This window comes from Strigops habroptila, chromosome 9 (genome assembly GCF_004027225.2).
Source record: "Strigops habroptila isolate Jane chromosome 9, bStrHab1.2.pri, whole genome shotgun sequence".
In the NCBI taxonomy this organism is placed as follows: domain Eukaryota; kingdom Metazoa; phylum Chordata; class Aves; order Psittaciformes; family Psittacidae; genus Strigops; species Strigops habroptila.
Genome location: NC_044285.2, coordinates 30,685,707 through 30,829,885, shown reverse-complemented (window position 1 = coordinate 30,829,885; position 144,179 = coordinate 30,685,707).

Sequence of the window (144,179 nt, the reverse complement as noted above, 5' to 3'; positions counted from 1 at the left end):
ATCAACAAAAGTAGAACATGTGTTTAGTCTGGCCAAAATTATCTCCATGCACACCTACGTTAGCTAAGTTCCCTTCTTTATCCTGACAATCAACTCAGTTATATCTACCAAATATAGTAATATTTGTATAGTAAACCAGAAAGATCTCAATCCAGACTCACTTCTCACAGCCGTTCGACACTGACTGCCTTTAAGAGTGTGTCTATTATAGAATCCAAAGGCATAATAACAATTTATGTAGACTTACTGATGCTGGCTTTAAATAATCTATCTTTGCTGCAGATGAGAGTGTTGCTATGGTAGCATTAGAGTCAATGCAGGCCAGAAAACCTGCTTAAGTTCAGGGACCTAGTGTCCGCCAAACTCTTTGTTACCATGGCTGCACCGCTATAAGTACTAGCTAATTTAGCAAGTTATAACCTGACTCTATGCATCCAATCTGGTTTTTTTTTTTAATTGCTCTATAAACCTATTCTGAGATTGTGAGGACAAATTCTAGGAAAATAGTTCTGCCTACTATTCCCCAGTCTTCCTAAATGAGATGCTGGCCGGGAAACAAGATCAAAGATCTCCCCAAAAATAAACAGATGCCATTCATACAACAAACACACTTACATGTTTATCATATTTCTTACTAGAAATGCTATCTGACCATATGTAGAAAAAGACACTGACACTTCTTTCCATCTGCATTTCATCTAGGTTCATACATTCACCATGACAATTGGTACTACTGTGTCTTCTGATCAGTGCCTAAACTCAGGTGGTTTTCAGTTAAACAAGTATCAAGATTTTCTGTGTGGGAAAAGGGGAAAGTTTTCTTTGCTTTAAATATCCAAATAACTGTATGGTGAAGTCAAGAACAAGACATGCCACATTCCACAAGATCTAAAAAGCAAATAAGACTAAACTCTGAAAACTATTTCTTAGTTTGTTTGGTTTTAGTTAGAAAACCTTAAACTCAACATACTACCTAATACGTGGAATTTGCCATCAAGTTCAGTATATTATCAAAACATCCAGACTGATATAAAGCAGACAAGAGCTGTAGTTTTTCAGACTGCAGACTACAGGAAAAAAGGGGAAATAAGAAGACTGTCAATATTCTTCCCTACCAGAAGATGATGATAATATTCTCCAGATGATACTCAGATGTATTACTAGATATAATAGCATTAAATTCAGTTAACTTTACCACAGTTTTTACTTCCCAAGTAAAAACACCCAAAAAAAAAAGACAGCAGTTCACAGCACTGCTGTCACTGTTAGTAGTATTAGTGACTCCTGAGTGCCCTGAGTGACTTTGGTTTTTCAATGAGACAGGAATAACATTTTCTTTGATACTTTCTAGCAAAATCTAGGATGCAACACACTGTGCTTATACAGTGTTGTATCTGTTTAGGGAGTTAAACAATGGCTCTGCTGCTAGAAAAGTCTTTGTGAATAAGGGAAGTCTCAGTTTTTCTGATGGGTGAGATTTGAATTTGAGATTAAATTACTTTTCTTAATTACCCAAAATTACTCCACTATAAACAGTTCACAACCAAAACTTTTATCCTTTATTCTACTTTTTCCTTCCTCTCTCTAAAGGATCAGAGTTCTAAAACTGAGGAAAATCATCGTTAATCTAAATCTTTACAAATATTATTTGCTTTTATTATTATTTGCTTTATTGCAATTGTTTTTAAACATTTTTTTATTGATATCAAGACAAGAAACTTTTAAATACATGTGTTCCTAGCATTACCTATGATGCAGAGAATACAAACTCCTCATAAATTTTCCCTTCTTGCTAAAGAAAAAAAAAATCTGCATGACAAATCACTGCAGAGCTGCCACTTCCATTTCTAAGTCAAAATGCAGTGTAGGGGGAAAGTAAAGTTAATCTTTTTAGAAGAAAGCTGGTCAGTATTTGCTGTTCATGTCATAAATGCACTTGTTTCCATTAATTATGTTTCCTCCCTTGCTTAAGAATAATGACTATAACATTGCTATATTTAGCATGCTTAAAAAGCATTAAATGTCTTTGTAGGGAACCATGAAAGTTGCTTTCCCACTTGTACAGTTCACTATGCACTTAGATGTAATATAACTAACATACAGTAAATTCTGAAATCACAGTCTTCTATCAAAAGGAAAACCTCATATTTGATCCAGACTCCCTCTTTGCATTTAGGATAATTATACCTTCTCTTTTTACAATCTGTTTTTCCAATGCCTCTCTCATTTACTGGACCATATACTATACCAGAATTTCATTTGTGTTGCTCTGGTTGGACAAGAAAACAATCTTGGCTTCCTTCTCCTAAGAGTGAAGCTCAAAATCAAGAAAAAGTATTCAGTGCTGTCTACATTTATAACCCAGTGCTGCAGACTACAGTCTTGGAACACTAAAACAAATGCAGTACTGTAAAACACATAAGTTTATCCTTCCCTCTAGACAATATGAGATTTCTCTCTCTTTACCAACACTGGCAGGTAGAAAATTTACTCAGATGGAACATTCTTTGGTGTTCCATAGAGGTTGAAGCAACTGAACACTTTTCGCTTAACCGAAAGTCATTATGGAAAAAAGAGATCAGTGTTTAAAAATAAGAGATAAAAAGGTGAGCTTACTTCAAGTTTGAGGTAGAAAAATTTAGACACTAGTTCAAGAGGAGCTGAGAATAAAGATATCCATATCTTACTTCTTCTGCTGCTGCTTGAAAAGTGGTAAGTGAAGGCTTATTTTTCATGTGTTTCTCTAATTTCATGCATGTAATTCTCTCCACTTTCAAAACTACATCCAAAACACTGACTTTCTTGCATAAGTATTGTGATTGTGCCACTTTCTAGTGATCATCACCTACCCAAGTCATGTGGAAAATAGGATGCAGTTTGTGAAATTAAACTGAAAGTCTTCCTGACAGTAACGTGAGAGGCCCTACAGTTTGATGTGACTTTTCAAGTTTGCACTTATTATCTAGCTACATACTGTCCATGCAGAGGATAAGTCTTTCCTCTTTAAAAGTGACAATGGTAGAGGAGGAAGTCTATAAATCAATGAGATACAAGATTGATCTTAATCCAGTCATGTATGGATTAAATAGGGCTACTAGAACAAAGATTGTCTCAGCTTCAAGGTCTTTTCTTGCAGTAAATCTAAGCAAATATGAATTAGATTTCCCCAAAGTAAAGCTGCAGAGATATGCTTTTTCACACTTTCTTTCCTTTGTTCCTTTAAAGCACACCTGGATTTTATTACTTAAAGATTATTCATGATCAAGCAATAAAAAGTTAATGTATTCATGTAACTATTTTGCTGGGTTTATACTTCGTGGTGAAATTTCTGATGCATATTGTATTGTATGTATTACTAAAGTTCTTTCAGAGTTCCAGTATGTAATTACCACAATACAAGGCACTGATTAAAGGTTACTAGTTCTGCCACAGGCAACCTGGCAAAGCAAAATCGTATAAAGCAGCCTTATCTAGCCTACCTAACCTGATACTGGATACAATTAATCCTTGCTGAAAGTAGTTCTTTTCAGTCAGATTCAGTGAGTACTCTAAATACTGGACTAAGATAACAATAGGACAAAACGTGCAAATGGAGCAAAGTCTTTGTAGAAAGATATAAAATACAGCAGCAGAATCTTATTATCTCATGACAGCCCACTCTTTCACTTCCTTGACAAATTAGCAGTATCTATTTATACTAGTTTATGGAAATGTAATATACATGGCTATGAGTGTCTTTTCCTAATTACACCATTGTGGATCTTCCTTTCAAGATGAATCATATTTTTGTTTTCAGATCCAGAACAAAGGCTACTTAAGATAAATGGAAAGGCTGCCACAGATGTCAATATGCTTCATATCCAGCCATTGGTAAAGCCACCTTTTGGGGAAAATGGAAAAATAAAGTATCTTTTTCTCTATATCTGTTAAGCACTGTGTTCAGTCTGTGCACCAACACTCATGAAAATAAAGAAGACAGAAGTGAAAAATTATGCTTCGGGAACAATAATATCTGCTTCTATCCCAGAAGAGCTGAGGCATGTTGTAGATCACGTTTAAACTTAATTGAAGAACTGCTAATGGTGATGGATGTTGATGTTCATTCACATTAACTACCAGAAAGAAAGAAAAAGGAAAAAAGAGTCAATTTCAGTTTTGAAGGAAGGGAATCAATACAGTGAAAGAATCAGAATTACAAAGCCCATTATGCCCAATACAATGGTGAAGAGAAGTACAAATCTTGACTGTAAATTCAGATGAGCAGGGATCACCTCTGGGTTTATAAAGAGTGTAACAAAGAGATTTCTGTATGTGAAGAAACTCTTAGGGGCTTTCATGGCCCAAACAATCATCTGTAGGTGACAAAAAAGGAAAGTAGCAGCCACAAACACCACATGCCCTTCTACACATACTAGCAGAAATTGGGCAGATTATATGCAGCAAAGAGTAGCTCCCAGTGTCATGGCGCAATCGCATGCCCATTACTGCCAAGTCACTGATTGGCATTAATCTGTTTCTGCCAGCAAGCTATAGGAGTTTACAAACAGGTAACTAAGCCTCACAGGTGAGGCTTTAAGAATAACACCTTGAGGTGCTGTAGCATCAAGGAACATTTCCACTCCTTCCTGAAAGACAAAATCAAACTAAATGAGGATCTTGCACTTCAAAAAAGAGAATTCCTAGAGGGCAGTGAGATGTATATAGATATGACAGAGAACATTTGAGCAAAATGTGAGATCCTAATTTGCAGGCTACCTGCCAGCTTATGAAAAACTGGAATAATTTAAAAAAAAAAAAAAAAGAAGTAAAAGCAACTGTGATTGACATCTTTCTGCAAGATAGCCTTAATCGTTAGGCATTAACACATGAAAATGCAAAAGAGGAAATATCAATGAACTGGTAAATGATATCCAATTCAGACAGAATCATAGAGTGGTTTGGGTTGGAAGGCTCATCTAGTTCCAATCCCCTGCCACAAGCAAGGACACCTTCCACTAGACCAGGTTGCTTCAAGCCTCATCCAGCCTGGCCTTGAACACTGCCAGAGATGTGGCAGCCACAGCTTCTCTGGGCACTCTGTGCCAGCGCCTCACCACCCTCATAGTGAAGAATTTCTTCCTAATAATTAATCTAAATTTCCCCTCTTTTGGCTGAAAGCCATTCCTCCTCATCCTATCACTATTTGCCCTTGTAAAAGTCCCTCTCCAGATTCCTTATAGGCTCCCGTTAGGTACTGGAACTGTTGTTGATGTGTGATATTTTCGAGAAGCAAGCATAACGAAACACAGCAAGTCACATTTGACTTCTTGTATACATGTTCTTTTATCATTTCTCCTACACTCCACCAATAAAATTTCTTGTCACAATTTTAAATAAAATATTTAGAGCTCAGATGGCCACAGATTCTCCAGGTGCAGTGCTGAAGAATGATTAGTATGCAACTGTCTTTATAAAAATTCAAATATAGGTTATATCTGCTGCCTCCTGTAAGAAAACAATTTGTCTACAAGAGCTTTCAGTGACAGGGCATTTTCTTTTCGTATATCGTATTTCAAAAAGAGTTGTTTGTATATTCTACACCCTTATCAAGGAATATCTCAAAGTTCAATGCATCAGCAAAACAAGATGCTGTTCATTTATAGGTATGTGATTGTATACTTTAATTCCAGATATGACTCATCCCACTGTAAAGGGGGATGTGTTTTATTAAGGACTTCTGGAGAACATAATTCTCATAGTAAGTGAAAGTATAAATAAATATTCTTGCAAGTAATATTTTTTATGAAAAAAAGTTTCATGACTGACATTTGTGGCATTTTTGTGATCAATGAACCTTTTTGTCAAAACCTGAAGCAAAGCTTTTACTTTGCTTGGACAGGGAACTTTCTTTGGAAATTCAGGTTTGTTCATGTTATCAATCTGAGTTACATTAGTACCTGGAGAGCATAACTAAAATCAGCCCTCATTGTAACAGGAGCTATATTTATACAGAGCAAGAGATATACAACTCCATTATCTTACTTATCAAAATTGTCCAAGTGCTAAAGAGAGGAAAAGAAGTAAATGGCAGTCAAGATCATGTGTTATTAGAAGCTAAGGCACTGACTTGATACCTGGTTAACAACTCTTCCCATACTGTGCTCTGCCCTCTAGCCCCTAAAGCCATTTGAAGAAAAATGGCATCATAAAGAAAATATATGCAAGTATATGTTTTTCTAGGAAAGTCTTCTAACTTCAAGGGTGAAAAAAAACCCCACACATTACCCTAGCAGCAAACTCAACAATATAAGGTCTTCATAAAGCATAACTAGTAAAGAAACATGTTTCCAATTCTCATCAAGATATATTCAAAAGTATATATAGATTATATATATGAAACACACCAGTAAAGAATATCTGAATAAGAAAATTACATTATTCATTCACCATTGCTCTCAGATCCAGTAAAGCAGTCTCTTAAATAGGCAGACAGCACTGCCTATTATTTTTAGTGAAAGTTTTGAGTTTGTACACTTACAAACAGATTCTTCAACAAAGTTTGTTTCCATTTATAACAATTTAATCCCATAGTGACTTAACTGGTATGTACAGAGCTGTTCAAATTTACACAGGTGTCACTAAGAAGAATTTGGTTCTGTGTTCCACATATACTTACTTAAGTTTTCCTCTGTAAAGCACAGTATAGATGACTACAAGTACTTCAGGAACACTGTGGTATATTATTTTATATGGCAATTCCATCTAACTTGAAATAAAGTAATTAAATATTCTTTAGCACGTTGCTGCAAAATTGATCGCCACTTTCTCGTGAATAGCCACACATTTATATATAAAGACAAGTGTGCCGTTCTAGAAATGGATCATTTCCAGATTAATGGGTAAATTACTGTTCCTTGGAAATTAATACAGCTCGGTCTGCTTCTGCAGCAACTTAAATATTCACAAATGAAACTGAAATGCTTTCATCTTTTCTCTGCCCATTGCCTTCCTGCTACAGTGTAAGGAAAAAAAAAAGAAAAAAAAAAGAAAAAAAGAAAGAAATTAACAAATTGTGTTGTCACTTCTGTGGGAAAAGTAACTTATAAAGTTACTATCTAGTGTTCTAAACCCCAATGTTACAACTGTATTAAAAACAATCATTAATCAAACCGCCCCTTATGATGAGACACTGCATTTTTTACAAACAGCATCAAGCAGGCTACTTTCATTTCTTTGTTTGACCCTCTAAAGATGAATTTTTTCAATTTTCTTCCAAGAAGCATATGGGCTGGGACCTTTAATGGAAAAGTTGACATTTTCACATAATCACAGAGTGGCACTGTGACAAAAACCTAGATATAGCAAGAATTTCAACACTAGGTTAAAAGTGGTGTCTTGAGAGCTGAATCTCACCTTAAGTTATTTGCTTGCCATTTCGTCAATCATGGCCACTATTCATATGCAGTTTACCTCCACTCCTTCCCCCTCACTCCTTTGAAGCATGTTTTGATAGCTTGAAAGGAGAAGTGTTCCCTAGTGATCCCAGAATTTCCTGGGGCATTAGCAATACTGAGTAAGAATGCAGGTCTTACACAGACCTGCTTGCAAGTCTTAAGCACTATTATTTTATACTGTTTACCATAAGTAATGATTGTCTATTTAGACACTAAAATCTGTTTTTCATCAGCTAGTAAAAAGGAATTCCTTTTTTAAATCTCTTTTTCCTCATATTACTGTAAGTTTGCTATGAAGTATCACAGAAACTCAACATTAGTATGGTGTGTTATTTGCAAGCATCTACAGGTTTAACAGGAAAAACTGACAATCAAAGGGAATCTGTGAACCTTGCTGTGTTTCTCTGATACATGAGTTTTCTTAAACAAAAATTTCTGGATCATTAAGTGATTAACTTATTCTTCCTGTTCTAAGTAAGGAAATTAGTAATGATTTATCTAGCTTCTGAAGCTAGGAGGAAGAGGAGAGAAACGCTATTTTTAATGGCTAAGGAACACTAGCAGCTGGGAATCAATAACGAAATAACAAAAAGCTCAATGGACCCTGGTGGCTCACCAGGATATGAAACTTCTCTGGTTTCTAAAGCCACTATATGCAAGTGTTGCATGTAAGCAGTGACAAGACATGCCACGTTTAACTCCCCATTCTCAGTGGTCAGTGCACACATGAATACAAATGGAATGAAAAACAGTGTAAGTCTTAAGAAGAATTTGATTTAACACTTGTGGACTTAAGTGACTTTACAGATGCAGATATTCTCTATTCAATAATAAAACACTGAATCTATCACTGTTATTCTTTTGCCAAGAGACACAGCTATACTAGTCAAAAGCCCATACAATTACTTCTCATCTGATCCGCACAAACCCCTTCGTGTTTACCAAACCCCTTCTCAGAGGGTGCAGCACCAGGTATCACCTTGCCAAAATTCTGGCAAGGAAGTACAAACACTTTGTAGTACAGTGTCAATCTTGGGAAAAATTTGCAAGAAAAAGAAGCGTCATATTGTCATACTCTGTCATTTCCCTCCTGAAGAATTGCAACTTTCTTACATATTTGCTACATTGCACTACTAACAATTTAGTGTAGTCAAAGACTAATGTCACCTTCTACTACTTTGATAGTAGGAAGGTAATCTGAATGTAATTTGTACCACCTCCAAGACAAGACAAGTTTATTACAATATTAGAGTAAATGAGATCAGCCTACTCAGCTTGAAAAAAAAAAAAAAAAGTAAAAATAAAAAAGGTGGTCTCTTAGGCCTGAAGAATTTACATTGTGCACACAAGAAAAAAAAAAAATTAATATGGTGGTGTTTTTTTGCCAACAACAGATCAATAATTTTAATCAGAAATTTAGATTTCACTCTTCGAACTAAAAAAAAAGTTTTTTGGGTTTTTTTGTTTGTGGGTTTTTTGTTTTTTTTTTGAGTATCTGGAAAGTGTATATTTGGAATTCAGTGTTGGGAAGTATTGGGACGTATTATGTTTTGAGTGATCAATTAATGCCACATTTATTTAAAAAGATTAAGAAGTACAAATGTCTTTTACCAAGGTATAAGCTACAGAATCCAAACCATTCCAAATAAAATGGAAACATTCATCACCTAACTTAAAAACCAATAATTAGTTCTTAGTTAGAAGATGCTTTTATTACTCTTCCCTCCTCATTTTCTATATTATTCTGCAATTGCTTTGTCATCTGAGCTTTCAGTGTAGATAGATAGATAATATTTAAATTAATAAAGCTCACATTATTCCTATACTTTCATTTTTCATAATATAAAGAAATTATGGAGAATACATACAAATTAAAAACTGCCAGCAAAGGTGCACTACTTTACTTTTATAGAAGTCCTTTAGAGTGCAATATAACTAATGAGGTATTGCTCTGAAATATAATGCACATTACCATGTAGTAGATTGATTTTGCTGCAATTTCCTACTAACTGAAAAGTGCCTACTAATTAAAGCAAGGCAGAGCTCAGCCTTGCCCTCCAGCATCTACAGCACAGTTCACCTGTTCTGAGAACCAGTACAACTCAATGTTTTTTTCTGTAACCCCAATTTAAGAGAAACATTTGAACAGATCCCAACTTACTGCTGTGTAAGTGAATGAATGAAGGCTGGGATTCAGTGCTCTTTTTTGGATTAACAATTGCAAAACCTATAGGTTATACAACTGGTTTTGAACTTTCGAAAGGTAAAGATGTAATACTACAGCAAGTTTCCCCCTCACACTTCCAGAAAATCCCTAAAACAGCTGCGTAGAACAATGAGCTCCCACTTAGTGCCCCTATAAGGAAGATGATGCAGTGTGCTTTGATCTATGCTAGGCACCAGAGAGTCAAAACAGGACAGATGTATTATGAACTCTTAAAGTTCAGGAAGAGTACTGGTAAGAAGTTACACTGTACAAGAAATGGAGAAAAAGGTCAAGAAAAAAGTAAGTGTAATCCTCTCTGTCACTCACAAATGATTAGGCTTTTTTTGTTTGATTGTGGTATTCTGTTTGTTTTCTATTTCTCCTTCTAGGTATCTTTCTGTACTTCCAAAAGGTTTATGAAATGGCTCTATGATTTTAGGAGACACAGTATTTCTCAAAGACAGAAAAAAAAGCCTTTTTGGTAAGTTACTGATGTAGCACAGAAACAAGTTTTTATGTAGAAATCTTTAAATAGAGATTTCTTTTAAATAAAAGCTCTCTTGAAATGCACATTAAGGTGTACAATGGGAAAATATGAAGAAGGGAGTGTTGTCCTTTATTCTTCCCTCTCGCGATACAAAGCAATGTTTACATTATAGCCAAAGGTCTTCAAAAGAGGCAGAAGTTTCCTCACCTTGTAAATTGTAACACAGTACAGTGTTTAAAACCAAGTCTAACTCCACACATCTTTATTTAGGCCATCTATCCAGCCTCTGTGAAAACCTCTTCTGTGCAGTGAGAGAAGTGCTGAACCTTTGACATTTCCACAGATACATATCAGTGCCTTAGAGATGTATGTGAACATTTCCATTCCACTAGAGTAAACACATCATTCTTACTGATTTTAACTTATCTAAATGAAGATTGAAAACACTAACTTCATAATAACTACTTTAATGGTTGGCTAGGTGATGTTATGAACCACACTTATAGACCCAGCAATGAACCTAATCCTCTAAAAGGCATGAAACTTTCAAGAAATAAAATGAAACTTAACAACACTTCTCACTCAAATATACCCCTCCTCAGCAAATTTCTTAAATCACAGATTTCAGAAAAAGTAGAAAACTGAAACACGAAGAAACCACTCAAGAGAATGCTGGTTTCTCTTGACTAAACCTTTAAACACTCATGTTTAAAAAATTCACAAAAGAAGTAAACCATAGAAATAATGACTGGCTGAAATATTAAACCTTGCAAAGGCAAACTCAATACATTTCACATCACAAAATAGGATATAGATTTCACTATTCTTATAAATGTACTATAATTCAAGTTACATTTCTTTTTTTTCTTCCTTTTGTCAAGAATTTTTAAAGACATGAAGTGATCTGACAGAAGGATAATCAATACTTTCCAAAGGTCACTACTTGAAAGAAATACTTGGAAAGAGAAAAGCTAATACAGTTAAAAACTTCTCCATCTAGTGCTGTTCCCAGTGGAATGCATGCAAAATAGCAGCAACAAACAATTCATCTTAATAAACGTTGGGTGAGAAGGATGGTTGATGTTTTTTAAGTAGCTTGGATTTCAATTAAAGTTTTCAGGCAAATCCCCTCTGAGGGTCTTCTGTGATGCCTGAGACACAAGGTCATGAAGAGTTGCTCTAACATTTCCTTCCAGAACTACATACAGTCTGATTCTCCTTAATTTTTGGCACCTAAAACAATACCTAAAATAGAGTATAGTTCTCCTTCAGTCTCATTTAGTCAGGAGAAACAATCCTCTCTGAAAAGCAATGAATTTTTTTTTTTTATTGTTCTTTTTTTTATTTTTTACTTATGTGAAAGATAACAAGAAAGGCTTCTATAGGTACACAGCAAATAAAAGACAGACTAGGGACAACATGGGCCCTCTCCGGAAGCTATCAGGAGAACCGGCTACCCTGGATTTGGAGACGGCTGAGGTTCTTAATGACTTCTTTGCCTCAGTCTTCACTGGCAAATGCTCTAACCACACTGCCCAAGCCTTGGAAGGCAGATACAGGGACTGTGAGAATGAAGACCTTAGGCCCGCTGTAGGAGAGGATCAGGTTTGAGATCATCTTAAGAACCTGAATATGCACAAGTACATGGGACCTGATGAAATCCATCCACAGGTCCTGAAGGAGCTGGCGAATGAAGTTGCTAAGCCACTGTCCATCATATTTGAAAAATCATGGCAGTCAGCTGTAGTTCCCAATGACTGGAAGAAGGGTAATATAACCCCCATTTTCAGGAAGATGAAAATGGAAGACCCAGGGAACTACAGACCAGCCAGTCTCACCTCTGTGCCTGGCAAAATCTTGGAACAGATTCTCCTGGAAAACATGCTAAGGCACATGAAAAACAACGAGGTGGTTGGTGACAGCCAACATGGCTTCACTCAAGGGAAATCCTGCCTGACCGATTTGGTGGCCTTCTATGATGGAGCCATGGAACTGATGGACAGGGGCAGAGTAGTTGACGCCATCTACCTGGACTTGTGCAAAGCGTGCGACACTGTCCCGCACAACATCCTTGTCTCTAAATTGGAGAGACATCAATTTGATAGATGGACCACTCAGTGGATAAAGAACTGGCTGGATGACCACAGTTGTGGTCAACAGCTCAATGTCCAGTTGGGAAACAGTAATGAGTGGTGTCCCTCAGGGATCGGTGTTGGGACCTGTCTTGTTCAACATCTTTGTCAGTGACATGGACAGTAGGTGTGAGTGCGCCCTCAGCAAGTTTGCTGACGACACCAAGCTGTGTGGTTTGGTTGATACGCTGGAGGGAAGGGATGCCATCCAGAGGGACCTTGACACGCTTGTGAGGTGGGCCAATGCCAACCTCATGAAGTTTAACCAAGCCAAGTGCAAGGTCCTACACCTGGGTTGGGGCAATCCCAGGTACAGCTACAGGTTGGGTGGAGAGAGATTCAGAGCAGCCCTGTGGAGAAGGACTTGGGGGTGTTGGTTGATGAGAAGCTTAACATGAGCGGGCAGTGTGCGCTCGCAGCCCAGAAAGCCAACCGTATCCTGGGCTGCATCAAAAGGAGCATGACCAGCAGGTCGAAGGAGGTGATCCTGCCCCTCTACTCTGCTCTCATCAGACCTCACTTGGAGTATTGTGTACAGTTCTGGTGTCCTCAACATGAAAAGGACATGGAGCTGTTGGAGCAAGTCCAGAGGAGGGCCACAAGGATGATAAGGGGGCTGGAGCACCTCCTGTACGAAGACAGGCTGAAGAAGTTACGGCTGTTCAGTCTGCAGAAGAGAAGGCTGCGTGGAGACCTCATAGCAGCCTTCCAGTATCTGAAGGGAGCCTCTAAGGATGCTGGGGAGGGACTCTTCCGTAGGGACTGTAGTGGTAGGGCAAGGGGTAATGGCTTCAAACTTAAACAGGGGAAGTTTAGATTAGATATAAGGAAGAAGTTCTTTACAGTGAGGGTGGTGAGGCACTGGAATGGGCTGTCCAAGGAAGCTGTGAATGCTCCATCCCTGGTGGTGGTCAAGGCCAGGTCGGAGAGAGCTTTGAGCGACATGGTTTAGTGCGAGGTGTCCCTGCCCATGGCAGGGGGGTCGGAACTAGATGATCTTAAGGTCCTTTCCAACCCTAACTATTCTATGATTCTATGATTCTATTCAGTCATTTTCTTAAGTGTCCTTTCTGTTTCTTTTCTAAAGGATGGGTCAGTTACTTTTGCCAGATGTTATGAGTCCTTTGTATAAACAGACATCTTGATCTCACGGAGATGGAAATGACTGAAAAGCATTTGTAACACACTTAATACATTTTAAACAATCATTAGAATCTCTATCTCCTTTAAAATAATATTGTCAAAGGTGAACTTAAACATTGAGAAAGCTCAGAGTTACTGCAGATAGGCGAGGAGCAGTAAGTGAATTTCTTTGGAAGAAAATGCAAAGACCTTTCTCTCTGTTTAAGCCATACAGTCCCATTTCATTGCATTACTTATTTAATTAAAGGGGCTAAGCGACAAGACTTAAATGTTGCTTTAAAAATCTTCAGCTGTTCTCTCAGCTGCATAATTACCAGCTTTCACCACACTGAGGAGAGTGATAATGACCAACACATATGATTCATGAGTGAAGTGCTATCACACCCGTAAGGGGGTTCATATACAAGACAGTTTTCAGTAGCAGTCAGAAATCATCAGACCTGCACATTATGATTGGCAAGGACATGATCCAGTTCCCACTGCAATCACTGTGGATATTTCCATTTGCTTTAGCAAGTTTTGAAACAGAGAATACTCTTCTAAGTAATGCTAAGTCTATGACAGTGACTGCTACATTGCTGGAGTGCCTGACAAAGATAATTCTCAATAAGGTTTGGGTAATTTTGCGAATTTTGTGAACTGACTCCTTATCTAAGCTCTAAAGAAAACCAGAAGAAATGTTTAAATACTTATAATCTCCAGCATCTTAATCACAAATACTTCATATGCAAGAATAGTATGTCAAATTAATGTTTCCTCTACATAGGGAATCTCACTTGGAAAATCAGTAGTAGAATTGCCACTGTTTTGTTTAGAATTTTGCTTACAGAGGCCAAAAACCTCAGCAGGGTTGAGTGTGTTTCATACAGCTTCTTTCCCAGTGCAACAAGGGTCTTTCATAAATTAAACTACTATTAATCCTACCAGCATTTTAGAGGAATCATACCGTCTACAGTGGAGATAGAGTGATTCTAATGGTCCTGTCCTATTACAGCTCCACTTACATGTAGATGAGATAGATGTGCAAATTAGGCAGTCCTCTGTCTACTGGAGACTGATATATAAAAATGTCACTTCAGGAATTGTCAGGTTCTCCTTGGCTTGCAATTTTGCATGTTTTCCTCTTCCATATTTCACAGAAGAGGAAATTCCTTTACTTGACATCCAGGAACACAGGAATGAGAGTAATTCTGTAATTACTTCATAAACACAATAGGGAGGTTTGCTGCCCTTGTGTGTCTTCAACACCCAGTCAGAAAGCTTAGCATATAGAAGTAAGATCCTTTGTTTATAAGCCAAAATATGATACAAGGCAGTAAAACAACAGGATGGAACTGGAGAGGTAACTGCAGGTCTTAGAGAAACTAATAACAGCATCCGTGTTATCCATATTATAATGCAGGAAATTCTCTGTTATCCAGAATGAAATGTCAGCCAAGAACCCAAAATATAAAAGTAAATGCCAAGAATAAAAAATGGGAGAAGCAGCTCACATATGGCAATCATCCTGTCAGAAATGGTAACTTATACCAGATGACTATAAGACATTTGTAGAGATGGATGCAATAAAATGACAACAAGAAGCCCCAGTGAAATCTCCCATCAATTTTGTCATTTAAAGATTCAGAGCTCTTGGATTTGTACATGAGATTTTTTCTGCAGGACATCAGATTTAAATGTACACTGAAACCCAGAGGACATAAAATGGTATCTAGATCATCTCACTGCTGAAATAGTATTGTATTACCAGTGTTATATCAGTACCTAAGTGAATTAAAAGGAAGGAGGAAAAGGGATGTATTAAATGGAAAACTAACAATCAGTTCTACCATGACACTGTTTTACTTCTTTTACATGGTGGTTTGTTTTAAGTCTCTCTAATAGGGGCTATTTTGAATTGGGTATTAAATCATTGTGGTTGATCTAGATTTTGTATATGCTTGCTATGTACCAGTTAACAGTTTCACTATCTCATTTGGTTCTTCACCAAATTAAGAAGATAACAATTCTAAGCAAAGTTGAACTCAGAGCAGTAGAATGGTGCTTCTATATCTAAGAAGCCTGAAGAACGAAGTTATAGAAAATAAGCTGTAGTTGGTTTCCTTGAAGCAAAGTATTATTTTATTTTGCCAATAAATTCACTCAGGAATTCCATTCTACAGCAGTATTTTTTCTTTATCTACTAGTAGTTACCAAAAAGCATTATTTCCACAATATGGAAATTTTAAAGTAATGTTACTCATTTTCTGACTATCAAATATCGATTTAAATAATTAGTATAGGCATATAAAAGTCTGATAGGTTAGCAGTTTATATTGTTGGGGAGTGAATACACCATTATTTTAGCCTAGGAAACCCAGAAGTCAATTAATGAATGAGTTAGAGAATGGTAATCTCTATCTGGATCCAATGACTGAACGCATCACTCATTTTCCCATTTAAAAAAAAAAAAAAATAAAAAATAGAAATTTAAGGATTTTTTTATTCTACAGTGTAAGAAACTTTGCTGATTAAATATTTGAAGGCAATCTCTTTTCCTTAATACCAGAAAGCAAGCCATATATATTTCTTCATTTACTCAAGATTTTTGTGAATATGTGATAACAATTAAGGCTGATGCTGTAGTAAGGTAACAAGTGTGGTAAGTCTGACAAAGAGCAACATTTCATTTGAACAAAATAAACAGGAATAACATAATTTAGCTTTCTCACAATTTAGATATATGTACGACAAGTTAGAAATAATTGCCCCTAAGTTACTATGATGATTTTCTCATGAAAATGTAACTAGATTCTTTTCAAATTTAGACTATGGTTATCCCTAATGTGAGAGGAGAACACTGCACCATAAAAAGGGTACACCTGCTGTACTGGAAAAATCTAAGAACCTCCTCCCTCTTAATTACTACAAGTATAGCTTCTGCTTTTATATTACCTTAATTGAATGCTAATTCACCATCTATTTTGCATCTCAGTGAAGACTGGTTTTCTTGATTGTAGATAGGCATGTTGCAGGTTTTGTTACAGAAATTCCAAACTTCTAAAAGATCTTCACTGCAATTTCACAAGCTTTTTCCCCTCTGACATTTCTGTCAGCTATTAGCTCCATTATTCCATTTTATATAAACACACAGAGCTTTGCTTCCTTTCACATACTGATAAAGCCATGCACAAGAATGCTCACACAAATTTTCTGATCATAAGACATTTTTTAACCTGACTCTGAAGATCCTTATAATACCTATAGAGGAAAAGCAGAACGGTAGCAATGAACACATATTTACCAAGTTCAATGGTGTGCCAAGCCTTAAAAACCAGATAAGCTGTTGCACAGATCAAACATCTGTGACTCTCTATGCAGCTAATCACTAGACTTAGATGCATTTTGTGGTCCTTTTTTCCCAGTATTAAGCTAAAAGATCTCTTTGTAAATCCTTTAAAAGAACCAGCGCAACTTTTTCCAGATTCTGTAATATTTTTTTCATTCCCAGTCTTCCAGAAACCTTTTCTAAGTTAGTGAATATTTGTACTTGAAACAAATAGTTCATTTGTTGAGCACTGTTGATGACAGACACCATCACTTACACCTTTTCATTAGACTGACTATTCTATACAAACCCAGCATATACCTTGCTTGTCAATGTCAGCAATTGTTCAAGCTTACATTGCATCTTTAGAATAAAGGCTCTTTCCTGTACTTGACTCTCCAGTTGCATTCATTTAATAGTCCCTCTTGGGTATATCCTTTAAAACTCTTGTCTGCTGCAAGATGTATTTGGCATGGCAAGTAGATTGCACCCTGCTGCGCTGTGTAAAATATTATATCTCAGTGATATTTTTCAGTGGAATCTCTGCAGTATGGCAACTAGCAGAGGACCATAAGCAAAAGGGATAAAATCATTCCATATTTCAAAGCAGTTAGATTTTTTTTTTGTTTTAGGCAAGCTACTTTATTTTTGATAATGCCGTATAGAAATACAATTCAAACTTGAAATGAAATTAAGAGACAATCAAATAGAAATGCTAATGAAAACCAGGTAAGCATTAGTATGGCACATTAACAGATCTGGTTTAGAACTGAAAAAAGTACCTTCATACCAGCACTGGTCTCTTAGAATGCCTCATGAGATATACACAGAAAGTTGATGGACAGATTGCTCAGCACATCCAGAACTCACTACGCAACAAGGGGTTTAAACTGAGAACCCTGGACAGAACTGATATAATTATATTGTAATTAAAAACTATGTTGCTGTTCAAGTGTTGCCTAAAATCTACCAGGATACAGATTCACAAAACTTCCATTAACTATTTAAAGGACCTTCTCAACAGGATTTCAAGGCTCAAAAAATTCCACTAGATGTTACTTAGTTTGTAATAATGGCTAGAGACATTAATATGATCATTGTCCATTTACTGAGCAACATAAAAGCAGGTCCCTTTGCCAAAGACCTCTTTAACTAAAGAAGATAAACTGCTGGGAAAGAAAGAGAGACAGACAAAGGAGAGAACTTTCTTGAGGTTAGAAGGCAAAGTAACGGCAAAAATCTCGAAACATTTCTTGGGCCACAATCCTTACCTACTGCTCTACCCACTGGGCACATATTAGTGCCACTCATGCTATCACAGCTTTTTGTCTTTTTTCTTTTCTTTTTTCTTCAAAGACTTCAGACATTATATGAATATAATTTCATTTCTTTACCAAAAAGGTGGTCAAACACTAGAACAGGCTTCCTAGAGAGGTGGTCAATGCCCCAAGGCTGTCAGCATTAAAGAGGGCTTTGCACAATGCCCTTAATACCATGTTTTAACTTGGTCAGCCTTGAATTGATCAGGCAGTTAAATATGATTGTTGTAGATCCCTTCCAACCAAAATATTATAGTCTATTCTATGTCACATAACACATTTTGCAAGAAAAGTGACATAACATTGAGAAAGGAAACAAAAGTCTTGCCTTAATTTACAAAATATATTCTTCAACGTACAAATTCTCTATGTTCTCCCCATTTTCCCCATTTTCCTTTTCTTTTCCCTGTTCAGAACTGTTCTGTGCTCCACAGGAAGTTCTGTACCCTTGATTGAAATTAAGTAAGTGTATTCTAGAGGAGAAAAAATATCTGCTTTAAATGTGAACCAACCAATGCACAATTCAGCTATCTCTTTTACAAGAGCATAAAAGACTAGTAATATGGGAGATCAACAAAGATGCTGCTAAGAACAGAAAGAATGATCATCTATTTACTCATAGCCACTGACATCTGACTGGTATAATTTCTTGCAGCTCTTGTCTATTTTTCAAGGACAGAGATCAGAAGAAACCTCTCCCAGGTCACCACCACCTTTGGACATACTCCTCTTGGTGGATGCTGTGTGAAGCAATGATAGACAGGGACACTAAGAGGACAAGCAGAAAAACAAACAAACAAACAAAAAAACCCCAACAAATCCTATATCCCAAGACTCTCCATTCCCACAAAACTAGGTCCTAACTGGTTGTAACAAAATCTCCTTTTTACTGCCCAAGTGGTATTGATTTATGATACATATAATATTTACAGAACTCAAAGGATAAAACCATTTATAAAGAAATCGTTACCATTAGAAAGTTTCTTAAGTAACCCACTCAATGGCTTCGAAATGCCATTATTATACACCTCAGTTTCCAATTGTGAATCTCCATCTTCCAGGCTCCTGCAACATCAGCACCCCCACCTCCAAGTCACTGATGCAACTGAGGCACTTTCTTTTGGTTGGTCAAAAGTCAGTATTTTTTTCTTTTGCTTACACACACCAGCATACATGTGGCACCATGCCACATTTACATGGGATACTTCAACCAGGCTAAGGAGAGTTTCCCAGCTGGTCATGCTTATTCTAAGTAAAGAGATATTCTTTCTGTTGCTAAGACTAAAGAATTTTTTCTAATTATTAAATGGCATGGAAGGAGAAAAGAAAATTACCAGAAGAACTCTATCTTGTATGTCCTGATAATAAGGAACAAGTAGACAGAAGCAAAATAACTTGGTATTATGGAAACATGAAGAACTTGGACTCAAAGAAAACCCTGGCTTCCTCCTTGTAAGAGAACTGAAGTCACTGTTGAACCCAAATAAACACCCTCTGTCATACACTCTTGTTAGGAGAGTCAGTTCCTTTACACATGGATATTTTAAGCTTGGTACTGTGCCGACATTGCTGGAACATGAAACTTTTACTTAGCAACACCTTCTGTGAACTCTTCTTCCAGCAGCCCTTGTACCTTTCTCCGGGGTCTTTTTGTTTCAGCTCATCTTTCACCATAATATTACCAAAGGTTTGAGTTTTCTGCTTTGACTCTGAAAGAAGGATGATAAATACGGTTCAGCATGATGGATACTGTGCTATATGGATCTTTAATTTGTCCTCGTGGCATGAAATAAAGGTACAGTTAAAATCATTGCACAGGGCTTATGAATAAATCATTAATTTTTTCTTACAAGATAAAATCCATAAGAATACCTCCTGGTACAGAAGCATGTAACTTTATGTCATCTGTGTAATATTTTCTGTGTACTTGCTTCATGTTCTCCCTATGTGGTTCTAGGAACCATGTCTTGTTAGCTCTGCCTACTCCAGTTTTCCCTCTCTTCAAGGAAAAAAAAAAAAAAAAAAGCGTTCCCCTCCCCCCTCCCCCCCCCCCCCCCCCCCCTTTCTTCTTCTCTCAGTTCAGGCAAGTCATCAACTGTCCTAAGATTAAATGAGAGTAGGGCATGAATGGATTTTAATGGTGTAAATTATCTTGAGTCTGAAAAGACAAGAGCTACTGTGACAGTCTTTTATAAACATATACAGACTGCAATTTTCATAATACCAAAGACTATTCAAAAGCTATATAGATAAATTATATAAATGTCACGGTTTCTAGTATTAAAAAAATATACTTCCACTTTCACCTCCCAGTACCTGTATTGACATCTTGAAATCAAGAGATTACCTTTTGTTTTACAGGTAAATATTAAGTAGAGGTCAGAAAGTATCTTATAAATTTATTAGAAGTAGGAAATGTTCAGTTCAAGGAAGCAATTTTTATTTAATCTCTAAAAATAAAAGTATTTAAATTGTATTAAAGAGTACTATCACATTACGTTTTGGAACAAACTCTGAGTAAACATAAAGTAATAAAAAAATACAAAAAAAATAAAAAAGGGTTTTGAAAAGGTACCTATTGGGAAACAATTCACTCAGGTAGGAGATCTGCTTTGTTGTTACCAAACTGTGTCAATTTCTGTGATTCATAAGAGTGACTGTACCTAAAATAAAAACATTTTGAACATTCTGTTCAATGCTGATTACTGTAATCCATTTATTAGAAAACCCCTAAAAATATGCTGCCTTCCCAGGAGTAAAACAATCAGGCTAACTAACTGGCAAACAGCTCCATCCAAGAGTTTTACATTTACTGGATGAGAAGATGAAGTATATTAATTAGATAAATGCAAACTAAATAAACAATATTCATCGTTCTTCCTAGCATCCATCATTTACCATTTCAAGCTAACAGAAATCTATAAAGTATCTTTAAATGCACTGATGGGGACACCCAACATGTGTTTTGTAAAATCAAAAGTAACCCACCAAGTTACTTTTCAAAGTAAGTACTACAGACTATTTAATAGTTATTTATTCTTTAATACATATCTGGTACATTTAACATTTGCTTTGTGTACAGCCAGCATGAGCAGCATTCTCAGCATGTTCAGCATGTTCTCCAGGAAACAATTCAGAAAACTCACCTCACTAATATTATCCAAACCTATAGAAGGAAAACTGTCTGGAATAGCTATAAGAATCAGACACAGCAGCAGGGAGGAATGCACACAGACTCCTCCAAGAAACCCACAAAGGAGCAGAGTAATCAAGTAAGCATCAATGTATATGAGCTTGGAACACTGATCATGCAATCAACACATGGATAGCAGGTGGCTTTTCCAAGATTCATTTATCAAGGATCAAAGAAAGTTGTGTGTACAACGAGTGTAATGCATTCCTTTCCTACTGTATGCAATCTGACTATGAGCCAAACACCTTATTCTATTAGTATGACAAGATCCTTTATCTGAGGCTAAGACATACTTCCTTACCCAAGGCAGAGAGATCCCTTATTTGTGACAGATCCTCGGTAAGTTACTGTTATCATGCTAAATTAATACTGATGAAATCCATGCAGCTAATTCCATTATGCATAAACCACTGCCTAAGTCTAACACTGAACGTAGCCACAGCTAAGCTCCATCAGGAGTTTAGAAAGCAAGAGGGTCCACTCTGAACCTCACAACTCAACAGGAGTGTCTCCCTTAGACTTTTGCATCTCCAGTCTCTGTGTAAATCATTCTAGCTCGATTCTAACTCTATTTTCCTTTGTATGTTTCATCCATGTACTAAGTAATAAACTTTGCCATCAAACTTCATTAAGTCACACTTTTGCAAATTCACATTAAAACTACTTTTGCTAATACCTTTGATAGTGATTCTTTAAGCAATCTAAACAGTTCATCGGCAATAAAGTGTCGTAGTTGGCAGGATATTAAATCAGGATTCATGACACCATCCTAATACCTTCATGAACATCATCAGTTCCAAAACTATGCCTAGATATCTGCCTTTGCTCTAGATCTCTGCCTTTGTGAGGGGTACAGTGAGTTCCTGACTTATCGTTCCTGAAGGTCATGACGGCAGAGAAAGGAGGTCATTACCCTACTATAGGCTACCTGATTGATTGAGTAGGACAGTGACTGTCCCCAGTCAAACAACAGCCCACCAGCAGAGCCAGAAATAAAAGCCAGATCTCTGAAGGCCAGAGCTTTACCTAAGTGTCCTGGGTTCAGCTATAGCAGTCATTTTTCTCCTTCTTAGTAGCTGGTGCAGTGATGTGTTTTTTAACTTTCAGCCTGGGAACAACGCTGATAACACTGATGTTTTCAGTTGTTGCTAAGTAATGTTTACTCTGACCAAGGACTTTCTCAGTCTCATGCTCTGCCAGGGAGGAGGGGCACAAGAAGCCGGGAGGAAGCAGAGACAGGACACCTGACCCAAACTAGCCAAAGGGGTATTCCATACCACAGCATGTCATGCCCAGTATATAAACCGGGGGGAGTTACTCGGAAGGCCCAGATCGCTGCTCGGGTCGGGCTGGGTATCGGTTGGCGGGTGGTGAGCAATTGTATCCTCTCCCCTTGTTATTTCACTAATCATTATTATCATTGGTGGTAGCAGAGGTAGTTTTGTATTATACCTTAGTTACTGGACTCTTCTTATCTCAACCCATGGGAGTTACATTCTTCCGATTCTCCTCCCCATCCCTCCGGGAGTGGGGGGAGGAAGAAGGGGGGGGAGTGAGTGAGCGGCTGCGTGGTTCCGAGTTACTGGCTGGGCTCAAACCACAACACTGCGTCATGTTTAGATAATTTCTTCTCTTTTTTTTAATCTTTTTTTTTTTGTTCTATACCATATAAATCTACAATTACAGAACACTTACGTATTTCAGGCAATTAAACATGAACCTTATTTTTAATAGCAGTCAATAGATAGGCAGATGTGATGCTCAAACATAATTTTAATGTCTGGAGTACAATAAGCAAGTCAGACTCAATCTGCCATAATAAATAACTTTATTGCTGCCTAAAGGCTTTTGGGATCTTAGTATGGAGCAGATGTTGAGGACTTCCCTAGTAATTATGGGAAGAATTAATTCTGTACTCCCCCACAGAAATTCTTTATGTGATCTGCTTTACTGCATTTGTGGTTACTTGATCTATTTATCCACACTTTTCACAGCTTTGCCACATTCACAACCTTTTAAAGTAAACATCACACAGACAACATTTAATCTGTATTTTACCTCTATTGATAAACACCACTATTCATGTGCCTAAAGTTAAGCATCAGTGGAAGAATGGAAGAATCATCTTTTCTAACAAATCAATACAATCAAAGTGCCTACGGAAACACTAAGTTTGCTCACACTGAACTTCCCAACACCAGCTTATAAAATATGCCTAAACCACTCCCCATTGGTTTTGTTCACACTGCAAATTTCTCTTACACAAGCACGGTTTCAGTGTTCATTTAAAAAACACATCTTGTTTCTGGAAACTCCAAATCAACAATTTACCATAGTGCTCAATATAAGACGTAATTTTTTTAAATTGTTTATCAGTGACCTAGCTGAAACTCTATTCCATAAGGATCTCCTAAACGGACAAATACAAGGCTACTTCAGTTATTTCATCTTAAGTCTTTCTTGACCTTGAAAGACCTTTGCTGCTAAGCTCTTACCAATGCTGTAATCATCCCTTTCTGTGAAACAATGATGTTTATGCATTTTCCACTTTGCTGTCTCTGCAACCAACAACAAATTGTGCCATTTCATCAAAATCAGCATTATTTGTTTTTAGTACAGCACAAATATTTGATAAAGCTGTTTACCAACACCAAGACTTCTAACAATCAAACTGGCAAGCATGCAAGAGCTACATGGCAACAGAGTACTGTGTTCCAATTGGAATACTCCAGTTGATTGATATGCAGCTCTACATGATCATACTTACCACACCAGTATCAGCGCACATCTATACTCTGGCTGCCAGTGCTGAATGATATGGATCTGCTGTGTGTTCTCTATTAACTCTTTCATCTCTATCTTATGGTCAAAAGCTCTACTGAACTCTGGAGTATACAGATATCTTTAGTTTCCTCTGAAATACTTTGCTGCTTTAACTTGCCATAAAATGACTGAACCTTATCAACCTTGTCCACTTTCTTGTTGTCTTATCATTCAGCAGCTAAATCCACCATGCCATTTCTAGATACTTCTCAGTTCCACACTGAATGAAGGGCAATGCTACCCTTCACTGTTTTTTTAAACAACCGAAGTATCAGATGTGGCCAGACACATGATTCAGATATGAAGAACTGCTCTGTATATGAATTTTATGGGGTCAAAGTACACTGGATTTATGGCAAATGCTTTAGCTTGGCAAAATCTGCAAATGATGGTTAACAGTATAAAATCAGTTACTCTGATCATGTCTGGGATCAAAGGCAGCCACTTTAGCAATCTTTTACACTGTCGTTATAAGGGAAATGAGTTCTTACTCTGTATGCTCCTTGAAGACATAAAAATCCATTAAGGCAATTTTATTAGTCATGTAGGGCAGAAAATCCAGAATCGTAACATAACCTTGACTCTGCTATGAAGCCAAATCCCACTACAGTCCCAACACATTCTTTACTTATGTTTCTTTAGGTAAGGAAACAAAAGCAAGATTGACAGTTAGGAAAAAGATCACAAGCTTCTTAATATTTTATGCTAATTTACTGAATTTGATTAAAACAAGTCTTTTTTTTTTTAAACTGCCACTGATATTATATGCATAGAATATTTTAGCAAGGGTTATATTATGGAGTCAGTTAATTACCTGCCTGCTGCAAGTGAAGTATTCATTCAGTTAAATTAATTTACATATTAAAAAAAAAAACCAAAAAAAACAAAAAAAATCAAAAAAAAACCCCAAACCAAAAAAACAACAACAACAAACCAAAACCAAAAAAACCCAACAAAACAAAACAAACCACCCAACAAAAAAAAAAACAAACCAATATCTACAAACACAAAAGCAGTGGTTTTTTTTTCTATGTTGGCCATTTTAAATAGCTGAATCTCCGTTTTTTTCCTTCTTTGACGATAAAGGAAATACTGGAAACTGTATTGCCATGTTGCATTTAAATCCTGTGAAAGGGGAACTCAGACTCAATTTATTACTTAGTGCTTTTACTTGATTGTGCAGGTGGACTCAATAAATTAGAATGCTCATTAAATTGAATGGAACTTGTGGCATCATCTAGATTCAGGCTTTCAGCCAAATTCTACCCTTCTGTAAAAGTTCTGATCGAGCTTTAGCTTCAGGGGATGTATGTGTGGTTCAAACAGGGCACAGATGTGCTCAACATACTTTTGATGCTTGTTCTTTATCTCCCTGGTGTATGTATCTAGGTGTAGTTTCATGGAGTTCCAGGCAGTATTTATCGGATTGGCCCTTTTTAGCTTTGTTTTTTGACTGAAGAAATTATTTTTCTTCTGTTTATTACATTACATGATCTTTCAATAGGGATAATAAAAAGAGAACCTGGATAAATATTTCTTTATGAACACCAGCAAATCCCACTGTGGTGGCATATAGCTCATTCTGGGGCCTCACATGGATAATTTTCATTCTATGCCCAGAAGCTAAAACCTCTGAGGTACACAGAGCTCTGACAGGACAGGGAAGACATGAGGATGTATGAAAAAAAAGAACAGCTACATATAGGACCCAATTTCTTGCAGCTTTCTGACTTCAAGGGGTTTTCTTCTGCAAACTGCAAGTGATAGCAATCTCCTTTCCTGGGGCTACCTAGGCTTAGGCCATCTACAGGCATGCGGACTCACAGTACAAAGAATAAACAGGCTTTCACTACAGTCCACCTCAGGATAGATGCTTTTTGTGCTGCTTTTAAAAAGGATAACACACAGGTAATTTAATAGTTTCAGACCACTACCCAAAAACATCTCACTGCATATACAAAGAATTGTGAACACTGTTGTAGCTCAGTTTGTCATAATGCTGGCTAAACAAGCTGCTTAGTTAAATCACTTAAAGAAAATACCTGTAGCAACAAACCATTTCTTTAAAAGATTCCAGATCATTACTGTCTGTTTCTGCCCCCAGTTACAACTATTGCTTTCTGCGATATCATGTATGCTTATTCCTTCACATCTTCCTCTACTTTCATACCCTGTCCTTCTAGTAACTGCATGAGAGAACCTGTGGAACCAGCTATTTATGCTGCTAGCGTTGATATCACTTTCAAATTTACTCTCTTACAGCATAAAAAACTACTGATGTTTTAAAGATGTAGCCACTTTAAATTGCCCAACAACTTTTCTCTTAGTGTTGTGTTCTTCTGTGCACCTGTGTCTCTCTTTATATAGGGCAAGGCATTAGAGAACATTTCAAAGCATTCCTCTGTTTGGTTGTAACTATTCAGTCCTGCTTTTCTCTACAACCAAAAATAGAGAGAGCTCTCATGCAAGTTACCAAAAGAGCTATTTAATCTTAGGAAGCCAGAGATGTACCTGTAGCCAAACTATATTTATCTCCCAGAAAGGGCACATCCCTGAGCCCTTCCACTACTTTGACAGGAAAGCCAAGTTTTTTAAAAGCTTATTACTTCCCTGTGTCTTCTGGCTCAATTACCTGATTAGTAAATTGATTTTGTAACAGAACCAAGGTACTACATGTTCCTTTTGCCTCTGAATATCTTTTTTTTCCTTTTTTTGGACGGTCAATCCATATAGAAGAGCTCTGTGATCACAAACGATTTTTTTTTCTTCTACTGCTACAACTACTAGGGTTAATGATTTCCAATTATTAACCTTGTGACTGTATCAGCTGTAGAAGAATTATGCTGAAAAAACTTTGCTCCAAAAAGCAACATATAAACCACTTATGAGATCCAACTCAAACACTGTTACTGTGGGTCTGCATGTTTATTTCACTGCCTACTCACATTATCAAAGACAAGACCTTAGAAAAAACAAACCAACGAACCAAAAAGGAAACTTTTTTTAATAAAAATCTTCAAAATCTTCGTGTTTTCAGTTAGTGAGTAGTCTTTTCAAAATCCAGACTCAATTTCACATGAATCTTCCCAAAGATTTAGTTGCACTCTGGACCCGTATTCTAAACCAACACATTAAGGTACTTACATATACACTAATATTTTATTTTGCACATAGTAGAAACCAAAAAAAACCCAATGTAGTTACTATAATTCTAATACATGGTACCATGCATTGAATCTTTTATTGTGATCTTCAAATTAATGGCTCAATTACAGGACATGACAGGCACTGTGATTTTGTTTCTTTCTTTTTGGTTGTCAGGTGTTGTTTGTTGTTTGCTTGTTGTTTTAATTAGGCTTCCACTGTGGTTTGATGTTTTGGAATTTCACAAGTTTTAAAAAACAGTTTTTCATGAATGAGTATGCACTAGTGCAAAATAATGCATTATTATTTTGACAGCAAAAAGTTGATCTTTATCATCAGTTACATAACTACCTTAGAGTACAAAATAACATTGATTTTTAAATGCTTTGCATTCCTTTTAATGTTATCAGCAAGGCACAATTTCAGTTCATATTTTCCTTTTATAAAATTCTTCCTACAAATTTTTTTGTGTGGCATTAAACGCCATTTCCATTACAATAATTTTCTGTTGATTTTGACTTTCATATGCATAAATGCATGGCAATAATAAAAGGCAGCTGTCAGTGCTTCCACATTTTCATTTCAACTTTCTAATGAATAGCTCAATAAACATGTAAATGGCTGCCATATTATTTACATTTACAGTAAACATACCAATCCTATTTGAAGTCTAGCCTTACACTAAAAATTTATTCATCTATATAGGAGAACTCTTCATATAGGCTGATTACAGTTATGGCTGTACCCATTTAAAGTAAAGAATCGTTCCCCCAAGCAGTTTTATATAAAACCACTTGCATTGGTGGTTCACGATGTTTTGCATTCTACATGAATAATTTATAATGAACTTAAGTCTTTGTGAGAAATAAATTATTTTACCACAGATTAAACAGTTCAATAATAATGTCATTCTTTCTTTGATCAAATATTACAGTAAGATACCTCCTTTGCCAAAATACCTGTAACAGGTATTTATTTGTAAACAGAAATACCTGTAACTCACATAGAATTACATTCACCGTATCATAAAGGTCATGACAGAGGAATATTTATGAGGATGTAAACTCTTGGCTATAGATAAAGAATGTCTACCTGTGCTGGGGGGGGGGAGGGCGGGGGCGGGTGGAAAGAAAGAAAGTAAATTTTCCTGTGCTCTGAAAAAAAGCCATTACTTGTTGTCCACAAAAGGCAAAATCTCCCAAATCTAGAAGAATTTTGTAGTTATACAGCCATTCATATCTCCTGGATTCTGACAGGATTTTCGCTCAAGTACCATGGCATACAAGTTACAACATTCATAGTTCTCTGAGAACACAACATTTTATTCTGAATCACATAAACAATAGCTATCCTTTCTTAGCTGGAGCTGCTACTGAAATTGTATTTCTCCAAAACATCACAATCCAGAATGTGAAGTGCAGCTAAACCTACCCTGTGTCATTTAAAAAGCCTGGCAAACAGAAAGCCTTTTACCTTACTCATGAGCATCACCACACTACCAAGAAGAGAAGGTTCATACTTGTGCACCACATACCATCACATAAGAAATAATAACTTTATGTCAGTTGCCAAATTGGCTCTAAGTTTTCCTGTTGGTTTTGCTTGTGTTCCACGATTCATATGTATTAGCAGTAACTTTTCTTTTCACTGTAAGTCACATCAGCTTACATTAAGGTTTTCTGCAAGAACATAGGCTATAAACTTTGTTATATCGACATTTATTGTCAGTTTTATTTGCAGTTTTATGCATGTCATTTCAAATGCTTGGTGTATTTCTGTATTTTCTAACACAGTATGTTTATGTGATGGGACCCTTGCCAAAACAATTCCTATTTTAAAAATGGGAATTTGTTCTATTTGATTTATGTCAGTCAGATGTGACTGATGGAGGTTCTAACGACAGGTAATATTTCATATGATATGGTGCATCTCTTATAAACACAGCACACGTTGCCTACACATTACATACTGTCAAAAGTGCCAAATAAAATTTGCTAGACTTGTCAGTGAAGAATGAAATAAAATCTGTCAGTGATGGCAGCTCAAATATTCTATTTAGGTAGTAAGCACAACTTATTTGGGAGCTATTTAGCCACATATGCTTGTGATATCAAGCAGAAATCAAGAAACTTTGAAGTTTTGAAGTTTTCTGTTAGCTTCACAGTAAATACACGAAAAAAGAACAAACTAGACAGCCTAATCAGCAAAGCCTTATGGGATATAAATAGCTAAACATCTTCCAGCAGTCAGGCTGCAGCGTTCCCATTTTCACCAATCAGTAATTATTCTCCATGCCCACCAGAAGTTAAGAATTGGCAACAACTAGCAGTGTATTTATAAATGCTTCTCATTTTTCCATTAGGCAGTTAATGGACTGAGTGAGAGCTGGAAGTCTTGAGAATATGAACCTAATATTTGATACAACCCTCAGAAAAGGTTGTCCAACATTATGCAGCCATGCTGTGCTTGAACAAGAGAGGGGGTTTGCCCAGAGTAGACTGGTTTTCTTCCAGCAATTTCATGAGTGCTGATGTTTGTTTCCAAGATTTAAAAATTATAACTGTTCAAACAACTCTGTATTTAAAATGGCGAAAGCATTACACTTGAAAGATGCAGAAAAAGAGGTAAATAAAGGTGTGACAGCATTCACTGGTGTGTGTACATCATAGAGTACCAAAAATGAGGGCTGACTGAAAAAAAAAAAATGCAGAAGGACCTCAAAGTACTGAGCAATCAGGTGGCAACATTGCAGGTGAACAAGAATGATGATAAATATTAAAAATAATGCACTCAAGGGCAAGAGAGTCCTAACTGCATATAGGCAGTGATAAACTGGAAAGAGGAAATACCCAGTAGTGCACAAAACCCCAGTGAATACAATACTCAGGAAATGAAAAGAAAAACAAAACAAAATTCTTATGATGGTTCTGTATGGACCTGCAGTATGCCTACAATCAAAACTATAGAAAGGGAGAACAGAGTAGGACTTTCTAGCATGAAAAAGTAATAGAATCATAGAGTCATAGAATCATAGAATCATAGAATCATAGAATAGTTAGGGTTGGAAAGGACCTTAAGATCATCTAGTTCCGACCCCCCTGCCATGGGCAGGGACATCTCCCACTAAACCATGTTGCTCAAAGCTCTCTCCAACCTGGCCTTGACCACCACCAGGGATGGAGCATTCACAACTTCCTTAGACAGCCCATTCCAGTGCCTCACCACCCTCACTGTAAAGAACTTCTTCCTTATATCTAATCTAAACTTCCCCTGTTTAAGTTTGAAGCCATTACCCCTTGCCCTACCACTACAGTCCCTACGGAAGAGTCCCTCCCCAGCATCCTTAGAGGCTCCCTTCAGATACTGGAAGGCTGCTATGAGGTCTCCACGTAGCCTTCTCTTCTGCAGACTGAACAGCCCTAACTTCCTCAGCCTGTCTTCGTACAGGAGGTGCTCCAGCCCCCTTATCATCCTTGTGGCCCTCCTCTGGACTTGCTCCAACAGCTCCATGTCCTTTTCATGTTGAGGACACCAGAACTGTACACAATACTCCAAGTGAGGTCTGATGAGAGCAGAGTAGAGGGGCAGGATCACCTCCTTCGACCTGCTGGTCACGCTCCTTTTGATGCAGCCCAGGATACGGTTGGCTTTCTGGGCTGCAAGCGCACACTGCCCGCTCATGTTAAGCTTCTCATCAACCAACACCCCCACGTCCTTCTCCACAGGGCTGCTCTGAATCTCTTCTCCACCCAACCTGTAGCTGTACCTGGGATTGCCCCAACCCAGGTGTAGGACCTTGCACTTGGCTTGGTTAAACTTCATGAGGTTGGCATCGGCCCACCTCACAAGCGTGTCAAGGTCCCTCTGGATGGCATCCCTTCCCTCCAGCGTATCAACCGAACCACACAGCTTGCTGGAGGGCGCACTCGATCCCACTGTCCATGTCGCTGACAAAGATGTTGAACAAGACAGGTCCCAACACCGATCCCTGAGGGACACCACTCGTTACTGTTTCCCAACTGGACATTGAGCTGTTGACCACAACTCTTTGCATGTGGCCATCCAGCCAGTTCTTTATCCTCTGAGTGGTCCATTTATCAAATTGATGTCTCTCCAATTTAGAGACAAGGGTATATGATAAATGTCTTCGTAAGTAACAATGTGAAACAGCTAAATGAAAACCTCAGACGGCAGGTTCAAAATAAAGAAATGGTGGAACTGAATCACACTCTACTGCAGTTAAATGCTGGAATTAATTGCCTCGAGTGGTGCACATATCAACAGTTTACCTAGGTTCAAAAAGCGATCAGACAAACTCACAGAACTTTCCCTTGGGTTTATTAAACTCAAACATGACACATCTGGTTGAGAAAATTCATTGAACAAAGTTTCCATTAGCCTGAGGAAAACCAAAGAAGATAATGATACCTTGGAAAGAAAGTAAAAAAGGCTGTGCAAAATAATATAAGAACTATAATCTTAATGGAAATATAGTCCTAAGAAATCCAAGAAAAAAAGTAGCACACTGTAACACCAGAAGACATTTTGACATAACTGATGCCTGAGAAACATATGAAAATATATTAAAGACATTATAACAGAGAGGCCTATTCAGACTCTGTATCTGTTTTCAAGATTATCAACCTGTCATGGTTTAAGCCCAGCCAGTAACTCAGAACCACGCAGCCACTCGCTCACTCCCCTGTTTCCCCCCACCCCGCTCCCAGAGGGTTGGGGAGGAGAATCAAAAGAACGTAAATCCCACGGGTTGATATAAGAACGGTCCAGTAACTAAGGTATAATACAAAACTACCTCTGCTACCACCAATGATAATAATGATAAGTGGAATAACACAGGGAGAGAATACAATTGCTCACCACCTGCCGACCGATACCCAGCCCGACCCGAGCAGCGACCTGGGCCTTCCGAGTAACTCCCCCCGGTTTATATACTGGGCATGACGTGCTGTGGTATGGAATACCCCTTTGGCTAGTTTGGGTCAGGTGTCCCGTCTCTGCTTCCTCCCGGCTTCTTGTGCCCCTCCTCACTGGCAGAGCATGAGACTGAAAAAGTCCTTGGTTGGAGTAAGCATCACTTAGCAAGAACTAAAAACATCGGTGTGTTATCAGCGTTGTTCCTAGACCAAAGTCGAAAACACAGCACTGCACCAGCTACTAAGGAGAAAAATGACTGCTACAACTGAAATCAGGACACAAGTCCATCAAGAAAGTTGATTTTTTTTCTGAAGAAAGCTTTCAGTAGTATTTAGTTAGTGAGATAAGATATTCACTACTTTAATTTGCTGTGCTTTGAAAATTATAACTGCGGCAACAATGTAATGAAGCACAGTTTATACTCTCTAATTCACTAAAATGAGTAAACAATAGTTACAGCTGAATGTCAGGAATTTAAGAGAAAGCTGTTTGAAGAACAGATCATTTTATCAGTTCCTACTCATTTAAGCCATTAGGCTCCTTAGGAATAGCTATCATTTGTGTTCATCAGTCCATGAAGGTTATCAGAACACTCCTATGAACACTTTACAACAGTCAACGAAAACCAAACATCACCTTCTTAAAAGCTTATCTTATTAAAGGCAATAGGCAATCTCACCAGAATTCAAGGCATGGAGAGTTAGTACCTAAATAATCTTGGCTTGGTATTTTCTCTTTTTTAAGCATACCACAATTGTTTTGTACAGTGGATAACACAAATGTCTGACTTTCATCAAATTCTGTAGTGTAAAGTGCTAAACTCCCATCTGCCAGCTAAAATTCCCCTCACCTTTAAAATATGAAAGGGAGAAAAAAAAAATAATCTTTCTCCTTTATGTTGAACATAACTGCCTTGTCAGTATTTACCAACTGTATTATGTACTCTTCTAGAGCCACATATTACAGGAATATTACAGTAGACTACAAACCTGCAATTGTTTGAACATTTAAGTTCCCCTGTGACAACCTGGCTTACTTGTGATATAAAGACACACTAGAGAAAATGGGTTGTTCTCCCATCTTCATCTTTGATTTACTTCAAGACTTCATTAAGAAAAGCTATTCTATGTTTGAAAGTCTCTGTTAGGAGGAAAGGAAATCTTTTAGTGGCTTGTTAAAAAACGAAGCAAAACAAAACAAAAAACCACCTTATCTGTCGATACTTAGCATTGAAATAAGATAATACCCAGAAATCTTTTTTACAGAAAGTAGCATCCCTGACCTAAGCAGAAACAGATATGCTGCATATTATGTGTTCCCCTGTATTGCTCATCTTGGACTGAAAACAGCAGCAACTTTGCATCTAAACCAAGAGGTTTTCACTTTATCTACCAAAAAAACCCCAAACCCTTCTGGTCTTTAAATTCCAGAAGACTCCTCTTTTTTTTTTTTTTTTTTTTTTTTTTTTTTTTTCTGGCTGGCTCATTCACTCTCGAAGAAATCAAATCTCTGGAGCAGGTGACCGCACAGAGCACTTCATTGCTTCCTTGACATGTATACAAATAGCTACTTCATTGGCAGATAGGATATTCCTGATGAATTACTACATTATGTCTCTGTGCTCCAGATGACATGCTTTATCCATGTCTAAATTTTTACTTCAGGGTGATCTGGTTTTTTGGTGATGGCTTCAGGTTGACCTCACCTTGATATGCAAACATATCCATCATACTTGGCTCTCTTCAACTGCCACCTTTGTGGACAGAAGCCACTGAGATTACAAATCTTTCTTAACAATGACTTGTGCCTTGGCTTTAAGAAGCTAACACATTGCTTATGATGGTTAGAAGTTATTCATTTTTAATAGCTCATCTAGCTAAGTTTATAATTTCTCCTTTTCTCCTCTACAGATTGTTTCTTTGTTATATAATCGTAGGTCCCATAGAACAATTTACAGTTTCTAAATTGTGTGGGAAGTGGTTGACATTCCCCAATCTTTTACATCTTCTCAGACAGGACACTGAATTAGGCTGATCTTTGGTGTGATCCAGCACAGATAACTCTCCTACTGTATAGTCAGTTTTCAGTTTTATATAACCTTCCTGTGCTGATAATTTTTAGTCTTTAACAAGCAAACAAATACTATGATCCCACCCCCACATTATTAATGAAATTACTTTGCAAGGATAATATCTCAACTAGCATCACTTAGGAGACAGAAATGGGAGAAGGAGGAATACAGGTTTTATTTTCCTTAAATCCACATTGTAGTTGAAATATTCCAGAGTATCTCTCTAATTGCTTTTACTATTAACATTATGTTCCCTCTTTGTTACTCCTTTGTCTTTAACCTCCCTTAAAACCCTCTGTTGGTTCTCCTAGTACTCTGTGAATAGTGTTTCTATACCTGCTATGGGCAGTGAAACTCTACCAGGTAATCCATGCAAGGCACTGCAATTTGGTTTCATATCTGAGGGGATAGTCAGGCTATTAAAGTACAGTGGCTGTTGTTTTCTTGTGTAAAATATAAAAGTAGAAAAAGATTAATTAGGGCCATGACGACTGCTGATGAACATTCATTCGTAAAATCAGCACTTTAGAAACATTATACAGTCCAAACGAAGTACAGCAGACTATTCAAAGGATACCAAGAGGCTATTACACTGTCACTCAATTGTCCTGCATGCAGTATGTCATGTTTACTAGTAAAAGACTATACTCTAAATCACCAACTCTTTATTGGAGTTCAATATTCCAATCCCGCCACTTTGTATATATACATGTGTGGGTATTGCAGGCAGAGAATCAGTGAGAACTCTGATGGTTTCTCTAACAGGTAGAGTAAGGCAGTGAAATTATCCAAATGGCACAGATGATCTTTCAAAAAACCATAGTTACATATTCTGGAGCTCCGCAACAGGTTCAAATACATACATTTATTGAAATTAAAGTAATTCACCACATTGATCTAAATGACAGTGATACATTAGAGAAAAAAGAAATCTTTACATCTTCCTAGGAAAAAAGCAACAAAGCAAAATAGAAACTGCTCCCGAAGAGAAAGCATTGATCAATATAATTTGTGGGAGGGTAATATAACTGACTTATACCTAGTCTAGATTTCCATAGGTATTAAAGATGAAATTTTTGTGGCTTGCATGTATACAAACTGTAAGTATAGGCAAAAGTCTGTCATCATGCTTTTTAGAGCAAAGAATGTTAGCATTCAAGTACCTTTTAAAGTGAAAAAAAGGTTTATTTCTAACAAGCCACATTACATTACACAAACATTACAACTCGTTCCATAGTTAAATGAAGTTCTATTTCAAATATGCTAACCAGTAACATGTTAAGAGCAGAAAAGATACCACCCAGCTTGAGCAACATGAGGATCTACATACTTAATTGTTAAACCCACTAAATACATGGTGACAACTACTTTAAGAACCATTTTAAGAACCATATTGCTGGGGCAGGGCACTAATCACCTCTTCTAAAAGGTCAGACAGGTCATGGACTAGACTATCCATCTGGTAACAGGCAATAAATACTGTTTATCCTTCATTTTCAGATGATATTCTCCACACTTCAGAAACCTGCCTTTGAGCAATCTTCTCACCCTCCTCCTCAGACAGCAGACACAGAGACATGAAAAACTTTGATTTAAGACATACAAGTTCCATCGATGCCCAATGCACCTTTTTATTCTTGTTAGTGATAAAAATTGGGTAACAAATGTTTTATTTTCTCTGCATACATGCATGCAAAATACATGCAGAAGTACCTTGTCCAGCCTGGATATCTGCATCCATAGGACTGTTAGTTCACAGAATAGATAGTTAATTGATTAGTATGACAGAAATGATGTATGTTAATGCAGTATGGATGTAGCTATGACACAGACAGATAGCCATAATCACTAGCTGACAATAGACTTTCATCAAATTCTGTAGTGTAAATAATGTCCACTGAATTTGCCCCATTTTTAATTAAAAGGAAGGCAATTATTCATTACAGATTTTGGGAATGACATATTTAATGAAACATTAATTTCTTCTGCCTGATTGAAACAACGCTATCAACACATAAGAAACCTGTGATACCTAAATCTAAGAGAAAAACTGAGCTTTGCATTTAAGAAGAGCAAAGAAAATACATCCTATTTTTTTTTTTTTACTGTGAATCAAATGTCATTAAGAGTTATTAAACTGTTTACATTTGGAAACTGAATAGATAATTAAGACATATCCATATAGGTTGTAGTATGGATGCATCGCTGTACCAATAAGACAATAAATAGCACAAAGGTCTTAAGAATCTTATTCACATGCATCCGTTATCCACTTCGGCATTTTTAACTCTTCATAGATATATACTGTTGGGAACTTTTTCATCAGCACAAATAGAATGTATACACCTGAGAAACATCTGTGCTTATGAATCACAGGATCACTGAGGTTGGAAAAGACCTTTAAAACTGAGTCCAACTGTAAACCTAACACTGCCAAATCCACCACTAAACCATATCCCTAAGCACCACATCTACGTATCTTTTAAATACCTCCACAATGGTGACTCAACCACTACCCTGAGCAGCCTCTTCCAACGCTTGACAAACCCCTCAGTGAAGCAGTTTTTCCTAATATCTAAACCTCCCTTAGTGCAATCTGATGCTATTTCCTCTTATCCTATTACTTTTTACTTGGGAGAAGAGACCAACACCCACCTTGCTACAACCTTTTTTAAAGTATGAAAATCTCTTCTCTGCAAGTCTTCTACCAAACATCTTCTATGAGATCTTTACAGCGCAGCACACACAAAAAAAGCCTGGCTTTTTAATATCTTGACTTTCATAAATCAGTGATTTAATCACATACCTAATTTGAATCCAGGTGTATGATGATATTCCAAGTATTCAACAACTAAATAGCAATCTCTGGGTTTCTCCCCCCGATGAAGCCTCAGTACCTACTAAGCTGCTCCAGTCATACCTACTTCCCATTCAAAGGACATTTAATATTTCCCAATCACCTACTAGAATTTCGATGCAGATTACCTAGGATTTGCGAATAACTTGAAGATGAACCTTGTTACTACAGTCTCTGCATTATTTCAGTAAGGAAAGGGGAACTTAGCTCCATAGTTCTCAACAAGAAGTTTTACTTCATTCGTGATTTGACATTTGATAAGAAAACTTGAGTCAACCAGTCGTGTGTCCAGCTCCCCCTCTCCCTTTTTTTTAATGATTGCAAATAGCAGATTAGCCAGAAGGAAAACATATGTGTGTGATTTAAGGAAATTATGCTGGCAGTGCATGCGATACATAAAAGATTTTGCAACATCTAATCTCTCCTTTCAGCCTTAAGAGTAATGTATTGATTTTAGAACTGCTTATAACATTGGTGGGTTATTTAAAATTTAAGTAAGTGTTGTATGTTGCATATAAGAAGCAAACCTAAGTTATTGTCCTTTGTCTCTGAAACTTTGTATTGCTAGGTAGTAAAGCAAGGCTTAAATGAGGTAGTTTAACAAACCATATTTTATTTCTCAAATCAAAAATACCTTATCGACTATTTATTATGTTGCAGACCAATATTCAACTGCTAATATAAAGAAGAAAAGAATTAGAAATATCTGAGAACCCAGTAGTTTTAGAATGATTTGGGGTTTCCTGGAATCTCTTTGGGCACTGTGTCTTGGCTTGCAAGGAGCTGAAATTTTATTCACTGCCTCATCAGAAATAAATATTCCTGTGCATGCTTTTCCACATTTAAATATTTATACATATGTTTCTTCTTACAAACTTGGAATATTTCTGTCAATGACAGCAGCAAGACTACTGGCATACGGTTAGAGAACAGACGCCTATTTTTTTAACTCAAGGTATTAGCTAGTCAACAAGTTTTAGTTATAAATGATTTACAGGGCTATTACTAACAGCAGATTACTCTGCCACATCTTCCTGAGAATATATCCTGTAGAGTGATATTCACACACCCTATAAGCTCCAAAAGGATGCTATGCCATATCCCTCATGCTGTGAATAACACAGAGGATTTATTGTCCCTGTAAATTCCCAGATGAATAGTAGGCCAGTGAGACGAGATCATCACCTTGTGCCTTTCAGTTCCTTTGGAGCAGAAACTGTCAAAAAGAGTAATCCTGTTTCACAATACTGAGGGTACTAGATTTCCACTGACTTGCTGATCCATTAAAATACTATAATCTATCACAATTCTATTTCATGCAACAGTTGTGGGGCTCAAAGAACCTACAGAGAAGTTGTATTTTTTATGTACTCCTCAAACCCCTGTGTTGTGATTAGTGAAGAACAGAAAAGGCCCTATCCACCCTTGTATTGTGGCAGAGCAGGAGATAACCAGACATAACTTCATACTGTCCTTTCCAGAGATAATGTTGAAGCTATTAATAGCTACATTTTACAATCCATATTTCAAAAACACCCCCTCAAAAGCAAACGTTCAAACATGACCTTTAATTCTCCTTTTATCAGCAGCAAAGGACCTTTCCAGAAATACTTAGCCCAATGGCACTCATTTTGTATTAGCCTTTGCTCATTCAAGCTTCTTGAACATGTCTGGAGGGTCCTTAAACAAGTTTTTTGACACTATTGATGGAAACTTTCCGACAGCTCATTAGGTGAATGGCAGAAAATTCATGAGCTTTTCCAAACATGCCTAGAGACTTGTGTTCATCAGAGTTCAGTGCTAGCTAACAGATTGCTGCAGTTCTGATTAAAATGTAAAGTAATCCTAAGCACACAACCTTTGGTGAAGCAAATGCACCATCTGATTAAAAAATAAAATGTTTCAATTGTAATAATAGCTTACCAAAAGAGAATATTATGTTTGCACTTAATGAAACGAGCAACAATTTTATATCACAGAGTATCTAAAAGCCAAGTGGAAAAAGACCATTTTAAACAAGTGACAGTATATGAAAGAGGCTCCTTGTTGTGATGAAGAGATTATTAAAACACACTTTTAACAGAAACTGCCACGATCTCTGGATGGAATTTCTAATGAAGCACACATTTTACCCTTCTGATAATATTATTGTTGTTAAAAAGTGTTTCAATGCTTCACAGCGAAATGTTTTCCAAATCTCAAATTGAGGTCATATGCCAACAACATTCCGATTAATAGCAAAAAACTTTTTCTTCACATGATTTCAAAATAACCTATAGCTGTACATTTCGTACCCAATATAAGTGGAGGGTGTAATTTCACTATACATTGAATTAGATTGGGATGGTTGTTTCATAAATATTTGCTGCCTCAAAGGGGTGAAAGAAGCAAAATGAATACTTATAAAGAGTTTTCAGGAAAGGTTTATACATTGTAGAATAAGGCTGTGTTGTAATTAATATTGACAGCAGTAACAAACTCATGCTCACACCCTGAATACCATGCTCACTTGCATTCCCCAAATCAAATACTGTGAGACTAAGATGACAACAGTGGATATCAATGTAGAAATCTATAAAAGTACTTCTCTATAACATAAATATCAAGAGCATTTATGTTAAAAATATTAACCTATATAAAATATACAGAATATATAAAGAGGCATAATAAAGAATAAAATTATGAGCAATAAATAAAAATATTAGAAGATTCTCTTCAGAGGCTCTGTAGAAATGTGTAGAAACATGTCTGTCCCACAGGCTACCTTTAAAATAGCATGAACCTAAAATCTATCTCATACATCAACTTAGCCATTGAGGAAATACAAGCACATGACTGATGCATTCCTGCAAAGTGCAAGTCCTATTAAGAAAGCAATACATCTCTGCAAAACTCCCACTTTTGTTAGAAAAAGTGCAAAAATATGCCACATATTTAATAAAACCCGAAACTTCATTTCTAGCATAAAAATAACTTACAGTTTTTGATCTTCCTTCACTTCATCTGTTTATTTTCTCCTCCAACAACAACAGAGGAGACTAGTGATATTGGTGCTGTCAAGCAAGAAGCACAATTCAGTCACTTTGTGCACCAATGGCTCCCTCTCTTGAGGACTCAATGAATTAAGGCTTCATCAACTCACAAATATGAAGATATGGAGGGTGACCAACGATAAATCACCTAAAGGCCTGCAGCAGCATTTACTAACAGCTGATGTGGAGAACAGTTTTGCCTCATTACAGCAGTAATGAAATTGACAGGATTAGACTTCTGTGTGTCTCCTGCGCAAAGCTTCATAGACAAACTTCTCTGTCATATGTATGTGCCAATGAACACAACGTAAAGCAGATTTTCCCTTCCAAAAGCTCATGATATAGTAACTTCCAGATAGAGAGCTGCTCTTGTATAGCTAATGTATGGCACAAACACCAGCTGCTCAGCAGTACATGCTTCAACTAACTTGTGAAATCCATATTCTAAGTCTTACATCCAGTGAACAAGCTGACAAAGAAATTACGTCTGATTTAAGGGCCTCACTCTCTCAGAATTGATGGCTTGAAACACATTGATCCTCAGACTTATAAGCACATGCATAACTTTCAATGTGGCATTAAAATACATCAACTTCAACGGGACATAACAGAGGCTGTAGCCAGGAGAACTGCCTTGCTGTTATACATCTCTGAATGAACAGAGGGAATTCAGTCCTGGAAGTGATAAATGCAAAACTGTTCACGAGCATAAACGCAACACAGACTGCACACACAACTGTACTCTCTAGCTGTTAACTCCCTTGTTAAAGGGCTTGGAAAAATAAGATGAGGGAGAACCGTCTGTTCTCAGGACGAAACTTGTACAATTTCTCATGGAGAAAAACAAGGTTGAGAGACATCATGACCGGCTTTCAGCAACTGAGTGACTGGCGGTCTGCCCCAGCCCTAACTACTGTCAGTGCCTTTCATATACTGATAATATCTGCTTGTGTTCTATCTAAAAGAAATCCTTCTCTTTAAAAGTAAACAAAAAATAAACTCTTTAAATGTTCTGGTCGATAGTGTTAACATTCTCTGTCTGCCTTTCCTCATTTTTTAAGATCTCCAATGAAAATGCAAGCCCATGTATAACTGTGGATTCTGAAAATCCACTGGGTATTTAGCTATCCTACCTCTGCAGCCCTGAAACTGTGTGACTCGTCAGCATATTCTTACAGTGTTGAAATCCGTGATGCTCAGGAAATATTTTATTTTTCACCAGTGCCAGAAAAAAGGTGAGCATGACAAGAAGTTGAAAAGATTTTCAGTGTAAGTGGCTTTTTTTCTTCCACCTCTTGTTTTTTTTATAATGTGTTATATAATCAGGAGATAAAGTCTTCTATTATGTTGTACTTCAGCTATTAAACTGTTCTTATCTCAACCCATGAGGTTTACATTCTTTCCATTCTCCTCCCCATCTGCCCAGGAAGGGGGAAAAGGGAGTGGGGGGGTGTGAGTGAGCAAGCAGCTGCATGGTATTGAGTTATTGGCTCGGTCTAAACCACGACAATTCCCCATGAGGATTAAGGCTTGTGAACATGAGGCTGCTCCTGTCTGTCTATGGAGGGCCCATCTATTCCATCTTACTGGTCGGCACACTCCCACTATAATATCACCTGTCCCTCCCTTTAATCCTGACCCATTAGCTCTCAGTTGGCTCCTCATCTATCCCCAGGCAGAGCTCCATGCACTCCAGCTCATCACTGACATAGAAGGTGACACCCCTCGTCTCCCCTGCCTGTCCTTCTTAAAGAGACTGTATCTGTCTATTCCAACACTACAGTCATAGGAGCCATCTCACAATGTCTCCATGATGCCAATAAGGTCATAGCCCTGCAGGGGTGTGTATGTCTCTAACTCCTCTTGCTTATTCCCCATGCTATGTGCATTTGCATAGAAGCATTTAAGTTGGGCCCCAAGGCCAACTTACTGGGTGGAGAGGCTGAAATTCCTTTGCGCTGCTCTTCAGATGCTCTCCTGTTGACCTGTGATCCCTCTCCAGGCTCTGGGCATCTCTTGCTGGCACTGGAATCAAACTGGTAGGAGTGGGATGGTCTGAGGTTCCCCTCCCCCAGCAACTTTAGTTTAAAGCTCTCTTCACCACCTTGGCAGGGCTACGACTGAAGATTCTGTTCCCCTTGTCTGGCAGATGGACCACATCAATACCTGGCAGACCAGATTTCTCAAAGTGACTCCCATTGTCTAAGTAACCAGACTCCTTGCTGTGACACCCGTTCTGTAACCATTTGTTGATTCACCAAAGTCAACTGGCCCTTTCAAACTCCTTTCCTTTGACTGGGAGGACTGATGAAATAACTACCTGGACTCCAGAGTCCCTGCTCTACAAAGCAGTCCCTAGGTGTGCCTAATCTTAGTCTGGGGTGAGAGCTAGAGCAGGGAATCCAGTAAACTACACATAATAGAATACCTGACCCTTAGAGCTGCAAACACTCTCATTCCTTTTCCTCCTTTCTTTTATTTTTAAAAAGTTCATGGGAACATTTTTTTTCAGCCTCTGAACATAATCACTGAGTTTCATAAAGAACAAGATTCCCACAAGGCTTCATAAAAGTTATTCTCGGTGTTACAGCTCTACTTCAAAGGGGAAAAAAAAGCCATTTTACAATAACCTTGCTCCTAACAGAGTGCTTACAACCAGGGTGTTCATTGGAACCTTTTGGGACTATGTGTCTGTCGTGGTTTGAGCCCAGCTGGTAACTCAGAACCACACAGCCGCTCGCTCACTCCCCCCCCCCCCCCCTTCTTCCTCCCCCCGCTCCCGGAGGGATGGGGAGGAGAATGGGAAGAATGCAACTCCCACGGGTTGAGATAAGAGCAGTCCCGCAACTAAGGTATAACACAAAACCACTACTGCTACCACCAATGATAATAACGATTAGTGAAATAACAAGGGGAGAGGATACAATTGCTCACCACCCGCCGACCGATACCCAGCCCGACCCGAGCAGTGATCTGGGCCTTCCGGGTAACTCCCCCCGGTTTATATACTGGGCATGACGTGCTGTGGTATGGAATACCCCTTTGGCTAGTTTGGGTCAGGTGTCCTGTCTCTGCTTCCTCCCGGCTTCCCCTCCTCCCTGGCAAAGCATGAGACTGAGAAAGTCCTTGGTTGGAATAAACATTACTTAGCAACAACTAAAAACATCGGTGTTATCAGCGTTGTTCCCAGGCTGAAAGTTAAAAAACACAGCACTGCACCAGCTACTAAGCAGGAGAAAAATGACTGCTATAGCTGAACCCAGGACAGTATCCACCCCTTATTCCATACCATTCACGTCATGCTCAGATCCCACATCTCTCAGCACACCATCACCCCTGTCCCATATATACACATATATATACACCCACACCCACACACAGAGAAAGATGTCGTTCCCTAGTCCATGGACCAATCCCTGTAAAATTGCTGAACTCATCCAGTCCATGATGTCAGGTTCCATCTCTTGTAATAGTCTTTCAGGGCAGGAGGGACGGTACATAGTGTTGGGTTGTTGCCTGCTGATGATACCGCCAAACTCATCTGGTCACTGCTGAGCTCGTCTGGTTTCCTCAAAATTCATTCTTTGTTGAGGTGATGATCGGAGGGAAGTCAGGGTCAATGGCTGGTGACCTGAAGATATCTAGCTGGTGGGCTATAAAAGTGTTATAGAGCAGGCAACAGCGTACAATTGAGTTCATTGGCTGTTTTCCCCCAAAATCAAATCCCCTTGAGGTACACATCGGACTTCCCCATCTTCCCGCATTACCCACCAAGTATATCCAGGTCCCTGAGCAAAAGCAACCCCACGAGTGGGTTTGCCTTTACCTGAAGCAGGAATAACCCAGACTGTCTTCCCCAACAAATTCTTTATGTGCACCACAGGAACTTTATCCCCCTCTACAGTACGTAAAAGTTCTGATTGGGCTGGGCCAGCCCTGTTGGCAGATCCCCTACTGTTGACCAACCAGGTGGCTTTTGGTAAATGTGTATCCCAGTGTTTCAAAGTCCCACCACCCATTGCTCTCAGTGTAGTTTTTAACAGCCCATTGTACCGTTCGATTTTCCCAGAGGCTGGTGCGTGGTAGGGGATGTGGTATACCCACTCAATGCCATGCTCTTTGGCCCAAGTGTCTATGAGGTTGTTCCGGAAATGAGTCCCATTGTCTGACTCAATTCTCTCTGGGGTGCCGTGTCGCCACAAGACGTGTTTCTCAAGGCCCAGGATAGTGTTCCGGGCAGTGGCATGGGACACAGCGTATGTTTCCAGCCAGCCGGTGGTTGCTTCCACCATGGTAAGCACATAGCGCTTGCCCTGGCGGGTTGGTGGGAGTGTGATATAGTCAATCTGCCAGGCCTCCCCATATTTGTACTTCAGCCATCGTCCTCCATACCAGAGAGGCTTTAACCGCTTGGCTTGCTTAATTGCAGCACATGTTTCACATTCGTGAATAACCTGGGCAATAGTGTCCATCGTTAAGTCCACCCCTCGATCACGAGCCCATCTATATGTTGCATCTCTGCCTTGATGGCCTGAGGTGTCATGGGCCCACTGGGCTAAAAATAATTCACCCTTATGTTGCCAATCCAAGTCCATCTGAGCCACTTTAATCTTAGCAGCTTTATCCACTTGCTGGTTATTCTGGTGTTCCTCAGTGGCCCGACTCTTGGGTACATGAGCATCTACGTGGCGTACCTTCACCACCAGGTTCTGCACCCGAGCAGCGATATCTTGCCACAATGCAGCAGCCCAGATGGGTTTACTTCTGCGTTGCCAGTTGCTCTGCTTCCATTGCTGCAACCACCCCCACAGGGCATTTGCCACCATCCATGAGTCAGTATAGAGATAAAGTACTGGCCATTTTTCTCGTTCAGCAATGTCCAAGGCCAGCTGGATGGCTTTCACCTCTGCAAATTGACTCGATTCACCCTCTCCCTCAGCAGTTTCTGCAACTTGTCGCAGGGGACTCCACACAGCTGCCTTCCATCTCCGATGCTTTCCCACAATACGGCAGGACCCATCAGTAAACAAGGCATATTGCTTTTCACTCTCTGACAGTTCATTATATGGTGGGGCCTCTTCAGCACGCGTCACCTCCTCTTCTGGTGACATCCCAAAATCTTTGCCCTCTGGCCAGTCCATGATGACTTCTAGAATTCCTGGACGACTGGGATTTCCTATTCGAGCTCGTTGTGTAATTAGTGCGGCCCACTTACTCCATGTAGCATCAGTTGCATGATGTCTAGAGGAGACCCTGCCTTTGAACATCCAGCCCAGCACAGGCAACCGGGGTGCCAGGAGGAGCTGCGCTTCAGTTCCAATCACTTCTGAGGCAGCTCGAACCCCTTCATAGGCTGCCAGTATCTCTTTTTCAGTGGGAGTGTAGCTGGCCTCGGATCCTTTATATCCCCGACTCCAAAAGCCAAGGGGTCGACCTCGAGTCTCCCCTGGAGCTTTCTGCCAGAGGCTCCAGGTAGGACCATTCTCCCCAGCTGCGGTATAGAGCACATTTTTCACATCTGGCCCGGCCCGGACTGGTCCGAGGGCTACTGCATGAACTATTTCTCGTTTAATTTGTTCAAAGGCTTGTTGTTGCTCAGGGCCCCATTTGAAATCATTCTTCTTCCGGGTCACGTGGTAGAGAGGGCTTACAATCAGACTGTAATTTGGGATGTGCATTCTCCAGAACCCCACAACACCTAAGAAAGCTTGTGTTTCTTTCTTGTTAGTTGGTGGAGACATTGCTGTTATCTTGTTGATCACGTCTGTGGGGATCTGGCGGCGTCCATCTTGCCATTTTATTCCCAAAAATTGAATCTCCTGTGCAGGTCCCTTGACCTTATTCCGTTTTATGGCAAAACCGGCCTTCAGCAGGATTTGGATTATTTTCCTCCCTTTCTCAAAAACTTCTTCCGCTGTATCACCCCACACGACGATGTCATCAATGTATTGCAGGTGTTCTGGAGCTTGCCCCTGTTCCAGTGCAGTCTGGATCAATCCATGGCAGATGGTAGGGCTGTGTTTCCACCCCTGGGGCAGTCGGTTCCAAGTGTACTGGACGCCCCTCCAAGTGAAAGCAAACTGTGGCCTGCATTCTGCTGCCAAAGGGATTGAGAAAAATGCATTGGCAATGTCAATTGTGGCATACCACTTGCCTGCCTTTGACTCCAGTTCATACTGAAGTTCTAACATGTCCGGTACGGCAGCACTCAATGGTGGTGTGACTTCGTTCAGGCCACGATAGTCTACTGTTAATCTCCACTCTCCATTAGACTTTTGCACTGGCCATATGGGGCTATTAAAGGGTGAGCGGGTCCTGCTGATCACTCCTTGGCTCTCCAGTCTGCGGATCAGCTTATGGATGGGAATCAAGGAGTCTCGGTTGGTGCGATATTGCCGCTGGTGCACTGTTGTGGTCGCAATTGGCACTTGTTGTTCTTCGACCTTCAACAACCCCACAACAGAAGGATCCTCTGAGAGACCGGGTAAGGTGGACAGCTGCTTAATTTCCTCTGTCTCCAAGGCAGCGATACCAAAAGCCCATCTATACCCTTTTGGGTCTTTGAAATACCCTCTCCTGAGATAGTCTATGCCAAGGATGCATGGAGCCCCTGGACCAGTTACAATGGGGTGCTTTTGCCACTTCCTCCCAGTCAGGCTGATTTCAGCTTCCAGCATAGTTAACGCTTGGGATCCTCCTGTCACTCCAGAAATAGAAATGGGTTTCACCCCTTGATACCTTGATGGCATCAGAGTACACTGTGCACCGGTATCTACTAGAGCCTTATACTTCTGTGGGACTGATGTGCCAGGCCATCTGATCCACACAGTCCAGTAAACCCGATTATCCCTCTCCTCCACCTGGCTGGAGGCAGGGCCCCTCTAATAGTGATCACAAAATTCTCCACTTCTGTCTTGTAGAAAGGGATTAGTATTCCTTATCACAGGAGCTGGAGTAAAATCAGCTCTTTCGCTCCATCTGGGAAACTGCTCGCCAGAGACTGGAGCAGCAGCTTTCCTGGGAGGATCATCCTTGACCATTGTTCTCCTCTTCAGTTCACGCACCCGTTGCTCCAGAGCTGAAGTAGGTTTTCCATCCCACTTTCTCATGTCTTCTCCATGATCCCGCAGGTAAAACCATAGGGTGGCCCGTGGCGTGTACCTCGTATATTTTCTTTCTCGAGCAGTAGGGCGCCTTCTGTTGATAGCTGAGACATGGGTTGGTACGCGTGGAGAGCTGGATAGATCGGATAAATCGTCTCTCAATTGTTTGAACTCCTGGGACAGTTTTTCCACAGCTGAAATGATGGAAGGGGTGAGATTGTCTTCGAACTCTCGGAGTTGACGAATCAGGAAATCCACTGTTGGTGATACTCCGTCATTCCAGGTCATTGATGCCAATGTGTGGGCATATGATGATGGCGCACTCCGTGTAAGTTTCCGCCACATGGGTCGTGTACATTCGACTTCATCTGGGTCTACGGATGTGTTCCTGGAATCCGGCCTACGATAGATCATCTCTATAATGGCTGATTCCCTCAGGGACTGGATGCCTTTCTCTATCGTGGTCCAGTTGGCTGAGCGATTCGTAATATCGTCTTTGTAGGGAAACCTTTCCTTCACAGCTGCCAGGAGCCGCCTCCAAAGACTGAGGGCTCACTTCTCTCTTGCAATCGCTTTGTCAATTCCTCCTTCCTTAGCAAGTGATCCCAGCTGCTTGGCTTCCCTACCTTCTAGTTCATGACCGTCGGCCCCATTGTCCCAGCACCGGAGCAACCAGGTGACAATGTGCTCCCCTGGAAGACGGGTGAAATCTTTTCGCATATTCCGTAGTTCGGTTGAGGTCCGGGGTCGAGAAGTGACCTCTTCTTCTTCTTCCTCTTCCTCTGACCCACGTAGTAGTAACTCTTGTTCAGGTGCTGTTGCATATAGTAATGGCACTGGGTCTTCATCTTTCTTCACTTCGCGGGTTGCTCTTTGTGCCTTTCGTTTGCTTTTGCTTACAGGGGCAACAGACATTGTCACAAACTGGACATTTGGTTTAGCTGCAGTGTTTGTCACTGTGGTTGGAGTGGCTGCAGTGTCTGCCACTAGGATTGGAGTGGTTGCAATGTCTATTGCTGGGGTTGGTGCAGCTGTTGTGCTTGGGAGTTGAGTAACACCAACAGCTGCATTATCTGTTGCTGTCGGGGTTTGAGTAGCTACTGTGCTTGTCACTGGGGTTGGTGTAGCTGCAGTGCTTGGAGTAGCCATATTGTCTGTTGCTGTCGGGGTTTGAATAGCTACTGTGCATGTCACTGGGGTTGGTGTAGCTGTGGTGCTTGGAGTAGCCACATTGTCTGTTGCTGTCGGGGTTTGAGTAGCTGTTGTGCTTGTCACTGGGGTTGGTGTAACTGCTGTATTTGAAGTTGGAGTAGTTGCGTTGTCTGTTGTGGTCAGGGTTTGAGTAGCTGTTGTGCTTGTCACTGGGGTTGATGTAGCTGCTGTACTTGGAGTAGCTGTGTTGACTGTTGTGGTCAGGGTCTGAGTAGCTGCTGTGCTTGTAGTTGGCATAGCTGCATTGTCTGTTGCTTTGCCATCAGATCCAGAGCCATTTTTTTCCCTTTGAAGGTGCTGGATAGTGTTGAGCAGGGCTCTGTAGGCATAGGCCAAGCCCCAGCACGTTGCCAAAATTTGTCCCTCTCTGGTATAACCAGGACGACAGCACACCTCGTTTAAGTGTTTTACTAGTTTTTCCGGATGTTGCACTTGTTCAGTGGTGAAGTTCCAAAGCACTGGAGGGGCCCACTGGCCTAGGTACTTGCCCATACTATCCCACACACCCTGCCACTCATAACTGTCCAGCCTCAGGGAAAATCTCCTGGTGGTCCTCCTATATCGTCGTCTAACCCTAGACCAGATTCGAACCTGATACTGCTGAATTTTTGACATTAAACGAAATAGGATGTTCCTACGACGGGATGGCCGTGGGTAAAACACACTCCGTATGTTTGCCAACATGCTGATCCCCAGCACAATCAGCAGGCAGGTTTCAAGGGTACTCAAAGGCCATCTAAAACCTTCAGAACTCTCAATTGCTGTTGCAAATAGGCTGGTGGGGGAACGGGGGGTGAAAGAGAATGCTTCCTTCGTAAGTTTACCCCCCGAGGAGAAAAAAAAAGATATGCAATTGCTAAAATATTTCATTATATACCTCCCAATGTATAGTGGTGATGGCCACGCTGGAAGCACAAACCAGACCAGTTTCATGATCAATGAGTCTATTGTATTACAAGTCATTACCATGAAGTACAGTGAAACAAGAACCTTAGCCCAGGCCCCCCAGCCGATAAACGCTAAAACAGCAAATAGTGGCTGTAAGTAAGGTACAACATGCTGAAACTCTGAGATCAAGCGCAACACGTCTGAGAGCCAAATAATCACCATTGTGACGAGTAGTAACAATGAATGCTTATCACAAATATGATTAAACACACTCTGGTCAGATCTGTCGTTATCTCAACCTTTCGAGCCCCACGTTGGGCGCCAAAAAGAACTGTCGTGGTTTGAGCCCAGCTGGTAACTCAGAACCACACAGCCGCTCGCTCACTCCCCCCCCCCCCCTTCTTCCTCCCCCCGCTCCCGGAGGGATGGGGAGGAGAATGGGAAGAATGCAACTCCCACGGGTTGAGATAAGAGCAGTCCCGCAACTAAGGTATAACACAAAACCACTACTGCTACCACCAATGATAATAACGATTAGTGAAATAACAAGGGGAGAGGATACAATTGCTCACCACCCGCCGACCGATACCCAGCCCGACCCGAGCAGTGATCTGGGCCTTCCGGGTAACTCCCCCCGGTTTATATACTGGGCATGACGTGCTGTGGTATGGAATACCCCTTTGGCTAGTTTGGGTCAGGTGTCCTGTCTCTGCTTCCTCCCGGCTTCCCCTCCTCCCTGGCAAAGCATGAGACTGAGAAAGTCCTTGGTTGGAATAAACATTACTTAGCAACAACTAAAAACATCGGTGTTATCAGCGTTGTTCCCAGGCTGAAAGTTAAAAAACACAGCACTGCACCAGCTACTAAGCAGGAGAAAAATGACTGCTATAGCTGAACCCAGGACATTTGCCATGTATAAAACAAAGCAGAAAATAAAGTGTTGGATGCTTAGCTGTACATTAAGCTACTGACACCCGCAGCATCAAAAATAAAGGAAGGAATAAAAAGATAGGCTAATTAGATAGCAATATCTGAAGTGCTGGTCTTTGTGGATTTTATTTGCTTTACATCACATATTTTAGTTCAAATTTGTAACTTTTTAGCTCAAGCTATCATCACTTCTAATGCACTTTGCACTAATACAAGTCCTTTGAGACCCATGTGGACTAAAATTTGGCACACACAAATGCTGGGGGACACTCACACACCTGAAACACTGAAGCGATGCGGACCAAATTAAACCCTACAATTCTAACCCTCTCTAACTTATTGGCTGTTGTATGCCTGAAGAGAAATATTATGCGATTTTACTTAGATTTTGAGCTTTTAAAAAGCAGGTGCGTATCTAAAGACCCGGGTGGTTAAGATACAAATCTTCAAAAGCAAAATCCATAGAGGATATAAAGGAAAAATCCATAAAGCAATATTATTTTTTTTCACCTCAGCTTACAGCTTCATCTTAGGTCCACCTCACTCTGACACTGCCTTTAGTTCTTAAAACCAGGCACTTTTATTAATCCACATAATGGGAAACCTCTATCCTGTTAGAGGATGTCTGTCCTGCCTCCTGTGAACCTTTATGGCCTGCCCTTATACACCTTCTCTATGAGCACATTCATAGTGAAAAGCTACTGTCGCATCTGGCTAAAAACATTCTGTTAATCGTCATATTTCACAAGTTTCTTAAAATGTCAAATACATTTGGGTGCTCAGTCAGAAACCTCTATGCTTTAGGAGCTTCTCAGCAAGCAGATGGTGCATACAGCATCGATCTGATGCCAGTGTAACTAGTACCCAACCTAACTTCAGTCTTCTCTTCCTCATGCTCCCTGAAATCTTGAAAGCAAGCCTACAATTCAAGAAGGAATATGTACCACGCCTATTTTAAGAAACATCTATTAATAAAAAAGGACAGTTGTGCTAGTGAAATAGGAAGAAACATAAGAATAAAAGGAGCCTTTGGAAAGATGTGAAATGCACATAACTTCAACTCTTAACACACTTATATTTCTTATTTGGAGGTTGTTTCATCACTTCATTGTGAAAAGGCCACCAGATCACAGGGAGGTGCTCTATACAGTACATTGTTTAAACGAAAGATGGAGATTATTTTCCATTTAGAAGACTTGCATTGTGATTATACTACTGCCACATTTCAAATTTAGAGCCTCAGTGCATTCAGTCAGTATATGTGCGTGTTTTTTCCAAGCATTTTCTGTTAAGTCAAAACTTTCTTTTTTTTCCTGATCTATTCTTACTTTTACTTAAAATTAATAAATTAGATTGGTAATATTTATCTATCCACACTTTTATAAAGGGAGATAAATTTATATAAGAAGCAAACATGTCACAAAAGGAAAACTTCTGATCAAAGTCATATACCATGAATAAGTTTCATGAATAGCCTTGACCAAAAGAGATCTCCTACTTCAAGAACTCCTTTTCTGGCCTCTTCCATCATCTCTGCTTTTTTGTCAGGGGTTTCTTAGTAGAATAAAGCTCCTTAGCACTTCATTAAATATGCAATTTCCAAGGGTTAATGGTTAATATGAATTTCTTAATATCCTCCTCCTTGTCCCTCTAGACTGAAAATAGAATGCTTTCTATTTGTTTTGCCTTTATTGGCAACTAAAAAGTTTAAAGTGAAATCACAGTTTCGGTGAAACCAACGTGGGTGAAACCAATCTTCTGATTACTCAAATGCTGCATATTAACCATAGCACCTGAAGTCTAAATACCCATATCACTAAGGCTAAAGCTCCCCTACAGATAATGTACGTAAATGCAGCTGAATAATCTCATTTAATTTCTGTAGACATATGCATATGTCAAGGAGTCTACTTCTAATTACAAACCAAATACATGACAAAGTAATTTCACTGACTCCAGGAAAGTTACTTGCCATTTATACCCATGTGCTTGCTCTGTCATCACTGCAGTTATTAAAATACAATTGCAAGAAGAAAACTTCTCAGGTAACATCTTCCATCATCTCTTAATTTAAGAGATGTGCAAGATCTCATGCACCAATGGCCATCATCAAATGCTGTAAGGTCATAAATTTACCAGACACCTTTGTTCCTTGACATTTTCTGGACTCTGTAATTTATCTTCCTTTTAGTTGTTTTAAAAATCTCCACCAGACACACGCTCATTTTAACACAGGTCAGCCTGAAATCGACACCTGATAGTTACTGCACCAAGTAAAAAAGAAAATTCACTTATATTTCCTACATTTATTTTTCAGGCTCTGCCTGAAGCACGACTGAGTTAATACCTATTGCAAACAGGAAGAAGAATCTTAGCTTCCTTGGAATGGTTTTAAAAATGTTTTGAACCCTTCAACAAAAGCAAATGCACAGGAGATTCACTAGTCCTTAAATCAAAGGGAGGATGATTGATTGAATTTTTATTCACCTCAGCTGGGGGAACAGGATCTAGCTACGGATGCATAAACAAGGAAGATGCAACAACTCAAAGCTGCTTGCTATTAGCACCTGGGCCAGTGAATCAAAAAGAACACTTCAGAGTCATAAAGAGAAACAACACCAGTAGAAAAGAGTGTTTCCTAATCTAATCGAGAAAGAAACAGAAGAAAATATATTGGGACAAAAGAAATACACAATGTGTTTTAAAGAACTTTTTGAAATGTCTGAAGTGTGTTCATAAGAAAAGGCATTTGCTCTCACAGAAGGAGTAATGCAATGAAATGGATGTAATTTCAGAGCATAATCTATACATCCTGCCTAAGTTGATGAATAAGAGATAAAGTTTAGACTGAGGTAAATGAGAATTTTCTATTCTCTCAGCCCTACAAGGGAACTGATCAATTCTTGAACAGCTCTGGTGAGAACCACTGATGTACTTTTAATCAGCAGTCTGAAATAACATTTGTTACATGGACATCCATGCTTATTTATATCCAGATTTTTTTAGATATTTGTCTGAAATAACCATGCACTTTGTTGTTTTATTGTCCTTGGGCATATCTACTTATTACTACTAATGAGTTGCTGCTAAAATTTAAAAGTGATGATACTTTCACAAATTTTCATTCTTTGTTCAAATTCTGAATATATTCCTATCTCATTCTTTCTTATTAGAAATAGCTGAACAAACCTTGTCTAAATGGGAAATAACCACGTAAGCTGCTGATTTCCAGAAACACAAAAATTCCTCAAGAACTGTGTAATTTAATCTTCATAAATATAAACAAACTTTATTTCCATAGTGCAGGATGTTGTAGTAGAATGCATATTTCCATGTGCATTATGTTTTTTTGAAAGAAACTAATTACGTTTTATGACTATGCTTTCACTCTTTTAATAATCATATGAGCAGACAAGTGGCTTCAGAGTTTGAATGACGATGTGATAATTCAATCATGGCACTGTCTCTGATACTTGGCTTTTGGCCTTGTGCTTAAGCCATGTTAGCTATAAATGATTATTTTATATTTCACGCCTTGTTGCTTAAGAAAGAGATGATTAGAGCATAATAACGACAAGGCTTTTTATTCAACCAGTTAAACAAGTATTTTCAGAACCCTTTAGATTAATGCTTTGATTAAAAAATGAAGGAAGGTGACAATATGTACTTGAGAATTTTGGACAACAGCTACCATCACCTTCTTAGGGATCGGAGAACTGTAGAATAGAGAGAAATAGAATGAGATGGGATTAAAGGGAGTGCTACACCAAAAAAAATCATCACTATCTAGAATAGACATTTCTGAGCAGATGAATATACATTAACTAAAAGATGGTATTTAACAGTCTGTTGCGACTTGCCATAGAAAGTTTTTTCTAGTGCTTGGGAAATGAAGACTGTCAGAAAACTGTTAACTTCACAATATGTCTAACCATATCAAGTAAGAAAACAAAGAAATCAAACTTTCTGTGAAAACATTTACATTAGAGCAGCCTTGTAAGCTAACTTGGGTTGCTTAAGTAAACTATTCCAAATCATTATTAGCAGTGATTTTATGCCTGTAAGACATGCTAACCGCCAACAGTCTGAGGTCCTTCATTCAGAAGTCTATGGCCCATATTTGCTATTTGGAAAAATTTTACATTAGAAACAATATTCCAAGATAAATATGGTATGCTACATGACCTATTTTGAAGCTAGCTCGAATCACTGCTGGTGCAATCTAAAAAGCATAACTGATTTGTCCTTAAATGCCTGATCAGTGTTCATAGAGTAATGTATGCTTAATACCTCTCAGAGGTTAATTTTAGACAAAAATTCTAACAACATAGGGCACAAAATATAAAAAAGTAGAGACTGGAAATTACAATAATAAGCTAGCAATATTTTCCTGATGGAGGCTAGTGATTTTGTCATGGCCTAATATAATTAATATTGAAGTAATTGTTGTGGGCATTAGATCAATTCTTAGTGAAAATTTTGAAGAAAAGTGAAAAATGAGAATTTCAAGAGGTGTTATTGTTGGCTGTATATCATATTTATACACTTTATTATGTCTCTTTGCAGATACATATTTTTTCCTCTTTAAGGTTCTACAGAGATGAGAAATCATAAGCACACTCTAAACTGTAATTCACTGTTTTTAATATGAAAGGACGCTGTCAACAATCCAAAACACACTTCTATATCTTCCCACAGAGTTACAAGTGAGCAACTACAGTCAACTTATCTGCTGAATGATACCTGAATACCGTATATAGAGCCTTTAAAGGTAAAGACTAAGATAAATTCTGTATATAGAGCCTTTAAAGATGCTTTAAAACCAAACAAACTTCTTTTTTATTGCCAAACAGATCCCAATGCTATTTACCATTTGCTTATATTAGACTTTGTTTGGACTGGAATACTAGCAAAGAATCAAGCTGCTCTGCCTAGGTTTTAAACACATGAGAAAAGGATGCGAAATATGGCTGTCCCCTGCTACGATCTCCATTTCTGCTGCAGCACACACAAAGTCAGTGTGGAAAACCTTCTCTTCAGTCATGGGAAAAGAAAGAGAAGAAAAAAAACATCATCGAATGATGACAAAATATAAGCAGAAGGAGCTTACAAACTGTAGGTAAAAAATTATTTCAAGCTAGGTTAAAGGACTTAGGTAAAAGATATCTATATAGAGGATATTTAATACTATAATTAATGTAACTAGACTCATGGTAATGTTTTATGTCTCAGATTATGATACGTCAAATAAGTTCCTGGTTTTCCAACATCATTTGTTATTCTGTAGAATGCTGTGGTTTCATTAATCATGCTGAAGTGCAGCAATTACTTTGGAAATGCTTCCTGTGCAGTAAAATTGTTTTTACTGTACCTTGGTATTTTCTGCTCTTACACTTAAACTATTTTATATTTTCACACTTGGAGCCTTTGCCTTCCTTCTCACCATCTTTGCTAGCCTTCATCCACAATTGCAAAGCAGCCTAATCATTTCCGCAGTTACAGCTCTGACACTGAGTGATCATTCATGTCACAGAATACTGAGTTTATTTACACATAATTGTACCATACCAAGCTTTCCATTATACTACACCAGTGATATCAGTTGAATCGCACACAGTTGATAATGATGCTATCTAGAGGGTTTCCCCCTATTTCACAGCACAAAATTCCTTTTTGCAGCATCCTGCAACCATTCAAGGCAATATCAAAGTTTCTGCCTCACACATAAGTAGTGTCTTGATTCCTCTTCCCATCAAAGCATGGAAGAAAATTCTATCTATGAAACCTATCACCATGAGGTGCTAGCAACTGACTCACAAGAGATCATGCTGGAAATACAGTATTTTACTTTGCTTGAAAATGACAAATATCAGATGATCCCCAGGAAATGACTTGCATTATAACACAAGGATAACTTAGAGTCCTATATCCACAGCTAGACCACTGACTTTACTAAGGGTCTCTTTTCTCTTTTTGCTCTATTTGTTCAATTCACATAACAGCATGATAAGAACTGACTTACAAAACTACTTACGGAAAATTGGAAGCCTGAATTGAACAGTACCTCCACATCAGGAGAGATTAAGTGCTACTCTGACTGTAGAAAGTTGTGCTGGTAGTGTATTAAAACACAAACAGCAAGGGTTTTGAATCTGAATAGGCAGTAGAAGAGTCTCAGCTCCTGAGTTTGCAGAACAAGGTCATTGTGGCACAGCACCTAGTAGAATAACAGGTGTTGTGCCAAAGGAGTATAATTTTGAATTATACTCACTTGGACTACTGCTCAGGAGTGATCTCCCTCACCACATACACTCCCATTTCTTGGCTATTACATGAATTCGCTCAGTAACATATTCCACAATTTTTCAAACAGGAGACATTGTATTGCATTTTTACGGGACCTGCATGAATTTACAAAGCATGTGAAAAATACAAATATCAGAAATAAAAAGTCAGTAACAAATAAAGGTAAGGATTGTTCTAGAGAGTGTGAAGGTGTAATGTTTGTTTCATGTTGTTCAGGTATAAATGCATCTGAGAAAAAAGGAATGTGAATGGCAGGGTGAAGGAAAAAGCCACTGCTTTTAATAAGGCTGGTCAAGTAATTGTATTTGTACTATTAAAAAGAGTGATTCTGTTGGAGAATGTAGAGATACTTATTTAGGAAGATTAAAAGGAAGTTCAGGAAGATAAAAAATGAGGGTATTTCTGTGTTGTTTTGTACTGGTGGCAGCAACAGGACAACTCTGCATGCCTACCATTGTATCCCCACACACCACCTGCTTCTGAATCCTATGCTGCAGCAATAAACACCAAATTTACCCACCCTAAATCCCACCCCTCCATCCATACACTTCGTCCTTTTCTGAAATACTGAATACATCTGTGAGCATCATTAACTAATATATAATTAATTCTTAATTATCTAACCATGTTCTAATCACCAAAAGGCCAAAAGCGACTTAAAAATATTAAACAGATTTTTAAAAGCATGTTGAAAAGAGAAGTAAACCTCATTTTATTCTCTTTTGCACTACATCACAATTCCCTCTTTCATCCTTCCTCTGATATTTCTGTTGTCTTTTTTTATATAAATGTACACATTGCCAGAGAAATCAAAATTCACCATTGCAGCTTGACTGAAGTTAGAACTATAGAAGAGTTTTTGCAGCATTGTATTTGTGCCATTCTCAAGGCCATTCACCCAGGAATTCTCTGCTCCCATTTTTCCTGCTTATCTGCCTTCAAGAGTGCAGATTAAGCCAAGCTCTCTGTCTTCTCTGACCAAAGTGCAATAAAAAGTAACAACTGAATTTGAAATATTTATTAGAAGTACAGAGAATGAGACGAGAAAAGCAACCAAGGGAAAAGCAGCAGCAAAAGAGCATTGGATAAGATTACTTTAACTGCCAATTAATGTTCAAAAATAACCTCAGCAACAAGCACAAATATGACAGTCATGAAAAAGAATAAGGCTGCAGTGTTAATAAATACTTGATATTAAGTGCAGCAGCCAGAAAGCAGTTTTTTTCACAGGATTTCCTGGGAAATCTAACAATGCATTTTCCCTCACTTCTCCTGGACAGGCATTAAAAGTCCCAGGCAAAGGTTCAAATCTCACAAGACCCACCAATTTTGAATTCCCAGCCAATTCACTCAGAGAAAGTCCTGTACTGGGCACCCTGTGTCTGCCAGTTTAAGGACAAAATAAACAAAGCCGTATGTATTGGTTGATGAGATAACTGATATGAGGGTCTATCCACAGCCTGAAGTTTACAACTTGCTTTGGCAGTTCTGCTGCATCCCATTGGCTCCTTGTGCCCCTTCAACATCTTGTCTGTTTAGATGGGAAGTTCTTTGAGTAAGTATTTTACAAAAACACAATAACAAAAAGTACCTAGCCTAACAGGGCCTATGGGACCCAAGGCAGGAGTATCTATAAAAACAACAGAAACATAGGATCATAGAATCAGCTAGGTTGGAAAAGACCTCTAAGATTATTATGTCCAACCTTTACCCCAAGACTGCCAAGGCCACCACTAAACTATACCACTCAGGGCCTCATCTACGTGTTTTCTGAACACTTCCAGGGATGGTGGCGCCACCACTTTCCTGGGCAGCCTGTTCCAATGCCTGATCACCCTCTCAGTGAAGAAATTTTTCCTAATATCCAATCTAAACCTCCCTCTTGTGTGGACTGTTCCCTTGCCATTAATGTGTTGAACTGTTCTGAAATGACTCATGCATCCTGCAGTTTTCACATACCACAATGGAAGGAGCCAGTGCTTCCATTGCCAAACTTTTACACAGTTAGCTTGAAATTTGACTTTTCTTTTAATTGTCTGCCTTCTCCTATACAACCTGATTAATTACATGCCTTTTTCCCCATCAGCATCATGTGTTTGAATACTGGGTTAAGTTGTGACTTTATCTAATGAGCCATAAATACTGTCTTTTATAATATATCAGCTTCTGCCTTTGGGCTTGTGTTACCCAACACAGACTTGTCCTATTATTCTTCCTGTGAAGTCCTTCACAGTTTATAGTGCTCTTTCGACAATATTGCAGTAACTGTCCCCTGTTTTCAATAGCTGACTTCCCTAACAGTTATATTCATAATTTAAATTCTATTTTTTAAAGTTTCAAGTACCATTCTCTTGAACCCTTTGCTATATAAAAAGAAAAAAATAAACAGCAAAATAAGCTAATTTGCAGATATTTGTGCTTCATTTTAAAAGAAAGAATATAGTTCAAACACTAAAAAGAAAACAGTACCTTAGAAAAGTACGAAGTGATTTAGGATCTATCAACCTCTAAAAATGGACTTACACTGATGTTTTCTAAGTTCTTTTTACCTAAAGATACAGCAAGACTTCCAAAAACCTTAAAAACTTGTCTCTTTGAAACGTATATTGGAAAAATCTTACCCTATGGCTCCTAAGTCACTTTTGAAAATGTGCCAGTATTGAAAAGAATACAAATTGCTCATTAAAGAGCTTGACGGTTTTAGTGGATATAGAGGTGCAATTACGGAAAAGAGGTTAATGACAGTTAATCTGTGTCTATGCGTTTGTTGTTTGGCAGGCAGATAATTTTTTGCCTAAGGAGCTTGCTAAGATCACAAGTAAGTGGATGGACGTGATGGGAACAACCGAGGAACATGTTCCGTTTAAACACAATTTCATGCATATGAGGAAACATACTATTGAATCACTGATTACACTAGCACTTTTATCATGTAGTTTTGGCATTAATCCTTACTTCTTGTTCTTTGCATATCCCAAGATGCTTATGCAGGAGACATAGACTAGAAAAGCCATGGATTCTCAGAAGCTGCTCCCCTTTGCTTTCCACCCAGCTGAAAAGAATTTCCCATTTTCAGGAAGGAATGGAAATTTTCCAGAGCTGCATGTCCTTGAAACTTTGTTCTGAGTGAAATTTTCAGTTCTTGGTTTCTTACTGTAATATCCATTACGTGGCATATGTTAAAAATTACATTTAATAAAATACTAGCTGTTAAGTGCTAAGTGTAGGTATTTCTATACAAAAGTTTTATATTTGTAAAATGTGTCATAAAGTCACAATATCTAAACTTGGAATTATGTTCTGTATAATAGCTAGTTTATTATACAATTTTTCACTCTCCATTAACCCTTACAAAAAGGCACAGCAGCCCTGTCTCCTGACATCATATCCAACAATCCTGTTCATAATCAGTGTGGCACAATGAATCCACTGCTCAACAGTCACTCATGTTACATAGCCAAGAACAAACTTCTAATTAGTTGAGAAAGGTGAACATTCCCTCTGTCTTGGTGTAAATCAAAAGTTTTCCTAAATTAAGGTTTAGCCCTTCTTTTCCATGGGAAAAAAAGAGATCAGTTTTTTGAACAAAGTCATTGAATATTTAGTTAACACTTGAGACAAGCTAGACTAAAATAAGAATGTGTTCTCGACTTCTTTTGAGCTGTAGCTGAATGCTAGCAGAAGGAAAAAAACTAACACAAAACCACAACAGTAAGAAAAAAACAAATAAATAATATTTGCTCTGATATCAAAAATCCACATATTGCTGTAAAGGCTGGTATCCAGTTTTAGGAAAGAAAATATCATTTAAAAAATACTTGGGAAAGAGTAAATCCTGATGGCTGTATTTACCAGTAGCATTGTGCTATCCCTTTCTTCATCCTCCTAAACTTGTATGTTTACAGCATTTAAACCTGTATATTTTTACCTTTTTAAAGGAAAGCATTCCTAAACATGATGGACGGCTTTGGTGTAAGTACAAACACCTGGTACATGCCATTGATCTCACAGTAATACTATTTATTTCAGCTCCAGTTTATTTGTAGCAGATAAAGGTGAAAGCAGAACCAGCATGGAGACCATGCTAACAAGAATTTAATCTAACTGGATTTTCTCAGTATGCAATGTTAGACAAATGTCCCAGTGTTGCACATGAACCAATAATAACAATAATTTACTTTCTCAAGGTTCAATAATTTAAAAAAAAAAAAAAAAAATAGAAGTAATAAAAACAGAGAAGATGATACAATCAAAACATAGAAGTTTTAGGTAATTCTGTTTCTATCCTCACTTTTAAACTTCTATTTTTTACATCCTGATTACCAAAGTCCCCTTGCAGTTTCTGGCTCCTGAATATTCCTCTTACCGCTCCCCTCTCCTACTATTCATTACCCATGAGTGATTGAAAGGGATTTGATACACAATTTATACTTTGCACACAGGAGACAAGGTAAACCTGCAATTTTTGCCTACTACTAGTACAACTGGAAACGAACAGCTTGGCAGTAGTGAGGAAAACTGAATTCTCCAATGGACTACAGAAGGGTAACTAGTTATTGAACAAACTTTCTGCTCATTTTTCAGAAAGAGGGTGAATGTGAAGAGCTATACTTCCAGTATGAATAAGCTCAACAAATTGTAACTAAATAATGACATATTGAGAGCTAAGGGTACAGTTTTCAGAAGCATATTGGACCAGAGGCTTATTACAGAATCACATAGGTCACTTATATGTCCTGAGTTGCAGAATTAAGTGATGTTATACACACTGTGAGTTTTCTGGATTTCTACATTTAAACTTGTACTAACCTTACTACCTCCCCAATGCATGCGGTAAGTGGTCAGGACAGTATTTTTCTTACTGACTGTAATACAATGTGGTGTGGTTTTGGGGTGAATATACAGTAAGGTGGAAGACCCACTATATTTAGAACTATCACTCTGTAGGTTGAATCTGCATTCCCACTACACAGAATAAAAGTGAACTGATCTTTAGAAGTATGCAGATAGTAAAAGGTATGCCAGAGTTTCTTTCAATGGACAGCCTTTTTCCCATCTAGAAAAGGAAAACCACTGCATATGAAATAAAAAATGCCCTTAAGTGATATGTCACTTGACACAACTGCACCACTTACAAGCCTGTAAGTACTGATTACCTTTTAAGTAGAACATTGTAATAATAATTTTTTTAAAATCAGTATTTAAGTGAAAAATCTTTTAGCCTACCATACTATTATTCAACAGGATTTCAGATATTCATACTGTCCTCTCTTTGCAAATACATTCCTAAACCGTATTTTCGAGGTCTCTAACTCATGAAAGTCATACAAAACTTACTGCAAGACTTTCCCATAAAGTTGTAAAACAGACTAACAAAATCTAACAAAGACTGCAGGATCTCACCTGTTGTTCAGTGTTTCTATAGCTAAGACCCCCCAGAGAATGGCAGGACTGCTGACAAATGAAGAGGAAATACTGAAAGAACCATTTCTGCCACAGTGAAATTTCACTGGAGCTAAAACATTTCTGCACCACTAGCACATACAGATTGCCGGGCAAGAATGGAAGAAAGACACTATAAACAATAAAATATAGCCTAGGTTGGGTGAAAGCCAGGTTCAAGTTCCTTCTTTAGAATGATTTAGAATGATACAAATTAAATACCCTGCTGTGTCTCAGCTAGAGCATCCTATTTCAGATTTTTCTGAGTCAAGACTTAAATCTGCATCTCTCACATCTACAGCCAGTCAGTTCCCACAGCTTTCTTCAGCCAGCCACCGATTTCACAGCAAAATGTTCAGAAGTCTTTTTTCCCAGTTCAGTGTTAATGAAAACGACACTGCAAAGCTCCAGAACATGCTGCAAAGCAGAATAACTCAGCTATCTCAGGAAGACCCCATCCTGACATAACCAGCTAGAAATTTAAAGGTTGAATAGATAAACCAGATGAACAGCTTTGATTCATGGTGCAGGCTAACTAATGGCCTTTGCTGAATCAGCCTACAACATACAAAGAATATGGTAAATATTGCAAGATGTGTATCCACAGCCAGGTGTCTGTAGTCCAGAAAAAATACAGAATGGGCACCAAAGATACTGAAAAGTGATGGTTCATATCATTATTTGCATCTAATCACAAAAATAAGTCACAAAATCAATCACAAAAGAGGCCTTAAAAAGGCCTTGGAGAGTTTCTCTTCTACAACATTACCTCTAAACCTAACAATGCTATGGTTAATCTGTCTACAGCTTAGGCAACATTGTGCTGTTGGGTTTTCTATCACTGAAAGACAAAAGGTAGTGAGGGGAGAGACGGTTGCATTGGTTTCTCTTCTCATGGGCCTTTCTGAGTTGTAATAAACTCTTATTATTCAAACAATTACACTGTACAGATACTCCAGAGTCAATTCAGAGCAAAAACCTTTCTCCTATAACATGCATACAAGGATTACTTTTAAATCAGTCCTCAAAGTAACAGGGTTTAAATTCATACATGAATTCTGCATCCCAGACTACGTATCTCTCTTGAAAACTTTAGATAATACCACAAAACCAAAGATGTTCTTCCCCAATTATGTTGCCTTTGCAAGCCATTGTGCAAGCAAATATGCTTGAAATAGGCAGTGACTACATATACTTACAAAAGATGCCTTGAACTCTGCTGAGTCAGTATTGGCTGCACGCAAATTGTCCTTGAGGATTTTGATTGTTCCATAAAGTATCTCCGGGACTGTTAGGAACACTGCACACTCTCCTTGCTACCATTAAATGAAATGATGCATTGCATACTGGATGAGAAATGCTGAAAAATTGGCTTAGTTTGAAGGGGGAGATTCTTGCACAAGTCTGGAAATTGAGCAATTTTGAAAATCCATGGTAACAAATGGTTTGTCTAAATTGAGCAATACAGAATGCATCTGAACTAAAGACCCACACAGAGATAAAAATCCCTTCTGCATATAGAAAACAAAGAAAAAAATCCCACAAAATAACACATTACAAAGTACTTACAGCTATTTGCTCTTCTAAAGTAAAAACTACCAAAATTTTAAAATCACTGTAAATATGGCTTGGATTAAAACCAAAACAAAACAAAAAAAAATACACACCACAAAGATACAGTTAAAGCTTAAATTCAAATCAAAGTTCAAAGAGAATCCATCTTTACAATTGATAGAGAAAAATTCAAACATTTAAAAGTGAATAGTTAGGGTTTTAACTAAAAAATTAAAAAAAAAAAAATCATGCTCAAAATGAAACTTTCTTTCCAGTTATTCATGAAAAAGAACAGGGATGAAGAGTATAGAATCTCTCCACTTGCACTCCTGTTTAAAATGTGTTGTCAGCTACTATTAGATCACAGACGAATTTCAGCAACTGAAATTTCTCCAGTAATGCAATCTCTTTGTTCTTGACTACAACTGTAAGATTTGAAAACCATTCAAGTCCCTTCTAACGCTCATCTCAAGGTTTAAATGTGATGTACATTAATAACATGCATGAAATCAGATGTACATGTAAAATAGGATCCTTATAACATATGCATGTAAACCACTAAAGGAGTGTATCAGTCATTGGTTTAAAAAAATTTTGCATTAGATCAGAATAGATGATGATTAGACCACAGTGCTGAAAAAATGGAAAAAGAAAAAAAATGAGAAAGCAGTGAAAAAATATTTGGTTAAATTAATAGCATCCAAGTTGACAGGAACTAATGCAGTTCACCCTAGGGTACACAGGAAACTAGCCAATGCAATCCATGAGTCATTAATGCTTATTCTGGACAATTTGTTGAAGATCTAAAGAGAAGTTTCTAAAGGACTGGTGAAGGGCAAACTTCATGGGTATTTCCAAAATGAGGAAAAGGGCCCGGAAAATTATATATCGGCCAGCCTAACTTCAATGTTCAGAAAGATACTAGAGCAAATCACTTAAGAGTCAATTTAAAAGGACCTACAGGATAATAAAGGTGATAAAAAGCAGCCAACATGGATCTGTAAAGAACAAATCACTTCAAAATGATCCAATTTCCTTCTGTGACAGGATAATGGGCCTAGCCGATAAGGGGGAGGCATTAGAGACAATCTGTCTTGACTGTAGTAATGCACTTGGATGCTGTCCCTCAGGACACTCTGATAAGTAAACTAGAAAATTTGGTTTTGATGAAAACAACAGAAGATGAGCACAAAGCTTCATGTGAGTGCAGTAATCAACAGTTTGCTGCCAGCCAGAAATGCATTTTAAGAGGAGTTCTAGATGAGTATATTCTGGGCCCAGTTCTATCCATATTTTCAATTATGACTTGGATGATAGGATTGAGTAAACACTTGAAATATTCACTCATAAAACCCGAGAGATTACATATAACTGAATATCTGGACAGAATCTCAATTTGATTAAAATAAATCAGTTGTAGTAATTTCACAAGCCACTGTGGTTTGGAAGATGCCCAAAACATTATTTTGCAGCAAAACAGCAATGTAGAATAATTTTCTATAACCTTTGAGAATGCAATACTGGTCTAAGGACCATCAAGTCCTGCCTTATGGCTTTAAGCAAAAGTCTGCATAGAACTTTATACTTTTTCTTACATGTTCATATTAAATTAACTAATTTTGTTTGATGTATAATAAATGTTTCTACTGTCCTGAAGTAGTAGCCACAGGAAATGGACTTGGAGAATCACTTGTTTTATTTTACAACCCTTCATAAAACGTTTCCTTCACTTCACAACTTCTTTCAGCAGTATCTTAGACTGAAACGTATTTATATTTTCTGATGTGTGGTTTTTCAAAATTTTGAAGCAGTCACTGCGCCACACTGAAGCATATAGCTGAAATTTTCTGATGTAGGAAAAGCAGAAAATAGAACCAATCAGTAATTTACGTAAATTACTATTTATACAATCAACCCATACTGGCATAGCCTAAATTTCCTTCATATCAAAGTAAATCTGGTCTATCCAGTAATTTTGGCATTAGGTTGCGCATAGATTTGAATATGGAAAACATTCATGCTTCATAGATATTCAGGTAAAATACTACTGGTATTGTAATAAGAAATACGTTTATGAAGACTTGCTATATTAAGTTACTGATATACATTTTGTCTTGAAAGACGTTATAAGCTTATTTTTCAAGAAGCTGCAAGTCCTCCACCTACTTTTACCCCAACTCATTACAGAGCTTGGGTGAGTCACTTCAACTTTCTTTCTATTTAAAAACAAGCGATAATTCTTCCTCCATTTACCTCCCTGTGCTGAATAATTAGTTAATCTCTGTGCAATTATTTCAAGCTGCATAAATGTGCTAAATATTGTTATTAGCATAACCCAAGCTGGGTAAGATAGAGAAAAAATACCATTGCATACCTTCTATCATATCAAATTGTTATGCTTTGCAGTAAAAAAAATAGCTGGCTTAAAGTGAGATGGAACAGTGAAAGAAGCAGCTGTATTAAGTTCTAAAAACAGAAACCAGAAAGGGACTAAATAGAGATATCAACACAGCATTGACAGCTTGTCAGGACAGAGAGGAAAAATAGGCATGACCCAGTCAGCAAGACAACCACACCTCCAAGACAGACAGCTCAGCTAGAAACAGATAAAAACCTTTAACAAATGTTCAGAGTCATCTCAGTCATTCATTTAAACAGGGAATCCCTAAACCCACAATCTTAAGCTATTTGTAGCAAGTAGGAAACTTGATAAAAATTTGGAAATTGCAGAACTGCAGAGATTCCTCTAGAACAGCTGCAAAGGAGATTATGGAGGCACAGAGTGTAAAAGATGAAAGCACAAACCCATGCACCACAATGTAAGGGTAAAACAGTATTTCTGCAGCTAACATCGTTCTTTATAATGTCTGGCAGGTCATCTACTTTGGCAAACCTTTATTTTTCACTGTCAGAGATTAATAAAAAGAGAGGGAAAGAGATAAAGGCAAATTAAATATCAAATATTTCTGAAAGTGGAAAGTGCCTCTGATTTGGATGCAACTTTAAAATCTTATTCCACTAAATATGGTATGCCAAACCACTGCTGGAGCACATTGGAGGGTGAACAGTGACATGTACATTACATACACAGTCCCCATGTTTGTTACCACACATTATTTTTTTTTTTTTCTGTAATGGCACTTAAAATCCTAGGCCCCCTGTAGTCAGGGAGATAAGTAACACATTTTTTTATTTACAAAGGTATGTTAATGTGTTCTGCTAAAAGTCTAATGGGTCCAGATACAGCGAGGAAGCATCCTGAGTTAAAAAGATCAGTAATTGTTCAGCCAGCCATGGGATGAAGAATGGTCAATCATCAGAGAAGGATAGGGATTTGGAGATTACATTGCACTATACTAAATTGGGTTTTTAACCTGTCAATGACAACTTCCTGTTTAGCATTTCCAAAGGTGGGTTTTGGGGTTTTTTTTGCAATCAATAAAATGCTAGAGCTTGTTGTCTTTTTTACCCCCTAAAGTAAGCTAATTTTAAGGTATTTGTTAATAATAAACAGTATTTCCATAGAAACTTTGTAGATTTTTCACTGCTTAAATCTTCAATTTGACAACTTGTACAGAGAGAATCAGTATTGGTAAGGTTGAAAAACCCTATTCTCCAAGGGCACACATGAATGACAGCCATACAGATTCATAAAGAAATCAACTAACAAGGGCCTGCGGGTGACCCAAGAATAGATCAACCATCAGTTGGCTTATTCAGATACATGCACACTATATATTCACCCTAGGCTAGGGTTCCAAAAGACTTCAGCAGGCCAAGATAACGAGCATTTAAACATAGATTTGGGGCTTGAACATCCGTTGCAAGTCTGTTAGGACTTGCATCTAGCGGTTCTGAATTCCTGCTTTTCCCTCTGGCGACCAGCTTTACCCTTTCCACCCATTAATTCCACTAGAAGCTGTGGAGCAGTACTCTAAATTGAGAAATTTTAGCTGTTAAAGCACATAAGGGGAAACAGGTTTATCCTTTGCTGATTGCTCAAGTAAAGGATTACTCTCCTTGGAAAAGAAAATCTGTATAAGAAATTATAAACTTAGTACAGTCTAAAAGTGTAAATTATTTCCCTTTTGTCTCCATAGCATGAGCTATACACTCAAATCCTAACCCATCCTACAGCATCCTCCAAGATGGGAAAGAACCTGGCTTTCTTCTACCTACCTGGTAAGTCACTGAAAGTACTTTCGCTCACTTCTGCTAACCTGAAGTATTTTCTTTAGATCATGGTCATCATGACTGCCTTCAGAACCCATTTCCTTTCGAACTAGGTCTTGGGCTAAACAACCAAACAGACTTCAGAAAGTAAAACCTCCATGAACAAACCTCTAATCCTTTCCTGTATCAAAATAAAAAATAAGTCAGCTTTCATTTCCCTGACTACAGGTGTGTCTGGGAAGGCACTTCCAGAGGTCATGGAGTTAATAGAATGGGTTAATATGTTCCTACTGACATGCAGAGCGTGATTGGCTGAGCCACTGCAGCAAGAAAAGGACCAGTCATGCCAGTCACACTTCTGTATTCAGGAAAAAAGGCAGAAAACAGAAGGGAAAACGTCCCCTCTCTCTCAATTTGCTCAAAGATTTCAATTTAGAAATCATAAGGTAAAAAGAACCATTTTTCAGCTCAAACACATGGATTTTCTCCTAAATTTTGTGCCAAATTCCAATGCACCATTTATCTAACTAGAACAGGTTTCTAGAATAAAATGGTGTAGCTGATATGCAAAACCAACAGCATGACAGGCTCACATCTAAGACAGCAAGTAATTTATTCCTAACCGATTTATGAGTGTACACCAATTGGTTAAAGAACAGGTGATTTAAGTCTGCAAGATCAAGGGATCTTTCCACTGCAGTCTAATTCCAAGCTGATTTACACAGACACACACAGGTGACATTAGAATCAAATTATTCATCTCCAGTGTAAAAACAATCTCTTAAACTATATTACACAAAATGAGAATATGAGCAAAATAAGAATGTAAACTGCCTAATAAATACAGAAATAAGAAAAATACTAATATCAAAAAAGAGGTACAAGGAGAATCGCAAAACTAACCTGCATATCCTGGCAGTGATTTTTTTTCACAAGGTAGCTAGACCAAATACATTTGGAGGACCATTAGTTTCCACTACACATTGATAATAAAATTAGAAAAACAAAGAGAAGGACCAAAAATCTGGGTATGGTAAGCTAAACTTATAACTTTTATCTATTAAAAAGAATGCAGAGCCAAGGCAGATTTTATTAAATGCATCTATTTGGGTACTTATAAACAGCAGAAAGCATACAGGAAGATGTGGAACAAAGTGGCTGCTTTTGTTATTTATTGGAAATTATATTTGGGCAAAGAAGACTAATGGATTTTTGTGACTGTAGCTGGAATTAAAAGTTAATTAATGCTGAGAAACTCTCAGGGTGAACAAAGATATTTGTTGGAAAAGCTGAAACAAGTAGTATGCCCACATTCAGTAAAATAAAAAGCAGAAAATATTGCTGAACCAGTGCAAGAAATGACCAAGATTATCAATGAGGTAAATTCTTGAAACAGAATACCAAGATTGAGCAGAAAGAGGTACAAGGGAGAAGGGGGAGAGGGAAGTGAGCATAGTTTTGTGTGATGCCTAAAAAAAAACCTAGAATGCCTAGAAATAAGACAAGCCATTGCCATAAAAGGCACTGCTGCATGACAAAAATCAGTAGGTCAAATAGGTCACAGGAATACCACTGTACCGTAAAAGTCTGTAGAAACTAGTAAGATCAATTTTCTAAGTGGGTATAAACTCATGAGAATTTCTGTGGATATAATTCCCAAACTAGACTAGCACTTAGTACAAATAGACTAACGCTGTTGTACAAGTAGATTTCCCATTAGGAAAAGAATATTTAGTGCACATTGTTGAGAAAGATAAAAAAGGCAGGAGTAATGTGAAACAGTGTTTTCAGAAACAATACTTTCACAGAATAAATGTTTCTAATACAATGTGACTGACTGGATATCCATCATTTAACCGGAAATATGCGAAGATTTAGGTTATTCAGTGTTCAGTTTGCTATTTACCCTTCTATAAATAACAAGTCTAAATTATTTTAATGTAAGCATTAGTTTTAAATTTCCTTACATTGTGATTATTTTCAGAAGTAACCATATGACTATGGCAAAGTTTTATACTCTAGATACATATTCTCGAATTAGTGGGATTTTTTTTTAATCAAGAAATAAATGCGCAAATCCATACACTAGTATCTAGACACCAGTAGTAGACACTGAGTTACAAGAAGTATCAACAACACAGCATTTTGTACCTTCCCCCTGCCCCCTCCCCTTTTTTAATAAACTTTGGGTTTAGTATTAATCTGCATGCTATGGAAAGGCAAGCAAAACAACGTAACAACTCTTATTTTCTGTTTCCTAGTATGCAAGGACACAGTCTGAGGAAGGTAGGCCTTATTTTAATACTTTAAGAGGTTTTAGATGTGCATGACAACATAGTAGTCTCATGACCAGACACTAGGGCTTCCGATCTATCAGGGAATTTTAACAGCATAGTGTATTTTCAAAATATAGCATAAAATTTCTAAAAAGTTTCACTTCAAAAGTTCTAGTAGGACTAAAACAATGTAGTTTGAACACAAGACTGAACAAACCAGAACAGCTGAAAGATTTGTCTATTTCACTCTGGTCCACTGCCTATGACAGCACCAAAGCAGATAAGAAACAGGAATGTAATACTAAGGCATTTTTGATACTTTCTCCAAGTATTCTCAAATCTCTGTTTGCTGCTCCAGGACTGCCTGACCTAAAGTCGTTCCTATGGATTTAGTAACTACACTTCTCCATTCTTTCACTGAGCCTCTGAAAACTTTTCTCATCCACAGTATTCTGCAGAAAGTAATTCCACAAAGGGTTCATGATACAATAAGAAACTTATTATTTTCTTATTTTGAAACTGCCACCTCCTAGCCTCACTTAGTACAAATGGAGCAATACATACAGCATATATAACAAATCTATGACATCCAATTACAAACACATGTAAATGAAGAAAAAAAAAAAATAGAGTTTTCTAGTGGATGTTTTAAAAAAAAAAATAGGTAAATGCTACATAACTTTATTTTAAAGTAATTTAAAGGAGGGGCAGGAGGAGAAACTAGTTCTACCAGCCCTAATGTGTTTCTAGTCAGGCACATCTGCTGGGTATCATGTTCTGTCAGTGAAGTATAAAGTGTGAAGAACACAAGTTTTAAGTCTTTAGATAACAGGTCCTCTACTTAAACCAACAATATATCAAGTTCTAATTATCTCTGTGTTTGTTTTCCCGGAAAATTAAATATTTTGCATGTTTTTTGTTGTTGTTATATAATGAATTACAAAACATATCTGTTACTTAAATATGCAGTCGAGCTCTGCTCCAGAACAGTTCATCTTCTGTGAAAACCTGCTTGTATTCAACAAAATAACAGTTCTTAATCAACCTTTAAGTGTAATGGCTAGCCTGGGTTTTGATAAGAAATTCACTGGTAAGATCATAAACACATCAATGTTTCTACAAATAAATATCTTAATACTAGAACAGTATGATATTGTTCTCTATAAAGCCAAAGATTAAATGACATATCATTAACTGTAAAATTACTCATTTGAACTGTAGTTAAGTGATAAAAATTGGCCTGAAGGGTCTATCTTGAGACGTGATATGCCAATGGAGTTGAATAAAGAAACCCTCCCATATTTTAGAATTTTCTTGGTAATGAATATGGAAGAACAGGGATCAGGTTAATTTTTTCACTCTAGAGAACTCATAATTTGTAGACATAAAATATGACACAAAAGCCTCTGTTGAAGGCAGAAGTGGCTGTGAAAAAGAAATGAACAGAAAACACCTATGAAGGAAATTTCTCCCCTCACTCTCCTAAGATATTTGTTAAAACGTATTTAGAGATCATTTTGAAGTGATATAATGAATCTTCTTGGTAAGAAAAAAGAAGTGAATTTTGGAGTAAATAACTTTTAAGAAATTGTGAATATATTTTAAACTGTTATAAGCCTCACTGCCAGGACTCCTGCACAACTAATACACAATGTCCTTTTCCTCTCTTCCTTTATATGCAAATTTTGCCACTTCCTTCCCCTCTATTCTACATCCTTCAGCTTTTGCTCTTCCAGAACTTCTGAGGTACTGTACAGTTTTTCTCCCTTTGTAAGAACAAATTCTAAATTCTATAATTACCAGGAAAGAAAATAACAGTTTACACCATGGTATTAGAGGATAATGCATAAAACAATGTTTCCTTCTTAAGCAGCATCCTATTTTCCATTGCTGTGAACCTAGTTGAAATCTGTATTAATTTCTCCATAATAATCCTTAAATCTCCTGAGGAGAAATCCTCTGGTGGAAACAACATTCATTCAGAAAACATCCATGTAAAGGAGGAATTCAAATCTCTCTACCCCTTTGACCCTGCCATGTTTATATTCTGCACTGATTTGTGCTGCTCAACTACCCAGACCTCCTCAGCTGATGGATGCTGCCTGAGACAAGGCTTGATCTCCATTCCCAGGCACTAGAGCACCAGCAGAGAGAACTGCAGAATTCACACTGCAGTCTAGAAAACATTTGGAAAGACTGTCTTGGTTCGGTTTCCTCTCTTTTACCCACGGCTTTCTCTTTTCTAACTCTTTTCTCTGTCATCTGCTTCTCAGGTATCACTTTCTTAAGTTTCTTCACTACAGGAGCATAAAATTGGTTGTTCTTTCTGTTCTATAGGAAATCTGCCTTCTGTTTCTTCCATGAAGTGGGGAGAACAACAGTGCAGATGTGAAGACGGTTTTGTGAAGGGTTTGGTTTTGGTTTGTTGTTAGGTTTTTGGTTTTTTGGGGTGGTGTGGGGTTTTTTGTTGTTTTGCTGTTTGGGGGTTGTTTGGTTTGTTTTTGATTTTGTTTTTGGTTTGTTTTTTTTTGAGGGGTGTTTATTTGTGCTTCCCCCCCCCCCCCCTTTTTTTTTTAGAGATAATTGCACATAATTTTCTCATAGCCCTGATCCACAGGAAATCTTTTTCCTCACCTGGCGCAGTTCTCATCTCCTCATAGTATTTATGCTTTGCCACTTTTGTGTAATCAAGTTTCTTTCACTATTAGCTGATTAATCTCTGCTTTCCTTGTTCAGAGTTCAGCTCAAAATGACACATTGTAAGAAAAACCTACTGAAAAATCTAATCCTTGTTGATAATTAACAGTAATGACTTCTAAAGGGAAAAAGCAGCAGCAAGTGAGGGTGAAAAAAAGAAGTGTTGGGGGTTTTTTATTCACAGTATTTATGTCTTAAAAATATACTGCATTACCCCAAAAGTTACCGGTTTATTTATTAAATCACAGGATGTCCTTATCACTTCTGACATCTAGAATCTGGCTACATTTAATTTTTTTAAGCTTACTGATTGTTGCTCTGCCCATTAAGTTTATTCTTCATATCTTTCTGCACACACAGAAACACATATATACACATATATATATTTATATACGCACATGTACACTCTAACAGTGTTGTCCTCCTTTCTCTTGAACTAAATCCAATCATGACTGTGGAGTAAGGGAAGAAAATGAGGGGGAGGGGAAGGAAAAAGAAACTAATGCAACATTTGTTCCACTGCCATTGTCATGTCTTTTTGTTAATTTCCCAAGTATTGTGAGACTCTCTCCCTCAGGTGCAATGTTCCCTGTAGAATGCAAAGAGTTGCTTCAAAAACAGCAGTATCAAACACCACCAGGATGGAGGGAATAGTAACTCATATTTCACAGTGAAAAGGGTAGAGAGGTTATTCTTACAAAATTCCTCCAGTTCGTTGGGAAACTTTGTTTTAACCCAAAGTAAAGGACTGTCATACACAAAGTACTTGTTCTTGGTTGTTTGTAGTTTAATCATACACAGCGTCAAGAAGATGCCCTCCTCAAAACAAAAAATTCAGAGCTTTTAGGAAAATGAAGTAACAGCAGATAGGTAGTAAGACAGATTCTTCATCTGTTTGATAGACAAACACAGGAAAAAAAGAGAGAAGGAAAGAAAGATCAGTACTCTGAGATCAGAAGAAAACTAACTGCAAAGAATGGTGAAAGAGACTTGTTTGAAGTTCTCAGATCTCTCATTGGTAAGTTTTTAAAACTGAAAGGAAACCTTTCTTCATTTTCCTCCCTCCCTTCTAGATCAAAATGAAGGTCCTTTGAGCAAGAAGCAAAACAGAACCCAAGGACACAGAAGTGTAACAAATCAATAGAAAGGTTGGGGCCAGAGTGAAAGCATGAAGATTATCAGAAGACAAAGGAAGAGTCCTGGAAAACTACCAGGGGAAAAATAAAAAAGAAGATTAAATAAGAGGGATAAAGTTTACTGTTAAAACTGGACCTTTTGTTTCTATTCCTACAACTGTTGCTTAAAATATCAAGGAACATACTTAGTCCCAATTCTACTGTCATTAATATTCTCTGTAATAGCATAAGAAAAACCCTCCAGCATTCCTACACTCATGGAGAAAATAATTGTTTTCAGTCGATTTTAATACGCATTTGGTAAGCTCTGCTATTTTCATCTTAGTGTGCATCCATATGCTGTCTTTTGGTACTATGACTGTCATCTGCATAATTGGCTTACATTTAAGTCAAAAACTTGACATATTTTAATGCCAAGTATATGGTTAAACAGTTCCTGACTGAATGTCAATTCAAATAAGTGGCACAGTTCCTCTCAGGTCTTCCTTATCTCAATATTTTTTTATTTAATCATCAAAGTTGTAATGCAGATGTAAGATGGTGGGGGTGGGGGTTGTGTGTGAAGATTTCCACAGTATTTCATCACAGAAGACAGTTGTGGCTAGTCAAAATAGAAGATGAGAAAGGGAAGTACTTAGTATTTGTTGTCTAATAGAGAATGACATCTATGACAAAAGAAGAAAGAATGCAAACATACAGATATCAAGAAAAGCAAAAGGAATACTTTAGAAAATAGACTTGTGATATATGCTGACCTCCACCATATGTAAAATCAGCAGCTTTGATGTTCAGACGTCAGTGTGCATGGGGGTGGGTTAGAAGGAAGAATCAAGAGGTCCTTCTGTTGTTCATCTAACTCAATGGGGAGGGAAATTTTTAATCCTAACATATCCCTTTCCTCTCAAATATCTCAATGAGGGCAGGCAAGTCACCCATTTCACCCTTTTTTTCCAAAAAGTCCAGCCTGAATTGTTAACTTCTGTTCATTCAAGTTTCTGCAAAAGAGTCATAGCCTTTGCGATTATCTCCTTTCACATAGAAATCTTATTTCTCCATAAAAGAATATATTAAGTTCTGATACTTCTGAGAGTAGAAAGGAAAAGTCCTTTTAAATACACCAGGGGATAGCTTGGCCAGTTTATTTCTACTGGTTCACCACGACAAACTAAGGGTTGTTAAATACTTAACATTTAGAATCTCACGTGAGAAGAATGAGTTAACTCAATGTACACTGTTGTCCTGGTTTCAGCTGGGATGGAGTTAATTTTCTTTCTAGTAGCTGGTACAGTGCTGTGTTTTGGATTTAGCATGAAAATAATCTTGATAACACACTGATATGTTAGTTGTTTAGTTTAGTGCTTACTCTAATTCAAGGACTTTTCAGTTTCCCATGCTCTGCCAGTGAGGAGGTGCACAAGAAGTGAGGAGCAAGCAGAGCTCCCTCCTCTAGCTAACTCAAACCAGCCAAAGGGATATTCTGTATCAGAGAATGTCATGCTCAGTACATAAACTGGGGGGAGTTGGCTGTGAGGTGACAAATGTTGTTGTTGGTTTTGTTGTTGTTATTATTTGGTTTATGTCAATTATTAAATTATTCTTATCTCAATCCATGGGTTTTACCATTTTTTTCCAGTTCTCCACCTGAGCAGAGGGGTTGGTGAGCAAGTGGTTGCATGGTTGTCAGCTGGGATTAAACCACAACAACTATGTCCACAGTCGAAGAACATCCAATATACAACAGAAAGTGGGGGCATTAATTTTATATTGCTTATATAAATAGCCTTTCTGAAAGCTTTCCTAATGAAGTCTTAACTTATATTTCAAATTCTATTATACCTTAGGCAATCTGACAACAGGAAATTAATACATTTAAGTCTTCATCCATTTGCTCTTCAATATCACCTGTTCAAACACGCCACACTTTTTTTCTCCTGTCTGTAAAGAACTGAGTGATAGGACAAACTGATATAATCACTGCTAACTAGATTTGAGTTGCACTAAGTATGTTAGTGAATCATGAATTATTTCAATAGTTAAAAAAATTATTTCTAAGTTTGTAAACCACATCATATAAGACTGGAGAAACATTTAGAGATTTCGTTTCACTATTTATTAAATGATGTTTTCTATCTTGAGACGTGATATGCCTTCAAAAAAAAAAAAGTGTAAGAAGACCAAATATTGATGGTTGATCAATATCCACCAAAATGACGACGTGCAGCTCAGCAAAGAGGAAATATCACAATGGTACGCCAATCTTTTGGGCTTATCCTGCACTTTATAAGATGGCTTAGCTGATTTTTCAAAGATTCTCAGCAAAATGAATGAAAAGCACTATACATGACAAGATGCTACAGACTATCCACCGACCAACTTTTTTCTTCTTTCTTAACAACAGTCAGTAATACTAAGAGGAACATCTTTCACCTCTTACTGAACAAGAAAGATACTACCTCTTCTTACAAGATCTTGCTTCTTACAAGATCTTGCTTCACTGAATTTAAAGTAGTTTTGAATGAAAGAATTATTACATTAATAACAGATGCTTAACAGATACATAACTTCTACCACATTAACATACTTTCAGCAAACCTATGTGTGAAGCCATCCCAAACTCATGCTGAGAAATGCTCTGCCTGTAATACTTCTTACATCATCACATCATTCCCTAGCTCTGGAGCAGTTTATCTCATACATAAATTCATAGTATAGTGGGAAAACACCCTGATAAAGAGGTGGGAAAACTTTCTTGTCCAATCAAGACAATCAGGTTTTGCATTTTAGCAAAATTATGAACAGACGAATCTAATGGGTTTGCCTAACTTCTAAACATGCATGCAAATTTTTGTAATAGGAGTTGATATTCTCTTTATTAAAGTATTTAAAACAATGTTGATAAGGAATCTTAAAGTATGTTCCAGAACAAGTGATACAGAACCTATGCATCAATCAGTGCCTAGGCATATCTCATAATAAATTCATTAAATATTAAATTTCCCATCTGTGATCACATTACTATAAGCTGTATTACTGTATGGAAGAGGAGTTTGTATATCTTAAAATGGCCAATAACCCCATAAAGAAAAAGACTTCAATTCCTCACTACCACTTCAGCACTTAAGTTAACAGCATTTCAGAGCTTGTTTCTCTTTCTGATGTCAAGGAAATGAACGTATTGCCAGGCTCCCACAAATGGGTATTTTCAAGTTTGCATAGCTTTGTTATTTCAAAACCAATTGCTTCAAACAAGGCAAAACACAGATTACTCATACTCATGCCTCCTGCTGATCTTGATGCTTTAAAAGAGAGGCTTTTAGACTTATGTAACACCAAAAAGTGCCGACATTTTCTGACTAGCAGAAAACATGCTTTTTTTCTCACATTCTTGTGCTGTAAGTCATGGATCTCACTGAATGTTTGTTATGGAACTTTCCAAGGAAAAGTCGAGTTTATAGCAAGCAGATGAAAATTCAGTAAATCAAAGGTCAGTAAAAATAGGGTGCTTGGAGGGAAATGTCTTAGAAACTGAGCATTGATATTGCTGAAGCAGGCACTCCTGGATATTTTGTTTCTGTACCAAATTACCAATCTGAATGCATAAATCTGTACTTAGCACACAAAACAGAAATGAAAATGTTATTTTTCTGACAATACCACAGTCCATCAGAAAAAACATTGCTGGTATCAAAAAGGACTTTCCAAAATAATGCAAATTTATGAGTTCGTGGTTGGTTGTGCATGTAAGACTTCTGTATTTAGCATCCACAAAATGCAGACCAAAATGGAAACACCAAGTAAGCTCCAAATATGCCTTTGGTTTTTCTTGAATCTTAAAAAAATATAAATAAATAAAAATTGATCTCTCTTAATAAATGCTGCAATTATTCATACTGAAGCGTATGTTAAGAAAGTATATGTTTTGTACACAAAAGAGAAAATTCAGCATGTTAGGCTGAGAAGTAGCATGAATACACCAACTTAAAGCAAATGGAGACTGATTTTCTCATCTTACACTTTAAATTTTTTATCTCAGGGCAAATTCAGCATGAAATACTACCAAAAGTTAAATTACTAGTTGAATTTTACACAAACTGTTAAAAACATTACAAACCCGCAGTGAATTTGGCCAGCTAAGATTTTGGTTCTCTCTGAGTTACATCACTGTCATGATGACATCATTCAGAAAGGTAAGGCAGTAAGCACATGCTAAGCACCCTAAATTCCTTTTAATTTCACCACTTACCAGTTGCTTTAGATGTCAAAAAAACCCCATTAATTTGTGTAGCTCCAGCTTGGTATTCACTATAGAAGTGGAGTAGCTAATACACAGAAGATAGAATAGGGATATGCTCTGTTCTCTTTCTTCCTGGCCAGCCAAAGCAAAAAAGGCATTTTTGGTTGGAGTTAGCAGATTCTACTTTTAATTTACATTATCATACCACAAAAACATAAGGCAAAGGATGTGAAGAAGTCTCAGAGCAGAAGCTAAATGCAGTATTGATGGGGCAGCTATGTGCAGCACCTTCCATACCCCAGAGGAATTCTTCAAAATTACCTTGCGCACAGAAAGTCTACATCTGAACCTGGGCTTAGTGCTCTTTCCCAGATTTGTTTTAAGCCCCACGTATTTGAGGGATTCTAGTTATAGTTATACTACCTATAGTTATGTGAGAACTATAAAAACATATAAATAACTTTATAGTTCCTTTAAAGAACTAAAAAAAAAAAAAAAAAAAAAAAAAGAGAGAGAGAAAGAAAAAAGAGCAAGAAATACTACAATTTTTTGAACTTTCAAACTTCTGGTGAAATTTATATCAGAAAAGAAAAAAGGCAGAACACCAAACCCCAAACCTTCATCAAGAAAATGGGAGAAACTGCAAAAAATTCATCATCATATTGTGGTCAGATTCTAGAGAATACTCACTTTCTTTCATCGAGCCTGGATGATGAAATAATGTTATCATACTAAAACCAACAGAAGTTGCACATAAATTTAAAAATGTTCTTTAATTGTACGTGACTAATATAAATGTCCTCTTCCCGATTTACAAGACCTGAAGTAGATAAATCATTTCAAGTAATATCTGGACCAAAATACCATGGTACTGTATTGTTAAGAGATTTTGATTTTGGATATGTGGTAGAAGCCGTTTGCACACTCTTCAATTGTATAACATCCTGAACTGCGTATTTTGCAACTGTCCAAAATGAGGCTTTTCCCCCAAAGCCTGGACATGCTTCTGGCTTAACACAAACAACCTCCCTGCCCCTTCTCCCCTCGGAGAAAACCCCAAGCTCAAAACTCAAAAATTCTATCTTTCCTAGTTGTAGTAATTCTTTTACTTAGCTGACAGACTACAGTGTGCCATGGTGGAAAAGTAACATCTTCTTTATGGACTTGGCAGTACGGAAGTACAGAAGCTAGGGCTGCTTTGTCATCTAAAATCATGCTGTTTAGACAGAATCTCTATTGCTACTTTGAAACATCTGGCCCAATTAAAGCAGGACAATGTCCTAACTCATCTGAAAGGCAGAGGAAGGTTAATGTTACATGCCCCAGAGGCAAAAATCTGTTACATGCAGTATCCAAGATGCTCTCACCTATTACAGAAATTCTGGCTGGCTGAGGAAAGTTTGTCAAACCAGGCAGGAATTCAAAAGTAGAAAAATAAAGGGTGGTTTCTCATTCAGTACAGATACAAGTGTTTGAACACATCAACTTCTGCCAGAGCAAAAACTACTTAGAACTGCAGGCACATTTTCTTGGTTATTTGTATGCACAAATGTGCGTAAATATAGCTTCTGCACATGCAAAATGGATGTCAGGTTAAAATCATTGAAAATTTCCAGTAAAAAGCACTGCAGAAGAGGCTGGGCTTCTTACGCTCACACAGAAAACCATTCATCCCTGTAATGTACAATATGAATCTTCAGTTATGGGTTTAGCATAAAGTCTTTTAGTGAGCTCATTTAGCATGCTTTATAGGTTTCAAACAATAGTTTTCCAATAACTCACATCTTAGTCACAACTGTAAGAATGTGGTGAACTGTTTGAGAGAAATTAAAATAATTTATTGTATTAATCAGCATCTTCTCTTTGAGATACTTTTTCCAAGTAATCTGACAATATAATTGAGGTGATCATCAATTTTAACTAATATTTTCTTATGGGAAAGGCTGTTACTATGGGATGGTGCTAGAAATTAATAGAGGGGGAAAGAAACTCTAGGAAAATTATAAAGGCAAAGAATATTCTTTCCCCCCACACACTGTACAGTTGTTTTGAAATTCACAGCCTTTTCTCTGGTTAGCCTGTATGATTTTGATACACCAAAAATATAGGTGAAGCAGCACTAATAAGTCATAGCATCCCAGACTATTTCAATGACGGACTTTGATCAGTAATCAAAATGGAGCCTACATGCACAATATAGCATTAATTGGTCTATGTTCAGACACAGAAAAACTACTGTTTCCTTGCAATATTCACCAAATTACACTTCTGCCATTGACTAGTTCTTTAGTTTTTGAAAACCTAATACTGAGTTTGACCCGCAGGTTGAAATTATTTCTTAGTCCATCTTCTTAATGTAAACAAAATATCTGTACCTTAACAAGACTATATAAAATATTGTGGTTTATTTTTAATTAAAAGAACATACAAAATTTGTTGGATAAAAGTCATTAGATCCGGAGAAAAAATCAACCCCAAACTATTTATAAATTGAAAATAAAACTCATATTTGAAGGGGCAGGAAGTCTCTTTCATGTTTCATAACAATATATGGACCAAATCCAAGATGGCAAAAGCAGATCTCTTTATAAATTCTTTTCCTTTCCCTCTGTCCTTTGCACAAATTTCTCTCAGGATCCAAGACAATCTGCATCTTTGTGCAGATACAACATTCTGTAAAAGTGGAGTAACATTCTCCTTTTATAGGCCCCAAAACATTTTAAAAACACAGATTCCATTGGTGTTTGTCAAGTGCAAAGAGCACTAGCACTTAAAAGGAGAGAAAAAAACCCACCACCATTACCAGATGAATTGAACCAGCTCACTAAACACTTCACAGGCAAACACTTTTTGTTTTGTTTTGGGGTTTTTTTTCCTCTATTCATTACAAAACCAGAGGAGAGAGCTGAGAAATGCCCAAAGGATACAATCTTCACATATGCAGTATCACACAAAGATGTCTAAAAGCATTCAGGAAGGACAACTAAAAAACCTCCTCAATTGCTTTCTTTGAATTTAACCACATTCTGTCTATATCTCTCTCTTCAATACCTACATACAGTCATGGCTACTTGTTATTTTAAGCTTGCATCCTACAAAACTGAAGTCATAAAAGCTTTGTTACTAAGTTTGTTCCAAGCACATATTGTCCACAGGCAGAGACCCACAGCTCCAATCAGATTTAGACAGCAGATGTAAATATTCAGTACTTTTTCTTGTCCAAAGTTAACTGCTTTATCTTTTTTATAGTAGTGGGTTTGTGTGGCAAGGTTTTGGTAGCATGGTGGCTACTGTGAGAAGCTGCGAAAAGCTTACTCTATGTCACATAGAGCCAGTGCCAGCCAGCTCCAAGGAAAATCCACTGCTGGCCAAGGCCAAGCCCATCAGCAACGGTGGTAGCACCTCTAGGATAACATATTTCAGAAGGGAAAAAAGTCCTTGTTCCCCACTTTCCCGTTCTAACAAACATTGGAAAATAATTGGAAAAAATCTGAAGTATTTTCTTTCACTTCCATCCTACCCACAGTGAGAGATTTTGAGTATTTGTCTCTTGCTCTTAAAACATCAGATGCAAGACAGCACTCCACAATTCTTCACAGCTATTTTTTTGCAGGTACATTGCTGAATTATTGTCATAACAACATGGATTATTTTGCTGTTAACTCAGGTTATTGTTCTTTTTAAAGGACATTTTCTAAGGACCCAACCTTGGGCTCATTTCATCTTAATCACACATGAAATGAAAAGCTTGACAAATCTCACCAGACTACTTGATTGCTTGAAGTTATAAACCAGTTTACATGCTTTTCTGGACTGATGCATACATGAAGATATGGCAAATTATTCAGCCATTAAGAAGCTAGAAAGATTTAAAAAATGTCTCATAGCTACTTTATACAGTACAATATAGTTGATCTGAACCACATATATATCATGGGCCAAAACTTAAGCTTTCATGAAACTCGGTGTGAGCTTACAGCATCTACAACTGTTTTATCTGAATTAATTGTACATTGAGGGATCAGGACACTTGCAACATCTCACAGTAAAATTATCCCACCAAACATAAAACTGCGTATAAAGAAAGTTTTTATTAAACCTGAAATGAGAAATACACCTAAGATCCAAGTTTGGACTAATAGATGGGATCTTCGACAAACCAGCTAAATTCCTAGAGCATTTAAACTCAAGAGGCAGTTACACTTGTAGATCCTGGAAGCTTAAGTCAGATTTAAACTAGTCCAAATGAGAATATCCACTTACAAGTCCCTTATCTTTAGTAAAATGATTGCATTTACTGCACAGTAAGAGCATGCAAACAGGCAGTCACCCCATCACAGCTGATGGGCTCTATGGCTGTGTTGTCATAGTAGGATCCCTTGGCAGCACCTCCAGTTTAAGAGGTGCTATCCCCCATAGGCACTCATTGCTTGTACTTCAGGCTCCCTGACTTAAATTTGTATGCCCTTAGTTATGCAAGGCTATGTTTCACATGGATCTGTTAATTATTCCTATCTTAAAACTGTACACAATCCTTTATTAGACTGGTTGATGAAACAGAAACACAAACATATTACTGACAGTGCTTGAAGGGGACCTAAAAGAAAGCCGGAGAGGGGCTGTTGACAAGGGCAGGTAGGGACAGGACAAGAGGTAATAGCTTTAATAGGGGGAGATTTAGGTTAGATATTGGGAAGAAGTTCTTTACTGCGAGGGTGGTGGGGCACTGGCACAGGTTGCCCAGGGGAGCTGCAGCTGCCCCATCCCTGGCAGTGTTCAGGGCCAGGTTGGATGGGGCTTGGAGCAACCTGGTCTTGTGGAACATGTCACTGCCTGTGGCGGGGGTTGGAACAAGATGATCTTTAAGGTCCCTTCCAACCCAAACCATGCTATGATTCTGCTATGCTATGCTATGACAACAACTAAGATTGTGGGATCTTCTGGCATGGGACAAACAGGGATTGCAAACCTAATCTACCTTCTAGTGAACTTTAACACTGACCCTCAACCAAAGTATTATTTTTATGATACTCTAGAAATCAGACTTTTATTTTGGAAAAAAAAAATTAAAATAATTTTTTCTTAAAAAAAAATCAGTTTAAAGCAAAATGTTTTTGTGGTCACCCAACTAACCTCAGCTCTACCTTGGGGTTAGCACAAAACCAAACCAGGCAGATTAGAAGCAAGTTCCAGTGATGTCAGCCAATTTACAGTTGCAATCTGGTCATAAAATGGCACAACACGCCTCAAAAGTAGTATATGTTAATAATTTCTTCATGAAAAATTGTAACTGTTCTGGTAATCACACTCTCATCCATTGACCAGTTCTGTGATCTGTTTCTGCTGTAAACGAAGGGAAACAGAGTATATGGAACATAATGAACTGTGGGACTAATAAGCAGTGTCCATGGAAAATTGATCTCTGTTGAGACATATGCTGTGTTGTTGGGATCATTACATCTCTCCAAGAAATTAATTCATATATTATTTGTACTATTAGCCATAGACCAGAAACCCAACCTGTGAGGTCTCCTATCAAAAAATTCAAAAAAGTTTCAGACCAATTCAAGACTGCACTGAGCTGTGCTTAATTCTGCTACTGCAATTGCAAGAATTGCACACAACATTAATGAGATATGGGTCAGCATATACATGTTACAGCAATTATTTAGACCGACACTGTGATCATTCTTTTATTTTAAGTAAAAAAAAAAAAAGAAATCAAAACCAAAACCAAACTAAAACCAAACCAAAACCAAACCAAAAACACCAGGAAAGTTGCCCCCCTTATGCCCCACCCCCAACAAAGTAATTTCTGCAGGAAGAGTAAACTCCAGTTGTGCTTCCCAAAGATGGCTCCACTACAAGGCCTGATTTAGCAGCAACCTATGACAGCATTCAGCAGAGCATTTTTCAGTTACACCAACAGCTTATGGCTCAGCCTCCTCCTCAATGGAGTCCCCTATCCTTCAGAACCAGACATGTCACAAAACTATGATGGCAGACTGCCACCTGCCCCTTCTCTGTCACACATTCCTGAAGCTGGAATACTCTCAGTGAGATTCTGTGGAGAGGTTTTGAAAAGAGCATTCACGCAAAGTTTAGCAATGTTGCACATTCGATTTCATGATGCGCGACAGGAATCATTTAGCATTTCTGACAATAAACCTTGAGGGGAACTCTCTGAAAGTCACAGCAATAAAAAGTGAGATTCAAAAGCATGCATCCCAGAGGTGACCGGGATTAAGTGGTGAAGCAATCTAAACTGATGATTAATTCTAATGAGCTTTAACACCACCACTACATCAAACAGAAAACATTCCTGTAGCAAAAAGCTTTAGTTTGGCTTTCTGAAGAGATCTGTAAGTATACGATGACCTGGTTCCACAGTATGTAGGATAAAGCAAGCTGGATCTTAAGCTTGATTCAGTTCTCAGTAGGACAATTGGCATTCTGTTAGAATCATAGAATGGTTTGGGTTGGAAGGGAATGTAAAGATCATCTAATTCCAACCCCCTGCCACAGGCAGAGGCACCTTCCACTAGACCAGGTTGCTCCAAGCCCCGTCCAAGCTGGCCTTGAACACTGCCAGGGATGGGGCAGTCACAGCTTCTCTGGGCAACCTGTGCAAGTGTCTCACCACCCTCATAGTAAAGAATCTTTTCCTAATGTCTAATCTAAATCTACCCTCTGTCAGTCTAAAGCCATTCCCCCTTATGCTGTCACTACATGCCCTTGTAAAAAGTCCCTCTCCAGATTTCTTTTAGGCACCCTTTAGGCCCTGGAAGCTGCTATAAGGTGTCCCCAGAGCCTTCTCTTCTCCAGGCTGGACAAGCTCAGCTCTCTCAATCTGTCTCCATAGGAGAGGTGCTCCAGCCCTCCGATCATCTTCATGGCCCTTCTCTGGACTTAAGAGATTTAAACACTATCATTATTCACTAGGCCTCAGAATATGCACATGCTTATACAAGTACGTATAATAAATACAAGTATTTTTATTACAAGGCATGTCCCACTAAGGACGTTGAAGTTGAATGCTAAAACTGAAGGAAAACCAGCATTTATAACCCAGATGATTAGGATGGCATTACAATTGAGGCTGTCTTTAGAGCTCTTAAAGCAATGGCCATGTGAAGACAGCATACTGAACTTCAGCACAGATGATGGAAAAACTGAAGCAGCATTGTCTTGGGTGAGAGAGAGTTCAGCAAGCAACAGAAAAATCTATTCTGAAGATGTCAAATACTGTGGGCTAAGCCAGCACTTATCTGTTTGTTTACCATTAAACATACTAACACATCCTATTTGAGTTCAGTAGCCCTCCGTAGTTCCAACCTAGTCCCTCTGTGGGCACATACTTAGTTTTTGGTTTTGTGCCACACCATACTGCATGAACAGAAGCTGCTTGTGTGTTCCTATAATTCCATGTTTGAGTGGTATGCTGGAGCAGGTCCAGTGCCCTCTTTGTAAGTGATCACCTAATATGAAAAAAAGCCCTTGGCATGTATGTATTTTTAAGGGTGTTTCAGAGTATTATACATGTAAGGAGAAGTTCCACTGTAGGCAACAGAAGCTCTGTATTAAAAATAATGGATGATATTCACATTGAGCTAAATCCTAAACCAGACCAAGGCACCCTATTGTTTGTGAGATAAGCACAGTATGTGCTAAACTGTGCGACTGTGAGTCACTGTTTCATCTACTGCAGATTTTATTAAGTTCTTCTGGAGAAGAAACCATTAGGCAAAAGCTGTATTCAGTCTGCAGGCGCAGAGAGTGCAGATGGCCAATGCATTACATTCAAACAAAAAAGCTAAACACCCTTCTGGCTACACACAAAGTTCTGGAATGAGAATATGTGAACTACATGATGATTTGGACCAGTAGGCTTTGGCCAGAAATGAACTGCCAGTAGTGACCAAGTTTTCAGAGCAATCTCTTCCCAAACTTGAACCCTGCATGTTATTTTATCTGTATCTGAAGTAATTCAGTATCAGAGCACCTCAAGTGTTATACCGTTTATTTAAAGGTGATTTTTTATTTCTAACTGAATCTTGAGTGAGTCATCAATCACTGAGCTATTCTGTGCTGGTTTTCCTCTATCACAATCTAACATTAAATTTTTTCTAACTGCTTCTGACAGTGTTTTTCAAACATTTTTAAAATGCAACCCCTTTTGCCTCATCTGTTTTCCTGCACCCTTCTATTCCCTCCAGCCCTCCTACTCCCCAGGCATCAGCACCTCCATTTCTCCTCAGCAGGGGAACAAGACCAGGCTGTAATTACTGTCTGCAAGTATTTACTCACTCCCACATCTTAATAGAACTGAACTGCTGATCTTTCCACAACCCTAAAATAGGTTTTAATCCTCAATTAAAAAAAAAAATAAAATACTGATTTACCAAACAATGCAGTCTCCAACATCGCAGTACTACCCTACTCCACTTACCTCTGTGCCAACAGGTTAAACAAAAAAATTGGGACACTTATCTTTAGTAATATTGCAGCTTTTATATATGCAGGACTAAAATATATGGTAATCGCTATACATAGGACATGTAGGTAGTGCAAGAAGAAAGCATCTGAGCTGGAAGAGCTTACACTCTATTTGAAGAGTAGCCCCACCAGTAAGATTCAAATACTGCCTCAAATTCAAAGACTGCTGCAAAAGCCCCAGCATTTTTGACAAAATACAATCACAAAACTTATGTCTACATTGCCTCTAAATCGGCCTAGTGATCTCCTGAAAGCTTGATATTGCTGTTAGAGCCATGCAGAAAATGTATCTACACTAGAAAAACATGATTACTTCCAGATACTATTTAGAATTTCCCCTTTAGGTGTGTTCAGGTGATGCTAAGATCTGTTACACTCCAGACCTCAATATATATTTGAGTATGGTCTGTGTGTATATAAGGGTGGGTGGATTATGGAGCAGAAAAGCATGGAAAGTCAGAGTAAGTAAATTACTTTCTGCTGAAAAAAGGACAAGTAACTGAAAAAAGTGGGGAGGCAGAGATACCAAGCACAACAGATAGGTACAGTATTTCTGAATTACTTCAGCTTCTCTGCCTCAGAGAGCCAGGAAGCAATAGGGAAGAAAATTGTTCCACACCTTCAGCAGAAAGTCAAATGAGTGGTCATTAAAACATGAACAACTTGAAATGCACTTTAATGCCATTTTAAATCCACAGTTACCCAGAAGGGTGCTAGGCAGTCAGCCATCTAATCAAACATTGCTCATGGTATACCTGCTATGCACAGTGAAAAAGGAACTAAACTGAATGACATATACTGGAAATCAATTACTTTGATTTTAGAAATGCATTCAGAAAATTAATATGAAACAATTAGCAAGAAGGTAACAAGTAGTAATTAGTCACTCAATCACTGTATAGCGTACAGAGTATTCTCCAATCAGACTTAAGTCTGTGCAATCAGCTAACTATGGTAAGCTTGATATCTTCTATTGGCCTGAGAATCTTGCCTCAGAAGCAAAACAAGTGTAGGGGAAGTTAAATTCTTTTTATTTACGTCTGCTAGATTTCCCAGCATTAACCTATTGAACAGCTTTAACATATAGTTAATCCCAGCTTTCTGTGCTTCCTTAGTCATACCACTTATAACACACCCCATTACACACTATTTGTGAATTAGGCCTTCTGTAGGTAACTAAGTTCAAGACAACTTAAGGAAGTGCTCGTTCACATGACTCCCATTTTGAAGGGAAAAAAAAAAACCAAAAACCCAATGTATTTCAAAATGTCAAAATTACCAACAGAAATGGGAAGAAAAAAAAAAAAAGAAGGTTGCAGATACCCTCTTCCAGATCTATCTACTTCATAGAATCCTAGAAAAGTTTGGGTTGGAAGAGACCTTAAAAATCACCTATTTCCAACCCCCCTGCCATGGGCAGGGACACCTTCCACTAGACCGGGTTGCTCAGTGGAAGAAGTTGTAATACTTATCTACTTGGCAGTATTTTCCAATAGATGGAACACTCACCTAGTCTGCTGGCAGACACTGCCTGTGCAAGTGCTCCCAGATCACCTAGTTCAGTCAAGAAACTTATAAGCTAAATCAGCCCACCAATTTCAACAGCTTAAATCTACACATTTAAAGGGAGTTTTAGAGAGTATTCATGTGAGCAGCTCTTTTAGCAAGCTCCTACAGAAAGGTGATGACAGATAGCTGATCATGATAACCTCTTCCCATGACATAGATAAGCACAGAAGCCCTGATTTATCTAAAGATTAAAGCGTCTTAATTTGTATCTACAATATGAATTTACACTACATTAATTGATCTCATTTTCAACCAACTTAGAAATATACACAGCTTTCTCCATTCAAAACAGATCTGCCAGAAGGATCAGTTACACATAAGAACAAAGATATAAAAACTGCTTATCTTCCTGTAACTCTTCCTTAAACAAACAAAGGCAAAAAAATGCCCACACCATCCTTTCATCTGAGCAGGGCACACAAGCACATAGCCATACACATCACATTTAAGGCAGAATACCTTCTGTAGCGGCAGGTTATACAAAGATTAGTACTAATGCATTGCTCGCAAAGAGGGACAAAACAGCACAGATCTTTAAGAAGGTTAATTTCCATAAGAACACCAACACAAATCCAAATTTCTATAAGTCTGTGAGTTCATCACATACTAACCACTTCTGAAAAAGATGTCACTTTGCATCACGCGCTGCCAGCATTTCAGTCAGCAGGCCAATGGGTGGTTCAGGGTTGGTCTGCTGTGCCATCACACAAGGAGATTTGAAACAGTTGCTCAGATGATGGAGCCATTTCCCAGCACCCGTCATTTGAAGTTTGAAACCCAGGACACGGTTCTGTTCTTACAAAATGAAGCTGGGGCCCTGTCTCATGAACTGCTGCTTGCCATGAACAGCTGGGAGCAGCTGCCGTAATACCACAGGCTACAAGGCAGAGCCCCCAGATGGGCATCAGCTCTCACAGAGGTGGGATCATCCTACCTGCATTACAATCCTAAAATAGGTTTCAAGCCTCAATTTAAAAAAAAATAAAATACTTATTTGCCAAACAACGCAGTCTCCAACATCGCAGTACTACCCCACTCCACTTACCTCTGTGCCAACAGGTTAAACAAAAAAATTGGGACACTTATCTTTAGTAATATTGCAGCTTTTATATATGCAGGATGTATGGACAGGAATCTTGAACAAAACGCCCAGGTGATCTCAGGAAGTGGACTGACTTATTCTATATAGGAAAGCAAAATAAAAGCCAACAAGTCATTACAAAACTTGAGTGGGGAGAAATTCCTTCTACATACCACGTATGGCAATGTATGATGATTTAGCTCTGTATAGATAAGATTTAACAATAAAATGTATTTGTCTCTATACTCACTTCTAAAAAATCTCACAAATGCTCTACGGAAAAGACTTTGCAGAGTCTCTTCCCAGGAACACTTTCTTTTATCAAAGTTGCAGACAGGCTTATTACAAAATAAGTAAGACTGCAATTGCCAGCCGCACCATTCTAAAATGTCATTCTGTGCCCATTTAATATGCACAAGGCAAGAATTTATTTTATTTTCCCCCATACAGAATGGGTAAATGAATTTTTTCACTTAAGCATGTGGATCTATTAATCTCATTTTAATGTTTTTGCCTTCTCTGGTTCCGTTTCTTACGTCACTACAAAACTGCATCTCATCACGTACATCTAATTCATCATTTCAGTTTGACTCATTAATCTTTGCTTTTCCTTCAAAAGATAAGCCATGTTTAATAGCTATATCATATAATCCGCATCAAGGTGCTGGAAGGACTATTTTGCAAACTTTAGGAGAACATTGTAGCTACACCAAATTTAATTACACATCCAAATATTATTTTTAAGAGACCAAAAGTTCTCTCTGTAACAGCAGAAGCTAGGAATACATTATAAATAACTTCTGCTTTAGTCTTAGGAGAAATAAAAGAACACAATCAGTTGCCCCATGTCCCTCTCCCCCAGGCCGGTAAATGTTATCTTTAAACAATAAAGATAAGGATACAGTTTTAAAAAGATGTTAGCATTGATAAATATTTACTAACATGAAAGCAACCTAAAGAGGCAGAACACTTGTAGTAGATTGGAGTGTCCAATGAACAAATAAGCCTTAAGCTGATGTTGCTTATCTTGAGACAGAATTTAACCTGTAATGAGCAGCATGTCTTCAGATACTTCTCCAACAATCTGCCACTACCTCCATGCCCCATAATTAGTGAGAGCACAGCTTAAGCATTACTAAGCAGGTATCAGACACTAAGACGTAACTTACAAGAATCATGTCACTTTCATAAATGGACATATTTGACAAATTTGTCTTAAAGCTTAATAAATATTTTCTTCTGTACTCAAACAACACTGGGTCTCTTCCACTCAATGTTTTAGCTGACCGCACACCCAAACACTATCACACCAACCACAGTCCAAATTTCTCCAAACAGAACTAAAATATAGAGGAAGTAAAACAGAGCTTTTTGCTTCTCCTCTCAGCTTAAAAGTTGTGATGTAACTGGTCCCTAATACTGGGTTGTAGAGGCTGAAGAGACCAGCCATGAAGATTTTTTCAGAGACACAGCTGTAAGATATTAATTGTACTTCATTTCTGCTTGACTCTTCCTTGTATGAGAAGTTGGTGTCATACTTCAGAATGCTCATCCAACCTTTCAGCAAACACTTTGGACTTAAAATTAGTGTAACACAGAACAAGAAAAGTAAAGGAGTGATCCAAGAGGTCAACTAGTCCTGATATGAGGGACACATCTGATCATATTTAAAACAGTTCAGCAGACTTTGAAAGGAATTATTTAATTCTTTATTTCAGCAGAATTATAGGTTTAGTGAAAGATTCTAACAGTGCAGACTCCTTGAAACAAGAGGATAATGACACCTCATCATAGCACTTAATAACACAACCAGAGTTTTGGACAAAGAGCAGTTTTCAAAAAATGTCTAATTTCTTGAACAAAAATGGCCTATTTTTTTAAGAGACGAATGGTTCTAGTTAGCTGTGAATGACCACTAAGGCCTCTCAGAGCAACACAATTTTAAGAAAGTATTAATCTTTAAAGAACAGTAGACACATATAATAAAAAACTAAAAAGCACAGCTCTTCAAAACTCATTTGGACTCCTGGGAGTATATGCAAGTGATCAAATTCAAATCATTACATTAAATGATTACACATTCCAAGCCATGCAGCTGCTTCTCTGGTTCCTGAATTCATAAGACCAAGCAAGATTTTTTTTCCCAGCTTTTATTTACGGAATATGTTTCTCAACATTTAGCTGGACCTAAATGTTTGAAAAATAGAAGGCAAATAAAAAGCAGCAAACATTCACTGCGTTTTGAAATTTCATTTTATTTTAAGCCAACATTATGAGTTGGAGAAGAGGTAAAGAGTGAGTTTTGACTGCCTGAGGTTCCTAAAACCAAAACAGCTTTTAGGAAAAAAGCTAGAAACACAAACATACACAAATATATTTAGATGGTATGCTCCTATGGCCTTTGCCATTGACAGTCAATTCAGTAACCATGTTTATTTTCAGCATCTGAAAACATCTCAACTCAGGAAGAACTATTTTCAACCCCTCCCTCCTCTCCTTTTCTGAACCTTATCAGCCCGCATATAAACACCACTGGATTCTCCAATGTCAGGTGAGTCCCTGTCTATGGGCTGCTTTTGATTTCTTCTTAGGACTAGATTCACAATTGCTCTGTATATAGTTTTGCTTCTATTTTGGTACCTAATTTCCTTCTAAGTTTTTCCTCATCTTCTGATACCAACAGTACAAGCATTCAAAGTCTTTTCCCTAGCAATATCTGCAAATCTTAAATGTGAAAGGTGGTTCTTTTTCCTTTAAAAGATGTGTTTTCAACATGCATCATCAGTTCTCTCCTTGATTTGACCCAGGCCATTAAAGTCAGATGGAGACTTACTGATTTTCATAGGAGCTGGCCCTTGGCTTTGGAAAGTGTATTTTCTTTAAGCAAAGGATTCTGCAACTTCCATAAGCCCCCTAAGTCAGCCTGGCGCACCTACTTCTTAGCAGGTCTGAGCAAATAGATCTGAGCCACAGCTTCACCCTCCTCAACAGTGAAATGGAGCACCTGTCATACACCTTCTAAACACAGGGGGTTTTGGCGACTTTGGAAAGACTGAGATGAAGTTAATACCAATACACATAGTACAGTTATGATTAGAACAGCTATAAAATTGTATTTTGATGGATCTTTAGCTGATGTAAATGCATGCAGCTATAAAACCATAGAAAATGACTGAAAGTTGTAACAGATACGAGCATGGGTGGGGTTCTGCATTTTGATATGATGCAGCTCCCCACTAACCTGTTCATTAAACGGCATACAAGGTACAGTGGTATTGTTTGCTGCAGTTCATTAAGAAATCAGCCCACAATTCTGTTGGCTTTCTCATCTGGAAATGCACAATGCGAGGTCATATTCAGCTTCTTGTCAACCAACACCCCCAAGTCCTTCTCCTCAGGTCTGCTCTCAATCCATTCTCCACCCAGCCTGTCTTTGTGCTTGGGATTGCCGCAACACATGTGCAGGACCTTGCACTTGGCCTTGTTGAACCTCATGAGGTTTGCACTGGCCTACCTCTCAAGCCTGTTGAGGTCTGTCTGGACGGCATCTCTTCCCTCTAGCGTGTCAACTGCACCACACAGATTGGTGTTATCAGCAAACTTGCTCAGGGTGCGCTCGATCCCACTGCCCATGTCACTGTCAAAGATGTTAAACAGTGCCAGTCCCAATACCAACCCTTGAGGCACACCACGCCTCACTGGTCTCCACATGGACACTGAGCTGTTAACCACAACTCTGTGTGTGCAGCCACATCCAGCCAATTCTTTATCCACCAGGTGGTCCATCTGTCAAATCCATGCCTCTCCAGTTTAGAGACAAGGATGTTGTGTAGGACAGTGTCAAACGCTTTGCACGTAATCCAGGTAGACTACATTATGATGGATTAGATGATCCAAGACAGGGAAAGAAAAACAATGTATCTCATTGATACCCTGCACACTAACGCTGCACGTGTTCTACTGATAATTAATACAGTGAACAGTAATATACCAAAGAGCCTCAGGGCTTTGGAAGATTCATTCTGTGAAACAAACAAAATCCTATTAAATGCATTCGTGCTAATAATCTCCCTACATTATAGCAAAATCTGTGCAGAAAACAGAATGCAGATTATGAGCAACGCATCCAAAGTTAACTACGGGACAGAATAGAGATATTAGAGGTGGAATTTTTACATTTCAAAAGTTTTACATTGAGGACCTCCACTTTATCATCAGCTATCAGAAAAAGCTTTGCAAATTCACATAGCTTCTTAGGAAGAATAAATGCCACATTCATTAGCAAATCATATGAGAAAGGAGTTTAGAGGGGGGAGGGAAATAGAAAGGCAGGCATATGGGTTATGGTGGCTGAGGAACTTTCCAGGCTTGCAACAGACACTGAAGTTTGTAAGAAAACTCAATTTATTTTCTCTAAATTAATTTATCTTAAATGATTACTGGAGTACATTGAACCTACACAAACATTCCATTTTATTCTTATACCTCCTGCCAATAGATGTTTTTCCATTTCAAAAAAAGCCATCCAGTCTATTTGGAAAAAACATAGCCAGGACTGCGACCAAAATCAAGTATCTCCTGCTACAAATTTGATTTCTTTTAGACTTACATTGCGCAGCTTTCCAGCTCTTTTCCACAATTAATAAATTTCCTTAGTCATTAAAAACACCTTTTCTAAGCTGTTTCAATGTGAATATTCAGCTTGCAAAAACTAGAAAAGATCTTATTTTATGCCTTGGGATAAAGCTTTCACTAGACAGGCATTCTAACAACTCTTCAATAACTCCATGCTGATCTTGAAAATTTCAGGCCTATTTTCTGTTACTGAAGAATCATTTAGAAGTATAGTTAAGATTTATTTGATCCCCGTTATAGAGAGGTGCTGCACAGGAGATCCAAGGACATTACTATAAGACAAGAGCATACAGTTTCTTCCCCTTTCCCCCCCTTTTTTTCCCCGCAAGCTCATTCTTGAAAATATTATTATTTAACATCAAATAACTCTTAACTTCCATGAATGGAATACTTGCAATCTGCAGAAAATTGTTTACAGTTTAACACATCCCTCAGTTGAAAGGACATCTCAAACTATTCAGATGTCCTTTGTGCTGCATGTTTATCTTGCAATACCTAGATGGCAAACATACAGCTGGGAAGAAGTGATTTATTAATGATATAAAATAGTTCCAATGTGGATTTACTAAAAGTACACATAAAGCTAAAGTATAATGAATTACAAAGACAAACAACACATTGGGGGTTTCCATTCATTTATATTTCAGCTAGTACAAGTCTACTGGTTTCAAATGAGATAAATCCTGAGAGCCTCAATAACAGGACAAACAGCTCCCTGAAACAATTGCCAAAACAAACACTGACAAAGATCATAGTAGTTCCTTCTAGTACTAAAAACTATAAACCAAACCATGCAATCAACCTAAAGCCAAAGTCTGGCTGCTGAAACTTGATTACTGCAGGGAACTTACATCACAAAATGCAGGTGCTTTTACCAAGGTCACACTTTTCATGTAGGAAAAGATTAACATTGATATCTACTAGAACTATATGATAGGTGCACTGATACTGAACAGCAGAAGAAATCTGCATGCACACCCAATTACTTTAAAATCATGGGTATGCTTTTGGCATGATGTACAAAATCACTGTTGCTTTTTAAAAGGTTGCTTTTTACGATGTTCTCATAAGCAGGCCAAAAATGTCAGAATGGAGTTGCACAGTGATTATTGCAGCTTCAGAATCTCCTCATGCTTTATTCCCAGTATACGTTTAAATGTCTTTGACAGATGTTTTTTAGCAGTGCCAAGCGCACACATTTAAAAAAAAAAAAAAAAAAAAAAAACAAAAAACAAAAAGCCAAAAACTAATTCAGTGCCTTGCAAAAATCCTAGTATTGCCTTAAAAGCCATGATGCTTCATTTGAAGAAAAACTGTAAACTTCGTTTCCTGCCTCTAATTTCTGAGGCTTAGGTTTCCTTGATTTACGTATTCAGGGCTTTCTCCAAACAATGATCAGAAACAACTTCACTGCACATAAAAACTGAGATTCTCATGAACTTTTTTCACTACAGAAAACTAAGTGTGAAAAGAAGTTATCACAGAACCATGACAAAACCTGTCAGTTTTTCAGCTCTATATTCTTCTTCTAATTTCTGATACACTTCAGTGGCAGCAAATACCTGTGTTTCCTGGAAACACTTCTCTTTTGTGTGCATATTCACCTGAGTCCTCCTAATGGATTTTAACACTATAATCGAGGCTAGGTTTTCTTCTTTTACTCTAAGGAGATCAATTATTTCTTTCATTAAAACAAGGTCACCTACCAATGCTTTAGACAAAGATGGAAAAAACACAAAGCCTCTATAACAAAACAACAAGACTTCACTATGTAGGACATTATCTAGTTAAGCTAAAAACATTCCTTGACCACCCATTCCAGCAACAATTGTAATCACTGTTACTTTACTTTAGAAATGGAAAAACTAGAGTGTCTTGATTTTAGTAAGTGGCCTGAGGTAAATACATTCATATGCAACTACAGGATACAGGAACAAACACATAATATGGAATCACTTATGCTTTCAAAAAATCAAACCATGCTGATTTAGGGTTTAACCTGCATGACAGGTGGAAGAGACTGCCAGTGATTTCACTTAACTTCAGATCCATTATGTCCTTCTACTATAAATCACACAAGACAGAGGCAAGCGCTTACAGAATCAGCACTGACTTGTCTCCCAAACAGGTGATTTCAAGAACCACCTGACTAACAGCTAGAAAGTAACTCTCTTAATTTCATGTCCTCTTTATTTTTAAGAATTTTAAAAGCAATGTAGCATAAAAGTACACACAACAGACACATTCTGTATCACCTGTATTTTTTGACAAATGATTTTCTTATAGTAGACAAAAAGAGTAAACTGTATCTGCATACTTATAAAATATCTCTTCCAAGTCTCAAGACTTGCAGCTAAATACTAGAAGATGTTTACAGTATGTTCTCAAAGCACCTAAATACCTAGTTTTCATTCACCTGTGCTAATATACATCCTCTTGATAAGGACAGTACTGATGCATAACAAAATGGTCCAAAACCTTATGCTCAGCATCTCACTGCCAAATACTACACAAGATTTTCCATTTATGTGTTTTTAGGGTGGGGGGCCACTAACAACAGAAACTGCATGTTTCAGTAATACACAAATAATTTTCAGCAATTACTTAAGAGTGAAATAAAACATAAGTTGGTCCCTGTACTGATACTTAAAATTTGTGTTTCTGTATGTAGGTTTATGTTAATAATGTGATATTGAAAGTATCACCCTATTGCACCGCAGATGCAGTAAGAGAGAGAAAAATTATTAAATCCTTATCCAATTGCCAGAATTTGTCTAAGAGTTGCTGGTTACCTTTTATATCTAAGGAAGCATTTGTATTGATACAGAATACAGTTGATTTTTCTACTGAGCAATAATCTGTTATTTCCTTACAGGACGGATTACAAGACAAGGTATTTATGAAGTCTGTGTGATGCTTGAAGGCATTTAACTTATCTGAAAAAATCTATCACAAAAACTTCATAACTGCATAACAGAACACATACAACCTTTTACAGAAAATGGCATTAAGAATTAGGTAGGAAAACTGTAATTCACCCATTTCCAAAGACAAAAATCGGTTACCACAGCTGACTGGGTTCTCAGAGTTGTATGTGAGCATTTTATTTCCAAACACCAATACACAAAAATAAAGAACTAAATGCTACTACTTTTTTCCTTCATTTTCCCTCAGGGTCAAATGTATGTCAAGAGAAGCACAAATACTTTCATCAGTATCTTAACAAACAAACAAACCCAACACAAAACACCACAACAAAGAGGAGTGTTTTATAATATATGTGACCAAAATACAAGAAAAGCTATCTTTCTCTGCCTGTATCTCCTGAAGATAATGTGGTGTGCAAAATCATGGAATCATGGAATTTTCAGGATTGGAAGGGACATCTGGAGATCATCCAGTCCAATCCTCCTGGCCACGTCAGGGTCGCCTTCACCAGGTTAAACAGGAATGAAGAACAGTGAAAGCAGTGAGTTTTCTGTGTGCCCTGGGTGATGCCAGCAGATCAGAACACACCAAGCCTCACCTCTGGAAGCCAGACTCCCTCTTTCCCTGGTCTAGAAAATGGGGGGAAAATGTAGCTTTTAATTGGATGAGTAACAGCAGCTACCAATTGCAATGACATTGCAATACTATTATTAAATTACAGAAATTTTCATAAGATTAGTCCTAAAAAATTTGACACCAGAAATCTCAGAGTATGCACTGATATGCAGATGGCACCAAATATTCTTTGATGACTCTCAGACTTGGAGGTAATCAGCTTTGAAACCAAATGAGTTTGCCAATTAAAGCTCCCCACTTGAGCAATATTACAAGCATCAGATCCCAAGCATGCAGTTTCTTGAATTTATATTGTTTCTACTCCTTCTAAACTATTTTTGCTAGCACATCATGATATTTGTTGCTGCAATGCCTCTCAGCTTTTTCTTTCACTGCATTTTATCTTCTGCACTGCTGTTACAATTCTTTTCAGAAACTCAGACTGCACAGAGCAGAAAAAAATGTATTTTATTACCTAGCCAAAAAGCCAATTATCAGAAGATAATACAGTCACGCAGTGAGGACAGAAGCCTCATTTCCCTCTCTCCATGGGACTGACTATGTCTTAAGAATTTTACATTTCACTGATTTGTTTAACTGGAGCTTAAAAATGAATCATCAGGCACAGATCCTTTTTGTAACACCAAAAGAATCATTCTGCAGTAAGTTTAGCAGAGCTGTTACAGGATACAGTCACGATTTCCAAGAGAATGGAAAGCTCTTGACTCAGTTCAAGACCTAGTGCTTTGCCTCCAAGGACTTCTTTTACTGTGCTTGACTAGGTGCTTGCGCAGGAGGGTTTGGCCTATCCATGTTAAGGGCTTGTAAGATGTCTAGATTCTGGTTTAATACTTACTGAAAAAATGTTAGGATCTCATTATTTTTATCTCCTAATAACAGAGGACAGAGAGAAAAGAGCTAAAAATTAAATCCTGTATTTGGCTTAAGAGGCACTGAACACAGCAAATTAGAACTCTTTTCTAAAAATAGCTCTGATGACGTAACCAGACTATTTAAAGAACAAGATTCTGTTCAGTTTCAGTTTTTTAAAATATCTTACACTTTACATAAACACAAATCCATTGTTTTACACAGAAATGTTAACTCACATTCATTATAAAAAGATCAAATTTAACGAAAACAAACAAAACATAATTCACAGCTCCCCTTTAAGGATGTCTTCAAAATATACAAATGTTTTTTGGTTTTTAAAGCTTTCACCAGTGTGATTAGTTAGAAACTGTTTTCAGCTTTTCTAAATGGTTTGGAAAACATGTATGTTCACACAAACAGGCATAGCAAGATAGACATTATTTTACTACTTTTATATATATATATCTTTTCTCTCCAGACTAAAATGTTTGAGGCATCGATCAACCTTATGACACATGTAAATAATATTAAAATCTATTTATTAATGAATTGAATCTAACAAACAGTACTATAGAACTTAACATGTCCTTGTTTCTAATGCAGAAACAGTATTTAACACCAGGCCTGGAAAGGAAGAACTAAACAATCACTCTGGCCTTATTTATTACAGCAATCATCTTTATTCTAGACTGAACACTGGAAGAATAGGCAAGTGGAAAACTGCTTACCTTTCCACTATGTAAACTGTATTAACAAATGAAGCAAAAAGAACACCCTTTATTAAAAGAAGTTTGCATATGAATCTGTCAAGTTTTTTCAAAACTACAGATTCATTGACAGTCTTTGGTTTACTGAAACAAAAATTGTTCTTTTCAACTTTGTTATTTCAAGTTCAATATTATATGTCCTAAATAGGAATACCCTTAAACATTCAGACGTCATCTAACTTGAACACTTCCCTAGAATTTACAGTCTTGATTAGAATTTGCAAATTACATTATGTGTATATTTAAATATACACTGCATTCTGTATGAAGTACATAAAGTACAAATGAATACTTCAGAAGACTATAGTCAAAGATATTTCTCCCCTACAAACACATGAAAGATGGCTAAGACTTTCCCTCAAAAATACACATATAAAAGCCGGAGGCAAAAATACAATTAATAAAAAACCCAACCCAACCAAACCCAACCCAAACCAACAAAAAACAAAACAAAATAAACCAAACCCCCCAAAAAAACCCGAACAAACAAAAAAAAACCCAAAAAACCAAAAAAACCCAAAACAAACAAAAACAAACCACAAAACCAAACAGAAAAACCACACACACAAAACAACAAACAAGCAAACAAACAAACAAACACCACAACCCACCAAAACCAAAGGCTGAGTTACAATGAGAAAGAAACCCTTGCTTATAAAAAGTAACAGAAAAAAATAATTTAAAAAGTGTTTTCTGGCTAAGAAACGTGCATACCAAGAAAATATTCCTAATTGCTCCTCCATACTCTTCCTTTTTCTGACATTTAATGTCTCTTCATCTTTAAGCAATGGCAGCTGCTTAAAAAGTTGATTTGCTTGTTTAGGGACTGTCAGAGACTACAATGCATATTTGAACTGTATGATCCTTAGTAGGGCTTGATAGGCATCACAGTCTCTAGAACATGGTGTTGTAGAATTTATCTCTAGTTTCCATCACTGCTGTTTGCATGAGTCTTGCTTCAAATCAGCTGAAAGTTAAGACTTGTTCTGGTCCTGGCATCAGTCATACCTGTTTGGGTGTATCAGCTGTCCAAAAGTACTTCACAGCTGTCCTCACTTTCATCTCCTTTACAGTCCTGAGTTGAACATTACCTCTTATGTTCTGATCTATGTCTTCCTGTACATAACCTTTGCTACTGTTTTGTGTCCCAACTTGAACATTTAACCTAATTATTTTCTCCCATCTATGGTAACCAGCAATTCAGACTGAATCAGGCTGCTTGTCTGAGTAGAACTCACTCATGGATCTGTGTACTAGCTTTTATTGTTCTCCAGACTGTTCGATCTCTCAGACCTGAGGACAGATGGGGTGGTCCAACAAGGCAGTAGGGCTTGCTTTCTATTGTGCAATTTCCACTAGCTGTCTGATAGCTTTTGCTGATAATCTCTCTTCTCATTGTTTTGTGGGTACTCAGAGGAAGTCATCTTACCTCCTCATTGGTGCAGCATCATTTGAATTCTGCTTCAGTGAACTGTAGCTCATTGTCTAAGTAGTCAGCGTCAGCTACCTTTTATACTGCAATATACACTTTTAGTTTTCTAATCATAGTGCTTCTCTGAGTGACAATTCGTCTTCCAGAAATGGAAGAAGTAACGTTCCAAAACATATATGCCATCATTAAAAGAGAACAAAGAGGAAAAAGATTGGACTCAGGCCAGAATTTTATGGGATCGGATGATCCCTTTCTACTATCAGTCGAAAATTTTACATGACTCATAATGTTTTACGCACGCCCTTAGGTATTGACAGCTAGTCCTGTCCTCCCTGATTCTCCTTAGTCCTGACCAGCCACGAAATACATTTCTCCATGATGTGAGCTCTTAAATCTATTAACATTATCCAGTTTACACTACCTCCTATTCTGCAGCCACAGATTATTCATCTCTTAATATCAAGATGGAAAACATCCTGTAATTTGCTGTGGCCAGCTTTCAAATTTGAATTATTTCACTGCTTGTAACACTCTATGCTGTTTATTGAAGTGACTGATTAAAACAACACATTTAAATGTAGTGTAACAAGCTGATGTGTACCATCTTTGAGTTCTATGTTCTATATTCTGGAAGACATATACAAATCAGTTTATTAATCATTAAAAGTGATCATCTAAGGCAATACTTCATCCTCTGTGAACCTGCAATCCCACTAGCAAGTTATTCAGCTGGTTACTAGAATTTTGTAGTGGTTTTCTTGTCATGCTTTTTAGCAACTTGTGATCAGGCGGCATGTCTCCATTACACAAAAAGGTAAATGAATGGAATCATTCTAGTCCAAAAAGCGTGAGTCTGCCTTTTACCAGAGCATATGACTTTTCTGCATCTGTGACAGCTCTGTTCTGCCTCTGCATTAACACTGCATCTCTCCACCTTTGTAGGATTACACACCATTTCTCTATTTGCTCTGCAGAGGCATAACATTGTAATACTAAAGCCTTAGTAATGGCTTTTGTTTGGTTGTTGGTTTTTTTTTTCATCCAATGCCTGTTTTCAGGCATTTGCTCACTTTCTGTCACTCATCAAATGTCCGTAGGTGTATGACAGGCACATAGAAATTTGAAAACCTTGGGAAGTCACCTGGGCCTTTTTTAATGGCACTTTGTTTCTTGGAGCATGGCCAGAGTCCCTATAACACTAACAAAGGCCCCAGTTCTCCTCAGGTTTTGCTTGACTACTTTCAACAAAATATGTCATTACTGGGTAGATATGTCTTAGCTTAGATGTAGTAGTCCTGATCTGTGTTCTCACATAAAAATGAGAATATAATTAGCTAGAAGAAACATCCCCCTAGAAAACAACAGTAGATTGAAGGCAACCAAATCCGAACAACTAAGTAAGAGATGTTAACACTTTGTATCAAAAATCCGTAAATAAAAAGGCAAGGATATGTTCTACAAGATTTTGCTTTACACTTTAGAGCAGGGGGGTCAGAAGTGACACAGAAGCTAGACTTACGTTTAATTAGAACTGATCTTCAGGCTTCTTAACTAAGTATGTCGTAAATTCCTTAGCTTATCTCCTAGCAGAGTTCTGAGTATAAGATCAATGTTTTTCTACACAAGTGTCTCCAGAATAAGAACTCTGATGGCTACAATCCCACTCTGGTTCTTCAGTTGTCAACTCTAAATACCAGCAAAAACATTCCTGAAAGTACAAAATGAAAATGGTATCTGGGCAAACAAGACCTCCCGATCCCATTATTCCTGCAGACATGGACAGTGAGTTTTGCTCTCCTAGCTTTGAACATCTTTAGTGCAAATAGCTACATCTGACCTAAGAATCTAAACTTTACAGTCAACACAGGGAAACTGGCAATACTATAGACTGAGTCAGCTGGCTTTATTCAATGTGCATCTTGACTAAGATGACCTGCATGAGAGAAATCCCTGCTTCTCTGCTGATTATGAACTGAGTCCAATGGATAGCTTTTAGTGCACATTTTAGCCATGTTCAGTTATGTGAAATGAATCCCACCACAAGCAGCCTTGCATTGAGTTTCACAAATTTCGCTGATAACTCTACACAGGCAATGTTATTTAACTAAAAAGTGCTTCCTGACAAATTCATTTCAAAAATTGTTTTGGATTGCTTGGCTTAAGAGAAGTTTCCTTCAGAGACTGGTGGATATGGACTCAGTGAATCTCATTGTTTCCTTAGCGCTACCAACCCAGTGCTTATAAATGGTAAAGGCCAGTATCAAAGTACATATGAGTCATGCCTTTACAAAGCTAATAGGCCTAGGGCTGCATTTAAGTTGTACTTGAAGAGAATGGTGAGACAAGAGCAAGAACCTAGCAAGCTTGTGGCAAAAAATAAGTACCAGGAAATGCATAGTCATCTGTTAAAAAACCAACCAAAATATAGGTTATTGTAACTCATGATACAGCAGAGAGCTTCTTTAAAAAAAATTAAAATTTACTCTTACTTTTCCTAACACATTTTCTTCATACACATACCTGAGTTTCCAAATATCAAGTTATCAAGATACAAATTATCAAATAGAAAGTCTGCTTTCTATCTTCTTCCTTTTCTCCTGGCTAATGAATTGTGTTAGATTAATAGAAAGCAACCCACTCAGTCAAACTTTTATCTTAATTTTAGCTCTCAAGGCAAACTGTCATTTCTTCATTAAGACAGAAAGTTGGTATACAGGAAAACAAATAAAAAACATACATAGCGAGGGATAGAGGCATAGCAAAGTCATTTGCTTTGCAACAAATATTTCTTGTACATCTTTGCTTGTGATTGTAATTTGCATAGAAAGGCAATCCTAACATCATGCTGTACACTCCTGTACATTTCAACAGAACACGAACGATCAAAGATGTTTGTTAACTGGAATGTATATATATTTAACAGGGGTGGAATAACGGAGGATAGTAAGTAGTTTCCTTTTAAATTCCTAACATGACAGACAGTTTTGTCATTTCTTATCAGCCTACTTTGTGCAATGCCATGGCTGATTATACTTTTTAATGCAACAGAAGCTAAATCAAATCTGCTTTTATTAAACTTTTAATAAGCAACTGGAAGTAGCACAATACCCACTGCAATTACAGGTCCCTATAAACTCCCGTGCATAAGTACTTCCCATAACTCTGCAGTGCTTGGTGTAGTGGTGGTGTGTTGAAATATATGCTCTGCTTCAAGTAAGAATGTTCCAAGTCATTAAGGGCCAGATCTTCCATACACAAATAAAAAGCTTCTGAATTCTCCTCCTTAGGATACTGCTATTGATATTCCTTCATTACTCTGTTCAGAATAATAGATGCTAAACAGTGAAATCACTCTTACTATACATGTACTTTGTTCTACAGTGCCTGTTAGTGCAGAAGGGTGGGCATGTACTGAAACACCTCATTAACTCCTGCTTATTCTGGCAGCTTTGGGATCAGACTCTAAAGCCCAGTATTCCACAATGATTCTAAGCATGAACCAGTGTAGATCAGACTGGATTTCTATCAATCATTACATCAGCTAGAATATGGACATCAGATTGAAACTGAAGGACTTAATGATCTACACAGAGAAATATGTAGGGGGTTTTATTATTAAGTTTGCATATATCTTTATGATAAAGTTCCATGGAATATGCAAACTTTAAAAGCCTTTATAGCTCCATAGGCTCTCACTCTTCCTGTGTACAACTGATAGACTTTTACTTTCACAGTTGCTTCCTATAAGGAAGTAACTCCCTTATTTGAGGGATTAGCTGTTTTATCTTAATTTCCTATTTCCGCCTCTTTCAGTCTTCTTATTCCCTAACAAAACAAACCCCTTTCTCTTGTAGCTCAACTAGCTTTATTCTTGTTGCCTTTGTGTGACCAAATCATTAAAACAAACAAAAACCCAACCTTTGTTGTGAGTTGTAAATGTCTTCTACACAGGCATGTCCTCAAGTCCTGATCAATTCTAACTCTACTGATGAATCTTAAAAAATCTGTTCTCATTCTTATAGATGCACTTTCATTTCTAAATAACTTCATATTTTTTTCCTGGGATTTTTGTAATAGTTCATTTTTGTTGCTTCCATCAGTCTCTGATCATCATTACTGTTGAATCAGTATGTATCACATTTTCAGGTCAGTCCCTATCTTTAAACAAATGAATACTGTATACACTTCCCACAAACTTCTCGGTTTATTCTCTCAGCTTGCTAAACTTTCAAACTTTGTCCTAAATCACACTCGGTTCATTAGCAAACTGAGCTACTAAGTCAACATTCCCTGAGCCATTAACATATTTTTTTTTTTTTTCAAATAATTTAAATTATGAGCTTGCCATTTTTCTCTAATCAAGATGTTCCAAAACAGCTTCCATCCTCACCATCATTTGGGCAGCTCTAATTACTCATTCCTGTACATGGGATTTTGCTACAGTCTGAAGACCTACTGCTGTAAGCGCCAGAAGACAAAAAAGTGACACAAAATCAATTTCATCATTATATGTGCTATTCTTTACAAACAAATAAAAACACAAACTCAGTAGAGTCTGAGCTGCCATTGATTCCCCTACCCTTGAAGAAGATTGTTTTCTTCCAACTTTCTCCCAGGATTTTTCCTCAGCTATTGCCTGACATGGAAGGCTATCTTCAGGGAAGTTCAGCTCCTTGGGCAAGACTTCTGCTGTGCAAAGGATATATGCTTCAACTTGCATCATGCTTCCTCCTCAGTAGTCTTCCTCTCTCCTTGGACCCCTTCCGGGGAATTCATGACACTCCTCAGCCAGCACATTCATCCAGCCATGAATTTCCCTTTGGGCTGAGGCAGTTTTCTTGTTAAAATCTCTGAGATTTCAGAATGCCCTTATTCTACACTGGATGGAGTCCAAAACCTTTGATGTTTTTCCTGCTAATTAAAAGACAGACAGCCTGTCGCAGAATAACTATCATCTGATAAAAAAATAAATCGATCAAAAGAGATTTCTGTCTGTAATGAACCAGATAAGAGACCTAAAATCATAGAAGAGAGCAGCTCCATTATCATCATTATTACAGAGAAAGAACAAAGAATACTTATTTTGGGACTCTCTCTTCAGGACAGGATCACCAGGCACCCAGTACCCCCCTACACACACCTCCTTAAATTAAAACATAACCACAAGCCAAAAGCACATGCAGGCTCTATACCTGTTTTAACAGAACACAACCCGGCAAGTTAAAATAAGATACATCAGATGCAATGTATGAACCCAGACAAATAAAAGGTTTTGAAAAAACACTCACAGCTCCCTGCCCACCACTCAGGCTAGCATCTAGCCCGGGCTTGGGGAGGCTTCTGGAGCCACACAGGCTCCTCTGGGCTCCCGACAAAACCTTCCACTTCCATTGCCCAGCACAAGCTTCCCCACATGCCTGCCAGCATCCCACCTGCTTAGGCCTCTGCCCTCCTATCTGCCCCTGGACAACTCCCGCCAAGAGCCAGGCTGCCCACAGGTTCTGCAGTGTCAGGGACCTGGTGCTCCCCCACCATGAAACACCAAGGATGTCATGGCACCTTCTGCTGCTGTCTTGGCCCTGCTGCACTTCAGGAGGTGGCAGTAGGGAAAGCAAGGAAACATGAGGAGAAAGATTAAAATTTAGGATGAAGTTAAGATAAAAAGGTTTGCTCCCCCCCCCCCCCCCCCCTTTTTTTTTTTGGAGAAAACCCAAATCACTCTAATTCATGTGTCTTGACCCCCTACAGTTTTATTCCCAATTGCATTAACTAGGCTAGAAACAAGTCATAATACTTCCCAAGAGTAATACATAGTTAGAGAGGTCAGGACCTTTGTTAAAAGAGTGAGAAAAAGATCCTGGTTTTGCATGCTGTTGGCCCAGAGGCAGACTATCAGAATCAACCCACCTTCAGTAGGATACCTCCTGTGTGAGCCTTTTCATTATCCTAAGGATATTTTGGGAATTTTGTTTATGACACAGATCATGAAACACATAATTAAACCCAGGGAAGCCTACAGCAAAACTCCAAAGTTTAATAAAAATTCAGAGGGATGAACAGCTACATGAGGCAAGAAATCTGAGTTAGTTGGAGAGTTCTGCTATCCGTAATACTCCATAGTACAAAATATATGCACTGCGGCAGATTTGAGAAAAGCACTTGAAGTCTTGCTGATATACCTATCTACTACCCAACTGCCGAGAAATGGTGTGAATTATGCTTGAGAACTGCCAGATTAGTGGACTAATAAAGCAAAATGTAGCCATGTCTTATTTCACTATCAGCTGTAAAGTATGTTGTAAATAAAACATTAAGAACATATCTGGGGCAGCTCCCAACAAAGACGGAGTTAGAGATTTCAATGCTTTTGTATTTCACTAAGGGGAGGAAAGTGGTTTAATGATCGACTGGGTCATTAATGAACAATGGTATATTGAAAAAGTATTTTCTATTTATATGCTAAATTGTGCAGCTTACAAAATAACAGTAGTGGATGTATCAAGTCATTGGGAAACACAAGGAGAATGATTTTGTAATGAGCTGAGCCAGAGAAAAAATTTCAAGATGTCATTTCTCTGCAAATAGTGATCACTTGCCCATAGCTACTCAGAAAGACTCAGTTGGGAAGAAAAGCCCCAGCATCTGATGCTTTCTGTCACAAAACCTTCTCCAAAAGGATCTGGTAGAAGCTGAGTGCAGTAGAAAGACTTAATGATCTCTGAGTCAGGCTCACTCTTCACTTTCCTATATCATTGCAAGTTGATTGTGGGCTTTGGCTTTTCACCTAATGTCTGGTAAAAAGTGCTGCAAACATTTCAGCTACAGGAGGATTACAGCAAAGATGTGGAATCTGGAAACCATTTTAATCCCTCCTGAGAGCAGAAACTGGAAAGGTGTCAGCATGTTTAAATGCATGAAGGGAAAAGAAGGAAGAGCACTAATGAAACTACTTTCAAAGGCACTTCATTTTGTCAGACAGAGGACATTGGCAGCCTGCTTTCAAGCTTACTGTTTTGTTGTTTGGGGGGTTTTTTATTGAAACTGTTTCATCTGAGGCCAAGAAAAGTATCAGAGCTAAAAACTACATTTATAGGAAATGGTCAAATTTATCTCTTCTTGTTTAGGATGACACATTTTGGGGAGATTATTCAAGTTTCATCATAGCTGGATCTCAAAATATTGTTCTCGGTTTGGCAAGGAATGGAGCTCTTTGGCTTCCAGGCTACAGCATGCCGCCTGAATACAAACCTCTCTTAGGAATGCAAGTGAAGCCAGCAGGTCTATCTACTCCACCAGCTCTGGCAGAAAGCCTGTCCAGGGGTCCCAGTCCTTTCCTTGGAACACTACGTGTTTTATTCAAAAATGTTTGGAGGGGAGGTCTCTCTCTTCTAATGAGACCTTATATGTAGTCAAACCCATGCCCACCACATATAATTTTGATTAAGTAATCTATCCTTTCTGTCTCTCAGTTTATTTTTATTTGGGTATATATTTCCCTGTAGCTAGAGTACTTCTATTGCAACGGTATGAAGCACAATCTAGAACAAAACATGTATGCTACCCAAAGAACTCATAGTATAAAAACATCACACCCTCATGTTAAGATTGACCAGATTTGGTAATTAACATAAGTATTTAGAACCAATTCTTGATTTGCAGTAAAATAAACTTTAATTAGAAGTATCTGAAAATAATGAAGAAAAATTCTTCACTATGAGGGTGGTGAGGCACTAGCACAGGCTGCCCAGAGAAGCTGTGGCTACCCCACCCCTGGAAGTGTTCAAGGCCAGGCTGGACGGGGCTTGGAGCAACCTGATCTAGTGGAAGGTAGATAGATAGATGCACAAAATAAATAGTAATGAGGGATTTTTATAGACCTACTTACATTATGAAATTCACAGTCTCAAATACTACTTAAGGGAATACTGTTTACCATCCAAGATATACTATGTGCAGAGATTGGGAATAGCTCTATAGAGCTCAACACAAGTCCTGTATTTCGGAATACTTCTTACAAAGCTATTACAAGAAGAACAGCAACATAGGTGTCTTTGAGACTGTAGATGTCTTTCATCCAGGCTGTTTAAAATGGGGGCAGCAGAACTCAGTTTCTGCAGCTGAAAGTTCAATATATCCCAGTGTACAGTCTTATTACAACAAAGTCAGCAACTGTACAAACCATTACATTTTTTCCTTTCTCTCTTCTGTCCATCTTTTTCTAGCAAATACATACATTTCTTTAAAACTCTTTTAATTTCAAGTTTTGTAGATATTTATCAGAAGCTTTGTGAGACAAGACACATCATTTCTGTTCCTACTCTTAAGGATAAAGATATAATTATAAATCACTGAGCAGTGTCCATAAGTTATTCTATACTTACATAATGTAATTATTTTCTACCACAGGATTGTCAATCAGCAGATCAGAATCTGGCCACGACTTCTGCTGTGACCCCTATTTAAATACCTCTCTGGGCTGGTTATCAGATAATGATAGATTTGTGAGAGTCTCATTAGCCATGTAATATTTAGATATGCCATTCTTCTTTTCACTCCTGATGCCAACAGAATTAAGCTCACCTTAACGCAAACGTAAAAAAGTAATCAAGTTTTTTTTATTCTTATATTTATCTATTAAAACATTAACTACATCATTTCACAAACTTCATTTGTCTGGTTTTCTGCAGCCAAATCACAGGCCATGTGCTTTATCTGTGCAGGCTCTGACTCTCAATTTTGTCATTCTCAGGAGTTGGTCCAAATATGATACTTTACCTGGCACTCTTAATGCCATTGTTCCTGCACTCAAAGTCACCATATCAGTACCTTTAATTTAATCTCTCCCAAGGCAGTAATGAGGTAAAAATATTTCTCAACCTGTCCTGCTTCCAAACATATTTCAGCTATGAAAAACCTTTCACATTAAAGACAAAAGGAATTCTTCCATGAATGAAAACTACTTATGTAAGGATGTGCACGATCTGTCCCTTAAGCTTTACACAAGATCCTGCCAGAAGAAGATTCTAAAATGAATAGCCAAACCACATTTATTTCTTCTTTTCTGATTCTTTACAGCACTTCCAGACTTTGCCACCAAGTGGTCTTTGTCTCACTTTCAAAAGAACGTTTATAAAAAGGACATACTGCCAGTATTTATATTACAACTTAGTGATCTTTTTATTAATGCTTTCAACCAGGCTCTTTCACTCTGAAGAACTTCAATTAACATGTCTAAAACCTCAGGATTTTTAAGGTGAAACCTGTGGAAAGTTTTTTGAAATTTAGTTTCATAAAAGGAGTAATACAAAAAAGAAATCCATAAGAACCAATACATTGTCCTTATATTTGATAAGTATTGGCTAATGAAATCTTTTAGGATATGGCGTTTTCATCTCCAGAAATCACACTTATTTCTACTTTATTTTACAACATTCAATGGTAGTAAGTGATAAACTGAGACATAGTATGATCCTCTTTAGTTTGTTTTAGCTGTATTTATATAGTTTGAAATATATACAGCATTACTCACTACTATATATTAACTCAACATATACTTTGGCTTTATTTCAAGAGTTGAAGTATAACCACAGAGAAATGGTGGAGTCATGAGCTCCAGTAACACACGTGGTTTATGAAGTCAGTTACCATACATAGCACCTGAAAGACTCATTCAGATTTGAATACTCAGTAACGATGAATATTATAGCAGCTGTTCTCCACCCTAGTTAGAAAGACACCTGTACTGTTATTATGTGTAAAGAAATAAATCAAACTGTAGTTCAGGCTACTGATGCAACAGAGCTAAAACCAGGCTCTTCATTGCTTTACTGGCAAGAATAGAAACTTCACTACATTTATCTTTGCATATAAACAGTTATTTTAATGTCATATTCACTAAGCTGCTGATCAACAACATTCTTTTATTTCTCAGGTTTTTGTGAAAAAGCAAACAAAATAAAGGGTACCTGATTAGTCACCTTTTGCAGTTTGTAACACAGTCAAGCTGCCTTCCAACTGCTGTAATTTCCATGCAGCAGCTGGAGCTTACTGGGACTCTACAGCATTTCTAGGATATCAGAATCTATTCTCCATTTTTTCCAAAGTACAAATTAGGAAATAATGTCATAAGTAATATAATTTTAGGAGGGCATATGTCAATCCACCATAGGCAATTTAAGTCAACTGGATGAACTGACACTAAAATAAATTCCTATTGAAAAAGAAGTTGACGACAATCTGGTTTAGAATAATATTCGAGATCATAAAATGAGACTGACCCTTAAACAATTAATAGCTCTAAATTTAATTAATCCAATTAATCAATTGCTTCTGTGTGAAAAGAAACATCAGCTTAAAGGTTGAATACTCAAATTGTTCTTTCCAAAAGATGAGCTATTTTAAAAAGGAACAAGTGGAAAGTTGTTTCTAGCAGCATGAAAGAGCATTTTGCACTTATCATTAGTTGTTTTTTCCCTGTATTCTCTCTACTTCTGCTTTTAAGGTTGAGTCACAGTTGTCACTTTGGTATTATTGATGAAAAAATCTATTAAGAATGGTTTTTCATGTGCAATATAATAAGCATCCCTTTAGTTTGACTCACAGGTTGTTGAAGTGCATTTCGTTTGCTCAACTGTAAGCTCACAGTATGTTTTCAAAATGAGAATGGGAAGAAAAAGTAAAAATAAAATTAAATTCTAACTTTGAATGTGAGGATGAGTTTGAATCAGTAACTCTGAGATATCTTAAACACTACATTATTTTCTATTGTATTCTAATACCTAATATATTCTAGATGGATAGAATCACTTTTTAGGTTAGAAGCAACACAACTCCTAATGAAGTCTTAGTGGCACAGATATTTCAAACTGATACAATATAATTGTCTGACTTTTAGAATGGAATTCTGTTCCCTAACCATGCCAAGGATGGAGAAGCTTTGCTTAAATGGGTTGCATTAAAACTTCCCTTTATCAATTTCTACTGATTGGCTCAACAGCAACTAATTATAAAAGTATAAATATTTATAGGATGACCCTAGGAACAAGCTATGTTACCTCAGTGCTTAACAACTGCTGAACTGTTGTTCAGGGTCTGAAAGGAAGAGTCCTGCAATTTATCTGCATAACCTGCTTGCTCTGCTATCCAGGATTACAAGAGGAATTCAAGCAAAACATTGCAACATTCACACACACACATAAAACCACTTATGTTTTATGTAAAGTTATCAAACAAGAAACTTGGTCCTTCCATTGCACTAAAATTGTAGCTACTGAGTCCATGCAACACAAATTTTTACATTTTTTCTTGACTTGATCTGTCAGTCTTACAGTTTACATAGCAGAATCCGTTGCAGAGCTTTCGCTCATTACCTTAAAGGATAAATATTTGTCTTTCCTCTCTTCCCCCCTCCCAAAGGCAAATGTGTTTGAAAAGAAAAGGTAATGGTAAACCATTTGTAGAGTCATAGGTGACATGGTTCCTGTAAACTAGTAGGCCTACTGAAGTAATAAAGATACTGGAGAATGACAAAATGATAGCCATTTTACCATGGAGGCTCTTTGACGTGCTACAGTAGGCAACACAGACTTATATGGCTCTTTAGGGGGATAACAGTATACTTCTTAATAAACTGGTATCCTCAAGACAGAACTGCCATTGCTCATCTCCATCTACTGCTTTGAGATTGGCATACAAAGGAATTTTTTTGATTCTGAAAACCTCAGTCAGTTTAGACCTTTCTACTTTCATATTCCTAGAAGAGCTTAGGGAGTCTTCTGTCCCTCCCAGCTTTTGAAACGGCTTCACTTTAACTTTTCTACACCAACAAAAACATAGATATTCACAAGCAGGATCAAGGCACAACAGGGAACAACTTTAACTTAACTTCAAGTTACCCTTTTGCAGCAAAGTCTTAGAAGCTTAACATCGAGAATTTTCATCCTTTTGTGAACTTAAGTCACACTAGGAAAACTTAATGTAGCCTTTGTGTGAAAGGCTATAAGGTATTCATCTTACATATATGCTATACAGAGAGTCTGAACCTATACCACTAAGTCAAAGGGAGCTTTGCCTGAATGAATGCAGCATCAGAACCATACATTATTATAACTATGTAGTAAGGAAACTGGCTTATGTGTATGAAATCTAGCTAAAAAGGCACATAGTCCAGGCTTTGAATTCCTAAACCACTTTACACTTATTAAATATTAACAGTATTAAAATAATCAGCATTATTGCAAAAGAATCATCCTCTTACTAGAGGGAAAACATCTTTCTCTTGTACCTTAATCATTTGGAAAGTAACCTATAAAACAGAAGTCTTGTTTCATTCCTGAAAATTTCCCCAGAAGTGGAGCGTTTCAGATTATGAGGAACTGAAGTTTCAGCAATTTGACTACAAGTGATCAGTAAAGAAAGATTGTCATGTAAAATAGTGGCCAAAATTATATCTTGCTTCCACAGAACATTAACTAACAATTTATTTTTGGAATAAGTCCATCTCACTAGAATGAATAACATGAATGAGGAATATGTTATGATTTAAGAAAATCATTTCTATCCATTGTTAATTTCACAGCTATTGTACCTGAGTGGGGATTGACACATCCTTTCAGCCCTGTAACTATCCTTTCAAAGTCATAATGATAATTGTGATTAGCATCACAGAGAGCTAGGCATAGTCATGCTAGTTAGTCTGTCCCTTCTGCTCTCTAGAGACTTTTTGGGAAGAGTCCACTAGGAAAGCAGCCAATGAACTTTTGTCAGAAACTGTCAGATCTTTTTCTTGCTCCTCACTCCAATTGTGGAAGGAGGAGTTAAAAAAATGAAAATCAATACCAGCAGAATGTCTCATGCCATCTATTAATTATGGTGACAATTGGTTGGGCTCCAGATATCCAAGTAATGTCACTGTCATTCTTTAAAATAGTCTTAAGTCTCAGTGTAAATTGTGTACCAGTTCCCTACTGAGTAAGCTCATAAACTCTTGTTTTCTAAAACTGGAACAAAGATCTAAGGAGAGTATATTTATAAAGAATGAAATCTATAGTTTATTGTATTTTATTAACATGCATTTAAGAACCTCTCATGAAAATTGATTCTTTACAAAACTTTCTGCTCAGGGTCATCCAGATATCTAAAGAAAGGGATCTGTCTGCTGGTGGCGAAATCCATAGAGCTCATTCAAGATCATTAACTAAACTTGAAGTTGGAGGATTTAACATATTCACAATATCTAAGTCCCTTTCATCCTTAAGAGAAAAGAAGTGCATACTCAGATATTTAGGCCTTGTAGTATACATATCTGTATCAGCATAACAAGTAAAGGTCTATTGAATGAATAAACTGAAGGGTATATTTTGATCTATATACATTTGTTCTGGTTTTCATTTGTAAGAGCTTATTCATAAAGTCATTACTCAATTTTTTGTTTCTTCATCATGCAAAAGAAAAACTGGAAACAACATTGGAATGAAAGTTCATTGCATGTAAGAGAATAATGATTTCAGCACTATTATATAAAGAGAATTGTTTCTTATGTTGTGTTTAACAGTGTTGGAAGAATAACATCTTCAGTAATCCACAGTAGCTTGCATTCAGTCTCAAACAAAGCATAGCTCCTATTAAAGTGTTTATGCTTTGACACACAATCTGTATTCATACAAAGTATTGTATGTAGTCAAGAAATCTCCATTTTTAAGTGCTTGTAGGAGGACTATATGTGAAAGTCTTCTAATTCCACTACAGGAGTAACTGATTCTCTACTTAAAATGCAACTATCCTTACTTTGCATTCAAATACTCAAATTCTTTGTGTTCTAAGTATTCCCTGTTCCACACGAGCAGCAGCAGAGGCTTCATTGAGGTCAGCTCCTTAGCCAGCTTTAACTGTCAGCAGTCTAAATCTATTTTAGAAAAGTAAACTCTAAGGATAAGGCTTAACTGTAGGTAGTGGAAGCATTTCCTGGCTCCAAATGTCTGCTGGAACTACTTTTGTTTCCATGAGGGAAGCAAAAAAATCAGGAGTACACTGTGTGCATGCCTTTATTTTCACACAAAGGCAGCTAGTAACATTGGTGCCATCAGAATTAATTAATTTTCAAAAAATAAGGCTTTCATAATCCTAACACAATACTTATTAGTGCAGGTTGCTCTGCCCAAGGGCTGAAACTATTTTATTCTCAGTTCCCATGATGAGTGCCATACAGAGTGTTTGATGCTTGCTGATTGAACCCATTCTGTCAGCAGAACAGTTGATATTTCACACTAGAATGCTAACTGTACTTCAAGGACAAGTCATTTGATCAAAGGGTACCACAAATCTTCACAGATGATGACAGATGGGAAATAGTAAAGTGTTATTTATGTGAATGACCATTATGAATTTAAGATGCTCTTCTAAGCCATTTCACCATTATTCGTTCACCTTTTAAATAACCCCTAATTCTTGGCATTACAATTATCATTCAGCTGCATAATATTATAGCTGAATAGTCTGTGTGACAACGGTATAAGCTACTGTACACGCACAGACACACACAGACACATATGTTTGGAAGCATTTTTTTTTTTTTTTTTTGCTTCACATTTAGGTATTAAACTCGGTGATCCAAGAGAGAAAAAAATGCTGACAGTTAAAAAAACATGAAGCAGTCAAATATCAAAACCAATTTCTCTTCCCTGTTTAAACAATTGTTATTTGTCCTAGAATCATAGAATGTTTTGGGTTGGAAGGGACCTCCAAGATCATCTAATTTCAAGCTCCCTTCCACAGGCAGGGACACCTTCCACTAGACCAAGTTGCTCAAAGCCCCATCCAGCCTGGTCTTCAATACTTCCAAGGATGGGGCATCCACAACTTCTCTGGGCAACCAGTATCAGTGACTCATCAAGTGAAGAACTTCTTCCTAATATCTAATCTCAATCTACCCTCTTTCAGTTTAAAGCCATTCTCCCTTGTCCTGTCCCTACATGCCCTTGTGAAAAGTCACTCTCCATTTTTCCTGTAGGCCCTGTTTAGGTACTGGAAGCTGCTCTAACATCCCCCCAGAGGCTTCTCTTCTCCAGGCCGAACAAGCCCAGCTCTCTCAGCCTGTCTCCATAGGAGAGGTACTCCAGCCCACTGATTATCTTTGTGGCCTCCTCTGGGCTCGCTGGGTTGCTTATGCCTTGCTGTTTTGTCCCTCCAACAGATATGGAGGTGACTGAAGTTCCCCAGGAGACCAAGGATTGTGAACATGAGGCTACACCTCTCTGTTTATAGAGGGCCTTACCCACTCAGTCTTCCCGGTCGGGTGGCCATATCAGATCCTCACTGTATTGTCACCTGTCCCTGCCCTCCCTTTAATCCTGACCCATAAGCTCTTGGTCCATCCATCCGTCCATCCATCCACCCATCCATCCATCCATCCATCCATCCCTAGGCAGAACTCCATGCACTCCAGCTGGACATCAACATGGAGAGTGACACCTCCTCCTTATCTCCTCTGTGTAGCCTTCCTGAAGAGCCTGTATCCCTCTATATCCACACCGTACGCAGAGGAGCCACCCCACCATGTCTCTCTGATGCCAGTGAATAAGATCGTAGCACTGCAGGCCTATGCAAGAAGGAATATACTCAGAAATGACCAATACTCTTCTTTTAATGGACTTTATCACCTGATACACACTTCAGAAGACCACTGGCTGATTCAACTGTTGTAGGTTCAGGATTTGCAAGGTTTAGGGAAGTAAATGTTGTTGAATGAAGGAAAGAGAGAAATGAGCTAGAACTGCCAAAGAGGAAAATAAATCCCACAAGAATCACAGTGAGTGAGTTCAAAGAAATATGTGTGACATGTCAGATGTAATACTATATATTTCTCTGTTAAATATTTTTCTTAGTCATTGTTTATTTACAATATTGAAATATGTGTTTAAATCACTCAGCATTATGTGAGGCAAACATCATGAACATTTGAAAAGTTAGATAGTCTAAATGACTTTTATACAAACTGAATAAAAAGTAGTAATGGTTTAGAGATCATTACACAAGTTTTTCTGTGCATAAAATCAGCACAGCAGAATTTCCATGCTTTAAAAACAAATCAATAGTTATGAAAGTGTAGAAGGTTTAAGAACTACTGCCAAGAATGTCATTTACTAGAACATTCAATATAGCAATGAGAAAAACATTTTCTACTCATTTTCTTTCTTTTTAAGTAGACCCCTTCAATCGACTAAATTGAAGGAAGAGTTATTTTTAATTATAGTGGAATACACAACAAGCTTGACTTAAAATAACACGTGTACCAGTGTAAACTATCAATTTAAGTTATTCAGTTGTCATACAAATAATGTGCTTAAATATAGAAAAATTACAAAGATTATTCTTTTGAGTTCTGACCCAAATCTTAATGTCACTGGAAGAATTACTAGTATTTTTAACGACAGTTGGATCAGACTAATAAAGAAAATACTCTGACATATATGCCTTGGTTTAGAGATCACGTCTTTTTCTTGGTAACATCCCAATCATACAGCAGCTGACCAGTGGCCCCTTGATTTATATACCTTGACATTCCTCGCATCAGAGTTAGCCTATATATCACAATATGACTGAGATCAGGAAGAAGCCAAAGCAAAATGGCAGCAACTCCAGATGAAATTTCTAAGTGTTCCCACTGGATTAATATCTCTGCCACCATTCTGCAAATTAATATCCTTAAGAAATCAGCAGGAGATTTGTTTGCACTGACTCTTCAAAATTAAGGACTTAAACTAATCCAACCTGAAGAGACAAATGCCTTTTCTGAAACAACTCTGAGGCTGTATTGATGTAAGTGAATGAAAAAACAATAATCAATCCTTCAGCTTTCACAAAATTTAGATTCTCTCCAATCTGGGAGAAATATCATAACTCCTTTCCATCTATAAAATCCTGGAAGTGATAAAGAACCTGCGTATTTTAGAATACCTGTGAGGATGTTTGAGATAATGGCATCACATTGGCTGTTGTATCAACTTTAAGCAAGTTTCTAGTTCACAACAGCACCAAACAGAAGCTGAATCTAGTGGAAGACAGACACAACTGGGTGACAAACCATTGCAATAAAACACATCTACTTGACTGAACTGAGCTTTGGTTGGACCATTTTGCCTTTGAATCTTTCATTTTTTAATCTTAGAAGAGGAAAATATCAGAAATGATTAATATGAGGCACATTTTGTGATAGAGAAAAGCACATCAAGTGCAAAAAACTATGAACAGATCTAAATATAAAGGAATAATATCTTTAGACTTCGAGTGGCGTGAGTGAAGATTATGTTCATACATCAAAGTGAACGGGGAAAAAAAGAACACGGGGAACAGCTCAGATACTGAGGCTATGGAGTAGAATTAGTGGGAAAGGCATATCTACAGAAGAGCTGGAGAGGTTAGTCTCAAAGTCTGCTGGTTGCTAACTATCATATTAGATCCCTGTGCAGATTTGCACAAATATAAACAACTGCTGATTAATTTCCCTTTCTGAATACATTATAGGCTAGGCACGTTGAGAAGGGTACCTTTCAAGTTCACCCTACACATAAGGAACCATGGTTTTGTCCCATTCTCACATCTTCCTTTTCATCTTTGTTATTCCTCATGTTTCTGTAGTTATTTTCATCTTTCTCACATTATAGTTGTTCAATGCTAATGAGATAACACTTGATCCAACCCTAGGTAAGTCAATGTGCTTTATTTTGTGTGAATATCAAATACCGAGACTCATACTTCTATGGTAGTAATACGTGGCCCAAGTAACTACGAAAAGACACCCATATTCTTTCATAGTAAAAGTGACTTACATTTTAACTACTTGTCACCCCAGAGAAGCATTATGAGAAAGGAGAAAGATGTTTACAGAATCCAGGAGAAAATTCTTTTCTTCTAGAATGTCTGACCTAGGTGGGAAGGAAAGGATATAAATACTGGATGGAACAGTATCACTGTGAGGGTATAATTACCTGAACTCATAGGTAGACCAGTGCACGACTTTTTGTGTGGCATAACTTTCTGCATTTAATTCAAGGTCAGTTGAGGTCAATGGAAAAAGTCTTACTGAATTTGCTAGCATTTGGAGAAAGCTGTAAATCTGGAGGCAAACACTATTTGTATTTTTCACTTGATAGGTTCATGGAGGATATGTATTTATTACATAGAACACCTGTCAGAATCTGACAACTAAATGGTCATATCAATACATTGCACATGTGTCTGATTCAGCTCACCCAGAAACTGACAGTCAAACTCACACTTCCTTTGGAGCTGAGGGACTCGGAATAAGATTTCATTTTGGCTCCTGAACTGGTCTGGTAACTTACAGGAACAGGTATTCTTCTGAACAAGAGTGGAACTGCTGATGCAAAGTTGAACTCACAAAATTCACTTATGGTTAACGCCCAAAGAGGATTTAAGTCCATGTAAGAATCCTCATCTGTTCTCGATTCATTGTATTAGCTCTCTTGATGATTGACTTCTTAAAATTTGGTATTTCAATTAGAGCTGTAAAAAATTCTCGTCTTCAGACTGAGCCACATTCAAAATTAGAATTGTTTCCAACTTGACCTGACTTTCTGGATTAGTAGTGGACCGCTTGGTACGCATTTAATGTCTGCAGACTATTCAATTGCATTGGAGAGGAACGGTCTCGGTCAACTAGCTTATCTTGAAATGTTCTGAATCTGCCATGCATTCAGAGTTCAATTTAAGGTCATTTGAGAAGCTCACATGCTACTTTGGCCCCACTTAGTTAACTCTAGTTCTGGAGACAGGAAACTGAATTTAATTATCTGAGTCCCTGGTATTTCATATCCTGGTATACCCAATGATGCTTAAAAGGAGAGTGTATCACTTTTCATTTGTAATATCTATGCACTGCTATCTGTCAGGTCAAAGCACTAAATTCGGGCCAAATAGGTTTGTGCTGTAGAGCTGGGTGTAGTGCACAGGAAGAACTGTTCTTTCAGCCTCCAGCATGCAGTCAATAAAGAAATTGACTAAAGCTATTTTCTGAATTATTTGGGGGTTTTTGTCCCCTTAGTGTGGTCATGAAGAGGCCACTTTTTAATAGCATGCAAAGGAACAAGAAATGTTATCCACAGCAGCCACAAGAAACAGAAGTACAAACTGGGGTTCACTAAAAGCTCTCTACCAGAACCGCTTCACTTCAGTGATATGACATTAAGACTAGAAACCCTGATGAGGTGATCACCACCAGATGCAATGCACAGCTACATTTCACTGGTCCAAGAATCTCACCTTTTCCCCAGCTGCTTGGGTTCATCATTCTGGCTGATACTAACTAAGGAGTCCAAGTGCTTCTGGAAGAACACTGAAAATTTGATGCGTGAATCAAATAGTAGTGAAATAAACACACAAATATCATATCAGACTAAAGACACTAAATTATACTCAATTCAGTTCGGCTTCCCATTATTATTTGCTTAATTCTGAAACGCAGCCTGCAGGCTGAGCACAAATGGATCCTCTGTCATCTCTGCTTTAAAAGCCAAACAGAAAAGTCTTGCTTAGCTTTCTGTCAACAGAATGTTCATGAGCTAGCTTCCAGATGCTTTCTAGTTAATGGATTTAAATTTGGTTGGGAAAAATATACCTAATTCAAGGAGCCTTGTACAAACATTTAGCTTGGAAAGCTTCCACTTTCAAATTATAGACTACACAAATGAGAAAAATTACTAACATTTTTCTCAGATTCTTGTGAAATACTTATCTCTTTGAAATGTCATACCAAGGATGAGAAAACATAGTAATCATACTTGTAATAGACATGGAGGAAAATGTATCAACTTGATCATGACTTCTCTGAGATAAATGAAAGCTACCTCCACAGCAGTATGTTCAAGGGATCCAGCTTGTCAAAACAAAGACGTTTTCAAGTGTACAAGCTGTCAGGCCTCCTAGTAAACCAGAAGAGTACCTCAAGAGGAAGTCATACAGGCCAAATCACAAGAACAAAAATCCATGAAGATTTTTGTCATCGTTGCTGCTATCACCTTCCAGCTAGACTCTTCTCTGAGCTGCCTTTTGAGGTAATGTCTCTCTTTCACTCCCTGTTTTGGAGAGGTTTGCCTTGCCATTTAAGAAACTAAATTAGGTAGTGTATATTCTCCATGTCTCTTCCAATTTTTCACAGTTACACTGACTGCTCATTTGTTAGATCATTTAACTCAGAGCTTTTCGCTGTGATTCTATTTATCTCTCAACATTGAAAAAATAAACTTGCACCTGCATTTGGGGAGTAAAGAGGGAAGGGAACGAAATGTGGTTGATTTTATTGTGCATACACCTATTTGTCAAGCAGTAAGCAATATAGTTGCCTTTTAGTTTGCAGTATTCGGGAACACAGAGTGTAACTAAAACAAGTGGCAAAAGAACCAGGGAAATGATTCTTTTGGCAAAAGAAATGCAGAGAAGTGGCATTATTTCTGAAGGTATGATGACATGAAATTGGATTCTTCAGACTATTTGTGACAAACTACTGCACGCATCTTACCACTAAGTGAAAGAAATACTCAAATTCCACAACTACTCAGATACTCAAAACCAACATATGTGGTAGGTCAAATCAATGGCTTTTTATGTCAACTATTTAGAATGACCTAGAGAGGAAAAAAAAGAAAAAAATCTGCAAAGCATATACATAGGGTACAACTCTCAGTCATGAAAAACATAAGTGATTATAATTGAACTGCTTTATCCTTTTTAAGTCAATTCAGGCACACAGTTTGCAGTAGATAACTCATTAACTTTGTCTCCGTGTGTTACTTGCTGCCCTAAATCATGAGTTTAAGAAATTGTGACAGAAATAACTATCCTTCCAAATCAGTCTTCTTGCAGGTGAAACAAGGATAAAGGAAATATATGAGAGACATTACTTCACCAGCTTTGCTCTGTGAAAATGGGAGCTTACAATCAACTCACATGAACAGGTACAGATCAGAAAAGCTTATTGTTTTCTTACAAATATTTAGAAGGAAGTTAGCATCCATTACCAAGTTTGCCTGGACAGCTCAGGTTCTTAATATGGACTCATTCTGCCACAAAAAAATTTTTGGAAAGAAACTAAAGTGAGGGTCAGATTCCCCCACTGGGTTACAGCTTACTTGTTTTTCCATTTCTGCTAGTCTAGGGAAAATGATGCCCAACTCAGAGCAGAGTTCAGGAGCTCATGTGCCAGATATTGGTGCTCCAGGAATCAACCCTTCTACCTGGTTTCCTGGCACAGGTTATTCTCTTTTGCCAAAATGAAACAAGGTTTCAGTAGATCTAGTCCAGTCTTCACAGAGAGAAGATGAGTGTTCTTATATGAGACACCATAAAGCTATGAGATGTTTAAATATTAGAAAGTATTACACTCTGTCCTTACAGACACAGCCAGGATGATCCAAGATAAATCAATGTAAGGATCTGGGCAGAGAATGCAAGGTACAGCAATGACTTCGGGATTCTCTTAGTAACCTGAATACACATGAAGTCATTTATTAGCCATTGATTTTGTAGCTAACACAACAAACTCTTTTCCTGCATAGCTCTGTAAGAGCAGATACCACTTGTTGCCTTATGATACTGAGCTTCTTGAACAAAACACTTGCGGGGAGCGAGGCACAAGGGGATGTGTGGAAATAGCAACACACACCAGAATCTTACTATCTTACTCAACTTCAGATTCTGAATGTTTACTTAGAAGCCAGCCACAGAAAAACATACTTATTCTCGTTTAAATCTGGAAGTTAAATCTTGGCCTCTCAAATTCAAAGGTTTTACTCTCTTAATGTATCTTTCATCATAGCTAAAGATTTATCATAGATGGGGAAGAAATGGACTAAAGGTTGTAAGCTTTGTAGGTAAGCCAAACTGCCTCCTACTTTTATTTTCTCTCTGACAACAGCTAACCCATTCTTAAGGAAAGAGCATAAGAAATAAGGATTACTATAAGCTGATCATTCTTCAAGTATAGCCTTCACCCTGAGAAAGCAGTGCCTTAAGGTCATCATGAAGTAAAGGCAACATCCAAATAATTATATTTAATGATCAGTGATGGACCTGGTATCCATAAATTTGTCTAACCTTCTTCAAACCACTTGAAACTGTAACCTCTAACTTAATTTACACTGTGTAAAACAGTTCTGCATTTAATTTGTTTTAAACCTGCTGCTAACCATTTCATTACTAATGAGTTACTCAAAATTCAAGGTATGAATTAAGCATTTATATAGTGGTGAAACAGCGTTGTCCTGTTTCTTCTCTATTCCTCTTCTGAACATTTCCAAGATCCTGGGGGCTATGAGCTCAGTCCTCAGTGCCCTACAAAAACATTATAGGAACCTGGGCAAAAAAACTGAACAAGTTTCATTATGACAGATACATTAGTGTCATAAGAACTAAGTGAGAGGAGTCTTTACTCCGTATAGATTTTATGAAGGTTCACTTGTAAACCATGAATTACATCAGATTTTAAAAAGAACTATTTTTATTCTGAGCAAGTATTTTATTTACATTGTAACCCACAAGGATCTGCGATTAGACAGTGCTTAGTCTACGCTTGTATGGCTGCTATAGAACAGCTTTTCTCATAATATCTGCTGTCCTGGTACAACACAGAAACATGCATGGTCACATACCTGGGTCATTCTGTTCTTGGAAAGAACAAAAATTGATTTTCCAAAGTTTATCTTGTGTCTGAATTAGTGGCTGTATATTTTTAAAAGTTTATCATACTTTCAGAAGCTTTTTCCTCTTGTATTTTTCATGCAGAATTTCAGAACTAGCTTGGAAAGATTATGCAAGCGACACCATTAAGCTCACAATATGAAAATAAAGTAATTTGTTTGCTTGATTGATGGCCACAGTGCTCTCCCAAGATGTGACTAATGCAAGCTAAAGAGCAGTGGGGAGACGTCATTAAGGGTTGTATTGATTTCCTTTGAATTCTAGATGATACATCAACAATCTTCTCTACTTCCACTTGAAAATTTTAATTTAAATAACCAGAACCAAGCAGTCAATCATTTGCTTCCCTTAGAACTGAGGCCATTTTGCACTGATATTTCAGATGGAATAGAAACCATAAAGCTGTTCTGTGTTATTCATGCTATTAGTAACATTCAGACAGTCATACTACAGTGCAGATAAATGAGCAAGTGATACACTACATGGAAGGTATTTGAATGGTTCTGCTGCTGCCTGACAGATGAAGAAATTGGGTAGAGATAAATGCAATTCATCTTTTCATGAAGTAGCAAGATGTGGGGAGTAATACATATGCATGTGAAGGAGAAGACAGGCAGACTATACGTGTGTAGGCTTTGCTAAAATACTACTGTGAAAACATAAGCAATCCTGACTTTGTGTTAAAACTCTGATTTGGACTACAAGAGTCTAAAAAGAATGAATGTGTTGTGGGACAAAATTCACCCAAGTTTTATGAAAGCTGAATTTCACTTTGTCGAGTACTGTACTTGCTTTTGAAAGCTACAACTTCCAGATGAAGAAAAAAAAAAAAAAAAAAAAATTCAGTGTTGTATTCATTTATGAGAGTGTCTCCAGGACATGGGTGGTCTAAAACTAAGTCAAAGTGATGCCTATTCCTCTGTGTCATCTTCAAAGATGATATATTTTCACTCTCTTCTTTGGCCCAGCAGGGACCACATATCTCTTGACATAAGATGATAAAATTAAACTAATTTATTTGTACTCAGACTGATCGTCTGAGGATGTCCTTGACATTTATTTTGGTGTGGTAGTATGCCATTTGCAAGATATTATGTGCAATTGCACATAATGCTCATGCTCAGGATGGGTGCCCTTACCAGCCTCAAACTACTTAGAAATTACAGCTGTTTTCTTTCTTAGTTCATTCAAACCAAATTGAACAGGTTGCTGGAGGATGTCCTACAGCAAAACAATCATTATCCTTTGAGGCACTTGTGGCTTCTTTCCTGTGACACTCTCCTCCCATGATTTGCATTGAATGCATTTTAACAACATTCCTGACTTTCTCATCTCCTTAGTAAGTCAATTACTAATTAATCAAATACCAATTTTGATTGGAAGCATTCCTCATTAATTTGAAAGACAATTAAAAGAGCTTTAACTCAAGCACCACCTGTCCTTCAAATAAAACTGTGTGGCAAAACTCCCATTTAAAAAAAAAGTATTATATTAAACTCACAGATATATTAATGTAGACAGAAACACAAAACCTCAAGAGCAGTAGTTTTGTACTACTTCACCAAATCAACAGCAATGCAATAAGCCTGCATATTCAACAGCATTCAAAGATAAGAATTGCTTGCTAACTTTAATTCACTATGTTTTGCTCACTTTCTCACAAGTCTAATGCAAGCATACAATCACTCTGACACCATTCACAAACAGGCAAAGTGCAAAATAACCTCAGGGTTATCACATTATGGTATTATTTGAAAAAAAGAAAAATCCCTGCATGAGGTGCATTAGTTTGACACTCATGGAATGTTTAGTATTTGTTTCATTTTTAAGCAGAAGTTTAAGAAAATATGTTGTTCAACTCCCTGATCTCTAACCTAAGAAAAGGCTTTTGCTAGCACAGAGTTAGGGCTGATTGTCATTGCACACAAAGCATTTCAGGACTGGCAATGAAAGTGACAATAATTCCCCCTCTCTGCAAAGCAAATACATGAAAAACAATCTGCAGAGAAGAAAATCTCAGGTTTTCTTGTAACAAATAAGCAAAATCCAAAACCCCAGCAGCAAGTCCACTCAACTTCAGAAACTATTGAACTAGGTCATTGAGATGAAAATGTTAGACCCATATTTAGATCATTTCTTAATCAGATCAATTTGTTTAGATACTGAGTAACAGGACAGGGGGGATGCCCCATCCCTGGAAGTGTTCAAGGCCAGGTTGGATGGGGCTTTGAGCAACCTAGTCTAGTGGAAGGTGTCCCTGCCTCCGTGACAGCGTGGTTGGAATTAGATGATCTTTAAGGTCCCTTCCGACCCAAACCATTCTATGCTCTCAAGATTGCTGAACATCATCCCACATTTTAAAGTGGTGATTTGCAAAGGAACTACAAATGTTGATCAGAATAGACTCCCTCAGACCTCCCATGAGAGTTACACCCTTAAAATTTTCGGGTCTGCATGCATTGAACTTCAACACATAAAAATATTACCCGTGATCTACCCAGATGTTGAATAACAATTGTAAACAGCTACTTAAAAAAAAAAAAAAAAAAAAATCCAGCTTGAAAACCTATTAAGAGGATTGTTTTAGTGTAAACTTTCAATGCTGTCATAAAGTTTTTTGAACCTAGGCAGATCATAAGCATAAATGAAAGAGCTAATTGAAGTTCTGATATATGAGAACATGTTTTTGGTAGAACAGATGTTAAGAGCTTTATTCTATAATACGTTTACTTTACTAAATGGCTCTGAGCTTGTTTTAAAGCTGACTTTGTGCTGCAGAGTATATTGCAAGAGCAGCACCTATTTGTTGAACATATCCCAGTACTTTAAACCTATATCCTTCTATAACTGAAGGATAAAGATATCTGGAATAATGGACATGGTTAGACTACAATAAATGCAGGAAGATGGTGTTAGTTTGGGGGGGGTGTGGTGAGTGTCCCCCTTCAATGGTCACAACTCAAATTTTTTTCCAGCACTTGGAATATCCAGGAATACTAAAGCAATGACAACATCATTTTGAGAGCTGACTGAACCCTATGAATTAAAATAGGAAACTACGTAAGTTTTCAATAACCCAATTTTACCTTCAAATTAGGTCTTAGGACTACATCATTCTTCTGATTACTAGATTCAAGTTAAAGGACATTATAAAAAGAAAACCTTTATTATCTTCTCTGCATGGCTGGCCGTTTTCTAGTCAAGCATGCTTACTGCAAGATAAAGTCATACTTTATTAAAATGTCAAATGTTATTCTGTCCTAAATCTTCCTGAACACCAAACGAGGTTTTTGAAGAAATACCTGACCATCAGTTGGATTTCTAACCATTTAATAAACAAATTGACAGAATAAAACAGAGAGGTAAGAGGGTACTGTACTGCACTGCAGTTTTGTTTTCCTTTTCTAAAACTGCTGATTATTCAGTGGCCATAAAATAGCATTCACAGACAAAAAAGCACCAATTACACAAAATGTACATTTATTGAAATACTACAATTATCTTAATGAAAGGCAGGATTATTGTTAAAATGAGACAATACAAGTTCTATAGCTCCATAACTTTGTGCAGTACTTTGCCAAACCTGAAACAGCAGACACCTATTCCACAATCTAAATGCAAGCAATGAAACAGGAGGAAATTCAAAATAAAAGATAGATAAAAATAAAAATTCTAGACTTAAAATAAAAAAAAGAATGAGTGAAATCACAGCTCCCAGCACAGTGAGGTCAGGATATTTGCCTTCATAAACTGCAAATAATTTTTTCATTGTTTGTTTGATTGTAAAACACATTTACCTGACCTAATACAAGAGAGACAACAGGACCATGCAGGAAAGTTTCAGTAGAAGGAACTGTATAGTGTATCTTGATTATACTGTCTATGGTGCCTATAATGAATCCTTTCCATGCAATGAGGAAAGATCTGTCACTTGAGTCAGACTGCAAAGCTATTCCATGACATGAGAGGGGCATGGAGAAGACAATGGAGAAAAGAAAAGTCATTCAGGTTCATTTTAATTGCCATGCGAATGCACAGAAGTACAGGAAAAAAGGAAAATAATGTCGTTTCACCTAAATCCTGATGATCTTCTCTAGAAAATTTTTTTCATTTCAAAAGGTATATCATTGTATACCACAACAGTGCTTCAGGGATAAGGATCTGCTTCCACTCTTTGCATCAGCCAGGGCTGTAATGGTAAAGTGCCATGGAACACAAGTGAAGAATCTGCACCATAAATCTGAGTGCAGAAGGATGAACCAGATTTCCCCACTGACCTTTTCTACCAAAAATTTATACCTAAAGACCAATAAAATGCATATTTAAGGGCACTCAGTTTTTTTAAGGAGTGTAGAAATCTTCTTTTTAAAGACCCCAACTCCTATCAACAAGAAGCTAATATACCAGAAAACTGCTGAATCAGTTAGAATTTCATTTTCCTTTCCTACAAATGCCAGTATCCTCAGCACTCACCAATTAAAATAGAAAAAAAAGATTAAAAAAAAAAAATCCCACAAGTGTTAGAAGTTTCTTTTATTTGCAGAAGTCATGATAGACCAAATAGATTAATCAGCATTCATATTTTGTTATACTAAAGTGATAATGGACCACCTAGCTTGTCAATTTGGTGTACGCCAACCTTTTTCCATTGACTACCCCAAACTAATTCATGCTAAGAATGAAGCTTAATGCATCTCATTATTATACTCTGTGCCATGCAATTGAAAGATAAATATCTGCATTTTTTATGTCTGAGTAGGGTAAATCTGGAATAAACCTTCTGAAATGAATTGGGGTTACTGTAGTCTTTCTTTGATACAGATCTCTGTGTGGTTTACAATAAATACATAATATTTACACAATAATAAATGGATTCTACTGCAAGAAGAGTTTCAGATATTTGTGAACAGCATGGCAGTTCATCACCTGTGAGAGAGATCAAGCAATCACCACCTAAGAAGTGAGGCCATTATTTGGTCATGTGCACATTCAATTGTCCCTGCAGAGGAGTGACTGTTGCCTGAGTGTGAGTCTCCACAGTTTTCCAGTGTTCCAGTGTAACAAGGCTGACTTTGAATCAGCATCTCAGCCCTCTTAGAAAAGTCACAACTAGAAATACTAGACCTTGAACTTATGAAAATGAAAAACTCAGTTATCCCAGTCTTATACATTAGTCCACAATGGGCTGCATTCTTCACTTCTACAGCACCAACAATGAAAGCTTTTGAATGCATAGAATAAAAAATAGTTTTGCAAGTCTTGCCTATCCTAAATAACACATAATTCAGGGTACAGCTGAAGAGAAATTAGTTGAACTACTCTCTGAAAAGAGAAAAGAAAAAAGTATGAATTAAAATAAATCAGAACAGCTGCTTAGAAATATGGAAAGAAATCTAATAACGCAGTATATATTCCATTTAATGTTAGAGTAACTGCTTCTCTATTCCTGTTCTATTTAGCTGACTATTACACAGAATTCAATGAATAGCCCTGGCAGGAGGAGGCTCTCTTGGATATTCAGGGGATTTCACACACATGACTTCATGTAGAGTTTGCTCAGAAATATGCATGATATACCAGAGGAGGACATAAATAACAAAGTTGGGGCCAGTACAGGTTCCATTGATGCTGAGGGAATTTTGATTGTTCCCTTTTATGAGGCTGGCAATTTTAATAAAAAAGATGAAATCCCAAAGTGAATCTAACTATCATTCAATATAACTCACACTGCAGGAAGTGCAATATGCAGTTAGAGAGAAAATTAACTGGTTTATACAGCATATCTATCACGTGTGAGCAGTATAACAACTTTGGATAATCACAACTGCTTTTTTCATTTAGCTAAAAATAAATATTGAAAACACAAGGTAATCATCCATACTGTGAAAAAAATGTATTATTTCTATCTTAAATCATACTGACATCCATCTAATTATCAAGATGCTTGTGAGCAAGTCCCCCGTCTACGGGATGAAAGACAGAAGACTGCTACTTCCCCAAAAGACCAAGTCATTATAGGAAGGATACTTTCTGATAGTTTCTCTATGTCTATGCAAGCCTTCCTTGCTAGGAGATAAACAAATAATTTCTGTCAGGTACAATCTTAACTGACAACCATTCTACTAGCTATAGTAGAACACCAGCATATTCTATGGGGTTAGTGTTCTTTTGAGATACTAATCCCATCTGTGCACGCTAACACTTCTGTTTCCCAACTATATAACTGTTTATATGTCCATGAAACACATTCACTCCTATCAACCCCATATGGCCCTGTGAACTCCATGCTGACCGATGCAAAGACATGTATACTCCTGGTATGCAACATCCATCCCTTAACTGAACTGACACAAGGAGTTACCTACGTGACTCAACACAGTAACACGAAGAACAAAGAGCACTGGGAACATAATTTCCGATGCTAAATTTACCAATTACATTGCCTTAGTTTCCAGTCTAAATGTAATCACTTCTGCCATTCACTTTCACACACTGTGACAATGGGAAAAGATATTTTTTCAGCCAGTTATTACCAAACTAATATATTGGAAAATATTGCTTGCATGTAATGAAAAAATAACTAGAAACAACACGTGCACACCTCAAAAGCCACAACAATTACAATCTAAAGACAGCACCATTGTATGTTGCAGAAAATTGGCAGTTCCTTGGACAGAGAGTTCATTGATTTAATAAACATCTGAAGTATAAACGAAGAGATCACCATAACATCTGATAAAAACGGTGTAAGACTTCATAGTGAACTAAGATCAGAATTACAGGTTACCCTGATTACAGCTACTGATGAATTTCAAAAGAAGCTAGAATTAGCTTGAATCATTCATCGCATGCATTAGCTAGCATATGAAAGACAAAAGCTTGACAATGAATTATCACTTGGGATGGCAGTTTTGATCTTAACTGCTGTTTCACTAAATGTAAACAATTTTTTAATTAGTATTTTTCAATGACTTTAGGTTGTCCTATTATTGATAGTACCCAAACTGTTATTTGCAAATAAGCAGAGGGTTTGCTAAAGAAGTTACAGAAGACTCTGTAAGTGTGATCTACTCTTCGTGATAAATCCTCTGGGAAATTAACTCAGATAGATGCTAACTCAATTATTTGTATTAAACTTCCAATCTTTTACAGATAAGTTTACTTTGATATAATTCATAGACTTTAAAGATCTCACAAAGCTGGATTTCAACTAACCATTTCAAAAGACAATGAAATACTATGAAACCTGCTGAAAGAACTTATTAATACTGAAGCAATTGTGGGAGAATTTAGCAATTGTAGAGTTATAAGAGATCAGACAGACAGGACTGGCGGTTTTCTTAGCACCCTAAGTGCAAAAAGTGGACATGCAAGAAGACAGAAAAAAAATGTTCTTTTCTTTTTAGAACAGGCAGCACTATATCATTGTAAGAGAGTGTAAGATAAATTGAATATTTTGAGAAATTTTCCTTCAGTGTAAAACTAAATTAATAAAAGATCAGAAAATCAGGGATCTGCTTGTTAGATAACCATGGGATAAAGCCCTGGAGGGAAGAGGGGCCCAAGAAAGATGGTTAATATTCAAGGATCACCTCCTCCAAGCTCACGAGTGATGCATCCCAACAACGTCAGGCAAAAATGCCAGAAGGGCTCCTGAGAGACCTTAGAGCAGCCTTCCAGTACCTAAAGCAGGCCTATATGAAAGCTGGAGAGGGACTTTTTAAAGAGGAGATAGTAACAGGACAAGGGAGAATGCCCCATCCCTGGAAGTGTTCAAGGCCAGACTGGACGGGGCTTTGAGCAACCTGGTATAGGGGAAGGTGACCCTGCCCAGACAGGGAGGTTAGAAATAGATGGTGTTTAAGGTCCCTTCCAACCCAAACCACTCTATGATTCTATGCATTATCATCTGGTCTTATATTCAGGACAATGCCTACCAGTGCTGACTTTCTATACACATTAGTGTTTTTCAGAAAACAATTTTTTTTCTACGCAGTTGAAGGACTAATTTTGGAGGATAGTTACATGTAATACTTCCTACTGTGTTTGAAGATCATCACATACTTGTGGAAATTATTGTCCTTAAACATCCATATTGGTGTGTCAGGGTTTTTTTAACATTTTTAACATTTAAAAATTTAAATTATCTACTGTCAAGGGCAACATGCCATTCTGTAACTGCAGTGGAATAATACTATTATGCCAGTTGACCCTATCTTGCAACACTCACTTTGTCTCTTGCAATTCCTAATAACGCTGTAGTATGAGGAGATGAAAATGTATTTACAAATCAAATTTACAAGTCTAGAATATGGTGGATTTTGAACATTTCTGGGAGATAACTTCGTGATCCTGAAAAATATATAATTAAACTGCCATAAAACAAAACACTATCAAACTTAAATACTGATGTTTTCAATTACCTTTCTAAAGAATATCAAGAGCATTGTTTGGATACAGATGCCTGCCTAATAAAGGCAGCATTTCAGGCTGTTGATAAGAAATATTTACATCTTACAAAAGTAATCTAGATGAAGCTGTAAAGCTTGTCTTTCGATACCACAAACACTTCGTAAAAAAGTGTATATAAATAAATCACTTCTCTAATTTATGGTTCCAGTGGCAATGAATACAAATTAATGCAACAAAACTGTTTAGACAGACCAAATGTTATTCGACATAACACAATAGAAATACACTTATCTAGCAGACATTGAAAAAAACCCTGTGAAAATAGTTAACTTAATTCTTTGCAATACATACTAAGGGACTGAACATCTGAACAACAACAGGGATAAATGAAAAAGATCCATCTATTGCCATGCTAATACAGTAGTTTCAGCCAGTTCAGAATTTAGCATATACATCAAGGGTTATCTCTATTTGAAATATGCATCCTAAATATTTATCCAGATAATTAATGTCTTTTTTTCTAGAGTTAACTAGAATTAACTAGAGTCGTACACCTCCCTGTGGTATGAGAGAGTTCCTGACAGAGATTTAATGCTGGAGAAAATGATTGAGACATTTAAAAAGACTAAAAGAATTGCATAGGAAAGTTTACATAATGTCAGCCTTCAGTGTGCCCTAGGCTCAAACCATTCTGAGGACCAAGCTCTTTTAGCTTCACAAGCTATTTTGGCCATCAGTCGTGAGCTATCATTATAAACGACCCTCCATGGCAAAAAGGGAAAAAATGGAACCAAACACAGTGTTCCTTGTAGGTGGAAGTCCCATAATGAAAGCAATCTGAAGATCAATCACCAATTCTAGCTCCTACTAGAAGTCAGCAATTTTATGAATAGTAACATTTTCTCAGCCAAGACCTAACAAGGCAAACATCTCCTATCGTGCAGTCTTGCAAGCATCTGTTATCAATAATCACTTCCTCCACTGTTCCTATCATCCCCCAAGGAGAAAAGAAACAACCATGGGTTTACTTGTAACTGATGCCAGATTTGGATACATTTGAATTTTCCTCTAGTTGTCAATAGCTAATTAAATGTAACTGCTTCACGATCAGGATATGAAAATGAAGTATGTATGGCATTTTAATATTTAAGCAAGTGTTAAAAGTCTTTGAGTTATCTAAAGGCCAAAAGCTTTCCAGATTAACAACGAAGGTCAATAATTGCAAGTCTAGTTTCTGAAAGCGACATGGCAGGTTTAACATCTATGTGCCAGAACTCATACAATTCTAAAGTTTCTTGAGAGTTCCATGAAAACCCTGGGCTCATCACCTGCAAGCACAATCATTAGCTTACCAACCATGTGGTTTCTTTTAAAGACCATTTTGTGATGGTATTGCTAATGTTCAGGCCTGTCCATAATCAGAAGACCCACATAAGAAGCTTTCTTATGTTTCTTCAAGCCTGTATTTCCTACTCTCCTAGATATCCTACAGTCAATAGACTAAGTTGGCTTAAATTGTTCTCCACCCTTTCTTTTGAAGCAGAGCTAATATGAATTCAGTACAAGATTCTGAATTAGTAGAAATAAGGAAAAATGGTGTAAGTTTATAAGACAGCTACTAGGAGAGTTCTCTAAGAAAGGATTTGGGTCTCTTTCTGACTTCAGGAATTATCACATATTTCAATAACCAATTGTCTAATGACTCTTTATGATAACATACAGTTGGTTTTCATGTAAATGCTTCCACTTCAACAACCCTTTTCTACTGCTGCCCAGCCTTCTCTCTGTAGCTAGTTCTAGACCACGTATGTACGGTCTATACATCTCTCTCCCTCATTTAGTCCCTCCTGACTTACACATAAAGCCGCCTTTTCCCCTCTATCCTGGCAATCAGCATTTGTAACTACCCTCTTCTTGATCCCCTAAAAGATCCCTTCTTCCCACTCAGATAGGGTGGATGAAAATGATCTATGTAGCTTTATAACAAACAAACAGGAACCGAGTGTCAACAGAGCAGCCTGTACTTTCTAATCTAACTATCCAATAACTTACACTTTAGTAGCAAAGCATCCTCTGAACTGCCTAGCAGAACTCATTCCTTAAGTGGGAAATCAGTAAACAGACTCAATCAGTACACACTTAGAAGTGAGACAGACTTGCACCTAGTATACATTTTGCAGTACAGAGAAGATGACACTGTGCTCAGCAAGTGATATGACAGGTTATCTTCTTCCCACTGTAAATGCAATTGGGAAACAACTGATGGACAAGTGAGTGAGCAGCAGGACCAGGGTTGCTCCACAAGGGTAGACAGACCATGAGCTGAGGTCGTCCACAGCATGGCAGGAGCAGCAATCTTACCTACCAGGGTACAGTGCCACAGTACCCAAGCAGGCTAGGCTGCTAATAGCAACATGCTCTGGTGGCCATACAGTGATTATCAGACAAGTCCAGGTAACAAAAGAAGTCCAAGGTAAATTCTGGAATTCCATTTGGCAAGTGAGGACAGCAGGCGAAAGAGATAAATACTACTGTCCTGGGTTCAGCTGCAGCAGTCATTTTTCTCTTTCTTAGTAGCTGTTGCAGTGCTGTGTTTTCGACTTTAGTCTGGGAACAGTACTGGTAACACCGCTGTTTTTAGTTGTTGCTAAGTAATGTTTATTCCTACCAAGGACTTTCTCAGTCTCGTGCTCTGCCAGGGAGGAGAGGAAGCCGGGAGGAAGCAGAGACAGGACACCTGACCCAAACTGGCCAAAGGGGTATTCAATACCGCAGGACATCATGCCCAGTATATAAACTGGGGGGAGTTACTCGAAAGGCCCAGATCGCTGCTCGGGTCGGGCTGGGTATCGGTTGGCGCATGGTGACCAATTGTATTTTCTCCCTTTGTTATTCCGCTTATCATTATTATTATTGGTGGTAGCAGAGGTAGTTTTGTATTATACCTCAGTTAGGGGACTGTGCTTATCTCAACCCATGGGAGTTACATTCTTTTGATTCTCCTTCCCCATCCCTCCAGGAGCGGGGGGAGGAAGAAGGGAGGGAGTGAGCGAGCGGCTGCATGGTTCCGAGTTCTTTGTGGCACCCAAAGGGGGGCTATTAAAGGGTGAGTGGGTCCTGCTGATCACTCCTTGGCTCTCCAGTCTATGGATCAGCTTATGGATGGGAATCAGGGAGTCTTGGTGCAATATTGCCACTGGTGCACTGTTGTGATAGCGATTGGCACTTGTTCTTTGACTTTCAGCAAACCCACAACAGAAGGATCCTCTGACAGACCAGGCAGGGTGGACAGCTGCTTAATTTCCTCTGTCTCCAAGACAGCGATACTAAAAGCCCATCGGTACCCTTTTGGGTCTTTGAAGTACCCTCTCCTGAGATAGTCTACGCCAAGGATGCATGGAGCCTCTGCACCAGTCACAACGGGGTGCTTTTGCCTCTTCTTCCCAGTCAGGCGGATTTCAGCCTCCAGTACAGTTAACTCTTGGGATCCTCCTGTCACTCAGAAATACAAATGGGTTCCACCCCTTGATACCTTGATGGCATCAGGGTATACTGTGCACCGGTATCTACTAGAGCCTTATACTTCTGTGGGACTGATGTGCCAGGCCATCTGATCCACACAGTCCAGTAAACCCGATTATCCCTCTCCCCCACCTGGCTGGAGGCAGGGCCCCTCTAACAGTGATCATAAGATTGTCCACTTATGTCTTGTAGAAAGGGATTAGTATTCCTTATCACAGGAGCTGGAGTAAGATCAGCTCTTCCACTCCATTTGGGAAACTGCTCACCAGAGACTGGAGCAGCAATTTTCATGGGAGGATCATCCTTGACTGTTGTTCTCCAATTCACGCACCCATTCCTCCAGAACTGAGGTAGGTTTTCCATCCCACTTTCTTATATCTTCTATGCGATCCCACAGGTAAAACTGTAGGATGGCCCATGGCCTGTACCTCCTATATCTTCTCTCTTGAGCAGTAGGTCGCCTTCTGTTAATAGCTGAGACACGAGTTGGTACCCATGGAGAGCTGGATAGATCGGATACATCATCTCTCAATTGTCTGAACTCCTGGGACAGTTTGTCCACAGCTGAAATGATCAAAGGGGTGAGATTGTCTTCGAACTCTTGGAGTTGACAAGTCACTTCATTCACTGTTGGTGGTGCTATGTCATTTCAAGTCATTGATGCCAATAAGCGGGCATATGATGATGGTGCACTCCATGTAAGTTTCTGCCACATGGGTCATGTACATTCGACTGCATTCCTGGCATCAGGCCTACAATAGATCATCTCTAGAATGGCTGATTCCCTCAGGGGCTGGACACCTTTCTCTATCGTGGTCCAGTTGGCTGAGTGACTCATAACATTGTCCTTGTAGGGAAACCTTTCCTTCACAGCTGCCAAGAGCCGCCTCCAAAGGCTGAGGGCTCATTTCTCTTTTACAATCGCTTTGTCAATTCCTCCTTCCCTAGCAAGTGATCCCAACTGCTTGGCTTTCCTACCTTCTAGTTCATGACCATCAGCCCCATTGTCCCAGCACTGGAGCAACCAGGTGACGATGTGCTCACCTGGAAGACGGGTGAAATCTTTTTGCCTATTCCACAGCTCGGGTGAGGTCCGGGGTCGAGAAGTCACCTCTTCTTCTTCTTCCTGTTCCTCTGATTCACGTATAAATAGCTCTTGTTCATATGCTGTCCCCTGTAATAAGTGCACTGGGTCTTCATCTTTCTTCACTGCATGGGTTGCTTTTTGTGCCTCTCATTTGTTTTTTCCCTTGCTTACAGGGTCAACCGATACTGGCACAGATTGGTCATTTGGTTTAGCTGCAGTGTCTATCACTGTGGTTGGAGCGGCTGCAGTGTCTGCCACCGAGGCTGGTGCAGCTGCTGTGCTTGGGGGTTGAGTAGCACCAGCAGCTACATTGTCTGTTGCTGTTAGGGTTTGAGTAGCTGTTGTCATTGGGGTTGGTGTAGCTGCAGTGCTTGGAGTTGGAGTAGCTGCGTTGTCTGTTGTGGTCAGGGTTTGATTAGCTGCTGTGCTTGTCGCTGGGGTTGGTGTAGCTGCTGTGCTTGGAGTTGGAGTGGCTGCGTTGTCTGTTATAGCCAGGGTTTGAGTAGCTACTATGCTTGGGGTTTGAGTAGCTGCGTTGTCTGTTATAGTCAGGGTTTGAGTAGTTGCATTGTCTGTTGCTTTGCCATCAGATCCAGGGACATCTTTTTCCTGCTCTTTACAGAACAGGGCCTTATAGGCATAGGCCAAGCCCAAGCATGTTGCAGCTAGTTGTGCCTCTCTGGTATTGCCAGGACAACAGCACACCTTGTCTAATTTCTAATTCTGCTAATTTTTCCGGATTCTGTGTTTGTTCAGGAGTGAAATTCCAAAGCACTGGAGGGGCCAACTGGCTTAACTGCTTGCCCATATGCTCGCACACACCCTGCCACTCATGACTGTCCACCCTTGGGGAAGATCTCTTGGTGGTATTCTTAAATAGACATTTAACCTTAGACAAGACAAGAGCCGGACCCTGCTTAGCTTTCCAGATCAGACAAGATCGGGCGTTCTCAGGGTGGTCACGCTGTGGGCAAAACATAGAGAGCATATACAGCAACAAGCTGGTTCCCAGCAAAAGGGGCTTTCAAGGCCATTGAAAGGATATTCAGGATCTTTAACTTTGCCAGAATCTACTCCTACTGTAAACAGCCTGGTGGGGGTTCACTTGATTTAAGCCAGTGAAGCTACATAATGTGAAAAATTTTCAAAAATAAATTTCTACAAACAAGCATTTAACCTCCAGTTTTAAGGTTTCAGAATTTATAGGTACAACATTATAGACACAGATTGTTTCATGAGCAAATTCATGCTCTTACATATTTGAGTAAAACGTAAGTACTTAGCAGGTTTCTGAGACCATTCCTTGACCTAAGAAAATCCATGGTCAGGCTGATGTTCAACCCTGCTTGATTCATAAGAGGTTTTCATAGTCATGTCTCCTTAGTGTATCCTATCAGTTAACTAAGGCGTATCCCCAGAAAGGCTAACTGTTAGGGACACCTGCCTGCATTACATTAATCTTTCCATGTGCTGTATAAAGCATGTAGACCTTCTGCCCTCTCTCTGCACCCAGGGATACCTACAGCTGACTACCACAGTGGCCAGTGTTGTGGCAGCCACATCTGTTTTGGGACCACTGACTGGCTCTGCAGCCACAGCGCTGCTACAGTGCTGGAGCCATAGGCATACATTCAACATAAGTGCCCGGGTATTTTCAGTGCCTCCAAGTGGCAAATGCTAGAATAGCAAGCATCTAAGTTTTCCCAGTATTGCTTGCATTCAGACCCATTTTTTGTTATCTAAGATTACGTAAGGAATTAGCTATTATTACCCTATCTTACAATAGGAAACATTTATCATTTCATTTCTATATTTTAATATTATGTCTTCCTTTTTTTTAATTTTTTTTCTCAGTTGGAATTCTATCAGCTACACTTACTTCTACTGAAAAAAGAATTCACCAATTCTCACCAAAGTTCTGGCCTTTAAAGGCAACTTGATATGTCACCAGTGCAGTATTATTTTCTGAAAAGAGAGAAAACTCTGCTCTCTAAAAGAAACAAAGAAGGAGAGGAAACTGTCTGAAATATTAAAATGTGTCTGCAGTGAACCATTTAAAAGACAATAGCAAGAGAGACCTTTACTGAAAGGGTAATGAGAAAATTACTTTAGCAGTCAGTACAAAGAGTGTTATGTGAAGATCTTCCCTTGTAGCTTTCTGGTTTCAAAAAACCAAGGAACAGTCAGAGGATACAGACAGAGGAAAGAAACGAAGTCAAGAAACTAAGTTGTTGCAATTTAAGGTGTTACCAGTGTAATTGGCTGTGCCTCCAGGATGCCTCAGTGTGGATCAAAACCTATTAACATTTATTTTAAGAATCTTTTTCCTCATATGAGAAAAGATAGATACCTATACTGGGAACATGCATACACTCTACTGATAATCAACAATTTGTTAATTGTTGTGATCTGTTCATTCCACTTATCCTCAAACCAGTAGCATTATACTGTAAATATCAGTTGGTTTGCAAATGTTTCTAGTCACATTTTGCCTAGGTTTCCCACATTTTGCTTTCAGACTCTTGTTTCACTGAGTACTGTTCAGAGGAAGCAGCATCTGATTGACTTCCCGAGGGAGCAGCTCCAGAGAGGACGCCTTCAACACCCGAGTGAGGAGAAACACCACGTCCAGGAGCCTCCATTCTGAGCGGTGAGAGCCACCGAGGGAGCCTCAAGTCCTCGACAGGACTTGGCCAGGAGTCGGGCCCGCTCTGGGAGCTCTGCTTCAGCTGCCCCGGCGGTGGCAGCGTTGGCACCAGGCAGAGCCGATGGGAGGGGAGGCTGCAGTGCAGACCTGGGTGTAGAAAGTGCCTCGACTGGTCTTTTGAGGCGAGGGTGCACAATGGACAGGGCTGCACTCGGTGTGCCCTGGTGGAGGTCCTCCTGCAGCAGGGGCTGAGCTGCGGGACACTGTCAGTAGGCTAAAAGATGTCAGGGAAGCTGAGAGGGAGCTGGACGGCTTGCTCCAGGCACAACTGTGCAGGGCCACAAGCGTCCATCAGAGCACATACAGGAAGGCAGTAATCCAGGAGCTGGGAGCTAGTAGCAAAAAAAAAAAAACCACCACAACAAAAAAAAGATATCCTGACATCTGTTGGAGGGACGGTATGGCTGGCACAAGCAGCCCAGGAGGTTCCTCGATTGTGTAGAAGGCAACTTCGTCTTGCAAGTAATAGAGGAGCCGACAAGGAGAGGTGCCATGCTTGACCTCATGCTCACCAACAGGAATGGGCTGGTTAGGAATGTGACGCTCCACGGCAGCCTTGGCTGTAGCGATCATAAGATGGTCGAGATCGAGATCCTCAGGACAGTGGGAAGGGCATGCAGCAAGCTCACCGCCCTGGACTTCAAGAGAGCAGACTCTGGCCTCTTCAGGAACCTGCTTAGTAAGGTTCCATGGGATAAAGCCCTGGAGGGCAGGGGGGCCCAAGACTGCTGGTTGATATTCAAGGATCACCTGGTACATGCTCAGGAGTGTTGTGTCCCGACTAGAAGGAAATGCAGAGGAGGGGCCAGGAGGCCTCCATGGATGGATAAGTAGCTGCTGAGGAATCTTAGTGGAGAAAAAGAAGCTTGTAAAAGGTGGAAGCAAGGACGGGCGGCCTGGGAAGAATACAAGGACATTGTCCAGGAAGCTAGGGACCAGGTTAGGAAAGCTAAGGCCCAGCTAGGATTAAATCTGGCAAGGGGTGTGAAAGATAACAGGAAGGGCTTCTATAGGTATGTAGCAAACAAAAGACAGATTAGGGATAATGTAGGCCCTCTCCAGAAGCTATTGGGAGAACCGGCTACCATGGATTTGGAGAAAGGTGAGGTTCTCAGTGACTTCTTTGCCTCAGTCTTCATTGGCAAATGCTCTGACCACACCACCCAAGTCTCGGAAGGCAGATGCAGGGACTGTGAGAATGAAGACCTTAGGCCCGCTGTAGGAGAGGATCAGGTCTGAGATCATCTTAAGGACCTGAACATGCACAAGTCCATGGGACCTGATGAAATCTATCCGCGGGTCCTGAAGGAGCTGGCGAATGAAGTTGCTAAACCACTCCCCAACACATTTGAAAAATCATGGCAGTCAGGTGAAGTCCCCAACGACTGGAAGAAGGGTAATGTAACCCCCATTTTCAGGAAGATGAAAATGGAAGACCCAGGGAACTACAGACCAGTCAGCCTCACCTCTGTGCCTGGCAAAATCTTGGAGCAGATTCTCCTGGAAAACATGCTAAGGCACATGAAAAACAACGAGGTGGTTGGTGACAGCCAACATGGCTTCACTCAAGGGAAATCCTGCCTGACCAATTTGATGGCCTTCTATGATGGGGCTACAGAACTGATGGACAGGGGCAGAGCAGTTGACGTCATCTACCTGGACTTGTGCAAAGCATTCGACACATTGTCCCCCATGACACCCTTGTCTCTAAACCAGAGAGACATAAATTTGATGGATGGACCATTTGGTGGATAAAGAACTGGCTGGATGGCCACACGCAAAGAGTTGTGGCTCAATGTCCAATTGGAGACCAGTAATGAGTGGTGTCCATCAGGGATCAGTGTTGGGACCTGTTCTGTTCAACATCTTTGTCGGCGACATGGACAGCGGGATTGAGTGCGCCCTCAGCAAGTTTGCTAACGACAGCAAGCTGTGTGGTTCAGTTGATATGCTGGAGGGAAGGGATGCCATCCAGAGGGACCCTGACACGCTTGTGAGGTGGGCCAATGCCAACCTCATGAAGTTCAACCAAGCCAAGTGCAAGGTCCTACACCTGGGTTGGGGCAATCCCAGGCACTGCTACAGGTTGGGTGGAGAAGAGATTCAGAGCAGCCCTGTAGAGAAGGACTTAGGGGTGTTGGTCAATGAGAAACTGAACATGACCTGGCTTCAGTGTGCACTCGCAGCCCAGAAAGCCAACCGTATCCTGGGCTGCATCAAAAGAAGCGTGACCAGCAGGTTGAAGGAGGTGATCCTGTCCCTCTACTCTGCTCTCGTGAGACCTCACTTGGAGCACTGTGTGCAGTTCTGGTGTCCCCAGCATAAGAAGGACATGGAGCTGTTGGAGCAAGTTCAGACAAGGGCCACGAGGATGATAAGGGGGCTGGAGCACCTCCCGTATGAAGACAGGCTGAGAAAGTTGGGGCTGTTCAGCCTGGAGAAGAGAAGGCTCCATGGAGACCACAGAGCAGCCTTCCAGCATCTGAAAAGGGCCTACAAGGATGATGGATAGGGATTCTTCACTAGGGACTGTAGTGGTAGGACAAGGGGTAACGGGTTCAAACTTAAACAGGGGAAGTTTAGGTTAAGCATAAGGAAGAAGATTTTTATTGTGAGTGTAGTGAGACACTGGAACAAGCTGCCCAAGGAAGTTGTGAATGCTCCATCCCTGGCAGTGTTCAAGGCCAGGTTGGATGGTGTCTTGGGTACATGGTTTAGTGTGTGGTGTCCCTGCTGGAACTAGATGATTTTAAGGTCCTTTCCAACCCTAACTATTCTATGATTCTATGAAAAGATTTTGGGGTGTCTTGCATCTAATTCTGTGTAAACTGTATTGAAAATAATAAAAGCTAAGAAAAAACAAGTGGGATGTATTAAATTGAATACGTTTGCGGAAAATAGTTTTCATAATAAAAAAAATATGCTGCTCTTCAGCCTCAAATTGCTGTAGCATTTCACTGATATAATTACTCTTTCAGTCTTCGTAAAATAAGGAAAAGCCATTTCTTCCATTTTATAGAGGAAGAATTGAAGAACTACATGGAAAAATCTCTTGGAAGCATCAATATCACTCTGGAGTACTGACTTAAACCCAGGACTCCCAAGATAAAGTACATGATGGAGATAAAGTTCACAGCTAATTTCCTTTCAGCTTCCTTTCTTCTTGTTGAGTAATTTGAAAGATTGCAGTCTGTTCCCCATAGATAAGAGTCCTCTCTCCTCTTAGTAATATTCCTTTGTCTTTTTCTCAGGGTAGACAAGATGTGGCAGCTGCACCAAAAATTTACTTAGGAAGTTGGTCCATCAAGCCAGCAGTAATAAAAATCCTTGCGATATCACCACAGTGGAATAACAGCATTTGAGTTCATAGGGGCATCATCTGAACACTTCCCATGACCATTAAATTCACTTCTCAAATTGAAAAGAAATTCAATGGGGTAAAATAGCCTCTATTGACTAACATTTTCATTACATAGCACCATACAGCTCAGAAAACAATAGTCTGTTACTTCTGCTTTCTAATGGGTATTTATTATCCCCAGGCATGCTGCAGTGCCAGAGTACTGCAGGTGATTAATGATTTCACCTGCTGCAAAAGAGCAATTGGAGAAATGTCCATTTCATTTATTATCTGAGAAACACTACTAAAGTGTAACTATCCAAGTACTTGCAGAGGAGGACACTTTGTAATCGATAATAAATAGACTCAGTCACCTTAAAAGCCGTATAATCTGGAGTTTAGAAGTAACACCTTTTATGAACTGACAGACTTTACCCTGGTGGTGACTGAGTTACAGAATAGCGTCATCTATCAGATGAAGATGTTTTGAAAACATCTTGTTACAGAAGGAACTATGCTATCTATGCTGACAACAGACCACCCTGTCTCGGGATGAGTATGCCACATTAAAAATTGTGGTCCTCCTAGTTGTGCAATAACTCCAACTTTAGAGTCACACTGGTTTTAAATTGGCTCTGCTGAGATGATATCGTTCACACCTATGTAATTTAGTATATTTATCAGAGATGCCAAACTTTTCTGCAGGTCTCATTGAGGTCTGACTTCCTCTTTCATACCTGACAATGTTTTTGTAGCTGCAAAGTGAACTGCAGTTTCCATGTTGCTAGCAACTTAAATGCATGTCAAAGATAGAATTCTCATTTCTAATGAAGGAGAGAAAGAATAACTACAAACCCCAGATCTCAGACATTGTGGCACACATCTACTGCATTAAAAGTACAGGTTCAAGCTATTAATTTAGACCAGTAATTTAAATCTGAGCATTTCATATGAAGGATTCTAAGTATTTTAAGTGCCTGGTGCCTGGCTGTTCTCAGGTAGGTGGTTTTCTGTCTTATTTTCATTGTGGATATTGGTCATTTTGTGTATGTCTGTATTTATTTCTCATTGTGACCAGACCTCCCATTCTGAATCTGTCCAAACTTTGGGATCGGGAAAGATTAATTTTAGGGAAATCAGCATTTTTCGAACAGAAAACCTCTCAATCTTCTACAGAATGTTCCCAGCTGATTCTAGTTGTGAACATTTATTACCCTGAGGGCTTCCACCCTACTGAATTTCAGAGATCTTTTGCAAGCAGTTGAGGTGTTGAAAACATTCAGATAAAGGTTACAAGAACCCTCTCTAATAAGAAGTGGCAGGCAGCCTAAGTATAAAAATTGCTACTAGTTCCTCCAGCAAAAATTAGCTAGGATAGCACTGTAATAATGATAGCACTATAGAACATGAATGTCTCTAATTCCCAGATTGGCTCTTGTCCTGTAACCTACAGATCTGCCTGGGATAATTTCCTTTTTCACTGGCATTCATATTCAAGTGCCTTAGCAGATATCCATGCAGCCCCAAGAATGTCAAAGATGACATTTTCAAGAACAGCAGTTTTGGTGATTACACAGCCTCCCTGCTCCAGCTGCAGTCTTACCACATATCATACACTAGTATCAGTAAAACTTGAGTAAGTCCCAAAGCATAACTTGATTAATTATCAATACCTTGCATAATGGTTTCATGACAGCTTTTAGGTCATTATGACAATAATAGCGAAAAAGATATTGTACAGCCACATGTCGATACCCCTACAGCATCCACAGTACTATTTGTAAGTGCAAACCATCATTCCTCTTTAAATTAACTTCCAGGGATTTAGATTTGAGTTAGGACATTTCTTTTCAACCAGAAGACAAAAGTCCTAAATCCCATACCAGTTTTAAGCTGTGCACTTCCTCTGACTCCTGCTGAGCAGTTTCTATCGTGCGCTGATGCGAATGATATCAGAATTAGACAAAAATTC